Source organism: Pan paniscus, chromosome 1 (assembly GCF_029289425.2).
Source record: "Pan paniscus chromosome 1, NHGRI_mPanPan1-v2.0_pri, whole genome shotgun sequence".
Taxonomy (NCBI): domain Eukaryota; kingdom Metazoa; phylum Chordata; class Mammalia; order Primates; family Hominidae; genus Pan; species Pan paniscus.
In genome coordinates this window covers 43,552,169-43,695,099 of record NC_073249.2, presented here as the reverse complement: position 1 = coordinate 43,695,099, position 142,931 = coordinate 43,552,169, and the positions used below count along the sequence as shown (strand labels likewise).

The following is a 142,931-nucleotide window of genomic DNA, read 5'->3' as shown; positions in this document are numbered from 1 at the left end:
CGTGAGCCACCGCGCCCAGCCTAAGTATCCATTTTTATGCTTAGGTTTGAGGAAGCACACACAGGATGCAGAAATGTGACCAGACAAAAATGGTATGAGCTAATGCTATTAGACTGAGGGGTGAAGCCCGGCAAGGCCTGTCCAGATTCTTCTCGGCCTCTCCGTTGCCAGATTTCTTCCTCCCAGGAATGGCGTAGGACCCCTCTGCAATGAGGGCCTTATGACCTACTATCAAACAAGGCAGGTCAGATCATTTCTTGATCACCAGTTCTTACCTAGAAAGCCAGGAGAAAGAGTAATATTTTTAGGTTGTATGGCTGGCTTTGGGGAGAAGGGTTCTAGTTTCTATGACCTGCCCTGGAAAAGAGGGATTCGCTTTGGCCTCCCTCAGAAGAGAATAAGGGGTAAGAGACAGGAGATCAGACAGAAACTTTGCCTCTGAGGCCTTCACTTTGGGGTATTGTTTTCTGAGCCCCAACAGCAGAAAAGGGTGTATGTCTGTAAAACAAGGCCCTTGGAGCCTGGGACTTCTAATCACTCCCACCCCTCCTTTTGGTCTCTCCCCAGTGAGGTGTGCTGGAAACAATACCGGACTCAAAATCATGAGACTGGGTTTTGATCTCAGATCTGGGCTGGCTATCTGCATGTCCCTAGATGATTCAGCATACCTCCATGGGCACCCAAATAAGGGAATTCATCAGCACTAGGCTTGTTTTTGCTTCCAACGTGGTCACCGTGCTCCAGTTACTTCCCCTTCCTGGACTGCCTGTCCCCTCCACCTGAGCCCTGCCCAGCTCCAATCTCACACCTCCTCCACAGCCCCCTGGAAACCAAGCCGTCAAGTATCCCCTCTCCCTGCTAAATCTCAACTGCTCTAACCAGGCAGCCCCCAGGGTTGGAGGCTGCCCACGGTCCTCGGGGTCTTGGATTTGCAGTCCTTCCCCCACTGCCATCCTCCCCACTAGTGCTTCAGCTCCTGGAAAGCAGGAAGCACAGGCCCTGAGAAGAGTAGGTACCCAAGAGAAAGCCTATGGGTAAGGCTGAATCAGGATTCCCACTGGATGTGACTTTACCAGTGTGCCTGGGATCCAGGCAGGGCCACATTCAAGCTAGCTGGGTGCTCCGCTCACTAAGGACAGGAGCCAGGAGTGGGAATCTAAATTGCCACATCCCTAGGGATGGGCCAGGCACTCCTAGCTTGAACACTATTTGCCAACTCAAAGTACACTTGAGATTAGCGAGGCCGGGGGCAGGGGGGCACACAGCGACCACAGGGGAAAGACAAGAACTGCTGTTGTGGGCTGGCTGCTCCTGAGGGTATCCCCTCTGGCTGGGCATCCTGCTATCCTGGATATGGTGACTGGGGGACTGTGGACTACAGCACCAGGAAGTGGCCTCCAAACCCCTTCTTGCTGGCTGGTCCCCACTCCCCAGAAAGTGATCTCCAGAAGTAACAAAGAAGGGGAAAGGAACAAACATCTATGGAACACCTGGCGTGTGCAGGTGCTTGGCTGAATATGCACATCACGCTTAATCCTCACCATAACCATGCAAGGTGAATCTTATCTCCATTTTACAGGCAATGAAGTCAAGGCCAACAGGGGAAGCAGGCCCATGTCCAACATCAGAAGCAAGAGATTCCACAAGTCAGTCAGGGCTGGTGGCAAAACTGTGGATTTCTTCCCGTGGAGGGGAAAACACAGACCATGTAGTAGAAAAAAGGATTCAACAGGAAGTTCTGGCCAGGGATCAGGAGCATCCCGTGATGGCTCTGTCACCAGCTGCCCCCCTCCCCAGCCCAAGCAGGGACACTTAATACACTGGACAAAGCTCAACACTCCAGCTCTATTGCTGGGAGTCGAGTGGCATCAGTGTTCAAGACACTGGGCCTGGTACCAGCTGGTCCAGTCTCCACCCCTGCTGCCCAGCAAACAGGGCCACTAACTGTTCAAAGAAAGCTAGGCTGGGTTTTTTTCTGGACACCAAAGAACAGTGCAAAAGATCCTAAGGGTTGGGGAGGGAGGACAGAGCAGAATCCCAACTTCAGGGCACCCTCCCTATACAGTTTTCCTAAAAATAACAACAAATACCTGTTTGCATAGAAGGCTGTTAACTTCTCAGGATATACACTCACGTTCATGGTACCCTTTTCCAGCCTGAGGGGTACACTCTGGGAAGGTAGGCTGGGCAGGGGTTTCTGCACTAATTAAATAGAAGTCACACAGTAGCAGAGTAGTAGAGGAGAGACACGGACATCCAGTCCTGCTGTGATCTTTGCACAGGACCACAAGTTCAACTGCAGATGCGTCCTTCGTAGCTTACATATAGTTATCTATGGGCCGATTCCCTTGCTAAGAAACTCTGGTTTCTAAGTGTAAACCACAATGATTGGCTCCATTGTCACCAAATAACAGCAGCTGACATTTATCAAGCTCTTTTTACAAGCAGCTGTTGTGCTCAGAGCTTTACCTACATCAGCTTATTTAATCCTGGAAATACTGTGAGGTAGGTACTATTATCCTCATTTTACAGAGGAGGAAGTTGAAACAGTTTAAATAACTTGTGCAAGAGGAAATCAGATTAAAATCATTTTGCCAAAGCTCAATCTCTCAACGGACTCCCCAAAGTCCAGGAGACCTTGCTACCAAAGAAATAAGGTCTAGAGCAGATTTTTGTTTTCTGTTTTTTAAGAGCAAGGCCCAAGAGGAGAGTCCCAGGCTAGGCACTGCTGTCCATTCAGTCCCAAATGATCGATACAATATATAGTTGGTACTAACATTTATTGAGCACTTATGTGTCAGACACACAGTTTAGTATTCTATATACAATATTTAATAAAGCTATAATTTTTAGACTATATATCACGTAATTATATGTTTATAAATTTTATGTCTGTTATAATCTACTTAACAAAGCTATACAGTAAGTATTATCATTCCCATTTTGCAGCCAGGGATACTGAGGCTTGGATGAGGTTATGTAACTTGCCAAGCTGGTGGAGCTCACCTAGTGAAGCAGCCAATATAGAAACTGTCTTTCTGGCTGGGTGCGGTGGCTCACACCTGTAATCCCAGCACTTTGGGAGGCTGAGGTGGGCGGATCACCTGAGGTCAGGAGTTCAAGATAAGCCTGGCCAACATGGTAAAACCCTGTATCTACTAAAAATACAAAAATTACCCAGGCATGGTGGTGGGTTCCTGTAATCCCAGCTACTTGGGAGGCTGAGGGAGGAGAATCACTTGAACCCAGGAGGCGGAGGCTGCAGTGAGCTGAGATCGTGACATTGCACTCCAGCCTGGGCATCAAGAGTGAAACTTCGTCTAAAAAAAGAAACTATCTTTCTGACAGTCTGGGTTTTTATCCATGTTGACTTATCAGGCTGTGACATCCAGATGATAGTACTTAAAGTCTTCAAGTTAACTTTACTTTGAATCTTCAGACCAGCCCTGCCCAGGCTGAGAGCTCCAGTTTGGGTAAGGGGAGAGCTTGAGGGAGGCCTCCACTATCCCTCCACCACCCAGTGGCCTGGAAGGGGCTCAGGAGACCACCAGGGATCACTGTCTACTCCTCCTCCTCCTTCAACGTTATTCAGCGAGCCAGGAGGGATGGGGAAGTTCACCACACACTCCATGAATACATAGGAAAACTCCCCCTAACACACACCCACTAAATTGGGGCCTGTCTGTCCACAGCTGTACATTCATCCACAGCTGTATTTTTATCTTCAAACTCATTCTGCTGACTCAAGCTGCATTTTCTGAGCACTTTCAGAACAACAGAGTCCTGGCTCCACGACAGGCCTGGTGGGAGGAGATAAGGGAGGAATGAGGGAATGGGACTGATCCAACAGAATGGCCTGCGACCTCAAATTGCGTCCCACTTATCCCCTACAATATGCTGCTCTATGGGTTTCCTCAGGCTTCCCGTCTAGCCTGGGCCTCCTGGGCCCTCCCACTCCCACCCCAGTAGGCCAGCCTGTTTCCCAGGCCTCGGGCAGGTGAGTCTACACCAAGGCGGTCTCTGCTCTGAAAGGAGATCTGCTAAGTGCCTCAGGAAAGGTAGTCCGAAGCCCCTAGGACCTCAACCCCACCCCTGAGCAAAGGTTCCAGGACCCCAGCAAGGGTCACTGCGGTCCCTGGTCAACTGGCAATGCCCGGCTGCAGACTCCAGGGCAGCAAGACAGCAGCTGGGCTATTCTTAGTCCCTGCTCCACCGGGACCGGGTCTGTGTAACAGCTGAAGGGCGAGTCCTCACCAGGTACCCACCATGCCAAACCCCTCCCTACCCCCAACTCTGGCCCCTTGGAAAAAGAGGAAGCATAGGGAACACGCCCTGGGGTGGGGAAAAGCTGAGCAGGTCAAGAGTGTCTGTCAGGAAGATGGAGGCTGATTCAGAGGTCAAGGGCAAGAGCAACTCACAGGACTGCAGTGCCTGGGGGGAGCGGAAGACTACAGGAAGGCCTGACCCGCACTAGGGAGAAAGCATGCAGGTCCCTGGGGCTTTTCCAGCAAGCCTGCCTAGGCCCAGAGCTCTGAGAAGCTGCACGGGATGCCCAGGTACCACCACATCACACCTGTTTGCCGTTTGCAGAACTCTGTCCTTCCCCACCTGAGACCTGGGAGGCGAGGAGAAAACAGCGGCCTTTCTCTCCCCACAGAGGGGGAAACTGAGGCTGAAAAGGGGACACAGTAACACACACACACACACACACACACACACACACACACACACACACACACACGGTCCAGTCCCAACTCTGTACCCAGAGCTCGCCCCAGTTCTAAGTCCAAGAGGGCTCAGTCCCCTTTCCCTCTCTGTTAATAACTCACTCTTCCTCAAGAAAGCCGGCCCGGGCCTGAGCACCCCGCGGCGCCGCGGCCGTCGGCTCCCGTCCCGGCTCCCCCAAGTCCCGGACTGTGCGCGTCGCAGTGACTCATCCTGCCCCTTTCCGGTGAAGCCCAGACAAGAGAAGAAAATAAACGCAACTTTCCAAAGAAAAGTCTGACGCGGGAGGCTGCAACAGGAGCCAGCGGCCGGTCCGCCAGCCGTCGGCCCGGCCCGGCCCGGGGCTCCGGGGAGGGGCCGCTCCCCGCCCACACCGCCGCCCCGCCTGGGACAGCGCGGGCACCTCCTGCCTGCCCGCCCTCCGCGGAAGAAAGCACAGCTCAGCGGGGACCCGTGCAGGCGCCGGGCACTCGGCACCCGCCCCGGCAGAGCGTGTGGGACGCGCCCTCCTCTGGGATTCGCGCGGGGCTCGGCGCGCAGCGCCCCGGACGGCCACGGCGCGGCCCCATCCCGCGGGGCGCAAAACACGCGACACCGCGGAGCTCGGCCGTGCACTGCTGCTCCCTTTCCCGTGCCGGGACCCTCACCCCTGGGAGAGGAGGGGGCGCGCTCCTACCTGGCCGAGGCGCGCGGCTGTCACCCGGAGCCAGCGCGTGCAGGCTGGTTCCGCCCCCCCTTCCTTGGCCCCCACGCGCGCCAGCCGGCGGCTTTTAAATCTCCAGGTTACTCCGCGGGGGGAGAGAGCATGCGCGCTGGGACTGCCAGGAGGGGGGCGGGGCGAGGCGGGACGGAGGTGGGGGGTGCTGCGAGGGGGGATAGAGGGGTGGGGCTGGTACCCAGGGGAAGAAAGCGGGAGGTCTCGAAGCTGGCTTTGTAGCCGCGCCGCAACGGGCAGCCCCCGCGTGGCTCCCAGACTGCCCTATCATTACCTAGGGCAGGGCACCGCCCCCTCTGTCGCTCGCCACCAAACATTTAGGTGAAAGCTACCCGGCTTCACGGGGCACCTCCCCTCCCCTCCTCGGAGCCAGTCTGCTGCGACCATTACCCAGGCGTGCCATTCTGGCCACCCGATCTCCAGGCAGAGCTGCTCCCTACCTGTCCAGGACCATCCCTTCAAAGGAGATGTCACATTCTCTCCGAATTACCCTTCTGCTCTTTGCTATTCTCCGACGCAGACAGAGCTAACTCAATCCCTCTTTCTGCGCTGAAAACCAAATTCCAATTTTTTTTCTCCTTAAGAGTGTGTACGGGGAAGAATGGATGATAAATTGCCAATGAAATGTTCTCTTTGTCAGCTGTTGAGCAAGGTCTTAACAGATACCTGTTCCAGAATGTCTTTGATGGAGTCCCAGGCTGGCCCTGGGGGTGGGGGTTGGGGGGCAGTTTTGTCTTTTTTTCCTCCATGGAGTTTTATTGGGTGGAGAGAAATCCAATTTAGTTGGATTGTTGACTTGAATACTACAAAGTCCCAGGAAGATGCCTTCGAAGGGGAAGACCTGGTTGGCCTTAGCCAACCAGGCACTGGGGCACTGGGTTCCAATGCTGGCCCTGTGTCAACAGCCCTATAACGTGGGCCAAGTCCCTTCCATGTTCTGGGCCTCTGTAAGACGGGGTTAGCCAAATGATTTCTAAGGGCACCTTCCAGCTGAGAGGTAGAAGGAGGCAGAGAAGAAAGGGAGATAGAGAAGGGAGAGGAAATAGTGGCGCCCTGGTGGTAGTGGGGAACAGAGAGCAGGTGCCAGAGAGAGTTGAGAAGAGAAAAATCAAGAATCTACCTTCTGAGTCACTAAACAAGTTTACCTTGAAAACTGTCTCAGCGTTGCCTCCCTGGAGCAGACACACCTCTACCTGGGGACCCTCCTGGCGATGGCTTTCCAAAGTCTTTGGCATACCCTCTTGTGGCAAGCAGAGAGACTAGGGTGGAGTCCAGGGTCTCTGAGCTGGTGTCCCCTCTCCTCCAGGAAAGAGGTCAGGAGTCAGGGGAAATTTCAGGTCAGCTGGAAAATTACAGAGCCAGGAGAGAGTGGACGGTGGTATTTTGCAGGCTTGGGAAAGAACACTGGGAACATGAGAGAGTTGTCGCACCACAGACAAGTAAGAGCCCCCCTCTTCCTCCTGCCTCCCACCACTTCTTTCCAGGGGCCCTTGTGCTTTATGCCTTATGACAGGGGGATGAGGAAGGAGAGCTCAGGGGAGTGAGCACACAGCCTGGATCCCATGGTGATCCTGGGCCCTACCAAATCACCCCTTCCCAACTAAACCAGGTGGATGCACTGGCCAGGCCCCACCCAATACAGGGTACAGTAGGGCTCTCTGCTCTGAAAATCCCCCTCTTTCTGCTGATGTAGCCTCATGTTATAATAACAATAGTTGGCCAGGCGCAGTGGCTCACGCCTGTAATCCCAGCACTTTGGGAGGCCGAGGCGGGCGGATCACGAGGTCAGGAGATCAAGACCATCCTGGCTAACACGATGAAACCCCGCCTCTACTAAAAACACAAAAAAGTAGCCAGGCGTGTTGGCGGGCACCTGTGGTCCCAGCTACTCCGGAGGCTGAGACAGGAGAATGGCGTGAACCCGGGAGACGGAGCTTGCAGCGAGCCGAGATCGGGCCACTGCACCTCAGCCTGGGCGACAGAGCGAGACTCCGTCTCAAAAAATAATAATAATAATAATAATAATAGTTAACCATTACTAATTGTGCCAGGCACTGTTTCTAAATACTTTGTGTGTATTAACTCATTGAATCCTTAGCACAACCCAGGAGACTGGTACCATTTTCAGACAAAACAGAGGCAATTGGCCAGGTGCAGTGGCTCACGCCTGTAACCCCAGCACTTTGGGAGGCCAAGGTGGGCAGATCACGAGGTCAGGAGTTTGAGACCAGCCTGGCCAACATGGTGAAACCCTGTCTCTACTAAAAATACAAAAATTAGCTGGTTATGGTGGTGCGCACCTGTAATCCCAGCTACCAGGGAGGCTGAGGCAGGAGAATGGCTTGAACCTAGGAGGCGGAGGTTGCAGTGAGCTGAGATCATGCCACTGCACTCCAGCCTGGGTGACAGAGCAAGACACCGTCAAAACAAAACAAAACAAAACAAAACATAACGGAGGCAATTCCTCAGGGCAGTTACTTCACCCACAGCCCCTGATTACACAGAAAAAACAGTCTCTGGGCCCCAGAAACAAGGCAGAGGCAGCAATCCCTCAGCAAGCCTGGCCAGTGACTTCAGAGCCTCAGAGAAAACCCGTACTACCCTCTAGGATGCTGTGGCATTCTGGGCAAATAACAACTTCTCTGGGCCTCACTTCTCCATGAGGTCCGCTGTAGGAAAACCACCATTGCCCTTTCCCTTCCTCTCTCTTCCCTCCCCCACCACACACACACACACACACACACACACACACACACACACACACACACACACACACACACATTACTCCCCAGCCACTTCCCATTTATAGGAAATGGGGGATGATGTGAGGAGCAAGGCCATCCTTGGGGAACCGCTAATAGTCTAGCTGGATATTGGAGAAACCAAAGATGCTGGCAAAATGCATTAGCAGTCTCTGCCCCACCCCCACACACAGCCCCTCCTCATTGTCCTTGGGCTAAGAGCAAGCATCCTTCTCATTCCACAGAGACCAGATACCCAGCTGCATCTGGTTGGCCTCATGGAAGCCTGAGAAGTCATGAAGGACCTGGAGCTCCCTTGCTGTTCCCATCTCTTGCCATCTCCATCATCCAGGGCCGGTGGTCCACTTTGAGATGTCTGTGCTGTCTGCCTCCGGATGAGGGTGAGCAGTCTCTTCAGGCATAAGGGCCAGCAGCAGGGCCAAATCCTGGCTGTGGACTTGGAAGGAGGGATGAGCCCCCTGAACAAATTTCTCTGGTGGCAAAATAATCAGAGATGTGTATATCAGAAGTATGTAAGAGTTTTTCATTTCATCATTCTTTATAATAGTGAAAAATTAGAAACAATTTAAATGTAGAATAATAAGCCATTGGCTAAGCAACTTATGGCAAATCCAATCAATGGAACACTATACTGCCATTAAAAATGATGGCATAGAATAATTTTAATAAGCTAGGCATGGTGGCTCACATCTGTAATCCCAGCACTTTGGGAGGCGGAGGTGGGTGGATCATTTGAGGTCAGGAGTTCGAGACCAGTCTGATCAACATGGCGAAACCCCACCTCTACTAAAAATACAAAAATTAGCCAGACGTGGTGTCGGGAGCCTGTAATCCTAGCTACTTGGGAGGCTGAGGCAGGAGAATCGCTTGAACCTGGGAATCGGAGGTTGAAGTGAGCAAAGATAGTGCCACTGCACTCCAGCCTGCACTCAATTTTTCTTGAGATGGAGAGCGAGACTCCATCTCAAGAAAAATAATAATATATATATTTTTTGAGACGTAGTCTCCCTCTGTCGCCCAGGCTGGAATGCAGTGGCACAATCTCGGCTCACTGCAAGCTCCGCCTCCCGGGTTCACGCCATTCTCCTGCCTCAGCCTCCTGAGTAGCTGGGACTATAGGCACCAACCACCACGCCCAGCCAACCTTTTTTTTTTTTTTTTTTTTTTTTTTTTGTACTTTTAGTAGAGATGGGGTTTCACCTGTTAGCCAGGATGGTCTCGATCTCCTGACCTCGTGATCTGACCGCCTTGGCCTCCCAAAGTGCTGGGATTACAGGTGTGAGCCACCGCGCCTGGCCCAATAATAATAATTTTAACAGGGAAATGTTTATGGTATTTTATTATTTTTTTTTGAGAGAGAGTCTCGCTCTTGGCACAATTGCAGCCGATCTCGGCTCACAGCAACCTCTGCCTCCCGGGTTCAAGTGAGTATGTCCAGCTAGGTTTTGTATTTTTAGTAGAGATGGAGTTCCTCCATGTTGGCCAGGCTGGTCTCGAACTCCTGACCTCAAATGATCTGCCCGCCTTGGCCTCCCAAAGTGCTGGGATTACAGGCATAAGCCACCATGCCCGGCCTTATGGTATACTACTAAGTGGAAAAAGCCAGCAACAAAATGGTGTACAGCGGGATATACATTTTTTTTAAATTGTATATATACTAAGGCAACACGATTGGATCTTGGAACAGAAAAGGGACATTAGTGGAAAAACTGGTGGAGTCTGAATAAAGTCTGTAGTTTAATAAATAGTGCCGCCAGTACTAATTTCTCAGTATTGTTTTTGTTTTTGTTTTTGAGACAGGGTCTTGCTCTGTTGCCCAGGCTGGAGTGCAGTGGCGTGGCGCAACCATGGCTCACTGCAGCCTCGACCTCCTACGCTCAAGCGATCCTCCCACCTCAAGTCTCCTGAATAGCTGGGGCTACAGGTGTGCATTTTTTGTACAGACAGAGCCTCATTATGTTGCCAGGACTGGTTTCAGACTCCTGGGCTCAAGTGATCCTCCTGCCTTGGCCTCCCAAAGTGCCAGGATTGCAGATGTGAGCCGTCAGGTCTGGCCAATTTCTCAGGTTTTCTTGTTTATTGTTTGTTTTTTGAGACAGAGTGTCACTCTGTCGTCACCTAGGCTGGAGTGCAGTGGTGTATTCTCGGCTCACTGCAACCTCCACCTCCCAGATTCAAGCAAGTCTAATGCCTCAGCCTCCCGAGTAGGATTACAGGCATGCACCACCATGCCTGGCTAATTTTTGTATTTTTAGTAGACATGGTTTTGCCATGTTGGCCAGGCTGGTCTCAAACTCCTGGCCTCAAGCGATCCACCCGCCTCGGCCTCCCAAAGTGCTGGGATTACAGGCGTGAGCCACCACACCCGGCCAATTTTGCAGTTTTGATCATTGTAATATGGTATTGTAAGATGTTAACATTAGGGGAAACTGGTTGAAGGGCATATGGGAACTTAGTATTATCTGTGCAGTTTTCCCATAAATCTAAAATGATTCCAAGATAAAAAGTTGTTTAGGTATATATCTAAAGAGAGGAAATTATAAGAAAGGAAAGACATAACCACAATGTGGATACTGTTTTTTTGTTTGTTTGTTTGTTTTTTGAGATGGAGTTTTTGCTCTTGTTGCCCAGGCTGGAGTGTAGTGGCGCAATCTCCACTCACCGCAACCTCCACCTCCCAGATTAAAGCGATTCTCCTGCCTGAGTCTCCCTAGTAGCTGGGATTACACGCATGCGCCACCATGCTCAGCTAATTTTGTATTTTTAGTAGAGACGGGGTTTCTCCATGTTGGTCAGGCTGGTCTCGAACTCCCGACCTCAGGTGATCCACCCTCCTTGGCCTCCCAAAGTGCTGGGATTACTGGCGTGAGCCACCATGCCTGGCCGGATACTGTTTTGTTTTTGAGAGGGAGTCTCACTCTGTCACCCAGGCTGGAATGCAGTGGTGCCATCTCAGCTAAATGCAACCTCCACCTCCCAGGTTCAAGTGATTCTCCTGCCTCAGCCTCCTGAGTAGCTGGGATTACAGTCGCCCGCCACCCGCCCGGATAATTTTTGTATTTTTAGTAGAGATGGGGTTTCACCATGTTGGTCAGGCTGGTCTCGAACTCCTGACCTTGTGATCCACCCACCTTGGCCTCCCAAAGTGCTGGGATTATCTGCATGAGCCACAACACCCAGCTCGGATACTGCCTTTTTATGAGTGGAAGAATGACTTTAATTTTGAGGGGGTGCTAAGAGAACTTTTTTGAGTCTTTAAGTCTTCTATCTGCATCAAAAATTGCTTTTATAAATATAAAAGAATCAATAAAAATATTTTTATTTTTTATTTTATTTATTTATTTATTTTTATTTTTATTTATTTACTTTTTGAGATGGACTCTCGCTCTGTCGCCCAGGCTGGAGTGCAGTGGCACGATCTTGGCTCACTGCAAGCTCTGCCTCCTGGGTTCACGCCGTTCTCCTGCCTCAGCCTCCCGAGTAGCTGGGACTACAGGCGCCCGCCACCACGCCCGGCTAATTTTTTTGTATTTTCAGTAGAGACGGGGTTTCACTGTGTTAGCCAGGATGGTCTTGATCTGCTGACCTTGTGATCCACCTGCCTCAGCCTCCCAAAGTGCTGGGATTATCGGCATGAGCCACGACGCCCGGCTCGGATACTGGTTTTTTATGAGTGGAAGAATGACTTTAATTTTGAGGGGGTGCTAAGAGAACTTTTTCGAGTCTTTAAGTCTTCTATCTGCATCAAAAATTGCTTTTGTAAATAGAAAAAAATCAATAAAAATATTTTTAAAGGGCAGGAATAAAATAACATGAAGAAAGGAGAAAGAGGAATGAGAGATCACTATGGCAGGTGTTCCCCTGTGTGGACTGCAACACTCCACTTCCATCCAAACGACTGGAGTCACGGAGAGATCAGGAACCTGAACAGGAGAACCAGCCCCAGGAGCCTCCTTAACTGAAATGCTTAGGAAGGTCTGGTGAAAAGAAGTAAGATGGAACAGAGTTTGGAAAGGGTGAAGAAAGAACCTGCACCCAGCTCTCTGAGTTTGGGATACTCTGTGAGGACAGGACTTTTTAAAATTTTTTTTATTTTTTTTATTTTTTTATTTTTGAGACGGAGTCTTGCTCTGTTGCCCAGGCTGGAGTGCAGTGGCACGATCTCGGCTCACTACAAGCTCCGCCTCCCGGGTTCATGCCATTCTCCTGTCTCAGCCTCCGGAGTAGCTGGAACCACAGGTGCCCGCCACCACGCCTGGCTACTTTTTTGTGTTTTTAGTAGAGACAGGGTTTCACCATGTTAGCTAGGATGGTCTTGATCTCCTGACCTCGTGATCCGCCCGCCTCGGCCTCCCAAAGTGCTGGGATTACAGGCGTGAACCACCGCGCCTGGCCTTTGTTTTTTTTTTTTCTTTTTAAAGAGATGGGGTCTCCCTATGTTACCCAGGCTGGCCTCAAACTCCTGGACTCAAGGAATCTTCCCACCTCTGCCCCTCAAAGTGCTGGGATTTCAGGCATGAGCCACTGTGCCTGACCAGAGGAAGAAATTAAAACCGCTGAAAGGATAATTGGACAGCTGCTTCTTCCCTCTCAAATCCCAAGCTTAGGAATGACTGTGACCTCTAGTTCTGGAGGTCACCCATGCCCCACCTTGACTGTCATCACAAGATGGCAGAGCCTTGGAGTTGCTGACAAATGAGCCCCTCACTACACAGCTGGTGACCTCAGGTTTGAGTGTTGCCCCTGCAGGGAAGATTTTGAAACAACAAACATGGCCTTCAAGGGCACTTTCTTCAGGAAATATCCCCCTGACAAATGAACATCAGAAACACTTCTGTAAAGGGATCTTTCCTCCCAATTTGAACCTCCTCCTGAGTCTTCCCCTTCCCCACCCAGACCTATGGGAAGTCAGAGAAGAGACCAGAAGTGCCTCCAAAGCAGAAAGATTTAGCTGAGCAGAAAGCAGAGGTGGTGAAATGCTGAACCCATTCCTGCCATGGAAATGTGTTGGCTCTTCTGCAGGCAAAGTCCACGCTGAAAAGAAATGGCTTTGGAGGGCAAACCTCCAACCGAGGAGACAGTTCGGGAGCCAGATCAGAGCTCAAGTTAGGGAAGAAGAGGTCTAAGGGAGTTTCCCTAAGGGGCAAGTCCCAAGTGGCTTTAAGCAGAGATTAAGCATGATGGGGACATTGTGAGACTTTCAGGCACCAGGTAAGAGGTGAGGCTGAATGAACACAATGGTCCTTTTCAGTTCTGAAATCCAATGAAACCCATCACAATCTCCTCTCAAAGACCCTAGTAGCTGGGTCTCTTAGCCTCCCATGTTTTAGAGGCAGCAGCAAAATGCCATGATGGTTCATATTTTAGAAACAGAAATTACAGGACAGATTGGGATTGGGGTTAGGCTGCTTGGTGGAGCTCAGTCAAGGCTGAGAGGCAGAGGCATAAAAGGTAATGCTATCTCCTTCCCCCTGAGGGTTTCAGGATAGAACCAGACAACCTCCCAATAAATCTCTAAATAGCAAAGACACCAAGGTAACTGGACTGGCTTCTGAAAAGCCTGGAGCGAGGAGGTGATTATGTCACTGTGAATACTGGGGATTCTACTCCCAAGCTCAGATGCCTGAGGTGCTAACTACAGGGTGGAGTTTGAGACTGGGGAGGGACAGCCAGAGGCGACAGAGCTCTGCCAGCTCCACATCCCCCGTGGAGATCTTTCCCCAGCTAAAATCACTGAGGGGCTGTGTGCTACAGTGGAGAAAGTGTGGGCTCTGGAACCAGACAGACCCAATGCCATTTACCATGCATGCAGTCATTCATTTCTCATTCGATGACCATTTAAGGAAATAACAGTTACAAGTCAGGCTCAGTGCTAGGATCGATCTAGTAACCTTATGCCTGTGAGTAAGTCATTTAACTTCTGAGCCTCTTTTTTTTTTTTTTTTTTTTAATGCAGAAAGCTTTTTCTTCTTCTTCTTTGAAACAGGGTCTTGCTCTGTTGCCCAGGCTGGAGTGCAAGGGTGCAATCACAGCTCACTGCAGTCTCTACCTCAAGTGATTCTCCTGCCTCAGGCTCCCAAGTAGCTGGGACCACAAGTGTGTGCCACTATGCCTGACTAATTTTGTAAATTTTTTTGTGGAGACAAAGACTCACTGTGTCTCCCAGGCTGTCTTGAACTCTTGACCTTAAGCGATCCTCTTCAGCTTCCCAAAGTGCTGGGATTACAGGCATGGGAGCCACCTTGCTTGGTCACAATGAATGTTTGCTCATTCTTCTGTCTGTATAGAATCCTAAATGTGATGCTGTGTGGCAATGGGGAAGATCATACAAGATACAGTTTCTGTCCTTGTGGAGATGACAGTCTATCTGGAAAACAAAGTTGTACACAAACGTGACCCAGCAACATGGCAGCAAATGCAAAAATCTCAAGGCTGCAAACCAACTCCAGAGGGCAAAAATGATCCGAGTTCAGAGGGATAAATCCAAGGAAGCAGGGTGGAGTGGGGGAAGTTCTGAGCTGAGTTTTTGAGGCCAGTTGGCTGGTGATGGTGGAAGATAATTACTTATTTCTGTGCTATACTTAAGGGCTTTACTAAGCTCTTTAATAAACATCGTCAGGTTTGATTCTCACAAGTACCTCTAAGGTAGGCAGGTGCCACCTCCTTTTACAGATGGGGAAACTGAGGTCAAGTGACTTGCCTAAGGTGGCATCTCTGAAGAATGAGAGCCTGAGGCCGCATCAGCTGGGTGTGCTCTGAGAGCCCTGAGTTCTCTGTCAGGCAGCAGAGGAGAGGGCTCCGCTGTCACTAAATTAGTTCTGCACCTCAGCAGTGTGTTACGGCAGCAGCAGCAGGCTCAGACAGAGCCCAGATCAGGAGGCTGAGGAGCTCAAAAGGGATTTGGTTGCTGGCTGTGACTCCACAGTCTTCAGAGTGGGGAAAATAAAAGGGTCAAACAAGGGGCAGGAGGGCTCAAGGGGAGAGGCCGAGAGGTCTCATTCCCATTCTCCCCTGTAGGGCTGACTCTCTGACTTCAAGATAGGAATAAAAGGAGGAGGAGTCTGCTACACCCACCATTAAGTGCGCTCACAGTATTTACTCAACCAGTGACAAGGAGGGCCAAACAAGAGGAAAAATCCTAGAACTGCAGCAAGACAGATGGGAATCACACTAGAGGAGGGACTTCCCAGGGCATCTGAGGTAAGGTGTAAAATCTCTGCCTTCTCCTCCCTAAATGTCCCCACAACTGAGTCCAGTGCAATACAGCCTGAAGATGATAGATGGGTGAGATGGCATATGGAGGCCCCATTGCAGGCCTCTGATGATGGGGGTCCTCCTGGCTGAGTAGCTTTTCCCATTCTGGAAGGGATGTCCTGAATGTGCTAGGAGTTGTGAGAGATGGCTGGGATTCCAGTAACTTTTGGCAGGATTTACTACTGTATCTGGACCTTTGGGATTGAGAGAGGAGCAAGAAGCTGATACTGCCTACTTCAAGTGGCTATAAAGCCATTCTCACGGTCCTGATGCAATGCTCAAGATAAAAAGCAAGTGAGTAATTAATAACTAGGTTGTGAACTAACCTCTTGCTCCAAGGCATAGTACCATTTTGCACAATCCATCCCCAGGCCTGCGGGAAGGAGAGACACTGGCCTGAGTCCAGGCGTCTGAGCAGGAACACCAGCCCCAGACTCCAAATGAAGCTCCAGAGGAACAGAAGGAGTTGGTGGGAAGGGCCCCTCTGCTGGGCTTCAGGGCCAGGAAAGGGAGAAGGAACAAACACAAGTAGTGGCAGAGCACCATCCAGCCATGTTGGCCAAATGATGCCTCCTTTGTTCAGTAAGAAGTGAAGAGAGAATGCTAGAACCTCAGCCGGGCGTGGTGGTTCATGCCTGTATCCCAGCACTTTGGGAAGCCAGGCGGGAGGATCACTTGAGGTCAGGAGTTAGAGACCAGCCAGGCCAACATGGTGAAACCCCATCTCTACTATTAATAAAAATACAAAAATTAGCCAGGTGTGGTGGCACGTGTCTATAATCCCAGCTACTTGGGAGGCTGAGGCAGGAGAATTGCTTGAACCCAGGAGGCGGAGGCTGCAGTGAGCTAAGATTGCACCATTGCACTCCAGCCTGGGTGATAGAGTGAGACTCTCTCTCAAAAAAAAAAAAAAAAAAAAGAATGCTGGAACATCCATTTGTTCCCTGGCTGTCCAGAGCTGTTGGTGCAGCAGATGAAACAGCACTTGCAAGCAGTCACACCAAGGTGTGCTTATCATGTGTACTGAGTCTAGAGGACCTGCAGAAGGCACCTGGTCTGCATTTGGAGCAAAGAGCGCCCTCCCTCTACCTCCCTTCTTCACAATACCCCACCCCCTGCGACACTCCTCTTCCCATTTGTATATCCTTTTTTGTTTTTTGTTTTTTTGAGACAGAGTGTCACTCTGTCGCCCAGGCTGGAGTGCAGTGGCGCGATCTCGGCTCACTGCAACCTCTGCCTCCCAGGTTCAAGCGATTCTTCTGCCTCAGCCTCCTGAGTAGCTGGGTCTACAGGTACACACCACCACGCCCAGCTAATTTTTGTATTTTTGGTACAGACAGGGTTTCACCATGTTGGCCAGGCTGGTCTCAAACTCCTGATCTCGTGATCCGCCCACCTCGGCCTCCCAAAGTGCTGGGATTACAGGCATGAGCCACCGTGCCCGGCCTCCATTTATATATTCTTTCCCATGTTTTTTTTCTTCTTCTTTCCCATTCCCAGTTACTCTTTATTGTTTAACACCCTCTTTTCCTAGACTTGTTTCTTTTCTCCTTTAATTAATTAGTTAATTAATAAATGAATTAATTTCAGTCTCTCCCAGGGCTTCCATGTACAGTTGTACATGTGATTCACTTCCCAAGCACAAATAGGCATGCCTCATGGTTGCATCTACCTTGTTCTAAGCTGCATAAAAGCACTATATGGACCAGCAGTAGCCCTGGCACTTTCTGTGGGCCAGGTATTGTGCCAGGCACATAGAAATACTTCCTGTCTCTCACTTCCTGTATTCCAGTGGACTCTTCTCCTCCTATCTCCATTTTACTCTTATGCCTACCCCCAGAATAGGTTTTCTGGAAACTTGGTGGAGTGCAAAGATCACAGACTCTGGAGTCAGACAGATTTGGGCTTGCTGGTCAACTCTGCCCTTACTAGCCTTAAACTTTGGGCAAATTGCTGAACTTCGCTGAGCCTAGGTTGCTTCCTCTGTAAAATGGGTATTACAGTGTCCATATCACGGGCTGTGAGAGGATCAGAGAATGCTTGGTTTAGTGTTGGACATAGAGCACTAAATCATCATTTTCCCCCTGCCCCCCAGTCCCTCCACACCTTTCCTCCTCTGTCCCCCAGCCCCTGGCTAAGGCCTGCTGCCTGTTTCTGTCCCCATTATCCCACCAGTCTGTGTCCGCTTCCCCATTTCCCACTCTTTGAAAATAGCCGTCCCTTGCATGGAAATGGAGCCATTTTCAAAGCACTTCCATAAGCGCCTCACATTTGCTCCTCGGCACTGAGAGTGGACAGGAAGGGAATCGATTCTGCAATTTATGGGAGGAGGTTCAAGCAGTGGAGATTAAGTGACTTCCAAGAGCTCCATGGCTACCGAGTGGCAGGCCTGGACTAGAGCTCGGGGCCCACTCCCCTTCACACCGAGCTCCCTTTCCAAGGATAAAAGAGAAGAAAGGGAGTGGCACCTGAAGTCCACCACATTCAGAACCTCACCTCCACCCTTCCTGCCTTGAGCAGCTGAGCAGCAGAGCAGCAGAGGAGGGCCAAGACCCTGGAGAAGCTGCAGCACCAGAGTGGGTGGGCAGCAGACCACTATCACGGTCCAACTGCCAGGGTCGAACAGGAAGGCTGCGCCCTGTCAGAGATGCTGAGATCAGACCACAAGCATGATAGCATCTCCAAGGCCTCCTAGCTGTTGGAAGGGACTTCCTCTTCTCACTCACTTCTCCTAGATTGGATACAACACCTTGGTGATAGAAGCCTCATCCCCATGGCTGGGCACAGTGTCTCACGCCTGTAATTCCAACACTGTGAGGCCAGAAGTTCGAGATCAGCCTGGGCAATAACATAGCAAGACCCCAGCTCTATAAATATATATTTTTAATTAGCCAGGCATGATGTCATGCCTATAATCTCAACTGCTTGGGAGGCTGAAGTGGGAGGATCACTTGAGCCCAGGAGGTAGAGGCTGCAGTGATCTATGATTGTGCCACTGCACTCCAGCCTGGGTGACTATGCTTAGGTGTGTGCACATAGATCGTAGCTTGTTCACATGAATATTCCTTCCAGGGCTTTATAGTTTTAAAAGTGGTTTCATGTGCAGCATGTCATTTTGTCCTCACAATGACCTTGGGAGACAGGTATTATTATATGAGGGAAATGTAAACTTAGAGAAGTAGTGGCTCGCCCACGAAGCCACTCAGTGTTGGAACACGTCCTCAACTTCTAGTTCTCCATCCAGATCTACTCCTAAGGAAGATGACCCAAGGGGGAAGAGGCTGCTGGATGCTTGGAACTGGGGATGCTGAGAAAGGACAATGTTCTACCTTTGTTACCTGAGAAGTCTGGTAAAACAGGACTTTTCTTCCCTGCAGGGAGCAGGGCAGTGGTGGGGGCTCGGCCCAGCCCTCCAGACTTCCCAGAGATGGTGGAGGAAGGACAAGGGGAAAGAAGGAAGCATTCAAGTGGTGGGCTGGCTGCACGGCCACACTCCTGCACTGCACTGTGCCCTAGCCCCCGCACTTAGGAGGGCAGCCGGTGTTTCCTCCTACTTTCAACTTCCTGTTCATCCCCAGTACCCTGGCCTTTGCAAGGACAGAGCCTTTGCGTTTGCATTTAAATTCCTGTCCCTTCTCTGCACAGCCCTGTGAATTTGCACACATACCCCCACCCCCAAGGCCACACAGCAGCCTTCTTCAATGTCGTTGGCTCCATCAGCCCTGGTGTCTCTGCCACACGAAGGGGGAGCCTCCCACGGTGATTATAAGCTCCCTAGAGAGAGAGACCTGTCATTAGGAGCAGACTTTCCACCTCCCTGAAGCGGCTGGCTCTCCTGCTTTTCCTAAGAATAATCTACCAGGGCTCTCGCAGACTGCCCGCCTACATGGGGCCTGCAGTGCGGATGTGCAACAGCCTCTGGGAGGAGAGAGGGTTCCCAGGGCTCCCACTTGGAGTGGGTCGCCTCTGTCTTGGAGAGCTGATGTCTGGAAGTCCAGCTACTTTAACCATGCCACCCTCCCTACCTTCTGGAGAAAACTAAGCGCAGGAAAAAGGGAGGTCAGAGGAGCTGCCACAGGGCAAGTGGCTCCTGGGGGGGCTTCCCCCTGTGGGGGGCTTCCCTCTGGGGGCTCCTAAAACGCTTAGGAGGTGGACAGCTCCCTCAAGCTCTCTCTGGGCTCCAGGAGGCTGGCAGTGCCTCTGCAGCCAGAGGTAAAACAGAACCTTCTGAAGCATGCAGCAGAGAGCCCTGAAAGAGAAACAGTCCCCTGAGGTTGGCCTGTCCTCTCCTTGCCACCATGCAGTCTCTTAGACAAGCTCCTTATTAGAATCCGTAAAGAGTCAGATGGGAAATATTGCAGGGGCTATATGGTCTCCATCGCAACTTCTCACCTCTGTGCTTGTAGCACAGAGCAGCCACAGATAATACAGAAATGAATGGGTGTTGCTGTGTTCTAATGAAACTTTATTTATGCACACTGAAATTTAAATTCATACAATTTTCATGTGTCATGAAATATTATTCTTCTTTTGATTTTTTTCAACCACTTAAAAATGTAAAACCATTCATCGCTCAGGGACCATACAAAACCCAGCAGTGTGGCTGGGCGTGGTGGCTCACGCCTATAATCCCAGCACTTTGGGAGACCGAGGCGGGTGGATCATGAGGTCAGGAGATCGAGACCATCCTGGCCAACATGGTGAAACCTCATCTCTAATAAAAATACAAAAATTAGCTGGGCGTGGTGGCATGCGCCTGTAGTACCAGCTACTCAGGAGGCTGAGGCAGGAGAATCGCTAGAACCCAGGAGGCAGAGGTCACAGTGAGCCAAGATCACGCCACTGCACTCCAGCAAGACTCTGCCTAAAAAAACCAACCAACCAACCAAACAAAAAACAAAAACAGAAAACAAAACAAAACAAAACCCGGCGGTGGCCTGGATTTGGTCTGTGGATGGTGGCATTCTGTTTATCCCTCCATCAGGGTTGCCTCGTATTGCAGCCTCCTTAAATGAAGAGCATGATACAGTTGATTAAAGGAATGGAGGCAAGATTATTGTGTAACGGCACCCAGACTCTGTTTTACTATCTCTGGATAACCACGTGGATTATTTTTAATCCATATCTATTTTGCACTTTCATGTAATTCTCTCCTCCTCACCACAATCTTAGAAGCTAAGCGATAGCATTTCTGTTTTACAGATGGGGAAAATTAAATTCAAAGAAGTAAAGTAACTTGTCTGGGATTACACAGCTAATATATGGCAAACCTAGGATGCAAACCTAAACTTGTTTGGTTTATTTTGTTCCTATACTTGGTTTTCTAGTCTCCGAGGCCAGCGTTCTGCCCACAAATGGGCCTTCTCCAATCTCACTGCAATATCAGAGGGATTCATTTATCACCCAGTGAAATATTTGGCTGGGTGCAGTGGCTCACGCCTGTAATCCCAGCACTTTGGGAGGCTGAGGCGGGCAGATCACGAGGTCAGGAGTTCAAGGCCAGCCTGACCAACATGGAGAAACCCCGCCTCTACTAAAATACAAAAAAAAAAAAATAGCTGGGCATGGTGGCGTGCGCCTGTAATCCCAGCTACTCGGGAAGCTGAGGCAGAAGAATTGCTTGAATCCCGGAGGCAGAGGTTGCAGTGAGCTGAGATTGCACCACTGCACTCCAGCCTGGGCGACAGAGTGAGACTGCGTCTCAAAAAAAAAAAAAAAAGAAAGCCAGAGTACGAGAGGCATAAATGGGGTGAGATAAGTGGGCAGAAACCAGACCATATGTATTTCATTCTCATGCAACAGGAAGACATTAGAAGGAGTCAAGCAGAGGAGTAACATGATGTAATTGACTTAAAAAAATTTTTTTTTGAGACAGTGGCTTCCTCTGTTGTCCAGGCTGGAGTGCAGTGGCACCATCATGGCTCACTGTAGCCTCAACCTCCCTGGCTCAAGTGAATCTCCTGCCTTAGCCTCCCTAAGTGCTGGGACTTATAGGTGTGAGCCACTGCACCTGGCCATAATGTACATTTTTATTTTTATTATTTATTTATTTGTTTTTTTAGACAGAGTCTCTCTCTGTTGCCCCTGCTGGAGTGCAGTGGCGTGATCTCGGCTCACTGCAACCTCCGCCTCCCAGATTCAAGCAATTCTCCTCAACCTCCCCAGTAGCTGGGACTACAGGCACACGCCAACATGCCCGGCTAATCTTTTGTATTTTTAGTAGAGACAGGGTTTCACCATGCTGGCCAGGCTGGTCTCAAACTTCTGAACTTGTGACCTGCCTGCCTTGGCCTCCCAAAGTGCTGGGATTACAGGCATGAGCCACCACGCCCGGTCTACCCATAATGTACTTTTTTTTTTTTTGAGAGGGAATCTCGCTTTGTTGCCCATGCTGGAGCGCAGTGGCATGATCTAGGCTCACTGCAACCTCTGCCTCTTGGGTTCAAGAGATTATCCTGCCTCAGCCTCCTGAGCAGCTGGGATTACAGGCATGCGCCACCATACCCAGCTAATTTTTTTTGTTGTTGTATTTTTAGTAGAGACAGGGTTTTGTCCTGTTGGCCAGGCTGGTCTCGAACTCCTGACCTCAGGGGATCCTCCCACCTTGGCGTCCCAAAGTGCAAGGATTACAGGCGTGAGCCACCATGCCCAGGCCCATAATGTACATTTTTAAAGGTCATTTTGGGAGGTATAAATTTGGCTCCAGTTAAGACCTGAGAGGTGCCAGAGGCAGGAAGAGTAGATGAGAGCAGGAAACAGACTCGAGAGCCTATAAGCCCGACTTTTTTTTTTTTTTTTTTTTTTTGAGACAGGGTCTTGCTCTGTCACCCAGGCTGGAGTGCAGTGGCACAATCATAACTCACTGCAGCCTTGAACTCCCAGGCTCAAGTGATCCTCCTGCCTCAGGAGGGATCAATAAAACCAGTGAAAAAAGTAATGATTGGCACAAAGAAGTTTGGAATAGAACAGAAAATGTGCTGTGACCACTAGAGTGGTGGGGAGGGCCTTGAATGAGGTGGAAGGGCTCTTTTAGACTGGCCACATCCAAAGCAAACTCTGTCTCTATCCACCTCCTTCTATCTCCCCTACCCCATGCCCACTCTGGAGGAGGCAAGACCGGAGGCCCAAAGGGCGATGGGAGAGAGAACTGGCAGACCACACATCCAGGAGCGCAGTGGCCTGTTGCCCCTGGTCACCACCACCACTGGCTTCAAAGGCCAGGGGCTCTTCCCAGCCACATCTCTGGCTCCAAGGGGAACCAGGAGGAAGTCAGGAGCTGGGAGGTGCCAGAGGCAGGAAGAGTAGATGACAGCAGAAAACAGAGACTCAAGAGCTTATGATCCCCTTCTGTTCCAAAAGACACGAAGGGAGGTAACCCATGTTCAAAAGAAACAAGAGTGGGAACAAGGAAAGGAGGGTTCTATTTCCCCCCATTCCAGTGGCCTAGGGCTGGGGAACAGTCCCATGATGGGATCAAAAGGTCAAGTGTCTTCGTGAGATCAAAGGTAGCCCTGGGAGGAGGGCTGTGCTGGGCCAGGCACTTTCTGGAAGGCGTTGGAGGGACCAAGGACTTTGGCTGCTTGGGGTTTGGAATCTGAAGAGGGGGTGGTTTGGTGGATGGTTTGCATTTGCTGGGCTGGAGGAGAGGGGCAGGCGAGCATCTTGTCCAACACACCCTGGTAGCTGCTCCAAAGAGGGATGCACACTGTCTGTGTCAGGCCTTTAATAAAGTAAGGAGAAGCTCACCTTGAAAGCAGAAAAAACAGAGCGTGGAATACCCAGCCAAGCAGTAACTGAACTAGTGACCCCTTGGGCCAAACCCTATTTGTGAATTCCTGCTCTGCTTTGAGGCAATCCCTATGCTCCAAAGAGGGGGCCTGCATCTAATTCAGTCCACTTCTGAGTCCAGTCTCCCTGCCTGAGTTCAGTCTGTCCTCTGTCTTACTCGGATGCCCCCTACAAGCTTTCTTTAAACCAAACTCCTTTTCAGAGGTCTTTCCTGACTAGCCAGCCCCAAAATCTTTTTCTTTTTTTTCTTTTTTTTGAGATGGAGTCTTGCTCTGTCGCCAGGCAGGAGTGCAGTGGCACAATCTTGGCTCACTGCAACCTCCGCCCCCCAGGTTCAAGTGATTCTCCTGCCTCAGCCTCCCTAGTAGCTGGGACTACAGGCGCAAGTCGCCATGCCTGGCTAATTTTTGTATTTTTAGTAGAGACAGGGTTTTCACCACGTTGGCCAGGCTGGTCTCAAACTCCTAACCTCAGGTGATCCGCCTGCCTCAGCCTCCCAAAGTGCTAGGATTACAGGTGTGAGCTACCAAGCCCGACTTTTTTTTTTTTTTTTTTTTTTTTGAGACAGGGTCTTGCTCTGTCACCCAGGCTGGAGTGCTGTGGCACAATCATAACTCACTGCAGCCTTGAACTCCCAGGCTCAAGTGATCCTCCTGCCTCAGCCTCCTAAATTGCTGGGACTGCAGACATGAGTCACTGCACCCCTAATATCTATTACTTCTTTACTTGCCATTAGGGTGGGGAGGCAGAAAGGAAACTAATATTCATTCAGGGACTACTGTGAGTCAAGAACTTTATGTATCCTATTTTACTCATTGCTCAGGACTCTTATGAGAAAGATACTATTATATCTTCATTTTACAGGTTAGAAAATGTAGTCTCAGAGAGATTAAGTAACTTGCGCAGAACACACAGCTAAAAAGTGGTGGAGGCGGGGTTTGAATAAAGTGTTCCCAAAGCCCCTGCTGTCATCACTGTTAGAGCTGCTTCAGGATTCCTGTAACCTGCATGTATATCATTTCACACACTGTCCCATGCCATGTCCACTGTCACTCTCACCCATATATTACCATTTGTTCACTATATGTAATTTTGGCCTCCTGTAGTCCCAACTGCTTAATACTAATCATGACCACGCGTCCTTTGATCAATCCTTTCATCAGACTGAGCCTTGATTTTTGGCTCATTGTTCGTAGAAATGACCACCCCCCACCGTCATTCTTGCTTTCTTCCCTACTCCCACCTGGACTACAGTGCTAGAGCAGATTGTCCTGAGTCATTTCCAAGGAACACTGACTGAGGATCTGATGTGTGCCCGGCACGATACTGGCACTGGATAGACAAGCACGTAAAAACTTGATGTTCATATAAAAATGAACTGTCACATAAATGTCCATAGCAGCCTTATTTGTATAGCTCCAAATGGAAAACAACCCAAATGTCCTTTGACAGGTGAATGTTCAAACAAACTCTGGTACTAACATACCACAGATTACTACTCAGCAATAAAAAGGAATGAACTATATCTTTTTTTTTTTTTTTTTGGACAGAGTCTTGCTCTGTTGCCTAGGCTGGAGTGCAGTGGCGTGATCTCGGCTCACTGCAACCTCTGCCTTCTGGTTTTAAGCAATTATCCTGCCTCAGCCTCCCGAGTGGCTGGGACTACAGGTACACACCACCACGCCCAGCTAATTTTTGTATATTTTGTAGAGATGAGGTTTTGCCATGTTGCCCAGCCTGGTCTTGAACCCCTGAGCTCAAGCAATTTGCCCACCTGGCCTCCGAAAGTGCTGGGATTACATGTGTGAACCACCGTGCCCAGCCAGGAATGAACTATTGATTTATGCCATGACTTGGATGAATCTGTAGGGAATTATGCCAAGAGAAAAGCCAATCCCTAAAAGTCACATGCCATATGATTCCCTTTATATAAGGTTTTTGAAAGAAAATTTAGAAATGGAGGGCAGAATAGTAGTTGCCAGGAATCAGGTACAGAAAGGGGAATGGGAAAGGAGGAAGTGTGGTTTCAAGACGGCAACATAAGGGACCCCTTCATGTTATAACTGTTCAGAATCTGGATTGAGGTGGTGGATACTCACATGTGGGTGATGAAATTGTATAAAACTCAACACACACACACATACAGGTACAAATAAAACAGGAAATCTGAATAAGGTTGTTGGATTGTATCAGTGTCAATATCCTGGTTGTGATATTTTACTGTAGTTTTGCAAAATGTCATCAATGGGGGAAACTGGGCAAGTATACAAGGGATCTCTCTGTATTGTTTCTTATAACTGCATGTGAATCTACAATGATCTTAATAAAAAGTTTAATTCAAAAAAAGACTTGAGGCCGGTGCAGTGGCTCAGGCCTGTAATCCCAGCACTTTGGGAGGCCAAGGTGGGCAGATCACTTAAAGTCAAGAGTTTGAGATCAGCCTGGCCAACATGGTGAAACCCTGTCTTTACTAAAAATAAAAAAATTAGCCTGGCCTGGTGGTGCACACTTGTAATCCCAGCTACTCAGGAGGCTGAGGCAGAAGTGCTTGAACATGGGAGGCAGAGGTGGCATGATCCCTCAGTGAGCTGAGATCACGCCACTGCACTCCAGCCTGGGCGACAGAGCAAGGCTCCATCTCAAAAACAAAACAAAACAAAACAAAACAAAACAAAAACCAAACACAAAAGACTTGAAAGGTCTCCTGCCCTCAAAGGGCTTGTACTCTCAACTGTGTTTCCGGTTTCTTTCTTCTGCCTGTTTCTCTTATCTAGCTGAATGCCATCGATGCACAACAAATGACTGTCCTGATTTTCTTCCGGGAAGACATTGCTAAATGATTGGTGAAGGACCATATGTTCAGGTTACTCCTCTTCCCGATTTCCCCAATCCCAGTCTCTTCAACTTTGGCATTTTATTTTTTTTAAAGGAGAATTGGGAGGTGGGAAGCTCTTAGAACCTTCAGGATAACCCTGTTTCTTGTTTGTGTTTGACCTGTTCATGTGTATGATAGAGAAATAGAGAGGCAGAGTATGAAATTTTTGTGTTTTTTGGAGGGTGGGTGGCTGAAAGAGAAGAGGCCAGAGATTTTCTCTTGTGTAATCCCACATTGCCAGGCTCCCAGCTGACCAGCTTCCATCTCACTGTAGGTGTTGAAGAGACCATGGAACCACTGTGGGTCTCTCTCTCTCTCTCTCCTTTCCAGTAGTGGAAAGAGGAAAGGTGCCCAGAACCCTCACATCCTGGAATCTGCTCCATGAGTAACCTCTCTAGGGAAACAGCAGCCCAGCTGTTTCCTGGACCGGTAACTTCTCTCCCCAGCCCCCCCTCACCTATAGTCCCCAACTGACTGTTTTCTGAAACCACCTCCCAGAGACTGTGCTGACTGAGGGAGGCCCTGGAGGGAGAGGAAGATCTTGCAGCCTTGTCCTGGGACTTCAGCCAATCTCCCCTGCCTCCCCCACTGTGTCCCTGCCCCCAACCCCAGCCAAGCTTAGAGCAGCCGGCTCTGTCCCCAGCAGCTGTACACAGCAGGGGTGGGGGACAGTCACACTCCCTCGCTCCTAGGCTGCAGCTGAGGGGCTGTGAATAAAAAACTTGGCTTCCTCAGGGGTCTGGTTGACATCCAGCCCGTATCCACCACCTAATCCCATCCTTTGCTTGGGTTTTCTCAACGTATCCATGTCCTGGCCATGCCCGGTGGCAGGTCTGGAGGCTCCTGCTGGCAGAAGGAAATGGTTCCTGTCTCCAGGTGGGGCCGGGCACCCCTCAAGAGGGTTGGGAAGGCAAGAAGTAGGAGCAGCTGCTTCCTTTCTTGTCCTTCCCAGATACCCATGATGAGGGGGCACCAGGGACTTGGGTTTCCCAGCTTAGCTGAGAAACTATTTCCTTTCATTAAATAGGCAAGTAATTAGCTGGGGGAAATGGGAGGACCCTGGAGAGTGAACACATCCTTTGGTGCATTGACAAGAGAGGGGCTCCAGAGTGATGAGAAGCCCCTGTTCCAGCCCCCCACCCTCCCAAACACACAAAAATTCCACACTCTGCCTCTCTATTTCTCTATCATACACATGAACAGGCCAAACACAAACAAGAAACACTAGGTGTGCCCTAGGGTACATAGAATTCCGAAAATCTTGCTGCATTAGGAGCACTGTGCAGCAGGAGGCAGGCAGATGCAAGCCCAGCCCCAGCTGTAAGTCCTAGTTGTGCGTTCCTAGAGGTGCTGTGCCTCCTCGTGATCCTTTTCTTCCTGCTTCTAGTCCAGGTCTGGGTTGCCAGATGGACTGCAGTGGTCAAGGTGAAAAAGCAGAGGTTTCCTGGGGCTCCCTAAGCTAGGCAGGGCAAGTGGGGCCAAGGGTTGGGCTTCTTCTCTTGAAGCCAGCTTTGTCCCTCGCTCTTTGATAAGACCTATAGAATGAAAAACTCAAGACCAAATCACTAGAAAAAAAATTGTAGGAAACATTTAGATCAGTGTTGTCAATTGAGGCAATTTTATTCCCCAGTGGACATGTGGCAGTGTCTGAACACTTTTTATTTTTTTAATAACAACTAGAAGGCTGGGCGTGGTGGCTCACGGCTGTAATCCCAGCACTTTGGGAGGCTGAGGTGGGCAGATCACAAGGTCAGGAGTTCGAGACCAGCCTGGCCAACATGGTGAAACCCATCTCTATTAAAATTACAAAAATTAGCAGCGCGTGATGGCGCACGCCTGTAATCTCAGCTACTTGGGAGACTGAGGAAGCAGAATTGCTTGAAACCGGGAGGTGGAGGTTTCAGTGAGCCGAGATCCTGCCACTGCACTCCAGCCTGGGAAAAAGAGTGAAACTCTATCTCAAAAAAACAAAACAAAGCAAAACAAAACAAAACAAAATGACTAGGGAAGAGAGTGCTATTGGCATCTGATAGGTAGAGGCCAGGGTTGCTGGTAAACATCCTACAATGCACAGGACAGCTCCCCAAAACAAAGAATTATCTGTCAATTCGTGCTAAGGTTACAAAATCCTGATTTCGGCTGGGGTGGTGGCTCACTCTATTGCACTCCAGCCTTGGTGACAAGAGTGAAATTCTGTCTCAAAAAAAAAAAAAAAAAGAAATCCTGATTTAGATAAACCAACATTTGTCTGACTCCTTATGATAAAAATTTCTCCTTCCTCCCCATCCTACAGGAAAAAAAAAAAAAAGCCCCACAAAACTGTCCACTTAACAATATATTACTTCCTGATCACTTTGGGTCAATTTTTCTTCTCTCAAGGAAAAAAAAAATGGAAGCAAAGCTCCCCACTAACAAAAAATTTGTCCTCCACCTAGCTGGCAGATCAGCTTGCATCCCCTTCCACAGTGGCACATTAAAAAAAAAAAAAAAAAAAAAAAAAAGGAGAAACACAGCCAAATAATAAAACAATATCTTCTGTAAGTAAAGAGTACAGCCCTGTTTACCTGGTCGCCACTGTTTATTCTGAAAGCCTACACTAAGCAAATACTGAGCCTGACAGCTAGGCTGGAGGGGAGGGGTCTCTAGGCCACAAAGGTGCAAAGCCCTCTTTCAGATCAGTCTCCACCATTTCCCTTCAGGATGGTGGGTGCAGGACCACCCCTAGCCATGAGCAACTTGAGTTCCTAAAGGGAGGTGGTCCTTTTCTTCATGCTTCATGCTTCTTGTTCACTTTCTATTCACCATCAGCTCTTCCCTACCTCCCCGCAAGACTGAGAGCCTGTAGTTCTACAAGGCTGACAATCAAGAGTCTATCCACCTATGTGTGGATGTGGATGTGAATTCCAGGCCTCCCCACCACACTCTGACTCTGCTAAGCCCATGTAGGGAGGCGGAGGCGAGCAAAAAGCTGACTGGTGGGAAATACCCAGTGTGGCCTGTCTTCCTCTCCAAGGCTCAAATAAACTCAAGTCATCTGCACCAAGGGAGCAAGGGAAAAGGAACAAGAAAGCTGTGTGGGGTTATTCTGCATCTCACCTGCCCACCACCTGCCCTTCCCTCCTTTTTAGGAATCCACTGCAGCATTAGAGAGAGAGGCCTAAGAGGGAGCTCACCGTACTCCCAACCCATCCCTCTGCCCAGCTCTTATTATTATGGTCCCATTTCCTAGGGTAGAGCTTCTACATTCAGTGTCTCACAAGGGGTACTAGTTACCTATCATTTCCATCATGCCCTCCACCCACCACCTAACCAGGGAGATCTGACCAGCCAAGAGAATGTTGTGAGGCCGACCTGATTGTTGCCCTTCTGAATGTTAGGGCATTCCAACAGAGACCTCTGCCTGGCTCCATCCACAAGTATCAGAATGTCATAAGAAGTGTGCTGTTTGCCAGATAGTTCACAGAACAAGTATAAGTTAACAGATAGTGTCTGAAGCAAGGCACCCAGGGAGGCACAGAGGGACGCAGGAGCGCTGAGACATGGTGGATGGTAGGATTCCAACCTGCCCTCCTTTCCCCTTATTTACCCAGTTTGCACCATCATCCCACTCTCCAGAGAAAATACGGAGACAGGGAACGTCCCTCGGCAGCAAGAATGAAAGGTACGGTGGCTCAGCAACCAAGGCTGCTCCTTGTTTCTGCTACTGATGTCCTATTAACTTCTTATCTTCCAGGGTGAAGATATTACTGCAAGGCCTTTTGCCAGGCAGTTTCATGTATGATCCTTACTACAACCCTGAGAAGTAGATGTTACTGACCTGGTTAACAGTCTCAGAAACTGAGACTCAGAGAGATTGTGTTCCCAAAGACCCAGCTGGTTAGCAGAGAGCCAGAACTCAGACCTAGGTCCCTGACTTTCTGTCTAGAGTTTTTCCCACTGTTTCTCTTTTCATCTATTTTTGGTCAATTCACTGCTCCCTGATGCTTCTGCTGGAGGCTCTATATTCTGGGAAACAAGCGAAGGCAAGCAAAATGCAGCCAATCAGTGCTGACCTTAGTCAATAAAAAGGTTGCAAACAGTTGTGGTTGTCAGGCTTTGTTGCTTAACCATCTCTAGACCTCTGTTTCTTTCTCTGTAGATTGGGGACAGTAATATTACCTGTATCTCATGGGACTGTGGTGAGGATTCAATGATAAAAGGCAGGATAAGTGCTCAAGAGGATGCCTTGAACATAGTAAGCCCTCAATAAAGGGGAGCTGCAGTTACTACTAAGACAGTGTTGGAGAAAGTACAAGAGCCACAGTTTTTCCAGGGTAAGAGGTAGATTATTAAAGGCTGATACTGTATATGTTCTCTTAGCTCCTCTCTTGAACATAAACATCTGTGGTTTGTCAAAGACATTTTCAGGATCCGGTTTTCTTTTCAGAAAGAGGAAGGAAAAAAAACCCAAGGCCTGAATCTATAGGAAGTCCAAATGCACCCAGGATTCTTAAGTCACAAGATAAAAAGTGGAGCTGCTTGAAGAGGCATCTGATGGTGGAATTCATGGAAGAGGAAAAGGTCAGTTCCATCTCTAGTGACTCCATCAGAGGGATGAAACATCCAAGAATGAAGAAAATTATTTCCAGGAATGGCAAATGAGGATGGAACCATAGGATTTAGTTATTGTTGTTAAACCAAACCCAGTGCAATAATTGGTCTGTCTCAATAACATCACTCCGGCCAAGTTGCCGTTTCCAAGAAGGAAAGAATAAGAATTTAGTCCAGCTGATCCTTCGGCATGACTTAAACCAGCAGTGGTTGTCAAACCTTAGTGTGCCCCTTCGGTATGACTTAAACCAGCAGTGGTTGTCAAACCTTAGTGTGCCCCTTCGGTATGACTTAAACCAGCAGTGGTTGTCAAACCTTAGTGTGCCTCAGAATCAACTGGAGGGCTTGTTAAATCCAAACTGCGAAGTCTCATCCCGAGTTTCTGATTTAATGGATTGGGGGTGGGACCCAAGAGTTTGCATTTTGAACAAGCTACCAGCTGATGCTGAGACTGCTGGTCCATCCGGGGACCACATTTCGAGAACCACTGATTTAAAGCACTTTTCTATGGGCAATCAAAGAATATCAAATTGCATAATTCTTTTTTATTTTTATTTTTGAGACGTAGTCTGGCTCTGTCGCCCAGGCTGGAGTGCAGTGGTGCGATCTCGGCTCACTGCAAGCTCCGCCTCCTGGTTTCACGCCATTCTCCCGCCTCAGCCTCGCGAGTAGGTGGGACTACAGGCGCCCGCCACCACGCCCGGCTAATTTTTTTGTATTTTTAGTAGAGACGGGGTTTCACCGTGTTAGCCAGGATGGTCTCGATCTCCTGACCTCATGATCCGCCCACCTCGGCCTCCCAAAGTGTTGGGATTACAGGCGTGAGCCACCGCCCCAGCCTCAAATTGTAGAATTCTTAATACCTTGCTTCTCAATATGTATAACAGTTGCATTTACTTATTAGCCTCTCTCCTCTCTTCAGTCATATTGATTAGAAAATGAATACGTGTTTCTCAATTAAGAATCTTATGGTAAGGCCGAGCGTGGTTCCTCACGCCAGTAATCCCAGCACTTTGGGAGGCCGAGGCGGGTGGATCACGAGGTCAGGAGATTGAGACCATCCTGTCTAACACGGTGAAACCCCGTATCTACTAAAAACACAAAAAATTAGCTGGGCGTGGTGGCGGGCGCCTGTAGTCCCAGCTAGTCGGGAGGCTGAAGCAGGAGAATGGCGTGAACCCGGGAAGCGGAGCTTGCAGTGAGTCGAGATGGCACCACTGCACTCCATTCCTGGGAGACAGAGTGAGACTCTGTCTCAAAAAAAAAAAAAAAAAAATTTATGGTAAAACAGGAAAAATCAAGAGCAAAAAACCCAAAACAAAGAAACTTCCTGTGCAAGTCTGACTGACATAACAAGAACTAACTTGGCTTGTCAAGTAGGTAGACACAGGGGGCTCCAGAAGCAGAGGTGCTTATTTCTCACTCTACTCCTTCACCATTGAACACCTTCAGAGTGAGAATTGGCCTTGCCTATGTTTATCTCCAACTAAGTTAGCATTCTGACTCCACAAGAATGTTGTGAAAGCGAAGCCTGGGGAAAGAATGCTATCCTAGTTTTTAGCTAAGTTTTCTTAATATCATACTCTTCAGAGGGAACAAAATCCAGTTCTCACGACCTTAAATGCTGACACTTGTCCAAAAGGCCTAATGAGGGAGAAGCATGCGTCATGCACGTTAACAGAACTCAGTGATAGAAATTGGGTTGAGACAAGTGAAAATTTTACCAAAGCCAAATGACTAGTTCTATCTCCTTCAGCAAGATAACATGACAAGAGGAACTTCAGACTTCTGAGAGTTATCTTATCAATCCAAGAAGCACAAATGATGATCTTAGCAATCTAGAGGAAGAGGGTATTACAAGATAACAGGCTCCTGACCAAAATTTCAGTATTTATACAGTCTGTTACTCAACTTAGATAAATCAAACTTTTAAAAAGGGCCTCTTCACTATGTTGAAATTGGGCCTTTCTTCCCCAAAGATTGAAGAGAATTTGCGGGGGATGAGGGCGGTGTCTATCTTATAGCTTGTCCCTGGGGTTCAATTGCCAAAATGTTATCAGTCTATGTAAGGGTCTCATGATAGGGGCCACCCACAAAAAGCATTCTAGTGAGACTTCAGTATTGTGAGAACACAGGATGTCACATTTCATCAGTAAAACAGCCCAGCTGAGCCCCAGGATTCTGTCCCCAATCATGGCTCCAGTAAGTTTTGTGGCTTCCTTTCTGGTATTGAACTTGAAAGATCAAGGACACAAAAACAGGATGATTTCATAGACTGAAAATATGCTATTGACAAGTATTTGTAATTAGGTTTCCAGTCCAAAATGAATGTTCTCTCACTTGTAATATATATCCCATAACTAGAAATACAGTTTGAAACCATTGGATAAAATTCTTTTTTTCCTAGGAGAAGCTAAAGAAGCATTCAAGATCCAATCAATAATTCTGTGTACGTACACTGGGAAAAAACAAAACAAAACAAAACTTTTACTAGTGCAGGTGACTTGGAAGTTACTGTCACTCTTCCCTCCCCTCTAAAACCATCCTATACTGTGAGCTGGTTAAAGTTTACCTTTCTGCAAGAGTTAGTGTTCTTACTAATAAATAACTCATTTATACTTCAGAGACAAAGCTAAAAGGATTTCAGTTCTGCAGGAATGAGGTTTTCAGCCCCCATAAACCTTGCCTGGAGGTACATCGCTGCTTTTGTTTGAGGCTAGTTGGTCTACAGTGCCAATAGCAACATATGTGCATAGACAGCCTATGTTCCAGGCATTAAGTACCCATGGCCTCACTTATTCTCATAATGTCCTTTTGGGTTTTTTTTGTTTTTTTTAGACGGACTCTCGCTTTGTCACCCAGGCTGGAGTGCAATGGCGCAATCTTGGCTCACTGCAACTTCCATCTCCCGGGTTCAAGCAATTCTCATGCCTCAGCCTCCCAAGTAGTTGGGATTACAGGCGCCTGCCACCACGCCTAGCTAATTTTTGTATTTTTAGTAGAAGACAGGTTTCACCATGTTGGCCAGGCTGGTCTCGAACTCCTGATCTCAGGCGATCCGCCTGCCTTTGTCTCCCAAAGTGCTGGGATTACAGGCATGAGCCACAGTGCCCGGCCCCATAATGTCCCTTTGAAGCAGAGGAGAATCAGTCCCTTATAATCCTCATTATATAAAAAGAAGAAACGAGCAGAGTGGGAGGTAGGCGGATAAGCTGACTTGCCCAAGATCACCCTGCCGATTGATCTGACTTCATCTGCAACCAGCCACATAGCTTCTCCAAAGCAGGTCGCCAGACAAGGAAAAGTGATTGGGGGTTCAAATAAAACAAATGACTACTCATGCTATAGTTAGCACAATGTGTTGTTCTGAACTCTGCTGTGGAACACCTGTTGCACTTTTTATACTATTCACATACATTACCTGGAATACTCCAGTTTTCAACATTGTCTGCTTCAGTCCCTTAAACCATAGAAGTATCCAGACATGCCAATATCATGAGAACCAAACTATACCTTAAACTGTTTTTTCTGTTGAGGAATATGAAAGAACTCTTCATTGTAGCACAGATCCCAATTTTTGGTGGAATATAGTCACCACAATTTTCATTGTCAATAAATATTGCTGGCTAATTCAGAGGTGACCTGTGGAAGCAACACATGCTCTAAGAACTCCTGTTTCCACTGTCTGGTATTATTAGTGTGTCCTTACTTAGACTTAGCTCTCCCAGAGAGAGAGCCATCTGCTTCTCTCATTGCACAGTGACTGTGCAATGGTGTTGACTTCTAGAGAAGAGTAGCCCAAGAGCTAAATATTAGAGGTCTTACTGCTTCCCTTAAGTGCATGGCAAGAGAAAGAAGGAAAGCAAGGTGAGAAAAGGACTGACTTGCTTTGCCAATGGCCCAGGACTGGTGATTTTATAAGGTTTAGCACAAAAACCACTCTTTTGAACTAGATACTGTGTATATCCTGTGTACTTCAAGTCACACCAGCATTCCCTACAATAGAGCTTAGGAATGCTATTTATCTTGTACTCAGGCCAACTGTGTGGCTCTCTACCGAACAGCTGGTTCCCCATCCACCTCTAGGGCTATCTAGTTGATGTATAAACAATATTTTTGCCTCAAAAACACTAACCCCATGGAAACTAACTGTTCATACACACACACACACACACACACGCACACATACACACACACAAGAAGGAAAAGAAAGATGGGGTTAATTAGGTCAGAAGCGGGAGGAAAAGACAAAACAGGGGGAGCTTGGGGTTTGTAACTGAGATGTGGCATGCATTAGATTTGAAGTCAGGTTACTGAAGCCCCAGATTATGTTCCAAGGTCTAAACAGAACGTCCATTGAGTCTTTGATTCCTAAAGACATTTAGTGCCTTATAAAAGAGCTTAGCTATATCATTATTCCTGATTACCTTAGAAGTAAAACGATATTTTTAAAGTGTTTAGTATTTGTATTCCTCTAGGCTGAATTAGTGAACCACAAGAGACCCAATTTATAGCCACAAAATGAGGATCCAGTGTGGGTCACTGTCTACACACTTCTTGGTAAACACCAGTGTTTCACAATCTATTTTTCGTTATTTCTTTTTATCTTTTAAGAGACAGGGTCTCATTCTGTCACCCAGGCTGGAGTGCAGTGGTGCGACCATAGCTCACTGCAGCCTTGAACTCCTGGGCTCAGGTGATTCTTCCTCCTAAGCCTCCCCAGTAGCTGGGATTACAGGTGCATGCCACTATACCCAGCTAACTTGTTTATTTTGTTTTTGTAGAGACAGGATCTCACTGTTTTCCAGGCTGGTATGAACTCCTGGCCTCAAGCAATCCTCCTGCCTCAGCTTCTGAAAATGTTGAGATTACAGGTGTGAGCCACTGCACCTTATTTTTTGTTAATTATATTACTACACACGTTCAGTTCTTTATGGATGAGACACTTCTTACCAGATAACCAATCAGCTAGGGTTACCAAATTGGTAGTTATCATATCCTAAAATTTAGGCTATCATTTTTCTTGGATCAATGACTTTCTATCTCCTTCAGAGCCTTACTTTACCCATCTACCCTAATCTCTTATAATCAGGAGAGCCCTGACTACATATAGACTGTGTATTTGTATTTCTTCCCAAGATGGAAAAAGTATAACTATTACACACATTGCATTGTACATCAGCCAAGGAGGTGGTCTTACACATTCTAATAAAAGGGTTTGTGTATTCAATTTAATAGCTAAAACATTACCAATAATAATATATATGTGTACTCTTCCTTGATCAACCTGTTCCTTAAAGTTAGATTTTTAAACAAATCCCTTCTGGGTGCCAGCTTACTGCTAAATCAAGGCAAACAATTATTTCCAACATTTTGTTATCATATTTTAAAGTAATTATTTGCTTTATTAGGATGGGAACTCTGGCTGTACCCTCTCACTCCCTGACCCCAGAATTAACACAGCATTTATTTCACAATATTTGTGCAGGGTTTACTATTGAACCAGGGGGCACACCCATGAATAATACTGATTTCTCTTGGTGGTGACCCAGCCAAAGCATGTCAAAATGAGTACCTATCTATTCTATTAAGATAATGGAGGAAAAGAGAAGCATGTCATCAAGATAAAGGAACACAAACTACCACATTACCTTGAAAACAAATCTAAGTATTTGTTGTGTGTGAACACATATCAGTGCTGCTTGTACAAGAAACAAGGCTTTTGAGCTGGAAGGCAATTTCAAAGACAACACCTGTTTCAAAATAGGGCAAAGAGTTCACAGCTGCATTTTGAAATTTCAGTCTGCACTTTTATTTTGGGATGTTATCCACATAGGCTTAGGAGATGTAAAGAGGGAACAACACAAGAGGACAGATGTGCATGAATCAAGAAATTCTACTTCCTATTTAAAATTCAGAAAAGATTGCTGCTACATACATTAGGATGTTAACTGGGTACACTGATCACAGGGCTTCGATAACCCAAGTAAGTGGCAAGGTGTCGATACACTTGCAGAATATCAACTGAGCCTAGCCGACAGTATCTAAAAATGTCCTGAGCCTAGTCTGATAGTATCTAAAAATGAGATGGGGAGAGCAAGCATTCCACTATCTATGGAGGACAAACACTGCCCTCTACTGGCAGACTGTAACTGCTATATAGTCAACATGACGAACATTTTCCTCAACAGTCACTATCATGAGACATAATCAGAAAATAAAAGCTTTTAAATAATTTGAGGCTTTGTGTCTAGGGGTCACCAGGATTTTCAAGCAAACCGAAGTATTCAATGAGAAATCTCCTTACTCATTGAAGTTTCCGACTTTCCCCATTAAATCTTTGATGTAACTCATTGGACTGGTTCAAGTATCACTGTTACTGCGAGATGTGAGAGAACAGCAAAATGCTCAAAAGCTCAATACCAGGAAGAAGGCTTAAGGGACCCATGTATACCAAAGGGAGCTGGCTTTAGAACGAACAACTGTGATAACTTAAAGCACACAGCACTGATTCAAACCCTTGTTGTACTACATACTAGCTACATCAGGTACCACATAAAACCTCATCTTACCTGAACCAGGTTATTCTTTACAATATTGGAAGAACAAACACTTGCCGATCTCACAGTTGTTGGAAAAATTAAATGAGGTAATCTGTGTTGCACAACTACAGTGTAGTACTGTATACCGATGTTCATGGACAGGAGTCTAGGTAGCTCCAAGTGTGTTTTAACCTCTCTTCATCTGTTTATCCACTTGTTGGTTTTTGAAATCCTTTAAATCAGACTGCATTTCTTCAGCACTGTCCTGAAACATAAAATTGTCTATGTTATCCATAAAATACTTAAGGATTATGAGGAAAAGTAGATGGTTAATGCTCATCCAAATTCAACTTTAACCTGAGACAACTCATTATATTAAGAAATAAATGTATGTGGGCAGTGTGCCTGCACCTGTAATCTGAGCTACTGGGGAAGCTGAAGCAGGAGGATCCCTTTAGTCCAGGAATTTGAGACCAGCCCAGGCAACATAGCAAGACTCTCATATCTCCGAAAAAGAAAAAAATGGCCGGGAGGGGTGGCTCACGCCTATAATCCTAGAACTTTGGGAGGCCAAGGTGGGCAGATCACTTGAGATCAGGAGTTCAAGACCAGCCTGGCCAACATAGTGAAACCCCGTCTGTACTAAAAATACAAAAATTAGCCAGGTGTGGTGGTGTATGCCTGTAATCCCAGCTACTTGGGAGGCTGAGGCAGGAGAATCACTTGAACCCGGGAGGTGGAGTTTGCAGTGAGCTGAGATCATGTCATTGCACTCCAGCCTGGGCGACAAGAGCAAGACTCCGTCTCAAAAAAAAAAAAAAAAGAAAAAAGAAAAAAAAATTTAAAAAGTTAGTCACTGACGGATAACAGGATGCACAAAGCATATAATTTCAAAGCCAAATTTGCATTTCAATTATAGTATTTGGCTGACAAGGCAAGTATGTAAACAAGAGGAAAAGTTAAAAAGAAAAAAGCCCTAATAGCTACAATATCAGCCCAGTTCTAAAGAGGGATCGTGTACCACATTCTCCACCTAAGAAGTAATCTTTAATTCAAAATTCAGTGTAGTTCTTATGGGTATTTGGAATTGAATGCAAGTGTGTTTTGTGAGTATAAACATTATCTTTTATTATATATGATTGTTAAACTTTGCTTTCCACAACACTTCATAACCTTGGATGTAAACATGAGAAAAAAATGCTAATTAAGAATCCTTATGCACCCAGTCCAGTGCTCCCTTAATTAATCAAACTGGTAAGTCTACTGCTTCTTGATTCCATCCTGAGGTACTAACTTTTGAACCAAGACATGCTTATCTTTTACCAACAACAGGGATGGTCACTGTTAAAGTTTCTAAATAATTTATTAGGGAAATAAGTTCCCCCAAAGTCAGGCTAAACTGGGAGCTGATTAACAAAGCTGTGTAAGTTAGTGTGTTTGCTTTAAAGTGTTACAAGAAGTACACAGAGCACACATCTGGGTTATAAAAGCCCTTTTATAAAGCCATTTTTAAACAAAACAAAACAAAAGTTTACAAAAGAAAAAAGATACAGAAAAAGAATAACTTGCTTCATATGTCCCAAAAAGAGAAAAAAATAAAGGGGACAATGCCAACATGCTCAACAATAAAGGGTTCTTTTTCTTATTTTTTTAATACAAAATACAAGCAAAGGATACACATACTTAAAACAGAGCTCAGGAGCAGACACGCAGTCCTGGAAACCCTTCAATAAAAGCAAAGCAGGAGTTTGTTTTTTCTTTGTCTATGCAGATACATACAGAGACTGGGATATGTAAAAATTAAGTATCACAAAAGACCATCACACGATTCTACCAATGCATGTTGCATCTATAATTCACGAACATGGTCAACAAAATCATGTTCACTTCAACCCCATTTCATTTAAATTAAAGAAAAAAACCTTTTAAATAAAGTGGTTACATTCAAACTTTAACTTCCTTAGTACCATGCTGCAGATTTCAGCACTGTTAAGGTATTGCAAGAATGCCCAACCCTCTGGTGTCTGATCATGTATCTAGCAACATTGCAGTATGAAGAAAAGAGATGCCCCGGTCTCAGCCCATGGACTAGTTAATACAGTGAAGCAGGTTCCTGTCTTTTACCCTTCCTGCTCAGAACATAAAAGATTAAGGACTAAAATCAAGGAAGACTGGGAGTTTTAGAGCAGGCAAAATGAAGTCTAAAAGATAAATCAAGGCAAACAATTACTGAGAACTTGGCTGTTGCTTAACCTGGCAAGTCTAAAAGCCTTTCTTTAACCTTGTAGGAATTAGATGCATAAGGTTTACTGCAACATGTTCATGGTAAACAAACTAAGTAGAGCTCTTATTTACAAATCTTGTAACAAATACTTCTGGAGGAAAAAGAGAAAAGAATTCACTAAGTTCCAGAAGACAAAGCTTTAATTGCCAGACATATACAAACACACACTCACACATACACACCCACACAATACTTCAGGGGTTTTTATACATGTTATTTTAGGGCATAAGCTGAGTACTATACCCCCACACCCCATCAAAAAAGGAACAACAAAAAAATCCCAATTTTACCCTCCCCCAATAATCTAGAAAACCCTCCCTTCACCCCTGATGTACAAAGTGTATGCACAACGGTGGCATTCTACCAGCCACACAAAGCATGCTCAAACAGATGTCACCAGTTCAGTCACTCCATTGGCATGGCAACAGGCAGGTTTACGGGATGTTTCCCAATAGTGGTTATTACACAGTCAGCACCACTGTGAATTTTGTGAATTTGAAAAAAAAAAAGTGTAATTTACGGATTCAGGATTCAAAAAGAATCATTTTGTATCGAATTTACCCCAGACAAAGGGAAAACTGGTTGCGACTGAAACTTGGCTATAGATAGCTTGATGTCCCAATATTCAAACAATAAGCCAACTCTCCATTTTCAAGTAAATCCAGCTTCATCCACAGAGAAACAGACAATTTTCTAACCTCAAGAGCAACCAGCTTGTTACATTTTCCCTATCCTGTGGCAGGAAATGCGTATTACTTCTGTTCTGTTTAAGTATCTCAGTCTAAATGCCATGAAGACCAGAGCCCAGGTTTCTTCCTTTTCAAATTCTTAAGGTGAAAGTTTTTTCTTTTCAGTGCAGCTACCAATGATGCAGGCAAAGAACTGTTCAAGCCAGCACTCATTCTTCAAAGCTGCAACGATGGCCACCATGATCTTTTATAAAGCTTTCCCCGTTGCTCCTGATATTTATTTCTGCTTTTGCCGAACGCTCTCAAAGCATCTCGTAAACTGAAGTTTAAAGAAAAGCACGATTCCCATCCCCAACCAGTACTTGAAAATCCACTTATCTGAATGTTCACAGATAAAAAAGCCATTAAAAAAAAAAAAGTCAAGTTTAGTCTAGCTGACCATATTCACAAGTGTTAAAAACTTTACTGGAGTATAACCTCAAATTTCACTCTTGATTTGTTATCTGTAAGAAAATGCTATTTGAGCCAGTACCAAATTAAGTATTAAACTGAGGATTGAACTGGGGCAAACAGGTTATTGTGAAAACAGTCAATATGTAAGCTCCTTCAAGGGAAATCAACTACTGTTCCTCAAGATTAGATGTCCACACTCTTTGCATTACCTCCCTAAAGGAGGAAACACCCATTAATTTTCCCTTATGGAATCAATATGGAGTGGAAATATGAAATGAGGAGATGTTTTAGAAAACAGGACAAATCTACCTACCATTACTGGAATTAAAATGTATCCTCTGGGCCCACTCCATTGATTCCGATCTGAGGTGAGAAGGACTAAAAGCAGCAGCAGGTTACAGAAAGATTGAATAAGATGAAAGTATGCTACGTATGTCTAGCTGGGGAAGGGGGGATCTGGAAAAAAAATCTTAAGAACTAGAATGTAGTGTCAGTCAGCATAGCTGCCGAAATCTACGTTGTAGAGGTAAACCTAGCAGAGCTAATACAAACAAGCACCTTCAAAGTTAACGTCCCACTTCCTGAGCACTGCAAAATACGACAGTGAATGCTATTGCCATTTCACCATAGGCACACTAGAGAAAAAGAGGAAGGTTAGTCAAGGATGGTGCCAATGGCCAGTCAGTATTGGCTTACAGCTTGTAATGCGTCCTGACATCACTATCAAGCCTGACTATTGAGCACCTGTATCCAGTTGAGTCACCACCACTGTCCTCCTATTTGCATGCATGATTTGAGGGGAAGACTAGAGTGTTTTAAATCATCAATAAAAAGTGGAGAAAACAAAGGTTATTCAGAGCCTGTCTCACTTGGGGACACAGATCCTTCTGTCCAGTCTATCAGAAATATAGAATACATCTTTCAATCTAATGAATTAATTTTAAAAGGGACTCTAAACAAGAAGCCCAATCAAATGCACGCAAGTAATCTAGAAGACATGATTACCTCTAAAATATGTGCGTATATCACAGAGATGTTAGTGCAGATTAATATATTAAAGAGACTGTTAAACAACTGAGGCTGAAGTTTTAAAAGAGCCCTCCCCCCAAATCTTCACGAAACATAACCTAAGAAAAGCCCAAATGTTATAGGAATGTAAGACTTAAAATTATAAACTCCTAAAAAATAGAAGTGCATGGTGGAAACACTGATAGGTCTTTTACTATATGAACACAAACTTCTTTGTTAAAAATGGATACCTGAACAAACCCATTTAGGCAAATAGATTAATCTTTAACACCCTCATTACAAAGTTCACACCTCTGAATTTAACCGTCATGAAAGAGAATGATCCAACTGCTATTTATGTTCAAGTCCTGTATTTTTGGCCACGTAACTGAAAACTCCTTATTCATTCTTTAACACACAGTGCAATAGTGAAATGACTCTGCCACTGTGTGTTTTTTAAAAAAAAATCAGAGTAAGCATGTTCCTAGTAAACCACAAAGTAGGATATTGAGGAAGCAAATCTAGATTAAAAGGCAGGAAAAAAAAGGCAGAAGTCTAAATTTCACTAATTTTTCAATTTATTAGCATACCAGGACCCTTTAAACCTTGTTCCCATTAGCGCCTGGTATCAGATGTGAAGGATCAAACCTATGGATCTATCTCCTGACTGCTTTTATAAGGCGTGTAAAAGTCGGTTTTCAACTGCACACAGGCCTCCTAAAATGCCTTGTTTCTCTAGTCCCTCCTGCTTTAAGCAGCATGAGCAGTAAAGCAGGGGTTGGACCAAATAAAAAGACAAGAGCTAACTGAATTGTATGGGAGCAGCATTTAACATATTCCTAGTCAAGGACAGGATGGGAAGTAAGTGAAGAATAGGGCCAGGAAAATAGTGTCCTATAGCAGAGGTGGTCGGCACTCGGGGTAGGGTGTGCAGTGGTGCCCTACGAAGCAGCAGGATCACAGGGATGTACTTCTTATCACATTTCTATGAAGAAATGGGAAGATCGGGATATGAAAAAGAAAATGTTCTATCCCCAAATAAAAGCAGAGCATGGTTAATGGGACCTGAATGCACATTTATAGCATAAAAGAATGTCAATTCTATTTCATAAAGGAAAAATCTCAACTCTCTGTGACTGAGTTTCACATTAACTGGAACTTTATTTGCTTAAAACCTAAACATTGTCAGTTTGAAAAGAAATCCACTGTGACGTGTAGACTGATCTTGTTGATTAAATTCTAGGGCTTTTTTTTTTTTGGATTCTTGGTAAAATTTTATCCAAAAAACAGGATACATATATATTTAGAGAAGGAAATATGAAATCAAGAGTTTTGGCAGCCCCTGCTTTTTTTTTTTTTTAGCTCCCTAAAGACTGTAGCAGGATAAAAGGATCACTGGCTCCGAGTCTCTTTGAGATAACAAGTGATGAAATAAAAAAGAAAGCCCATACCCTCAAATAAGGTCAGGTAACCCCATTGCCCACCCTCCCTACAAGGTAAAAAATGAGTACTTTTAGTAACAGTTCAGAATTCATCTTTATCTCCTACCTGCCTCATCAGTGGAAGTTTAAAGTCATGATTTTTTTTAGACATTGATACTTGTGTCTATAGACAAATAAACTCATATTAGATGACAATTGATTTTTTAAAAGTCCAGGTAGAGAAAGGAGCAATCATTTTGAACTAAAATCTTTCTATGTTTTTTGATTACTATTCAACTTGCTATTTTTTAGCAAAAAGCAAAGTTTCAATAGTGTTCATCTCAAATCTTATTGCTTTACAACTGTGGTACACCTTTCATTAAAAATAAAAAGATGAAGCAGTCAATCCAGTGATTAATTTGACATGGCTTTCATTGGGAAAGGGGAGGGCTGGCAAAGAGACCAATAGACAAAAAGGTAACTTAAACACTTAAACATACAATGGTTTGCTTTAAAAAAAAAAAAAAAAAAAAAGAGAGAGAGAGAAATGTTACTTTCAACAAATGGAAAAAAGCACTGAAAGCCCATGAGTCAAGCCATAGCCAAAACCATGTTCTATCTTAAGTAGGTTCTTTTTTTTCCTCCCTCTTTTTTCTTTTTTTTTCTTTTTTTTTTAATAAAATCTCTCCCCAGACCATCATCACTTTTAATCCTCCCCAGAAGGGGCTTCATCTTCAGACCCTTCATCCCCAGATTTCTCGGGTGGGGGGCTTGTAGATGTTTTCTTTTCTGGCGGGCTTTCCGGTTCCTCATCTTCTTCTTTGGGAGAAGGAGTCTTTTCCTTTGATGCCTTTGAAGCTGTGGGGCGACCCACTTTCCCTTTGCCTTTCACTGGACTTGGCGTCACTGAAAATAGAAAAATAATTTGGGGAAGGGAAGAGAAAAAAATGTCTTTAATAAAAGTCAGCTACAAAATACAACAATCTGTAAGAATAAAATCTATAAAGACAATATGCAACTTACTAAAAACCAAGGTGGGCACGAGGGAGCACATATATCCCTAGGTAAATCTATCTCAGTTTCTAAACTGGTCATAAGTTACTACACTATGCTGCAGTATTTCCCATCAGTTTTTACCAACACTCTATGATGTTAGCAGTAATACCTGTAATGAAGAAGCACCATGCTATAGAATATGCACAACATCCTTAATTGCTTGGTAAACTAACAGTTGTTTATGATAAAAGTTGTTTATAAAAAGCAGGTCAAAAAGACGGAAGGAAAAGAATTAATCTGATCAGAAACTAAAGCCATCAAATAACATTTGATAGTTCCATCATTCCTAACAGTAGGAAGTGATAAACAGAAGTTTAACAATGACTAGTTCTACCTAACAGAATAAAACCACCTACACAAAAAGCAAATTGATTTCTGATTTAGTTAACAAACTAGCTCCAACGAGGAGAAACCATTAGGGCTCAGAAAAAAATCAACTCATGTCATCAAGTGTGGTTTTATTCTGATAGCACAGAGGATGGGGTAGAGTTCAGAACGTGGAACTTAAACGTATTACTCTAGGTTTGTGCATTTTCACAATTAAGTCTTTGCTGGCTGCTGAGACTGTGATACCAGTGAGGAAAAAAGAGCAGTAACAGCTATGATGATACAGTGTTTCTACCACTGTGTCTGAAACAAATAGATCATTCTGAAATCTTGCTCAAGTACTGGCAGTAGTTGAAGAACATGGCTAAGCCCACTAGACTCTTAAACAGGCTAGTGTCTTTATTAATAAGAGATACTTCCAGTTGCAGAATACAAGACCCTTTTAGATTTCTTGTATTCCTGCTAAACATCAGGCCAATGCCAAATCCTAATGAGGAATTTCTGTATTGAAAATAATGGTTCTCAAAATCTTTAAAGCAGTAAATTTAATTTCACTTCTGCAGAAATTACCTGTAGCCTTTAGTCTGGGTTTGGGCATTTTCTTTTCTTTTCTTTCAGGTTTGGACTTCTTAACCATCTTTTTGTTTTTCTTTTTCGAACTGCCATAGTCACTATCGTCATCATCTTCCATTAGGAAATCTTCATCGCTGCCGGAATCTTCTGAGAAGAAAGAAGAATTTCAACATCTAACTTAATGTACACATCCTTCCAAGTAAAAAAGGAAGAGAGTGCTAAGAATGACTAGAGGATGGGATTTGGGAGTCAAACACCCTTGGATTCTATTTGGAGCTGTACTACCAATTTGACTGGAGTCATCACCGGCCTCATTTGTCAAATGGATTTTGCATGCACCTTACATGAGAGAGTTACATGAGTGATGTGTTTGAAAAGTAGATTGAAAACAGGAAGGGTAAGAGTTAATCTGAATAAAAACTGAAACTATCAAATAACTTTTGGTAGTTCCATCACTTCCAAGTAGTACTGGTTGAGACCAGGGAAACAAAACTGAACTGACAGGGCCTTTTTGGTCCAATTATGAATAAGTGAAACAAGAAAACCAAACACAAAACAAAAATACATAGAATTAACTAATCTGAATAACCTGTGAAACACCTAAATTTTATTATTAACATGTTTTTTTTCTGTGAAAAGAGGTCTACAACCTCCTCCACCAGGGTAAAATACAAATCTCAATCACAATGCCTAATGTGACTGTTACTTAAGCAAATTGTTCATTCAGTGTTTGAACACAGACATCATTAAATAAAGGGTGCAACCATTACAAATGGTGGGCAATGGTGAGAATCTCTGAACCTTTAAAAATATTAACAGGAACCAATACAGTCATCTCTTTTAACAGGGAGTATCTACCCAATTTAAGGGACTGGTTGTAACATTTAGCATCCTAGAAAATGCCAACGTAACCAAGGTCACAAACTACAATTATGACCAAACAACCAAAGTACACAAAACAACTTCACATACTCTCCTGGAACGGTGCCTCATCCTCCTCTTCTTGTTCTTCCTCACTGCCCACATCTTCCATGAGCATCTCTCTCTGTTTAGAAGCTGCTTTAGACGCCGCCTGCCGTTGTTGGCGCACATTTTTATGATCTTCTTTTTCATCTTCACTATCCTCTGCAATATCAGAATTACCATGATATAATGATTAAAAAATTTTGTATTTGACAAGATAGTGCAAAAGATTAATAATTGACTGAAAACATAACTGACTGAAAAGGCCAACATAGTGGCCAATATAGGATATAATCTGCAGCTTTATTTCATTGTAAAAGGGCAAATTCTATCCTTCAACATTTCTGCAAAATGATGGAATCAACTCAAATGCCCATCAATGATAGACTGGATAAAGAAAATGTGGTACATACACACCATGGAATACTATGCAGCCATGAAAAGGGAAGGAGATCATGTTCTTTGCAGGGACATGGATGGAGCTGGAGGCCATTATCCTCAGCAAACTAATGCAGGCACAAAAGACCAAACACTGCATGTTCTCGCTTATAAGTGGGAGCTGAACAATGAGAACACATGGACACAGGGAGGGGAACAACACACACTGGTGCCTGTGGCGAGGGAGGGGGCAGGGTGGGGGGATGGAGAGGGAGAGCATTAAAAAATAGCTAATGCATGCTGGGCTTAATACCTAGGTGATGGGTTGATGGGTGCAGCAAATCACCATGGCACACATTTACGTATGTAACAAACCTGCACATCCTGCACATGTATCCCACAACATAAAAAAAAAAAAAAAAATTCTACAAAATGTATAAAGGGGACCTAAATTCACAAAGAATGAACTTGGACAAGACTATGTACCCACTATTACATATAAAGTAACAAGGGCATGTAATTTTAAGCAGTAGCCAAGCTGAATTAAAGCATGAATACATGACTCCTATACTTTAAAGTTACATCATTGCTTTGCTCTAAAATTCTCAATTACATTCAAATCTATGTTCACTGTTTTTGAAAGCTAAAGTTAGAAAAATATCTTAACATAGTATGAGAGAGAAAGAATGTCTTCCAATAATCTTTATTCTAAGACATAAAACACGAAAACCCTAAAATAATGTCGAACTGTTACCCTTTACAATGAATGGCTTGTGACCATTTCAATTTAGAGGGGATTGTGGAAAACCTTTTTTTTTTTTGAGATGGAGTTTTGCTCTTGTTGCTCAGGCTGGAGTGCAATAGCGCAATCTTGCCTCACTGCAACCTCACCTCCCAGGTTCAAGCGATTCTCCTGCCTCAGCCTCCCGAGTAGCTGGGATTACAGGTGCGCGCCACCACTCCTGGCTAATTTTGTATTTTTAGTAGAGACAGGGTTTCACCATGTTGGTCAGGCTGGTCTCAAACTCCCGACCTCAGGTGATCCACCCTCCTTGGCCTCCCAAAGTGCTGGGATTACAGGCGTGAGCCACTGTGCCCAGCTGGAAAATCTTTAAAATACATATTTAGATTAATTAGTGAAAGACATTTGGAGAAGCCTATAAAAAATTTACTTTCACATATTCTTAGAGTCTATTAATGAAAAAAAATTTTTTTTTTTTTTTAATTTGGAGTCTCACTCTGTCGCCCAGATTGGAGTGCAGTGGCGCAATCTTGGCTCACTGCAGCCTGTGCCTCCTGGGTTCAAGCTATTCTCTTGTCTCATCCTCTCGAGTAGCTGGGACTCCAGGCACATGCAGCCATGCCCGGCTAATTTCTTGTTGTTGTTGTTGTTTGCTTGTTTGTTTTTTGAGATGGAGTTTTGCTCTTCTTGCTTAGGCTGGAGTACAACAGTGGGATCTCAGCTCAATGCAACCTCTGCCTCCCAGGTTCAAGTAATTCTCCTGCCTCAGCCTCCCAAGTAGCTGGGATTACAGGCACCCGCCACCACACCCGGCTAATTTTTTTATTTTTAGTAGAGAAGGAGTTTTGCCATGTTGGCCAGGCTGGTCTCAAACTCCTGACCTCAGGTGATCCACCTGCCTTGGCCTCCCAAATTGCTGGGATTACAGGCATGAGCCTCCGGGCTCAGCCAAATTTTTGTATTTTTGATAGAGACAGGGTTTTGCCATGTTGGCCAGGCTGGTCTTGAACCCTTGACCTCAGGTGATCCACCCACCTTGGCTTCCCAAAGTGCTGGGATGGTGGGTGGGAGCCACCATGCTCAGCCTAAAAAAAATTTTTTAACACAGTTGTGCTTGTGAATAAATTTGGTTAAAGGGTAGGCTGCCAGCCTACTGCCTCTAGACTAAACCATATTTGCCTTAGTCTCTACCTATAGCCCTTTTCTGAAAACACTTCTAGTCCCATGAGCCTTGCCATAGTCAGTGTTCAAGTCATCTCTTTCACTTTTAAAAATCTCATCTAGACACAAACAGAATAAAGCTGACATGGCAGACCCAAAACTAAACCCACTTGGTAGAAGCTTAGCTTAATACTAGTACAGAGTTATTTATCTAGAAGTGCTCAATAAACTAGCAAGTGTAAGAGATTCAAACTAGGATTTACAAGGCAAATGACTGAAAGCATATACTATATTATCACAGGATCACCAGATAGTGCAAAAGATTAATACAGTTTCTTTTCAACTTAGGTAGCCAGATAGTATACTTGAATAGGAGGGAAAGCAAAACAGCTAAGCAGAGTGAATTTAGCAGAACTTTGTCTCTCCCCTTTGTATTAGCTAAACAGCAGTCTCATTTAAAGGGAAATCCAGGGAGACAACAGCAAGGGAATGTAGGTCAAAACTAAAGTGGCTGGAAGTAATATGGATTAAAAATCTCAATTCTTAGAAGATTGAATTTAAAAATAAATACCAACAACAAGTAGAATCATCAGGACTGAACATTTTATTTGGCCATGGAGACTCCCCATTAATTCATATTAATTTAAGTTAAAATTTTTACAAAAAAAACTTTCTCTATGGCTACTGTTTCAAAAGGCTATGTCTCCACTAAAAAGAGTGGGAATGAAACTTTCATTTGCTTTTCCACCCAGAGTCCACCACTCCCCCTTTTAATGCCCCTATTTTACCAAGTTTTATATTTATATATTATTCTATTTAGTTTGATGTCTTTTGTTTATGTAAATGATTTCCAATATTGACTGTGCATAAGAATAATGTATAGATACTTAAAGAAAACCAAGCCCCAACATCCCACTTAGATCTATTTAATCAGAAATTTTGGGACAGGACCCAGAATATGCATTTTAAAAAAGATTCATAGATGACTGTAATAAGCCACCAGGACTGAGAATCATTAGGAGCTCTTTGAAGATGGAAACGTCTTTGTAATCCCAGATTTGCAACAGTGCCTGGCATAGAAATCACTTATTAAAACATCTAATAAAATAATATATAAATATAATTATACCTCTTACATTTAAAATAGTTTACTACCTGCTGAGTGAGAATCATCCTTCTTGGTCTTCACATCTTTGTCTTCTGAGTCCTCACTATAAAGGGAGGCAAAAAAGCAAATGCATAAAAGTCTTAGCTCAAAATCTAAGTGAACATAGATCTCTGATTTCTGACTTGAGAAGAAGTGAAAAATACCTCTTCTATACAAAATCTTCAAACAAATGCTAAGGAGTACTTTATTTCCTTATTTACAGGGATGCTGGTGAATAAGCACAATTTTATTTACGTTACAAAACACTGCTTCCAAAGACTCAAAGGAAAAAAAGAAGCTGTCTCAACACAGGCTGGAATTTTTTCACCTATGGATAAAGCTTGGTTCACAAGAATATTTAATAAGAAAAATATTCTCGAACAGAGGCAGAGTATAAAAACACTAAAAATACATAGTGTTGATGGCAAATAAAGATCACTAAATATACACAAGAAAAACTGCTAAAATATCTAAAATTATTAAAAGGAACTGTAGTCCGGGCGTGGTGGCTCACGCCTGTAATCTCAGCAGTTTGGGTGGCTGAGGTAGGCAGATCGCTGGAGGCCAGGAGTTCAAGACCAGCCTGGCTAACATGGTGAAACCCTGTCTCTACTAAAAATACAAATATTAGCCAGGCGTGGTGGTGCATGGTTGTAATCTCAGCTACTCGGGAGGCTGAGAGAGGAGAATCACTTGAACCCAGGAGGCAGAGGTTGCAGTGAGCTAAGATTGCACCGCTGCACTCCAGCTTGGGTGACAGAGCAAGACTCCATCCCCCGCCCAAAAAAAAAAAGGAAATGTAGTTCAGTTATCTTACCTAACTTATAATATGCCTAAAAATTTACCTAGAACAAAATGGAAAATAAATTGATTGAATTATCCCCTATTAATATTTCCTTCCAATATTTCTTTGCATCAGAAACATCAACATATAGTCCTGCCTGGTGGTACCATGAAGAAAATAAAATGAGCTCAAAATCACTCCACAAAGTAAAATAAGAAGTTAAGGAGCTTCAAAGTTCAATGGAAAGTTTTTAAAAACAATTTTTAGTTACAACCAAACACATTATGTCTTCATAAGTCTTAACTCCAGAATCTGGATTCTAGTATCCTATCTCTCTTTGTTAATTTCCATATTTTTAAAAATAGAGATGGGGTTTCACCATGTTGCCCAGGCTGGTGACGAACTCCTGAGCTCAAGTGATCCACCTGTCCTGGCATCCCAAAGTGCTGGGATTACAAGCGTGAGCCACCATACCCAGCACCTAGTAGTCTGTTTGTCATTAGTTAGTTGTATGATCTTAGGCAAATCACTTGGTATTCTTCAATGCTACAATTTTATGATTCCATGAAAAATTCTGAAGAACAAAAACCAAAAACTCGCACATAACAACTGCCTTCAAAGCTTTCCTTTCTCAAATAGCAGGTCTTATAAATCACTTTTGGTATTCCCCATAATCTAGACCACACTCAAATGAGAAATTACTGAACCCATGATTCCTAAGCAAAGAGAATGACCAAACATATTCCTTTACTAAGCAACCTGAGTCCAAGACACTTTATAATTCTGAAACCTGTGACTGTTCTGTATAAATGTTTTTTATGCAAAATAAACACCAAATTCATAATTCTAACACAATGATGAATTATATTATTTTTTCCAGCTCTTTTATCGAGTTTATAGACTACATTAATCTTTAAGCACCACTACAGCAAAGTTAAGTGAAGGCTGAACTTTGAAAACAGAAAAATCAACAGAGCACTGGTCTGAGAATAAATACACAAGGCATACAGATAGCAATAAAACCCGTATTTATTTCAATCCTTCCAGCACTCAGAATAATAAAATCAAATGACTGCAACAAGAAAAACTGTAAGCTAGATGTTAATTATGTCAATGAGACATTATAACATGCCACAAAGCAGGTCTTTCCTAGGAGAAATAAGATAATGAATATAATGAAAAATAGTTCTGAGTTGGGCTGCCATATAAAACTGTTTGGCCCGGCGGGGTGGCTCACGCCTGTAATTCCAACACTTTGGGAGGCCGAGGTGGGCTGATCACGGGGTCAGGAGTTCAAGACCAGCCTAGCCAACACTGTGAAACCCCGTCTCTACTAAAAATACAAAAATTAGCCAGGTGTGGTGGTGGGTGCCCGTAGTCCCAGCTACTCGGGAGGCTGAGGCGAGAGAATCACTTGAACCCAGAAGGCGGAGGTTGCAGTGAGCTGAGACCATACCATTGCACTCCAGCCTGGGTGACAAGAGTGAGACTGCCTCAAAAAACAAACAAACAAACAAACAAACAAAAAACTGTTTTAGGCCAGGCATGGTGGCTCACACTATAATCCCTGCACTTTGGGACGCTGAGATGGGAGGATCGCTTGAGCCCAGGAGTTTGAAACTAGCCTGGGCAACATGGCGAGAGCCCATCTCTATTAAAAACAAACAACAACAACTATGTTAGACATATACCAAGAAGCTCTAGAAGACTTGTTTCCCAACAGTATAATTCTGTATTATTTTTCCTTAAAAGCACACTTCTGAAATGCTCCAGCAAAAAAAGTATTAGAGGTTGTCAACATAAATAAAACTACTAGGTAAATACATGAATTTAATAATGATTTTGGTGCTCCAAGATTCTTAGAAGTAGTGAGAAATATTTCATTTATTTGAACTGCTCATTTGTAATAGTATTATTTGGAAGCGGTATAGAGCTCTAATGGTTAAACAATGTACTTCGGAGTCCAACAGACATGGTTTCATAACCTGTTTGTCTATTTGCTGGATAACTTTGGTTAAATCACAGAACCCCTCTAAGAAGTTAATATTTACCCAAATAGAGATGATGTAAGAATTAAATGATAGTGTACGTAAAACACATAATACAGATTGTCACATAATAAACAGTAGCCATCATCATCACTATAATCACCATTATCACCAAGAAGGTCTTGTTACACCAAGTGTAACAAGTTCATGTTACATCAAGTGTGAGAGTGTGTATAACTTTACTAACAAGGCAGAAATTACAATATCCTCGTCTTGTTGTTGTTTTTTTTTCCCAAGACAGTCTTGGCTCTGTCACCTAGGCTGGAGTGCAGTGGTGCAATCATAGCTCACTGCAGCCTTGAACTCCTGGGCTCAAAGGATCCTCCTGCCTCGGACTCCTGAGTAGCTGGGACTACAGGCAAGTGCCACCATTCCCGGCCAATTTTTAAATTTTTGTGTAGAGATGTGGTCTCCTTATATTGCCCAGGCTGGTCTCAAACTCCTGGGCTCAAGCGATCCTCCTACCTAGGCCTCCCAAAGTCCTGGGATTACAAGCATGAGCCACCATGTACTCCTAATATCCTGGTCTTATGAGGCAAAATTATAGTTAAAATCACAACTCATTTGTAAAACTAAGGGAAAAGAAACTCTCCAAAATGGTTAAATTATTTAAACAAAGGAGAATTGATTATGAGACAGCAAAATGCAGCAGGCTATACAACTTAAGATTCTACAAGCTTTAGTTATAATTGTGCCAGTGATTTGTGACTGAATGAGATATATCACTTATTTTTTGTTATCACTACAATGAAAGTGTCAGTATTAACCTTAGATAACAAATTATATACTCAAGCACAGCCTGAGATAATATGAAATATGCAAAATATTAAGTGGACAGTAAGTACTTTTCAAAAGTATATGAGATTCCAACAATTTAGAGATCAGAGACTGCTCCCATCTCAGAGTGGTGACAGTGTAAGCAGGAACAGAAAAACAATGCCTCTTACCTATCTTCCTGTGAATTCTTTCCAGATCGCCTCTTATTTTTAGCTTCTCGGGGAGATGATCGAATTTTCTTAGTGGGAGGGCCCGAATCTCTTCCATAATCTTCATCTAAACAGTGTTTTTCAAACTTAATTAACTATGATTTTTACATGTTAAAATCACCACTATATTTACTGACATAATTATCTCTCATGCTGTTTAAATGGTGAGAGGAGCAGGATTTCCCAAATAGTTTCTTTCATCTTTAAAAAACTAAATTATTTCCCAATGCAGTCCTATCACCTTCACTTCGTTTTTGCATATTACCCTCTAGTCCTTATGATATATATTTCATCTATCTATAGCTAAACCTCTCTCATCATTTTATACCCTCCCCTTTTGATTTCAACATCTTCACACTTATTTGAAAATTATTGTAATATGGTTATATTACAAACATTTTAGGAAGTAAACACAATTACTATTACTAAGCAAATTACTTTTAAACTAAAGCATTAAATACAACATAATCTTGCACTTGAAGAAAATATCTCCAATTTCAAAAGCCCTATAAAACTAATGAAAATGACTCTACCTTAAAAGGAAATTATTTCCAAAACTGTTTACTGCACCATTTGCACACACACACACGATGGCGAGATGCTGGAAGTAGTCTGGAGCGTCAGCAATTATTAAGTGGTCAGAAACATTATAAATTCCATTATGGGATATTATATAAGCATTGATAGGAATTTTTCAAATACCTTTTATTAACAAGATACTCAAAATAGAAATAATAATAGTATATCACACATTAACAGATTATTCTAAGTAAATATTAAATACAAACATTTGAAACAATTCCTGACATGTAGTAAGCATTTAATAAAAATTAGTGCTACATATTATTTTTTTTCTCTTCTTTATATCTTTCAGTATTTTCTAAGTCTTCCCAAAGGGCACATATTATCTTTATAAAGAAAAGTTAGAATAAAAATAAAGAAAAAAGAATAGTAAACATATCTGGAAAATAATGAGATTAAGGAGACAACTCTGAAAAAACCTCTTATGGCTAAGACTTAGCTACACAACACTCATTCCTTGATGAATTAGTTCACAAATATAAGTTGTTTCACAAAACAGACTCTCATCTTAGTTGCTTTATTATGTAAAAACATAATACAAGGCACAAGTTTTATTGTAGCAACAGCCGGAGATTTTTTTTCCCCTGCAAAGTGCTGGGATTATAGGCGTGAGCCACTGTGCCTGGCTGTAGTGGATTTTTTTTTTTTTTTTGAGACAGGGTGTCTTTCTGTTGCCCAGGCTGGAGTGCAGTGGTGCCATCTCGGCTCACTGCAATCTCCGCCTCCCGAGTTCAAGCGATTCTCTTGCCTCAGCCTCCAGAGTAGCTGGGATTACAGGTGCATGCCACCACTCCCGGCTAATTTTTGTATTTTTAGCAGAGATGAGGTTTCACCATGTTGGCCAGGATGGTCTGGAACTCCTGACCTCAAGTGGTCCGCCCACCTTGGCCTCCCAAAGTGCTGGGATTACAGGCATGAGCCATGGCGCCCGGCTGACAGCAGGAGATATTTTAAGTAATGAACACTATATCAGAATTACTGGACATTTAAACTTTGGACTCCAAAACCAGGTAAGAAAAAAGCTGTTTAATGTTTATTATCAATGATTTACCAAGGAAAAGTTAAAATCCATGTAAGTTCAACTTTTGCTTTGGTTGACACAGATCATGACATGGTTTTGGTAAATGATCTAAAAATAAAAAAGTAAAACTTATTCCAAAAGCGTAATAAAACTATATAAGCTAGTAACCTCCACTGGTCAGTCCAACTTAAAATTTGTTGAAACCACAAAACTTACCTGCATCATCAGATTCCTGAAACTGTGAGTAATCAACAACCTTCCTATTTCTGTAGAAAGAAGAGACTCTAATTAAAATCATAAAACTGTAGGATTTTTCTAAGACATCAGAACACACATTTCTCTTTCATAAACAGAACTGAACTAGCACTTTGAAAATTATTTAATTGCTGGACGTGGTGGCTCACACCTGTAATCCCAGCACTTTGGGAGGCCAAGGCTGGTGGATCATCTGAGGTTGGGAGTTCGAGATCAGCCTGATCAACATAGAGAAACCTCGTCTCTACTAAAAACACAAAATTAGCCAAGCGTGGTGGTGTATGCCTGTAATCCCTGCTACTTCGGAAGCTGAGGCAGGAGAATCACTTGAACCCAGGGGTCAGAGGTTGTGGTGAGCCGAGATAGCTCTATTGCACTCCAGCCTGGGCAACAAAAGTGAAACTCAATCTCAAAAAAAAAAAAAAGGAAAAAAAGAAAAAAAAAGAAAATTATTTAATTAATTTTTTGAGACAGGGTGTCACTCTGTCACCTAGGCTGGAGAGCAGTAACACAATCATGGCTCACTGCAACCTTGACCTACTGGGCCCAAGTAATCCGCCTGCCTCAGCCTCCTGAGTAGCTGGGACTACAGATGCATGCTGGCTAAATTTTTTTCATTTTTTGTAGAGACAGGGTCTCCCAGTGTTGCCCAGGCTGGTCTCAAACTCCTGAGCTCAGGTAGTCATCCTGCCTCAGCCTCCCAAAGTGCTGGGATTACAGGCACGAGCCACTGCACCCAGCCAAAAATTATTTTTTAAAGGCCCCCACTTAAGCCTAAGTACTTAACATTCTGTTATAAGAAAGCATAGCATAAACCACAAGTATGTCAAGCTACAATTCTCATACTGCTCATCTCAGTGATAATTCAAATACCATTCTTTTCTCTCTCTTTTTCTTTTTTTGAGATGAAGTCTTGCCCTGTCGCCCAGGCTAGAGTGCAATGGCGAGATCTTGGCTCACTGCAACCTCTGCCTCCCGAGTTCAAGCGATTCTCCTCCTTCAGCTTCCTGAGTAGTTGAGATTACAGGCGTGTGCCACCACGCCTGGCTAATATTTGTATCTTTAGTAGAGACGGGGTTTCACCATGTTGGCCAGGCTGGTCTCCCCTGATCTCGTGATCCGCCCGTCTTGGCCTCCCAAAGTGCTGGGATTACAGGCGTGAGCCACCACGCCCGGTCTCAAATACCATTCTTTTCTACAAAACAATCTCCCATCTCTCAAAACAAATATACATAAAACAGCGAAATGAGCCAAATCACCATGTACCTATATATTCATTATATACAAAGATGCCATATTTATAAGCTAACGTTGTAAATGATATTTTACTCTTACTGCTACACACACATATACGTATACTTGATAAACAAGGTTATTACTAAGCTTTTCAAGGCAAAAGCAATTTTTAGGTATAGTACAGTTACATTATAATGCACAAAAATTATGGTAATGTTAAGCTTTATACAGAAGGGGAAGGAAACAAATTAATTGGTCCAGTCAAAAGATGCTTTATTTAAAAAACTATGAAAGCCTCACAGATTTATGTACATCTATGTATTTGACTCTATTCTTTTGTTTCTAAACTTTTTTTTCCTTTTCCAATTTTACAGACCTGGTTTATCAGCAACATTTATAAAACTAGACCTCGGGAAAGAACTAGTTCTGGGGATATATGCATGGTCTTAATAAAGTGAATGGTTAGCCTGTCCTGACTATTACAAAATCAAAACAGTGAGAATATCTGCAGAATCTATGACTCTAAATGACTTTAAGTACTCCCTATCAAGTAACGTATCTTTAACATCTCAAACAAATCTTCATTTCTATTTTTGTACTCTGCATTCTAAATCTAAAAGTTTAATACTTCTTCTCTAGAGATATACATGTAAGCTTCCATGTTAGTACGCAAACAGCCTACCTGGCAAAAGAGCCTTAGATTAAAAAATGCACTGTTACTGTAGGCCTAAATCGATCAAGTGAACTTAAAAAATTAAGAGAAATAGGCCAGGCGCGGTGGCTCACTCCTGTAATTTCACCACTTTGGGAGGCCGAGGCGGGCAGATCACGAGGTCAGGAGATTGAGACCATCCTGGCCAATGTGGTGAAACCCGGTCTCCACTAAAAATACTAAAAAATTAGCTGGGTGTGGTGGCGGGCGCCTGTAGTCCCAGCTACTCGGGAGGCTGAGGCAGGAGAATGGCTTGAACCCGGGAGGCGGAGCTCGCAGTGAGTGAGCCAACATCACGCCACTGCACTCCAGCCTGGGCGAAAGAGAGAGACTCCGTCTCAAAAAAAAAAAAAAAAAAAAAATTAAGATAAATATACGTTACCACCTATACTTAAACCTGAGCAGAGGGATATTCTTGGCTGTATAGATTAAGACACCATTTAAATTCAAAGACAGGATGGTCAGACTGCAAACACTGGTCCACCTTCTAGTATAGTATGTGGAGATGGTATGGATGGAGGTGAATTCTGGAAAAAAAGGCTTGGGCTTATATGTAGAGGAATATATAGTTACATACTCAGCATTAGAAAGAGAAAAAACAAGGCTCTTAAGGAGTTCAACCTTCTGTTTTTCTTTAGTTTATCAAAACTATAAAATATACTCCAACTATATATTTTATTGTAAGAAGCTGAGTTTATATTACCAAAGATACCATATTATTAGGAAAGCTAACTTTAAATATGACTATTAATTCCATGTACATGAGGGACCTAGAGTAGATGAATTCAGAGAGACAGAAAGTAGAGTGGTGGTTGCCAGAGGCTGGAAGAGTGGGGATGAGGAGCTGTTGTTTAGTGGGTTTACTTTCAGTTTTGCAAGATTAAGAGTTCTTTACAACAATGTCAAGTACTTAACAATACTGAACAATACACTTAAAAATGGTTAACATGGGCCGGGCGCAGTGGCTCATGCCTATAATCCCAGCACTTTGGGAGGCCAAGGTGGGCGGATCATGAGGTCAAAAGATCGAGACCATCCTGGCCAACATGGTGAAAACCCGTCTCTAGTAAAAATACAAAAATTAGCTGGGCGTGGTGGTGCGTGCCTGTAGTGCCAGCTACTTGGGAGACTGATGCAGGAGAATTGCTTGAACCTGGGAAACAGAGGTTGCAGTGAGCAGGGATCGCACCACTGCACTCCAGCCTGGCAACAGAGCAAGACTCTGTCTCAAAAAAAAAAAAAAAAAAAAAGTTAAGATGGTAAATTTTATGTTAAGCATATTTTATTACAATATATTTTCTTTCTTAAAAATATGACTATGAAAAAAATCTAATATTTTTGGGCTAATATGGAAATGCCTGCCATGTTCTGGCAAAACAGTGATTTTTAATGACAAATGCCATGAAAAATAGTATGATGATCATAATGCAAACACGACCATTTTCTGTATTATTTAGGATAAAAAAAAATGGGTCACAGAACCAGGGGAAGAAAGGTATCTAGAAGAGGAACTCTTACATCTTATCCTCTAATAATTAAAATACAGGTTCCGAACTTGTAGGTATAATTCTAGCTTATCCCATGCTTGTGGGGTGGCAACTAACATATTATTACCCAGTTTCTGGGTACAACATAGCAATGGATATATCCTATGAAACTACATAAGGATGGACAACCAGAATGGTAAACGGTGTACCATATGAAGAACAAATGAATAAATTGAGAATATTTAACTTGTAAAATGGGAAAACATGTTAGCTACTTTAGGGCTTTGATGTGAAAGGAGTAGTAGAGGTACAGCTTAGCTTTAGCAATCACATTAAGTGTAGGTTCAACATAAAGAGCTTTAACTGTCTGCTAACAATGGCTACTTCCTTACTCTATCACTAGAAACACTCAAGAAAGGTATTAGTATGGACTCTTTGTACTAGGAATCCTGGGTTCTGGTTCTAGAATGTCAAGAAAATCATGTAATTTCTCTGGGCCTTAGTTCTTCCTCTGTTGGAACTGATAACCTAAATTGCTTGACAGATCTAAAAGATATTCTATAAAATTAAATGTTTAAATAATAAATTAAATAATAAATAAAATATTTAATAAATAACATAAATGGCAGGCATTATATTAAAATATAATATAGAAAATGGTCATTGCAAATGATCATATATTGCATTATGATCACAATACTGTTTTTCATGGCATTTGTCATTAAAAATTAACTGCCCTCCACAACAGAAGAAAACTTAATCTCCTCCTCCTTCCCTGTATATCTATCTGTATCTATCTAGACAGACCTACCTACCTATCTTCCATCTGTACGTCCATCCATCCATCCATCCATCCAACAATTGAGACAGGGTCTTGTTCTGTCACCCAGGCTGGAGTGCAGTGGCACAGTCATAGCTCACTGCAGCCTCCAACTCCTGAGCTCAAGTGATCCTCCCACCTTAGCTTCTGGAACTACAGAAAGGCACACAGCCACCATGCCTGGCTAATTAAAAACAATTTTTTTTTGTAGAGACGGGGCCTTTCTATGTTTCCCATGCTGGTCTCAAACTCCTGGCCTCAAGCAATCCTCTCACCTTAATCTCCCAAAATGCTGGGATTACAGGTGTGAGCCACCGGGGCTGGCCTGTAACTTGTTACTTTAAACCTAAGACACTAAAAAGGATACTTTTTATTTAGCACATTTTTTTCTATCCTACTTTTCAACAAACAGAACTACAGAAATGCCATGCAGACTATATTGGCATTATATAAACAATTAAATTTTAAAATTAAATTGAAAGACTATCCCTTCCATTGAAATACGAAATATTTTAACTTTCAATGATCTGAAAACAGCCAGAATTATCTCATATAATGCCATTTATCACAAATACCATAAAATCAGTGTAAAGCAAAATATGAATATAGAAGCAATTCTGCCTTATTAAGGGCAACCAGTCAGAAACAAATATAGTCATCCATAAATGCTAAAGAGGGAAAAGATAAAATAACTTAAATAAATAAAAGATCTGTGATAACAAGGGCCATTCATGATGACTCATAATGACTCATAATAATTTGGTTCAGGCCGGGCTTGGTGGCTCACGCCTGTAATTCCAGCACTTTGGGAGGCCAAGGCGGGTGGATCACCTGAAGTCAGGAGTTCAAGACCAGCCTGGCCAACATGGTGAAACCCCATCTCTACTAAAAATACAAAAAATTAGCCAGGTGTGGTGGCGGTCGCCTGTAATCCCAGCTACTCGGGAGGCTGAGGCACAAGAATCGCTTGAACCCGGAAGGTGGAGGTTACAGTGGGCCAAGATTGTGCCACTGCATTCCAGCCTGGGTGATAGAGCAAGACTCCATCTCAAAAAAAAAATAAAAAAGTTCATTTCCCAAACAATGTCCTGCCTCCTAAAGATGCTTATTCAAAATAATATAAATAACATACTATTTCCACCATTTAGAGGCTTGCTTTGTCTGGGGTTGAAATACATTTTTGATGAATTTGTTCCTAATGAGATGATAGGACAGAAATCCAGCATTTAAGAATTTCATTTAAGTCCCAGGGCATGAGAGGTTCTATTCCTAGGTGAAAACAAAGAAACATTCTAATTTCTTCAAAATACAATCATGTGCTGCATGACATTATGGTGAACTGCATACATGACAATGGTCTCACAAGAGTATTATACCATATTTTTACTGTACTTTTTCTATGTTTAGATATATAAATACCTACCATTGTGTTACAATTGCCTACAGTATTCAGTACAGTAACATGCTATACATGTTTGTAGTCTAGGAGCAATAGGCTATACCATACAGCCTAGGTGTGCAGGAGACTATACCATCTGGTTTTGTGGAAATACATGCAAATCACCTAAAAATGCAGTTCTCAGAATGTATCCCTGGTGCTATGTGACACATGATAGTTAAATGCCAAAGCTAAACTAACTCTTCAATGTAAAATGAGTATCAATAACTAGAACTGGAGGACAGCATAAAATTTCAATATAGCAGAGAGGTTAAAAACACAGATTCTTGAATTTACATCCTGACTCTTACTAGTTGTATATCCTCAAGCAAGTTACTTCCCCTGACTGAACTTCAGTCTCATCATCTGTAAAACAGGAACAACAATACCTGTTACAGGAATAACAAGAGTGTTGAGAACATTTCAGAACATTTGTGCAAGGTATATAAATATCAATAACAGCTATTATTACTTATAAATATTAACTTGTTCCACCCAGAATACCACTGTAATTTTGAACACATAACTAACTCTTATTTGGATATGATGATTAAGTCACTTTGTTGAAAAATATGTAAGTCTTAAAAGTATTGGTTCTAGTATCATTCACAAAGATTGTCTTTGTTTTCTTGTTCATTTCACTAAAATGTAATACCAAAATAACTTTTTTTTTTTGGAGACAGGGTCTGCTCTGTCATCCAGGTTGGAGTGCATGAAGTGCAGTGGTGTGACCATAGCTCACTATAGCCTCAAACTCCTGGACTCAAGCAATTCTCCCAACTCAGCCTCCTGGGGAGTTGAGATTACAGGTGTGTGTCACAACAGCCAGTAAATTAAAAATTTTTTATTGTAGAGACCAAGTCTTGCTGTTTCCCAGGCTGGTTTTGAACTCCTGGCATCAAGTGATCCTTCCTTCTTGGCCTCTCAAAGTGCTAGGATTACAAGCATGAGCCACCACATCCAGCCCTCCCTGTTTTTATTTCTGACTTTATGGCAAAGTTCAGGTTACCATTTAGACCAAAAATTTTTAAATCATTTTTTAAGTTTAAAGCATTCATAAAGCCTATCAAAGTCTGATGGTCGTGGGGGTGGGAGATATGGTGGTGCTGAGAGTATTATATGTAGTAGAGCTACTGGACCCTAGACAATCTAATTCAACCTTTAGCTTGTATCCTGTTAACAAATATCCCTAGAAGAGAATGACTGAGAACTTCTCATGATCTCCAAGGCAGCCTATGCTAAGAAAATTCCAGTAATTGCCAGGTGTGGGGGCTCACCCCTGTAATCCCAGCACTTTGAGAGGCCGAGGCAGTGGATCACCTGAGGTTGGGAGTTCAAGACCAGCCTGGCCAACATGGCGAAACTCCATCGCTACTAGAAAAAAAAAATAAAAAATTAGCCCGGCGTGGTTGTAGGCGCCTGTAATCCCAGGTACTTGGGAGGCTGAGGCAGAAGAATAGCTTGAACTCGGGGGACGGAGTTTGCAGTGAGCCGAGATCACGCCACTGCACTCCAGCCTGGGTGACAGAGCAAAACTCCTTCTAAAAAAAAAAAAAAAATTCCAATAATTAAATAGTTCTTTACAAGGAGATGAATCTGCCTCTAGTGTCCACTCACTGGTTCTATCTAGTTCCACCTCCTGGGATTAGCATGGTCTAAATCTAACCCCTCCTCTTCAGAGCATTCCTTAAATTTATATGACTATTCCCACTTTTTCTCTGAAGTTAAATACTAGGGCTCCTTTTTAACACTTCCTCATATTTCAAGTACTCGCTTCATGCTCTAGCTGCTTTCCTCCATACCACCTCGGATTTAGTAAATACTAAAGCACCACCCAGGATGAAACATAATATGGTTATAAAAAGATGGGGAATGGGGAGCAAATCAGGATTATGACCCTCCTCTTCCTATTCTACTCTATACTTCAATGCAATCCAAGATTTCAGTTCCCTTTTGGACTGTTCCATCATTCAGTGGACTATATATTGTAATTCCAATGACTAAAACCTCCTTTTCCATAATCTAAGACCGTTTGGTATCCTGATCCTGCCATTTCAGCATATTATTTATCTTCCCCAACTTCTTAACATCTGCAAATTTAATCAGCACACCATCAGTGTCCTCATCTATATCATTAATTAGAAGATATGCCAAGAACAGAATCCTTTCAGGCAACAGTGGAAACAGTCTTCCAGGGTAACAATCTATTTATTTGTCAGCCCTCTACGGGTAAGGCTGCTCAGGCAAAGTCCCTCACACTGAGCTATCATTCTGCCTGTATTTCTCCATCTTACAAGGACCTATGTGAAGCTGTCAAAATCCTTGTTGAAATAAAACCTTGGTATTTTCACAGAATTCTTTTGCTCTAATAAATTTTTAAAAAAGGAAATTAGTTCATTTAAATCAGTGACAGTTAAACTTTTTAGCAGTAAACACTTTTTGTTCAAATAAAATCTTCCCAGGAATCATAAAATTAAACACAGCTAATCAAAAGTATTTTAAAAGTATACATTTGTCTTATAGTATCGTATTTTAAAAATTATCTCATTACAGAATTGTCCAACCTGTGTTGTCAAAATAGGTTTTCTAAAGATTTACTGGTAATTATCAGTTGGATATTATCAGTATTACCACCCCAATAAACATTCAAAATGAATTTTAATGTGAAAAGCTTTGAAAGTTCCACATTAAACTGCTAAACTTTACCTCCAAAATTATATTTATCTATTTTTATCTTTTATTTATTTTTTGAGACGGAGTCTCGCTTTGTTTCCCAGGCTGGAGTGCAGTGGCGTGATCTCGGCTCACTGCAACCTCCACCTCCCGGGTTCAAGCAATTCTCCTGCCTCAGCCTCCCCAGTAGCTGAGATTACAGGTACCCACCACCATGCCCGGCTACTTTTTTTGTATTTTTAGTAGAGACAGGGTTCCATCATGTTGGCCAGGCTGGTTTCAAACTGCTGACCTCAAGTGATCTGCCCGCCTCGGCCTCCCAAAGTGCTAGGATTACAGGCATGAGCCACCATGCCCAGCCTATTTATTTTTAAAAGACAGGTTTTTACTCTGTCACCCAGGCTGGACTGCAGTGGCTCACTGTAGCCTCCAGAGCACCCAGGACTAGAGGTGGACACTACCATGCCCAGCTAATTTTTTTTTTTTGTAGACAGGTTGCCCAGGCTGGTCACCAACTCCTGGGCTCATGCAATCCTCCCACCATGCTGAGATTACAGGCGGGAACCACTACGCCTGGCCCAAAATTATACTTAAAAATTTGAGCCAGGCGTGCTTGCTTTGGCAGCACATATACTAAAATTTGAGCCAGGTGTGGTGGCCCACACCTGTAATCCCAGCACTGTGGGAGGCCGAGGTGGGCGGATGGCTTCAGCCCATAAATTCAAGATCAGCCTAGGCATCATGGAGAAATTCCATCTCTACAAAAATAAATAAATAAAAATAAATTAGCTGGGTGTGGTGGCATGCGCCTGTGAAGTCCCAGCCACTCCAGGGGCTGAGGTGGGAGAATAGCTTGAGCCTGGGAGGCGGAGGTTGCAGTGTGAGTCGAGATCACCACACTGCACTCTGGCCTGGGTGAGAGAGGGAGAACCTGTCTCAAATGAATAACTACATAAAATTTAAATCAAATGTTTAAGACACCTCCAAAAGCAAACATTATGAAGACTCCTGACCTATATGACATTTTTTGTGTGTGTGAATCCACGGCGACTTTTAGTAATAATTGTAACAGCAGTTACTTCAGATATTTGATATGTTCTAGTTACTTTGCCTAAATTCTCATTTAATTCTCACCCTAATGTCACAAGAGGAGCTAATTAACTGAGGAAACTATGCTCAAAAGGCCAAGTAACTTTATTGCAAGCCATTAAGTGGTAAAAACCATTTTCCAACCCAAGTCCTTCCAACCCTATAATCCACACATGCCACTGTTGATGCAGCTTCTCAAACCTTCCTTTCCTAAGTCTTTACAAATATAACTCTTCCAAAGAACTGATGCAATTAAAGTTGCTGCACACCAAGTACTGCTGCCTTCCCTTTAAAATTTGGAAGATTTACCTCTTTCCACTCTTCCTGCCTCAAAGATGATTAAGAAATCTCACATGCAAGATTTTCTCAACACATAAAAATATTGAGGGCAGAATGCCTGAACACAACTCAAAATTTTTTTTTCTTTTTTTGAGACAGGGTCTCACTCTGCTGCCCAGGCTGGAGTGCCATGGCACAATGACACCTAACAGCAATGGGGACCTCCTGGGCTCAAGCGATCTTCCTACCTCAGCCCCTACCCCAGTAGCTGGGACTACAGGCACTGGCTAATTTTTTTGTAAAGATGGGGTTTCAGCATATTGCCCAGGTTAGTCTCAAACTCCTGGGCTCAAGCAATCTTCTGCCTCAGCCTCTTAAGTAGCTGGGACTACAGTTGTGCAACACCATGTCTGGCTGATTTTGTTTATTTTTTGTAGAGATGAGGTCTCCCTATTGCTCAGGCTGGTCTCAAATTCCTTGACTCAAGCGATCTGCCCTCCTCGGCCTCCCAAAGTGTTGGGATTATAGGTGTGAGCCACTGTGTGGCCAGCTCCAGGTAATTTCTTACAGTAGCTTCACTTATCTTGACCTTCAAGTTCCTTTTGCCTAAAATACATTGTTTTCACTGTATTTTACATCATCCTGCTATTTACTTTAGGTTTTTTTTTTTTTTTTTTTTTTTTGAGAGACAGTGTCTCCCTCTGTTGTCCAGGCTGGAGTACAGTGGCATGATGATGGCTCACTGCAACCTCTGCCTCCCAGGTTCCAGCGATTCTCCTGCCTCAGCCACCCCAGTAGCTGGGATTACAGTTGTGCACCACCACATCTGGCTAATTTTTTTTTAAGTTTAGTAGAGAAGGGGTTTCACCATGTTGGACTCAAACTGCCCTCAAACTGCCCAGGCTGCCCTCAAACTCCAGGACTCAAGCAATCCACCCACCTCGGCCTCCCAAAGTGCTGGGATTACAGGCGTAAACCACCACACCTGGCCCATCCTATTTACAATTTAAAATATCAAATTCCCTCTTGGTTGTGGTAGCTCACGCCTGTAATCCCAGCACTCTGGGAGGCGGAATGGCAGGATTACCTGAGTCCCAGGAGTTCAAGACCAGCCTGAACCACACGGCAATAACCTGTCTCTTCTAAAAAAAATTAGCCAGGTGTGGTGGCGCGCGCCTGTAGTCTCAGATACTTGGGAGACTGAGGTGGGAGGATCGCTTGAGCCCAGGAGGCTGATGTTGCAATGAGATCAGGCCACTGCACTCCAGCCTGAGCGACAGATTGAGACCCCATCTCAAAAAAATAAATAAAATAAATATAAAATTCACAACAAAGCCACAAGATATGAGGAAGCAAAAATAAAACCAAAATCCCCAATAGCATTATAGAAAAGAGCTCCTAATTTTTTCAAATCGGATGTTTCTAATTTCTGCAGAAAACGGAGGTGGGTAAAGGTGTTCTGAATGACTGAGCCAGACACATTTACTAGATCACAATCTCCTACTAAGTATATATATATATATAAAACCAATATATTACCAACTTGTTAATGGTTTAGCCCCATGAACAAGTATTAACTCTTATAAGGCACTCCTTATTCCCAGGACTCAAGTTACTTTATTTCACAACTTACCATGTTCAGTTTCACCATATAGGAAAATGTTTTCTTTTAAAGTCACACACGGCCAGGCGCGGTGGCTCACGCCTGTAATCCTGCCTCGGGAGGCCGAGGCGGGCGGATCACTTGAGGTCAGGAGATCCAGACCATCCTGGCTAACACAGTGAAACCCCGTCTCTACTAAAAATACAAAAAATTAGCCGGGCGTGGTGGCGGGCGCCTGTAGTCCCAGCTACTCCTCGGGAGGCTGAGGCAGGAGAATGGCGTGAACTCGGGAGGCGGAGCTTGCAGTGAGCCGAGATCGCGCCACTGCACTCCAGCCTGGGCGACAGAGCGAGACTGTCTCAAAAAAAAAAAAAAGAAAAGAAAAAAAGAAAAAGTCACATACAAATTTCAATGAGCATAAGATAAAGTATTTGATAAATAAAGTCAGCTAGGTTAGATTTTTCCCAGTGGAAGTTTAGTGTAAAACCTATGCAACTGGGGACAGAGAAACCTCCAATGTGTGAGACTGAAGGGGTCTCAGATGCGAAATTACTGAGTAGAGTCCCTTGGTCTTGGAAACCTCGGTGGTGTCTTCCAAACTGTGTAACTCAATCGCTAGGGACAAACCTGTAGCCTGACAAATTTAGGTTTATTGACTGAATACAATGAAGGACAAGCACATCAGAGAAGTGTGAAGCATCTCATGTAACAGAAAAAATTACAGAATTTTGGAGAAGGGTAGAACTAAGATAAATGAAGCAGTATCTTGATAGACTATAAGCACACAACTGTGTTAAAGGGATCAATATCAGGTCTGGACTGCAGAGTGGAACTAGGGTCCTATTTCCTGGGAAAGAAGTTAGGGTAGATGCAGAATTTTGTGTTTAACAACCCCTTATCCAAAGCTCTGAAGTTGTAAATCAAAGCTAGTTCTCTGTGTCAAAATGACTTAGATCTTCCTGACAAAAGTGTGACGTTCATTTTTACTCACAGAATTCCAAACAGTAAAGTTTCTGATAGTCTCTGATTTTACAGAACCAAGTTTCTCTGTAAGACAGCAGTAGTCACTCAAGGAAGAGGGGTTGTTAAGAATCTCTAGAGCTGCAGCAAGTCCTTGGAAGACAAGCAGCTGTATGTTATCCCAGTGTAAGAGATAGCAGCATGGACTTTTACTCTTTCAGTGGAGCTAATATTTAGTTTCTTGAGTAGTTCATTTTCTAAGTCATTTTATTGTGACCTAGAACACTCCAACCAAAGGTAGCTGGAAAGGAAATCTCCCTGAAGATCGCCTTGCTTAGCACAGAACTGAACAGATACACAATTCAAATAATAGTAACACCTAAGAAGCACCTGAAAACTGCAATACCTAGTTGAAACACTCTTAAGCAGCCTGTGATCTCTTCATCTAAAGTGTTTCAAAGACCTATAATTAAGACCATTTAAATAGTAGTTATTTTAAAACATGGCAATATAACTGTATAACGATTAGTTTCACTTCCTAGAATCTAGACAGCAATAATTTTTTTCCCAACAAAATAAAGGGGCGCCCAGTTTGATCGAAGTGGTCTTGTGCTAAAAAATAAAAGGTTTCCTCCTGGGGCCGGACGCTGTGGCTCACGCCTGTAATCCCAGCACTTTGGGAGGCCGAGGTGGGCGGATCACAAGGTCAGGGGATCGAGACCATCCTGGCCAACACGGTGAAACCCCGTCTCTACTAAAAATACTAAAAAATTAGCCGGGCGTGGTGGCGGGCGCCTGTAGTCCCAGCTACTCGGGAGGCTGAGGCAGGAGAATGGCGTGAACCCGGGAGGCGGAGCTTGCAGTGAGCCGAGATCGCACCACTGCATTCCAGCCTGGACGACAGAGCGAGACTCCGTCTCAAAAAAAAAAAAAATTTAAATTAAAAATAAATAAATAAATAAATAAATAAATAAATAAATAAAAGGTTTCCTCCTATTGTCCACAACATGTGAGTCTCCTAGGTGCAGTCTCCAGTCTCAACAATCCAAAAAGCTACTTCTGAATTTAGAGTAATATGGTCACATTCCTTTTACAGCTAGGAATTGTTTTAAAAATGCAAATTTAACACTTTTCAGCATGCTCAATACTTTTTAAGTTCAAAGTTTGCAAAGTAACCCATTTGGCCATGCAGACTGTAAGTCATACAACTCTAGAGGGACAACCTTCATGTAGAATGCGTAGGCGCAGTATCCCAGAGTTACACAGTATGGTGACTGTTACATTTTTGGGGAAAAACAGGCCAAAAAAACCCCAAAAAGCAAAAACCTTTATTCGAAATTAGCTTTCTTTCTCAACCAACGGTGTTTTTTGGGCTGGAGGAAGCCAGTGAGAAAAAGTTTTGAAAATTGTAAAATGCTTTGTGACTGCAAGGTACTATTACTCCAATGGAGTTCAACATCTCCACTATATAAACCCAGAAGAGGCTGAAATCCGTTTCCTGATACCCAGGGCTTCTTTTGTTGTGCCAGGATTATCTCTCCCCAATAATTAATCACTAATCGACTTAAAACACTAAAAACTCAACCACTTATCCTATTTGTAACCTCAGTCAAGTTAATCATTTCCTTCTAATTTTAATGCATTAAGTTTTACAATAGGCGTTAAACCTTTTTCAAATGCAATGGTTTTTCCTTTAGTCTTTTAATACGTTGACTCACAGAAAGATTGTTTTGTTCTTGGGACAAACCCTACTTGATCACATATATTTTTAATACAGTTCTCACTTAACGTCACTGATAGGCTCTTGGAAAGTGGGGCCTTAAGCTAAATGTTGCAGTAGACCTTTCTCATCAACCTTGTAACACAACATTATTAAAAAACCTCCTTACTGTATATCATTTTGCTTAAAGTTAGAAGTTTCCAAGAGCCTACTGATGACAGTGAGTTAGTGTACTCATTGGTTTCAGTTAGCTAATTGTCTGTTTAGCATTTTTGCATCCATATTTTTATGTAAAACGAGCCCCTCATTCCCTTTTTGTCCTTTAGGTGGCTTTGGAATCACCTAGTCAAGGGGAAACGCCCTCATATTTTGAAACGTATAAACTTAAAACAATGCCATCTAACATTTTCTCGGCAAAGGCTCACACTAAATACTCCACTGGTTTTTCCTCCTGTCAGGTGTATCTCCCCTTAATCTCTTCACATTTTCTCCTCTTCCTCCCTAGAAAATTAGGCCTCCCCACAAAAGTTCTATTATGAACTGTAACTTGCTCCAAAGAAGACAAAATGTGAAGTGTACCCTGTGACAATGTCACATTGAAAAGATCACGAACTGGCTTTGGGTTGTTCACAGTAGGATTCAAATTCCTGCTTCATCTCTTAATAGTTAGGTGAACTGTGTAGTTACTTTTTTTATCCTAACCTCAGGCCTAACATATGAAATGAGGATAACATATGCCTTGAAGAGTTGTGCATGATTTCGAAATATGTATAAAGTACCTGGTGGAATTATTTGGCATCTAAGAGTTGCTCAGTAACTGCTAATTCTACTAAGTGAGGAAGTGATTTTTTTTCAGCTCATGCTGTTAAATGTCCTCAATCCACCAACCCACAATTTAGAAATCCAAAAAGTTCTGAAAATTATTTTCATAACTTACATGGTGGCAAAATATGATGACCTAAATGTGAGGCCTTTCATATCTCAGTGTGAAAATTCCTAAGTTCTTTTTTTTTTTGTTTTTGTTTTTGTTTTTGAGACAGAGTTTCGCCCTTGTCGCCCAGGCTCCAGTGCAATGGCGCGGTCTCGGCTCACTGCAACCTCCGCCTCCTGGGTTCAAGCGATTCTCCTGTCTCAGCCTCCTAAGTAGCTGAGATTATAGGCATGCGCCACCACGCCTGGCTCATTTTGTATTTTTAGTAGAGACGGGGTTTCTCCATGTTGGTCAGGCTGGTCTCGAACTCCCGACCTTAGGTGATCTGCCCGCCTCAGCCTCCCAAAGTGCTGGGATTACAGGCATGAGCCACCGCGCCTGGCCCTCACGAGATATTAATGTGATTGTTTACAGGAGTACTACCCTAAACTAGTGATGGAACATTACTATACAGTACATGCATCCTGTTACCTTTTGGGAATTCCACATTTTTCAAAAATTTTAAACCACATATGGCCCCAATGTTTTCAAACTAGGAATGTGGACTTCTAATACACTCTCTGTAAAATCAAATACTGTATATACAAATAGTAAAAAGGAGAATGACTAAGATTTATGCAGTCTAAATCCAGCCTTGATATTATCTCTACACTAACTCCTTGGGTTCAAAGTCATCACTGGTAAACTGAAGGAACGGGACTTAAGTTCTTTCTAGCTTATTTTTTAAATTTAGTACTTTTAACTCTCTCTCTCAGCCTGGGCAACATGGTGAAACCCTGTCTACAAAAAATTAGCCAGGCGTGGTGGGCCACACCTATAGTCCCAGCTACCTGAAAGGCTGAGGTGGGAGGATCACCTGAGCCTGAAAGGTTGAGGATGCAGTGAGCCTGTGATCGCACCAGTGCACTCCCGCCTGGGTGACAGTGAGACCCTGTCTCCAAAAAAAAAAAAAAAGAAAAAAAGTATCTCTGAAAATTATTTTAAATATTGAGTTGAGCAAAAATGCTAAGTTAAACATTTTGGCTGTTTTTCCTAAAATGTTTTAAACAGAGAGCTAAAAATCAAGGTATATGGAATGTATTCACCATTGAGGAGATATTATAAAAACGTGACCATCTTCACACTGAATACTAGGCAAGAAAGATTAGTACCATGGAAAAAAATGCTAGTTTTGTATTCAGATCTGAGCTCAAACCTTAGCTCTGCTATCATAGCTCTGTAACTGTAACATATTCTTTAAGCTTGTTTTGTCATGTTACATGGTGATAAATACTTGTTACAGGGTTGTAATAAGGATAAAACAAAGTGAAAACCTCTAGCACAGTTCCTGACTGCATTTTTTCTCAATGTTTGTTGAAAATGAAAACATTTTAAACATTTAAAATGAAAAATTTAAACACTGTAATTTTCAGGTAATTAATTACATGTATGTTGAGCAAAAGTGAATACTTTTCTTATCAAAGTAACTTTCCAGCTGGGCGCGGTAGCTCACGCCTGTAATCCCAGCACTTTGGGAGGCTGAGGCGGGTGGATTGCCTGAGGTCAGGAGCTCGAGACCAGCCTGGCCAACATGGTGAAACCCTGTCTCTACTAAAAATACAAAAGTTAGCTGGGTGTGGTAGTGGGCACCTGTAATCCCAGCTACTCTGAGGCTGAGGCAGGAGAATCACTTGAACCCAGGAGGTGGAGGTTGCAGTGCGATTGCACCATTGCACTCCCGCCTGGGCAACAAGAGGGAAATCCCATCTCAAATAAATAAATAACTCCCCCATTATTCAAGGCATTGTAAATTACGTATCTTTGATGGCATGTCTTTGAAGGAATTACGTCTTTTTAGAGGAAAGTGACAGGTAATTTTAAAAAGTATAGATCCAAGGTTAATAAACTCACTTCTCTCTCTCTCTCTCTCACACCCACACACACTAGAGAATAAGAGAATGAGCCAGTCTCATCTACAACCATATTAAACTTGTGTCTTCATGTGCACATTTGGTAACAAATTTTGAACTACCTTGAATTTTCAAGTTTCTAGTTTTTCTCTTTAGCTGAGGACTTCTTGAAACCAATTGTTTTGGGGGAGAGAATATTTTTAGAATCCAGGCATGGCCCAAACAATTCTCTTTGAAAAGAAAGCAAACTGGAATCCTGGGAAAGCCGTTAATTCTCAACATTACTTATAAACATGACAAACAATAAAATAAATTCTATAACAACTTGTAAGAGCTTATGTTTTCACATCTAAATTTTCAATGGTAAGGTTACTTACAATCTCAAGTGTTAAACAAAAGGTATCAAGCACACTTAGGTTACAAGGAGAAGCAAAAAGATTGGTTTGAGCAACCTGGATCACTTTCAATAAGGGAGGAGGATCTCTGGAGAGTGTAACAAAGCTGAATTTCAAGAAATCTGGTTTCTAGTTTGGGCAAGTCAGTAAATCTGAGCTTTCTTTCTCACCTCTTACAAGTAATGGCATTTTCCTTCCTTCCTCACAAAGTTGACTCATGAAAACACTTAAAAAAGTTAAAAATGTTACATACTATGTTCTTTAATCAGCACTAATAACATTAATATTGATCGGGCAGAAGGTACAGCGATCATGCGGGTGGGGACCAGAATTGGGAATTGGGAAATGTAGGTTCTCGGCCCAACATCTGCACCTGCTAGTTCGTGATGCAAGGCACCTCACTTATCCAGGTCCCCATTAAACTAGGCTTAATAAAGTGAGTTTGCCTAAACCTCTTCCTAGCTCCAAGGCTAATTTTAAGCTATTAATTTGAATCCAAGGCCTAAAATATTTGAGCTCTCATTTAACAGTCAGCCACTGCAAAGGGTAAAGACAGCAATCTTGTATGAACAAAGTTAAACATAACGTGCTAGACACAGGTCTATGCAAAACCATGCAGTAGCCAATAGGTCCACCATACCACCCTTCATTTGGAAATTGATGCTAAGGTGCCATAGGTACATTTCCAAATGCTCCTAAAATGTTTAGGTTCATATTAAAATAAAAATGGATATTTATGGTAAAATGAGAACCAGAAAAACTGCAAAATTATACACAGGCCTAAGGGCAGAAATACCCCAAAAGACGACACAGTGACAATATTTTCCAACTTGTGCTTTTTTGTTTTTAAAACAAGGCTGATGATTCTGAAATCAGGTCAATGTCTATCACTTTTTTTGTTGATGTTAAATGCACTAAGAGAATATAGATTCTTCAATTATACTTTGAAACAACAGCATTTCCCTAAGTCAGGACTTTTTTATTGCAAAATTTAACAAACCACCAAACTCAAGTTTAATTATTTCTGCTTTATTATTGGTCACGAATAAAGACTTCTTTTAAAAAATAATTACAAAGAATTTATGACTAAAATATACTCGGTAACCAACTTGCTCTGAAATTAATAATTTGAAAATGGCAAAAAAAAAAAAAAAAAAAAGCCCACAACATATTAACTTCACTCTTCAATTAGGGGCAATAAACAAGGTCAAAATTAGTTTAAACAACATACTGAGTAATAAAAAAGTTGTGCAGAAGTCCCAATGCCTCCAAAAAACTGATAGAATGTGCTTAATATATATATCCCCACATGGTAACATAAAAAATCCAAGTTTTCCAGTAAAAATGTTCTGTTCATGTTCCAATACCTAAATCTGGGAAAACAAATTCAGGCAGATGAGATAAGAACGTCACCACAATAAAATAAAGTCATCAAAACTTAGTGAACTAAAATTTAAAAGGTAGAGGAATTATTTTTCCTAATTTGACCTAATTTGACCACACAGTAATTACTTCCAGAAGACAAAAGATCCAATCCAGGTAAAATAAATCTTTATTATTTTACCTGATCCTAAAGAAAATATTCTACGTGAGTTGATGGATACATTGGTCAAGTTTTATGCCAAAAAAATTACGCAAACTATACTCTGAAAGAGCTATCCAGACTCCTTGCCAAAAGGCCAGCATAACTTTCAGAGTAGAGATCGTGAGTTACCACAGATGCTGATTGAAACAGAGCTAACAGCAGCTCTTTCTCCTCATTCCCACCCCGTGTGTAGGAGTACGCAGTCCCATACCACCACCAGTTGGAGGATGATCTAGTCTGGAGACAGAACGGTGTAGAACAAAACCCTTGCCAGGGTCCCAAACCTCTCTTTAGAACTCTAATTAAAGATACTTCCGTTTCCCACACAACTTGGAATGAAGGGGAAGCAACGACTGTTAAAACATTTAAGAACTAAGCCTTTATCTATTTATTTAGAAAACACACTATGCAAAGAAGCCAATTCCTTACATTAAAAATATTTATTTGCAACAGCTCTCCTTTTTAAAGCCTCAACAGATTGGACTAAACCACACCCCTCCATAAATGGCACATTCCATACAATAGCCTGGAGGATGGCATAGGACGATTCCACCGACAGCTGGGGGAATAGCAAACTTGTTGAAATTCCGAGAATGAAGTCTGATGGTTACCCGAACCTAGCCCTTTTATTACTAAAGTCACTCGGGGACAAGAGGGTTACAAAAATATCCCGAGACGCGTACGCGGGTGAGAGTGGAACGAGAACCACACGGGATTTGGGCCGTGCTGTTAACCCGCACCTCCCTGAGTACGGACATTTCCCCGAGGAAGGACATTTCTAGTCGGAGAGAAAGAGCGAACTTTGGGGTTAACTCTCTCAAAACTCTGAGGTGGGGAGAGAGGCAGCAGCCCATTATTTTCCAGGATCCAGTCCCGAACTCTCACTTTTGCCCGGGGGGGAAAAAAACGGGTCCCGCCCACGCTCGGCCCGATCCGGGAGGCGGGGCCTGCAGCGACCCCGAAGGACAGAGGCGGGGCCGGCTGGCAGTGCTGCCCCTCCCCCTTTGCCAGGAACACCCCCGTCCGCTAGAGAAAGGGCTCAGGGCCCCCACCCCCGCGCCAGTCGCGGGGGGAAGGGGCAATACGGGTGCCTCCGCCCCTCCTCGCTGAAGGTGGGGAGTGGAGCTCGAGTCCGCCCGCCTCCCCGCGCTGGCTCCAAGGGGACGGCCCCGAGGAGGTGGGGCCTCTTGGGGGCGCTGACTTCACACCCCTCCCCCTCCGGCCGCTGGCGGTTCAGGGACACCCCGCCCGCTCTAGTGCGGTGGGTGGGGGAGGCAGCTGAGCAGACCGGAGCCCTGCAGCGGCGCGGGGCGGGGAGGGGCGCGCGCACGGGCGCGCAGCCACCACCCCCGCGCGCCAGCAGGGCCCCCCACGCTCAAGGGTGCGCGCGGGCCCCGAAAGGAAGGAGGCCGCGCGTGGCACCGGGGATGGCGGACTCTAGCCTTCTGTCCCCCACTCTTTTCACCACTCGCCCCCATCCCCCTCCAACCCGCTCCAGGCCTCAGACTCCGCACTGACCTGACAGGCCGCGACATGTTCGCTGTCGAAACAGGACCGAGTCGAGAAGCCAAAGACCAGGACCCCCCCCACCCCGCGCGCTCGGCGCCCCACCCCCCCCGAACTTCAGCCGATGGGACCGCTGCTGCCGAACCGCGAGCTGCTGGCTTCTCAAACTCCGCTGCTCTTTGGTTCAGGGCTCCTGGAACAGACGAGCCCCCCGCTCCCCCGTCTCTTCAAAATGGATGAATCAAACCAGCCGAAAATGCGCCAAAGCCGCCGTGCAACCAAACCCACTAGGGTTTGTGCGCTCCTCCCCAACACGCCTGCTCATTGGAGACTTCTGCCAGATGCGCCCAGATCATTAGTCCGTTTGAATCATCACGTCTTCCAGGCCCCGCCCTGCTCTCTGATAGGCTCCACCTTCACCGTGGGGTCCTGTTAGTCAAGATGCTCTGAGAGCGCACGGCCGCAAAACAAAAATGGTCGCTGCTTAGCCCGCCCCCTGGTTTCCACTCCAGAGTTGCAGATTCGTCTGGGGTCGTATCTTAGAAAGACTAGAAAAAAAGATTTATGTAGGGTTCAGCGTTGCTCAGTGTTAGTTTAATGGTGTTTCATCTCGTCTGCCTTGATCACCTTGAAAATCCTCTAATAGCAAAACCCGTGGGAGAGGCAGCAGATTCGTCACTGAGGGGCTGCTACAGAATTGGAGGGAAATTCCTCAGGTTCAAAAAATTTGACCTTAAACCTACAAGCCCCTTACCCTGGCTTCGGCATTAACCCTCAGGGACCTAATCAGCCTGCTGGAGTAGAGAGGCAGGATCATAATCAAGGAATATCTTCACCCCCAATTTCCATTCTCCATTCTGGACCTTGAGATCCACTTCAGGGTCATTAAAGTCCCAGTCTGGTACATTACTATTTTAAGAAAAGAGTCAGGTGTACAATAACTAAGAGCATGAGCTCAGGGGCCACAAGGTATTTCAGGTGGAATCCCAGGTCCACTACTTAATAGTGGTATAACTTTCCTTCTCTGTGCCTCAGTTTTCTCATCTGTAAAATGGGAAACAAGGGTACCTAACTGCATAGGCTTATTAGTATTACATGAGTTGATATATCTATCAAAAGTCTTTAGGATAGTCTCTGGCTCACAGTAAGTGCTACGTAAGTGTTAAATCCAAGTTTTAAAAGATGATTCCATCCCTGGGTAGAGATGGGTGGAGCTAGCTCAAGACCCTATGAATTCTATTGATTTACCCTTGCACTTTGAAAAACAAAACAAAGACTCTTCGAAGTCATATAACTGAAAGTAACGCACATCATTTCACTTAAATCCGTGAGCATTTGTTGGATGCCTAATACTCTCAAAGGCAGAGCTCAGGATTCCTATGTGAATGGCTAAGGCTGAGTCGGCTATCGAAAATAGACGTCAATCCCTGTCACAGTCAAAGCGATCATTTTTGTTTGGTGGCTGTGCGCTCTCAGAGCATCTTGACTAACAGGACCCCACGGTTAAGGTGGAGCCTATCAGAGAGTAGGGTGGGGCCTGGAAGACGTGATGATTCACACGGACTAATGATCTGGGCGCATCTGGCAGAAGTCTCCAATGAGCAGTCAGTTAATAACCAATTGAAGATACACTTTCCAAACAACAACAACAAAAAACACACCACATCTGCCTCCTGAAAGTCTCCCTTTGTAAAATCTGGCTTCCCAAAAAGAAGAGAATAGGACAGTCCACCAGTGAAGCATTAAACAAATTAATATCTTTTGTCTCTTCCATGTCATTCCACCCTCTGTCCCTCTTATTTTTATTTTTAATTTTTATTTTTTCGAGACGGAGTCTCACTCACTATGCTCCCCAGGCTGGATTGCAGTGGCATGATCTCTGCACACTGAAACTTCCACCACCCGGGTTCAAGCGATTCTCCTGCCTCAGCCTCCCAAGTAGCTGGGATTACAGGCGTGCGCCACCATGCCCAGCTAATTTTGGCATTTTATTGTGGAGATGGGGTTTCACCATGTTGGCCAGGCTGGTCTTGAACTCTTGACCTCAAGTGATCTGCCTGCCTTGGCCTCCCAAAGTGCTGGCATTACAGGAGTGAGCCACTGCACCCGTCCCCCGCAATTTTTTTAAATTGTGGTTAAAAAAAAATACATAACATAAATGTACCACTTTAACTGTCTCTAAGTGTACAGTTAAGTGGCGTTAAGTACATTCACATTGTTATGCAACCATCACCACGATTCAACACCAGTACTTTCTCATTTTCCCAAACTGAAACTCTGTGCCCATTAAACACTAACTCCCCACTTTCCCCCTTCCCCACAGCCGCTGGCAACCACCGTTTTACTTTCTGTCTGTATGAACCTGACTGCTCTAGGAATCTCATGTTAGTGTAATCATACAGTATTTGTCCTTTTGTGACTGGCTTATTTCACTTAGCATAATGGCATCCAGGTTTATCCATGTTGTAGCAAGTGTCAAAATTTCCTTTCTCTTAAAGGCCAAATAATATTCCACTGTATGTATATACCACATTTTGTTTATCCACTCATCCATCAATGGACACTTGGGTTGCTTCCACCTTATGGCTATTGTGAATGATGTTGCTGGGCAAGTGGGAGTACAAATATGTTTGAGTACCTGCTTTCCTTTCTGGATATATACCCAGAAATGGAATTGCTAGATCATACAGCTATTCTGTTTAATTTTTTGAAGAATTGCCGTATGGATTCTCCATCAGCTGTATCATTTTACACTCCTACCAGCAATGTGCAAGTGTTCCAATTTCCCCATGTCCTTGCCAACAGTATGTTTTTTACAATAGCCATCCTAATGAGTGTCCATATACGGTTTTTTTTTTTTTTTGAGACGGAGTCTCGCTCTGTTGCCCAGGCTGGAGTGCAGTGGTGCGATCTCTGCTCACTGCAAACTCCGCCTCCCAGGTTCATGCCATTCTCCTGCCTCAGCCTCCCAAGTAGCTGAGACTACAGATGCCCGCCACCACGCCTGGCTAATTTTTGTATTTTTAGTACAGACGGAGTTTCATTACGTTGGCCAGGCTGGTCTCAAACTCCTGACCTCAGGTGATCCACCCGCCTCGGCCTCCCAAAGTGCTGGGATTACAGGCATGAGCCACCACGCCCAGCCTTTTTTTTTTTTTTTAGATAGAGTCTAGCCCTGTCACCTGGTCTGGCTCACTGCAGCCTCTACCTCCCGGGTTCAAGCAATTCTCCTGCCTTAGCCTCAGAGTAGCTGGGATTACAGGCATGCGCCACCACACCTGGCTTTTTGTATTTTTAGTAGAGACGGGGTTTCACTATGTTTGCCAGGCTGGTCTCGAACTCCTGACCTCAAGTGATCCACCCACCTCAGCCTCCCAAAGTGCTGGGATTACAGGCGTGAGCCACCGCGCCCGGCTCCATATATGTTTTGACTAAGTGTATTACCATCCCCACTATTGTCAGAATGCCAGGGCAGAAACTTGGGTGGCAGAGTGATCACCAAGTGGCTTTGGTGGAGGCTCTTTTATTAGGCCAAATTGTTATTATTTTAGTAAACATCATTATTTGGTATTGTGAGATGGGGCAGAGGAATTCTTGTTACTCATTTATTAGGTAGTGAACAGAAATGACCATAGTCAACATTTGCAGGCAGGTGGAAAGTTCAGAATAGGTCTTCAGGTTGTTGGCCTGATAGTGTAGTGCAAGGCCAGTATACAAATGGCCGCTGAGTGAAGACTCTCCTCCTTCCAAGTTCAGCCTCATATCCTACCTTTCTCTTCACTGCAGCTTCAGCTAACATCTTCCTTCCATTTGCTCATTTATTTACTTAGTATTGCAATCAACATCGTCTCTCAGGGAAGAAATAACTTAAGACTTGAACTTCGAGTTTACTTTTTAGTGGACAAGTACAGAACTATGGCCAGTAGTGCCAAAAGAACGTGGAATGCAGTCTCCAAGGTCAGTTCCCTCTAACCTGTACCCCAGTGATCTGCCCTGTGTACCTGTTTTAACCACAATCAGTTTGCTGGAAACTGAAGAAGGACACTGATCATAGGATAGGTCAGGTTTTAGAAGCACTATCTGATAACCCTGAAGGGACAATATGTGTAATAAAACTAGGAGAAACTATGAAAACAGAAAAGCCTCAGGAGACAGAAAAGGCGGAATTATTCCTTTTCCCTGGAAATGAAATCTCATGGCCTTTTAAACACAGTGCTTAATTTTCCCCTGTGATTTTTAGTTATGTTTTGAGAAGTACCATTTTCCTTCTACTTCACATATGTTAGACAGTAAGAACTGGCAGTGCTGGGATGGTAAGACTGATGGGTTTTCCACATACCCAACAAAAACCCATTTCCATCAAGGGCTACACTATAGCAGCTGAGAGCTTCATAAAAATTTTTCAGCATTGTGTGCTGGGCACTTCCAGTTCTGTGAACTCATGAAAGTCAACCAACCAGGTCTAAAGACAGAGACTGCTTCCACAGAGCACAGGACCACAGAAGGGTACCACTCTTTGGAGATGCTGCCAGGAAGTTAAAGAAACCTCCAACTCTTTTTTTTTTAATTTTTTATTTTTAAATCTTCTACCTCCAACCTGCTGGCTCTCTCTGTACTACCACTCTAGAAGACAGGATGGGATAGAAGAACTGTGTGTATTAGGTCTGTCTCTCTACAACCCCAGAGACTGAGTAGCCTGCTTGGAGATAGATCCGTGATTAGAGGAAATTTTCCCTTGTCTTCTTTTTCTCAAGTGTGTATTTCTTTGCTCCAGATTCCCATCTTCCTCTCTACTTTGAATATTAAGAGCTAAGCTTAGGTGATTTTGTACTACTAAAACAATAAAGATGTACAACTCAATATCCAGTTTAAATTGAAGAAAAATACAACAAGACTAACTTACTGTTTTGCTGGACACAAAATCCATAGAAAACTTGTCATTGTAACACTGAGGGAGAGACAGCTTTATCTATGTAAACCACTGACAAATATTGTGAGGTGAACACTGCTGAAAAGCGAGGCCCCAAGGTAGAACAAAAAGAGCACTGAACTTGTAATCAAGATTATCTGTCTCTGAGCTCTGTAATTTACTACCTATGTCCTTTAGCAAATTTCAAACTCCCTGTGCCTCAGCTCCTTCATCTGTGAAATGGAGATAATTATACTGGTCCTTACCCACTTCACAAGATTAGCATAATAACAAGAGAAAAAAATGGGATCACTTGTGAAAGTAGTTTGTAGACTGTGAAGCACTATGAGCGGTAGAATGGGATCACATTCTCTTCACTAAAGGAAAACCCCAAATTCTGATAGCTGACTTATTCCTCCAACAGAATACAACCATCCCTGAATACTGGTAACAGTTAAAAAAACTGCTCAGCAGGGCGCGGTGGCTCATGCCTGTAATCCCAGCACTTTGGGAGACCAAGGTGGGCGGATCACGAGGTCAGGAGTTCGAGACCAGCCTGGCTAACATGGTGAAATCCCGTCTCTACTAAAAATACAAAAATTAGCTGGGTGTTGTGGTGCACACCTGTAATCCCAGCTACCAGGGAGGCTGAGGCAGGAGAATGACTTGAACCCAGGAGGTGGAGATTGCAGTGAGCCGAGATGGTGCTACTGCACTCCAGCCTGGATGTCAGAGCAAGACTCCATCTCAAAAAAACAAAACAAAACAAAACTGCTTACAGCTTCCAGATGAGATGAAGAAAAGGTGCAGTAATGAAGAGTGATGACCATCAGCTTGCAGCACTGCGATACACTTCCTGTTTCATATAGAGAGACAATGACATTCTCTACCTCCCAACTATTCCTAGGAGAATTAAGCTGCTCCAACCATGACCATATAGGCATGATTTCACCAACTAGTGCCAGCCTTTCTACCTCTGTATTGGTTCCAGCTCGGTATCCCTAACTGCCTAACAGGTGTTTCCACTTGGATGTCCACAAGCTCAATTTATTTATGTCAAAAAAAATCATCTTTCCCACCCATATTATTTTCCTGACTCTATTCCTGTCCTCTGTATCATTTTCCCCTGTCAGTTTTATTGAGGTATAATTGACAAATAAAAATTGTATATATTTAAGTTGTACATTGTGATGTTTTGATACATTATGAAGTGATTATCCAATCAAGCTAATTAACATGTCCATGGCCTCAGTTATCTTTTTTTGGTGTAGTGAGAATACTTAAGATCTACTCTCCAAGCAAATTTCAAGTATATAAAATATTAACTATAGTCACCATGCTGTACATTAGGTCTCCAAAACTTGTTCATCTTATAACTGCAAGTTTGTGCCCTTTGACCATCATCTCCTCATTTTTCCCATCCTCTGACCCCTGGTAGCCATCCTCTACTCTCTTTTTCTATGAGATCCACTTTTCTGAGATTCCACACATTGGATAAATGAGATCATGCAGTATTTGTCTTTCTATGCCTGGCTTATTTAGCTTAGTATAATGTCTTCCAGGTTCATCCATGTGGTTGCAAATAGCAGAACTTCAAGAAGGCTGAATAATATTCTGTCGTGTGTATGTATGTATATAAACACACATATCACATTTTCTTTATCCATTCATCCACTGACAATCTGATTCCATATCGTGGCTATTGCAAATAATGCTGTGATGAACATGGGCATGCAGATACCCCTTTGAGATACCAATTTCATTTTCTTTGGATATATATCCAGAAGTGGGGCTGCTGGATCATATGGTAGTTCTATTTTTAAATTTTTTGAGGAACCTCTATACTGTTCTCCACAATGGCTGTACCAATTTACATTCCCACTAATGATGTATAAGGGTTCCCTTTTTTCCACCTCCTCACCAACACTTGTTATCGTTTGACTTTTTGAGAATAGCCATCCTACCAGGCGTGAGGTGGTATCTCATTGTGTTTTGTTTTTTTTTTGTTTTTGTTTTTTGAGATGGAGTTTCGCTCTTGTCCCTCAGGGTGGAGTGCAATGGTGTGATCTCGGCTCACTGGTTCAAGAGAGTTTCCTCCCTCAGCCTCCCAAGTAGCTGAGATTACAGGTGCACACCACCACATCTGGCTAATTTTTGTATTTTTAGTAGAGATGGGATTTTATTACGTTGGCCAGGCTGGTCTGAAACTCCTGACCTCAGGTGATCCACCCACCTTGGCTTCCCAAAGTGTGCCCGGCTCATTGTGGTTTTGATTTGCATTTCCCTGATGACTGTGATGTTGAGCACCTTTTTCATATACCTGCTGGGTGTTTGTTGGGTGTTTGTATGTCTTCTTTGGAAAAATGTCTATTCAGGTCCTTTGTCCATTTTTTATTTGGGTTTTTTTTTTTTTTGCTATTGAGTTGTATGAGTTCCTTATATATTTTGGATATTAAGGCCTTACTGAAAACATGGTTTGCAAATATTTTCTCCCATTCTGTAGGCTGCCTTTTCATTTTGTAGATTGTTTTCTTTGCTGTGCGTTATCACCTTCCTCTTAGCTATCTGTATTCAAATCTTGGTACTACTGACTCCGTCTTATGCCTCACTGTTAGTCTTCAAAGTGGAAACCTCTTGATTCCTTCATTGCATTTGTCAAATTCATTTTTCACTTGCCATTTACATTGTCACCATTCATGCTTAAACTACTATAACAGTCTTTCTTCTTTCCTTTTTCTGTAATCTGTAGTAGATACAACAGGCAATACTACCTTCCTAAACCACAGTACTCATATCATTCTCATACTCAAATTTTCAATAAGTCCATACAGCTTCCACAATAAAGGCTAAACTGTTCTAGCATTTAAGCTACCATCAGACAGATTTCTCAAGCCCAAATCTAATATTACTCTACTTAAAATACCTCCACGGGCCAGGCACAATGGCTCACGCCTGTAATCCCAGCACTTCGGGAGGCTGAGGCAAGCGGATCACTTGAGGTCAGGAGTTCGAGGCCAGCCTGACCAACATGGTGAAACCCAATATCTACTAAAAATACAAAAAAAAAAAAATTAGCTGGGCATGGTGGTATGCGCCTGTAATCCCAGCTACTGAGGAGGCTGAGGCATGAGAATCAAATCGCTTGTACCCTGGAGGTGGAGGTTGCAGTGAGCTGAGATGGCGCCACTGCACTCCAGCCTGGGAGACAGAGTGAGACTCCGTCTCAATAAAAAATAAATAAAATCCCTCCATGAACTGGGGAAAATATTTGCAATATGTGTGACAAAAGGTTAATGTTCATAATATAAAAAAGAACTTTTTAAAAGTCACAAGAAAAAGACAAAATGAAAACAGACATGACACAAATAGGTGATTCATACAATAAAAATGACTAATACATTTAAAAATATGATCACTTGTAACAAAAAACAAATTAAAAACATTTTCTAGCATGCACACTGGAGGATTAGAAAAGGTAAATTATTTTAAGAAAATTAAAAAAATATTTCATTTCTTAGATTGGTAAAAGTTGAAAACAGTCTTGTTAAGGATATGGGGAAAATGGCCTCTCAGACCCTACTGGTGGGAGTTTATTTCAAAGTACATATACTCTGACCCATTTCTAGGAGTTCCTAAAGAAGTTTCACATAAATTTATAAATATGTTAGTTTGTAGCACCGTTTGTAATAGGGGAAAAAGGAATACCTCAAATACCCATCAATAGATAAAGGCCAGGCACAGTGGCTCACGCCTGTAATCCCAGCACTTCAGGAGGCCGAGGCGGGTGGATCACCTGAGTTCAGGAGTTCAAGATCAGCCTGGCCAACACAGTGAAACCTCGTCTCTACTAAAAATACAAAAAATTAGCCGGGCTTCTGGTGGCAGGTGCCTGTAATCCCAGCTACTGCAGAGGCTGAGGCAGAATTGCTTGAACCTGGGAGGCAGAAGTTGCAGCGAGCTGAGATCATGCGACTGCACTCCAACCTGAGCGACAGAGCGAGACTCTGTCTCAAAAAAAAAAAAAAATAGATAGCTTGGCAACATAAATTATTAATATATCCATATAGTCCTATGCAACAATGAAAAGAAATGAGCTGGAACTGTATGTTCTTAGATGGGAACATAGCCAAGACACATTAAAAAGAAAAAAGCAAACTACAGAAAGCCAAGTATGAGCCTGTTTATTTTATTTATTTATTTTTTTAAGGGGAATGGTTCATAGCTAATACCGTATATGTAGAGAAAAACCTGAAAGGATACTCAAACTCTTAATCAAGTTATCTTTCAGTGATGAAATTAGAGGAAAATTCTCTTTATTTGTTTGTTTGTTTAGAGATAGAGTCTTGCTTTGTTGCCCATGCTGGAGTGCAGTGGCACGATCTTGGCTCACTGCAACCTCTGCCTTCTGGGTTCAAGCAATTCTCTTGCCTCAGCCTCCTGAGTAGCTGGGACTACAGGCTTGTGCCACCACACCCAGCTAATTTTTGTATTTTTAGTAGAGATGGGGTTTCACCATGTTGGCCAGGATGGTCTTGATCTCTTGACCTTGTGATCCACCCGCCTTGGCCTCCCAAATTGCTGGGATTACAGGCGTGAACCACCGCACCTGGCTTTTTATTTTTATTTTTTGAGACAGAGTCTTGCACTGTTGCCCAGGCTGGAGTGTAGTGGCATGATCTTGGCTCACTGCAACCTCCACCTCCTGGATTCGAGCAATTCTCTTGCCTCAGCCTTCTTAGTAGCTGGGATTACAGGCATGCACTACCACACCTGGCTAATTTTTGTATTTTTAGTAGAGATGGGGTTTTGCCATGTTGGCCAACCTGGTCTTGAACTCCGGACCTCAAGTGAGCCACCCGCCTCGACCTCCCAAAGTTCTGGGATTACAGGTGTGAGTCACTATGCCTGGTTCCTTTTTAAAAATGTCTATAATTTGAATTTTTAAAAAGTGTTTATTCTTGGCCGTACTACCAACTAGCTGTGTGACCTTGGGCAAGTTCCTTAACCCTTCTACTACTCAGTTTTCCCATCTTTGGTAGGTACAATAATGACTCCCCCAAAATGTCCATGTCCTAATTCCTGGAATCTGTGAATACGTGAGCAGCGAGTAACGTTGCTAATCAGCTGATCTTGAGGTGGGATAATTAACCTCGATTGTCCCAGTGGGCCCAAGGTAATCACAAGGGTCCTTAAACATGGAAGAAGAACCAGGCATGGTGGCTCATGCCTGTAATCTTAGCACTTTGGGAGGTCGAGGCAGGTGGATTGCTTGAGGCCAGAAGTTCGACACCAGCCTGGCCAAATGGCAAAACCCTGTCTACTAAAAACACAAACATTAGCTGGGTGTGGTGACGCATGCCTGTAATCCCAGCTACTCAGGAGACTGAGGCATGAGAATCCCTTCAACCCGGGAGGCAGAGGTTGCAGTGAGCTGAAATAGTGCCACTGCACTCCAACCTGGGCGACAGAGCAAGGCTGTTTCCTGCATCGCCCCTCCCGCCAAAAAAACCCAAAAACAAATAAAAACAAAAAAAATGACAGTGGAAGAGGAACAGACAGACGTGGTGGCTCATGCCTGTAATCCCAGCATTTTGGGAGGCTGAGACAGGAGGATAGTTTGGGCCCAGGAGTTTGAGACCCACCTGGGCAACATAACATCCTCTGCCTTGGTCCCCCTAAGTGCCTATCTCTATAAAAAATTAGGAAAAAAAAATTAGCCATGTGTGTTGGTGTGGGCCTGTGATCCTAGCTACTAAGGACACTGAGGTGGGAGGATTGCTTGAGCTTGGGAAGTCCAGGCTGCAGCGAGCTGTGGTCGTGCCACTGCATTCCATCCTGAGCAACAGACTAAGACCCTGTCTCAAAAACAAAATAAAACAAACAAACAAGTGGAAGTGGGAGGCAGAAAAGTTCAGAGTGATGAGATATGGGAAAGGTTTCATCAGCTATAGCTGGCTTTTGAAGATGAAGAAAGGGAACCATGAGCCAAGGAATGTGGGCAGCCTCTAGAAGCCAGAAAAAGCAAGAAAAATGATTCTTCCCTAAAATAGCTGCTAGAGAGGAATGCAGCCCTGCCAACACCAATTTTACCCGAGAGAGACCCATTTTGGACTTCTGACCTCTAGAGCTGTAAGATAATTAATTTGTGTTGTTTTAAGCCACTTACAAAAGAAGTAATGTTTATGTTTTTCAATAAGAAAAAAAAAGATTAAAAATGCCCTTTCAATAGTTCTCTACTACAGGGTGAAATCCAGGCCAGATGTGGTGGCTCACACTTGTAATCTCAGTACTTTCGGAGGCCAAGGTTAGAGGATCACCTGAAGCCAGGAGTTCAAGGCTGCACTGAGCTATGACCACATTACTGCACCCTAGCCTGGGTAACAGAGCAAGTCCCTGACTCTTAAAAAAAAAAAAAAAAAGAGCCTAAACACTTCAGCATGGCATACAGACTCTCATTAATTTGACCCAAACTCCAATCTCATTTTCTCACCTCTACCTTTGCTATGATCTGTATGTTTTGTGTCCTTCCAAAATTCATTTCTGTTTTTTTTGAGGCAGGGTCTTGCTCTGTTGCCCAGGCTGGAGTGTAGTGGTGCAATCATAACGCCCTGCAGCCTCAAACTCCTAGGCTCAAGCCATCCTGTCTTGGCCTCCCAAAGTGCTGGGATTACAGGCGTGAGCCACCACACCTGGCCCTGTTTTTGTATTTTTTTGTAGAGATAGGGTCTCACTTTGTTGCCCAGGCTGGTCTCAAACTCCTAGCTTCAGGCAATCCTCCCACCTCGGCCACCCAGGGTGCTGGGATTAGAAGTGTGAGTCATTATGCCCAGCCTAAAAATTCATATGTTAAAATCTATTTCCCAGCCAAGCATGGTGGCTCATGCATGTAATCCCCACACTTTGGGAGGCCGAGGTGGGTGGATCACTTGAGGTCAAGCGTTTTGAGACTAGCCTAGCCAACATAGTGAAACCCTGTCTCTCCTAAAAATACAAAAATTAGCCAGGCATGGTGGTGCGTGCCTGTAATCCCAGCTACTCAGGAGGCTGAGGCAGGAGAATCGCTTGAACCTGGGAGACGGAGGTTGCAGTGAGCCAAGATTGCACCACTACACTCCAGCCTGGGCAATAAGAGTGAAACTCCATCTCAAAAAAAAAAAAATCTATTTCCCAATGTGTTGGTAGTAGGAGATGGGGCCTTTGGGAGGTGACTAGGTCATGAAGGTGGCAGTCTCCTGACTGGGATTACTGCCCTTATGAAAGATGGCACAGGGAACTTGTTTTGCCCCTTCTGCCATGTGAAGAAGCAGCAAGAAGGTGCCACTTATGAAGAGGAGGGCGCTCACCAGACACCAAATTTGCTGGCACCTTGATCTTGGACATCCAGCCTCCAGAATTGTGAGCAATACATTTCCGTTGTTTATAGATTACCCAAATCTAAGGCATTTTGTTATAGCAGCCTAAACAAAGAGAACGCTACAGTCCTCCTGCCAGCTCCAGCTATAATGAATATCCACTATTCTCCGAATTTCCTGTAATCTTCCATTTGGCAAGCTCTTACCCAGCTTGAGCACCCTCTCCTTTACAAGGCTTTCCTCGACCTCATCCTCGCCCTCCATCACTACAAGAAGTAAAGACTTGGCACTCTCTGCACTGAGACACAATTCTTTTTACATGTCCACCTGCTTTCTGGACGGCCCTTCCTAGACAGGAACGTTCTTTTCCCCAGCCCTGCATCCTACATACCTAATGAAGTACCTGGCACATGGTAGGTACATCACTATTGCTTAAATTAATGACCTAAACAATCTGCCAATAATCTAAGCTTATTTCCCACGGCTCTAAACATAAACCCTGGGTTCTACTGGCTACTTCCCAAACCTGCATAAGAATTCTAAACTTCTTTTGCCCCAACCTGAAATTCTATCTCACCTCTTGATTTTTATCCATCTTAAATGCTACTTCAAAAACTCTTTCTTGACCTCCTTCTTCTTTGGACTTCAGTGGCATAGGCCTTTATATCCCCTACAACTCCTCCTGTAATCATGGACACATAAAAGGTGTGTAATGAAAAATACTCTGTTTAGGCTAGGTGCAGTGGCTTATGTCTGTAATCCCAACATTTTGGGACGCTGAAGTGAGAGGATTGTTTGAGGCTAGGGGTTTGAGACCAGCATGGGCAACATAGCAAGCCCCTGTCACTATTAAAAAAAAAAAAAAAAAAAAAGTTTTGTTTAAATATGAATACAATTATGTGAAAAAATATTTGCATAAAAGTTGATTGAAGGCAAATTTATGAAATGTAAATAGAGGTTTTGTTTGGGTTGCTGGGCCCTAAGAGGTTTGGATTTTCCTTTCTTCCGCCCCCTCCCCCCGCTCCCCACCCAGATGGAGTTTCACTCTTGTTGCCCAGGCTGGAGTGCAATGGTGCAATCTGGCTCATTGCAACCTCCTCCTCCCAGGTTCAAGCAATTCTCCTGCCTCAGCCTCCCGAGTAGCTGGGATTACAGGCCTGTGCCACCATGCCCGGCTAATTTTGTATTTTTAGTAGAGATGGGGTTTCTCGATGTTGGTTGGGCTGGTCTCGAACTCCTGACCTCAGGTAATCCGCCCGCCTTGGCCTCCCAAAGTGCTGGGATTACAGGCGTGAGCCACTGTACCCGGCCCATTTTATTTAACGAGTAGGTTTTTCATCTTTCATTATAAAAGTATTGGAAAATTTGTATACCCTTTAATACATTACTGTTTCCACCATATTGAAAACTTGTTAAATGGAAAAACTTCAAGGAGGCAGTGTAGTAGAGTAAAGGGCCCAGTTTCTGGAGCAACACCACTTAAGGTTAAAAAAAAAAATCACCGTTTGCCACTTGCTAGCTGTTTCATCTTTGAGCAAAGTCTAAATTTTTTGTTCCTCAGTTTCCTCACATATTTATCTCATAGGGTCATTGTGAAAATAAAAATAATCCATGTGAAGTACTTAGGTGAGTACTTGGTTTATACCAAACACTCCGATTAACATTAGCTATTGGCCACAACAGTTGAAGCTGGAATGGCTGTCAAAAATCTCTGCACTTGCAAACAAAAAGCTGATATTCAAAATTAAATGACAGTCACTGAGGTGACATATCTTAGTAAGTGGAACTTGTCAATTAAACAGCTTGGGATATGTCTGCACTGCATGCTATTCTAACTGCACCTAATTTGGCCCCAAATTTAATTACATGCATGTCTCTATTTCACACATGAGCATGTTCTCAAAAGATATCTAACACAAACCAAGAGTTTCAAAACCCAAAGGGCTCAGTTCTGTTTCTCTAAATGTCTGGGCTTATTTTCTAAAATAGGTTTTTCAGGCCAAATGTTTCCCAGAAACCTAAATGACAGAATGGAGACAGAGAATGAGAAGACTTGCAGTTATGCCTTGGCTGTATTACAAATTCAACCAGCTGCCTTTCAGTCAAATTTCAAGACATTTGTTCCCTGAAACACAGAATGGGAAGAATTGCTTACTTTCTTATTTCAAAGATAGTGTAAGAGGCATATACAACTCACAGATCTGAGGGACGAATTCTATACAAAATAAATCATAAAATATCTCTTTCCTCTTCCTATCTGCTTTCTTTATTCCCACTAACATATAGTTCTTAATCAGATGAACTTTAACTTGATTGCAAATTAAATTAGACTATAAAAAAAAGGAATCAAAACAGTACCCATCATGATGTGATGGTTAATTTGATGTGTCAACTTGACTGGACCACAGGGCGCCCAAATACTTGGTCAAGACATTATTTTGGGTGTTTCTGTGAGGGTGTTTTGGATGAGATTAGCATTTAAATTGGCAGACTGAGTAAAGCAGATTGTTCTTCCCAATGTAGGTGGGCCGCATCCAATCAGTTGAAGGCCTCAGTAGAACAAAATACTACCTTCCCCCAAGTAAAAGAGAATTCTCCTTCCTGACAGGCTTTAAACTGGAACATTGACTTTTCCAGCCCACTAGACAACAGCTCTGCACATTTTTTTTTTTTTTTTTTGAGACAGTGTCTCACTCTGTTACCCAGGCTGGAGTGCAGTGGCATGATTTTGGCTCACTACAACCTCCGCCTCCCACATTCAAGTGATTCTCCTGCCTCAGCCTGCCGAGTAGCTGGGACTACAGGTGCCCACCACCATGTCTGGCTAATTTTTGTATTTTCTAGTAGAGATGGGGTTTCATCATGTTGGCCAGGCTTATCTTGAACTCCCAACCTCAAAGGATCCGCTCACCTCAGCCTCCCAAAGTGTTGGGACTACAGGCGTGAGCCACTGCACCCAGCCAAGCTCTGCAGATTTTGGATTTGCCAGCCTCCATAATTGTGTAAGCCAATTCCTTATAATAAACACACATATATTTATATATCTATATCTCCCTATATGTTTATTTCTATATATCTTTTACTTATAATATTTACCAATCTCTCTTATTGGTTCTGTTTCCCTGGAGAACTCTAATATAGAACAATAAATACCATTATACCAAAACTGCAGCTAAAACTTCAGAGAATTCAGGTCATGCTGGAAAACTAAAGGCAGGCAGGGTTTTTCTAACAACAAAGGTCATATATTCTGACTATATCCTGAAGTCTCTGGTATTTATGGCAGAATAAAAAAATATGTAGAAATATGGTGAAACCCTGTCTCTACAAAAAGTACAAAAATCAGCTGGGCGTGGGGGCATGAGCCTGTAGTCCCAGCTACTCATGAGGCCGAGGTGGGAAGGTTGGAGGATTGATTGAGTCTAGGAGGTTGAGGCTGTAGCAAGCCGAGATCGCACCACTACACTCCAGCCTGCGTGACACAGTGAGACCCTATCTCAAAAAAAAAAAAAAAAAAAAAGACAGAATGCAAGGCTGGGTGTGCGGTGGCTCATGCCTCCTATAATCCCAGCACTGTGGGAGGTAGAGGCAGGCAGATCACCTGAGCTCAGGAGTTCAAGACCAGCCTGGGCAACATGGTGAAACCCTGTCTTTATAAAAATACAAAAATTGGCCAGGTGTGGTGGCATGCGTGTATAGTCCCAGCTACTCGAGGCTGAGGTGGGAGGATGGCTTGCATCCAGGAGGTCAAGGCTGCAGTAAGCTGAGATTGTGCCACTGCAGTCCAGCTTCAGTGATAGAGTGAGACCCTGTCTCAAAACAAACAAACAAAACTCAACTCTATATATATATCATATATATAATTATACGTAGAATTCTTTCCAGAATACCTCATTTTCTAGTGACTTCCTGCCTATTCTAACCTGCAGCTTTGGGGGTTATTTGGCTTTAACAGATGAGTCACTTACACAGCTGAGGAAATCTTCCTATACACAGTGAACCAAGAAGGGTGGAGGGGAGGGCTGGGTGCAGTGGCTCATGCCTGTAATCCCAGCACTTCGGGAGGCTGAGGCAGGTGGATCACGAGGTCAAAGATCGAGACCATCCTGTCCCACATGGTGAAACCACGTCTCTACTGAAAATACAAAAATTAGCTGGGTGTGGTGGCAGGCGCCTGTAGTCCCAGCTACTCGGCAGGCTGAGGCAGGAGAATCGGTTGAACGTGGGAGGCGGAGGTTGCAGTGAGCTGAGATCGCGCCACTCTACTCCAGCCTGGTGACAGAGCGAGACTCCATCTCAAACAAACAAACAAACAAACAAAAAGAAGGGTGAAGGGGAAACGTGCATTGAGTTTTGTTTCCTTGGGCAATCTGGTTACTAGATTTTACAGAATTCCATGGAAATTTTTACATCCTCTAACCATGGCCTTAGCCACTGCCTACAAAAGTATCAGGCAAGACAGGCCTCACGTTAGATGAGATAGTATCCTGAGGACCGAAGAGAGACCACCTACAGAAAAAGTTAAATCTGGAGATAACAGGAAACAGTGAGGGACCCTACCTGGAGAAAGTGAATTAGGGAAACATCTTGGGGTAATTCTGGCGCAATAGTAGTGATAACGCAGCAGGCCATTCTTTACTGCTAAAGGGCCTTCCCTGACCTACAATCTCCTCTGCTCCACTTATTTGGTCACTCAGCTAAGTGACCAAATTTCTTCTGTTCAAAGAAGAAAGTCAGGGCAGACACTACCCCACAGCTGTGTTCTCAGCCCTCCCTTAGGGTTTCTGAGAACACTCTGGGGGAACTGTTTTCTTTTTGACCAAAAGCCACCTGAGTGGTTGGAGAGGCATCTTGTCTCCAATGTAGGACCTCCTCTAGGGAGGGGCTACGATATCTATGTTCCAAACAATTTTGGACGCTACCTCTTTTGAATGCACCAAAGAGGTAGCATCCGAATGATAAGACCTAATTATTTTTAGTAGCATCACATTTCCATTCATGTAAATATTTTATTTTTCCTAATCATAATTGCTTTTCTTTTATGGATAGGGGCACAAAGAGGAATTAGGTATATTTCAGTTCCTTAATTAGTTTCAGGCCTATAATGTTCACCAGTTGGGAGATAATATCCAGAAGGGCTGGCTGGCTGGCCAGCCTCTAGCAATGCTTGAAAAGGCAGGTAAATCCTGAGTCAGCAAATGGGAAAAGAAAGCACATTCAGTGTTTCAAAAAGGTCACATTTCCAAGTAGTATTTGGCATGTTACATCAAGTACTGAATTGGTACTAGGCAGATGGATCTAAGCAATTGGTATTAGTAAGTTAACAGGTAAACAGAATAATATTTACCTTCATTTTAAAAGAAGGTATTTAACCACATTTCTCACTTGTAAGTGGGAGGTAAACATTGGGCACACACATAAAGATGGGAACAACAGACACTGGGGACTCCCAAAAGTGGGGAGAGAGGGAGTAAGCGTTGAAAAAGTGCCGACTGGGTGCTATGTTCACTACTTGGGAGACAGGCTAAGCAGAAACCCAAGCTTTAGCATCACACAATATATCCATGTAACAAACTTGCACACGTACCCCTTGAATTGGAAATTTAGAAAAAGGTATTTAAAAAATCAAGTCTCCATTTCCGCAATCCTCTTGAGCTATCAGTGTAAAACAGCACTTTGACAAACTCACATTAAAGGCCAATAACTACTATGAATACAAGACTTAGTTCTCATTTATTTGTGATTTTGCAGGTGTTCAAACCAATGAAGGAAAATCAATTATCTCTTCATATCAATGAAATTCACTATTTCACTATTATCTTCAGAATCATAGTGATCAAAATCCTACCTGAAAATGGTAATACAAAAGATAACTATTAATACAAGGTTTCAGAAGACTGTGCAAGTTAAAATAATTGGCATTAAAACAACACACAACAAACCACCGAAGGTTTGGCCCCTTTTCTCTCTGATATGTGGCCTCTGATCTCTTTCTTAGGGCAGTGGTTTTCAACGTCTGTGTAGCAGAATCACCTGAAAAGCTAACAGAACATATAGAAACCCAGGATTTGTATTTGTATTTAAATGTAAATACAAAAGGTCTGGGTCTCTGTATCTTTACAAAGTTCTCCAGCAATGGTTTCCAAACCAGGCTTATCACAATCACCAGGGAAGTTCTGAAAACAACACATTCCTAGGCTTCATCCCTAGAAATTCTGATTCAGTAGGTTTGAGGTCGGGACCCAAAAATCTTTTTCTTTTTTTTTTTTTGAGATGGAGTTTCACTCTTGTTGCCCAGGCTGAAGTGCAATGGTGTGATCTCAGCTCACTGCAACCTCTAACTCCCAGGTTCAAGCGATTCTCCTGCCTCAGCCTCCCAAGTAGCTGGGATTACAGGTGACCGCCACCACGCCCAGCTAATTTTTCTTATTTTTAGTAGAGACGGGGTTTCAGTATGTTGGCCAGGTTGATCTTGAACTCCTGACCTCAGGCGATCCACCTGCCTCAGCCTCCCAAAGTGCTGGGATTACAGGTGTGAGCCACCACGCCTGGCTCAGGACCCAAAAATCTTAAAACATTTTAAAAAAATTTTAACAAACTTCCTAGGTATTCCTGACCAGCCAGATTTGGGAACCACTGACTTAGGACACTTATTTAAGGTCTATCAAAGAACTTCAGGCCTCTGAGTTTAGTAAGAATATCGACAACTTTGGGTAGGTTATAAATCACCATCCTAGAGATAATTTAACAAATTAAACGGTCTAGTAGTGATTTGATACTAAAAAGCCCTGCCCAATTTAGTACTTAAATTACCTAATGATTTTCTGTCTATCTACTTTCCTCCCCCAGGCTAGGGCCTGCACATAATATGTTTCCTATGACTAAGTGCCTACGTGTTCACAAAGTTGCCCCAGTGGAGGTTGTTAACTTCTCTCTTTTCTTCTTCCATTCAGATTCCCAAAGCTGTGAGGAGCAGACCTATTTCGAAGCATCACAGCCAGCTGATGTCACTTGCAGTATTATGCATTAAGACATCAACCCAGAAACCTGCAAATGGGAGACACTAGGCAATCCTATCATGAGGATTAAGCTCTTTGTGGAAGAAAATGCTTTCATTGCATGAGACAGGTAGTTTAAAAATGACTATTCTTTTTTCTTTTTTTTTTGAGACGGAGTCCTTCTCTGTCACCCAGGCTGAAGTGCGGTGGCATGATCTCGGTTCACTGCAACCTCTGCCTCCCAGTCTCAAGTGATTCTCCCACCTCAGTCTCCAGAGTAGCTGGGATTACAGACACGTGCCATCACGCCTGGCTAATTTTTGTACTTTTAGTAGAGACGGGGTTTTGCCATGCTGACCAGGTTGGTCTCGAATTCCTGGCCTCATGTGATCCGCCTGCCTTGGCCTCCCCAAGTGCTGGGATTACAGGCATGAGCCACCATGCCCGGCCAAAAAACTTGACTATTCTTGATGCCAAGACAAGAGAAACTTAATTATGACTTTAGAAGTTTCAAAAATACAGTGACTTCTGGGACACTTCTAGTAGCCAAAAATCCACAGATGCCCAGACCCCCTCCTTCTGCATTCCAGAATCAGATGTTTACATTCCAAGACAGAAAGAATCTGAAACAACGGCCTACAAGAAATTTGGGAAATGACATTTGATCTCATTTTCCTCTCAATTGGAAGTCATGATATCAATGAATATCAAATGGAAAAATAAGCTCAGAAGTAGGTGAGAATTATGATCTCTAAAACGCAGGTGCTGATTTCTAATCCTTCTCACAAAATTCCGGATCACAAATTGAGGGCTGATGAGAAGATCTTACACCGAAGGCACTAACTGGCACTAACGTGAGCCAGCAACATGTCAAAGGCTAATCCAGGAGATGCAGAAATGCACATGGGTTCCAGGTGTCTTTTCTAAGTGACAATGGGCCTCCTTACTGGACAGTAGTCAGGAGACAATTCAAATTTACTTAATAAAATTGTCAGGTGGGCAACCAAAGGGAAGAGACTTAAAAGGCCTCCCAGAACTGGGATGGAAAATAAGCCAAACACTACTAGCAGCAGGACCAGCTGGAGGACTTGGTTTGTAGATTGATGTAGTCCCCTTGGGTGGACAAAGACATGATATCTTCTGTGGAATTTCTCATCATCTTTTCAATGAGGACTCTAAAAGACAAAAAATAAGCCTGAGAAGCTTATTTTGGAGGAAAAGCAGAAATGGCAGATGTAGTCTGACTTATCATCAGGGAGTATTTGGTAAAGCCAGAAGGTTTAAATGCCCCTTTGTCCCCAGTTATCTCAGGAAAGACAGTATCCCTGACCTTTAGGGGCTAGCATTCCAATGGCTCAGTCTGTCATTGTTGGCTCAGAAATAAGAAAAGAGGGTCCACAGGGCCACAGTGGAAGATGGATACATCTGCATGCCTATCAGCATGAGCTACTTACCTCATAGCCTCATTAATATTTTTGTTCTCCTTGACTGATGTTTCTGTCCAACCTGTGAAACCGTTCTCTTTACTGAACCGGTCAATCTGGTCCCGGCTCACTGCCCAAGGGGACAGATCACACTAGCAAAGAGAAAAAATAAAAGGCAGTATCATAAACTTCCTGCAACTAAGAAAGAATATGGCTCAGATACTGTGGATTTTAAACATATTTCCACCAATGGATAAGAACACCAGCATCGGAAATCTATAATCAATATTCTTCCCAAAGAAAGTCTCACCCTTGGCTGGGCGCAGTGGCTCACGCCTGTAATCCCAGCACTTTGGGAGGCTGAGGCGGGCAGATCATGAGGTCAGGAGAGCGAGACCATCCTGGCTAACACAATGAAACCCAGTCTCTACTAAAAATACAAAAAAATTAGCTGGGTGTGGTGGTGGGCACCTGTAGTCCCAGCTACTCGGGAGGCTGAGGCAAGAGAATGGCGTGAACCTGGGAGGCAGAGCTGGCAGTGAGCCGAGATCGCGCCACTGCACTCCAGCCTGGGCAACAGAGCGAGACTCCGTCTCAAAAAAAAAAAAAAGTAAGTAAGTCTCACTCACCCTCAACATCCTTTGAAAGGAGGTAGAGATGATTTTGCCAACTTAAGAAGGGGAAATGGATGCCCAGAATCAGAGAGCATTTTACTTCCTTTCTAACCACAGATAGAGGCTAGGGACCATTTTCTGAGATTGGCCACATACCTTGTTGGCCAAGAGCAGGCAGGGCACCGGCTCTCCATTGGGTAGTGTGAGCTTGCTGTCTAGGTCCTGTTTCCACCTCTGGCTGTTGCTGAAGGTAGTGGCATTGGTAACGTCAAACATAATAACACAGGCAGAGGCATCCCGATAATACAATCGTGTCATAGAGGTGAAGCGCTCCTGCCCTGGGGAGAAAGGGGAGAGTTCTCAAGGTGACCCAAGAGCCAGCCTCTCCCCATTCCTTGTAGAAGAGGGCAGTAAGCATATGTGTCAGATGGGGCCACTCACTTTCCCCCTCTGACTCTTGGTTTTCTATCCCATAAAGGGATAATGAAGCCCAATTATTTCCAAGGCAGATTCCGCACCCAGATTGCTCCAGTCCAAATCCCTGCTCTGCTGCATACTATTTGACTTCGGGCAAATCAAGCTCTCAGTGCTTCAGATTTCTCATTTGTAAAGTGAAGACAAAAGCAGTCACTTTTTTTTTTTTGAAACAGTTTCCTGCACTCCTGTTGCCCAGGCTGGAGTGCAGTGGTGCCATCTAGGCTCACTGCAACCTTCACCTCCCAGGTTCAAGCAATTCTCCAAAAGCAGTAGCTTTTATGATAGGGTTGATGTGAGGATTAATGAGTCAGTGAATTTAAAATACTTAGAAGAATGCTTGGCACATAGTAAGGATTCACTATTTTTACTGTATCTATTTTCTGGGGATCTTGTTTTTCACCAAGGTCAGCCTTAAACCTAGAAAAAGCACCCTCCCCTGCTGTGGGAGTGTCCACCTATAGTCTGGACAATCCACCACCTTGCCAGCCCCTCCATCCACACAGAGACTGCTCCAGATCTATTCAGGGCAAAACATCTACAAAAGCTCTGCACCTATTCAGCTCATGTGTCCTCAGAGCAGCTCAATCATTCCAGCTTCAGAAAAACAATTTCTGGCTTTGCTGCCCCATTTTTTCCTCAGAGCTTTCTAGTTAAATCAAAATTTCTTCCCTTGTTCCTATCTAGCCCTCCCACTTTACCTGCAATATCCCACAGCTGAAGCCGCACTATCTCGTAGTCAGACCACTGGAGAACCTTCAGAGCAAAATCCACTGAAAATATATGTACATTATACTTTAATAAAATTTCACTGTAAAAAATTAATAGGGATAAACTCAAATCAAATAGGCAGTGAAACCCTATGGACACACAATTCCAATCCCATATGTTTATCTTTAAGCCCTCAATTCACTGAGATGAGTCCACATGCGTGTATTTAGTGTGAGATGGATGATTCATACTCACTCTCCAAAGGGGTTTCCAGCTTTTACTCTACTGTCAAGCTCATTTATTTGCTACTGTTTGTCTCCAAGACTGGGGGTGGGAGTAACTATGAAAACAATTCTCATTCTCAGGTTAAATAGTTTCTGGGAGATTTAGGGGGTTTTCTCAGGGAAGGGGTGATGGGGGAGAAGGGGGAAATGAGACAAGTGTGGTTGCTTTCGTATCTTCCACATTCAATTTCACTGTTGGTTTCTAATCAAATTGTATTATGAAAAGAACACACCCTGGGGAACTCTACATCCACCATAAGGTCGCAGGTATTATCTTGGGCAAGAATGGAATAAATGGAAAAGGTCCCAGAGGAGCCCCAAGAAGAAGACACTGCGTGGATGTTGCTGAAGAGTCCTGCTGGAATCTACCACCAAGTCTGCAGGTGCTGAGACTCCTTAAGGCTGAGTAAGTATTCCATGGGGAAAGCCTTTTGGCTAAGGAGAGAAACAGAGTAATTTCTGAGGTTTGGAAATATTATCTTTCACATCTGTGACAGGAATCAAAGCTAAGGGAAATTTAGACTAAACACTGAAAAAAAAATTAGCCAGTTATATTCTTTGCTAAAGGAAAACTACAGCAATTGTTAAAAATTAACTATTAATAGCAGGCCACTTTTAACCCAAATCCGTGAAATAGGGACCCTTATATTATTTAGGAGTGGGAGGGCACAGCAGAGCGGTCAGAATAGAGTGTCTGAAACTCTGAACCTTTAATTTTGCCAGACTTAAATTTTTTCTTCCTTTGTTTTTGAGACAGGGTCTCACTCTGTTGCCCAGGCTACAGTGCAGTGAGTGGTGCGAACGGGGCTCACTGAAGCCTCGACCTCCCCAGTTCAAGCAATCCTCTCGTCTCAGTTTTCCGAGTAGCTGGGACCACGGCTACTTTCTTCTTTAATTTTTGTAGAGGTGGGGGGTCTTGCCATGTTTCCCATGGCTGGTCTCGAACTCCTGGGCTTAAGCAATCCTCCCGCCTCAGCCTCCTAAAGTGCTGGGATTGCAAGTATGAACCACCGTACTGGGCCCTACTGGGGGTTCTTAAGGAGAATGTTTTAATTGCAATGTAAATGTTTGTTAATTTCTTTTTAAACTTCCATATGAACAGGAGCACACATTTTCAATTTTTCCATTGGTACGAGTTTTCCCCCCCTTGAAACAAGTTCTTTTAACAGAGAGAAATAAAATTTTAAGTTACTCTCCCACATCACCAGCTCTTCCTAGCTAAATACCTTCTAATTAACAATAAGGCATTTCTGCCTCTGAAAAAATAGTTGAGTCCAAAGGCCACACCCAGGAAAGAAAGGAATGAACTCGGTGTCCCCTTCCTCCCTACCTTCTCCAGTTTGAGGAAAAAAGTGGTGGGAAGATAGGTCAGAGAAGTGGTATATTTCACATTCTTGGAAGAATTCCTTGGTTACCTTTATTTAAGCAATCAACGGACAAAAACACAGCTCATCAGCCCTCATGGGCATCTGACTGCGTAGCCAAGGGGCTCGTTCGGGGATTTTGTGTCTTCCATCCCACCCACAGCCCCACAACAAAGCTAGAGTCCTTCAGATCAGTTCCGCTTCCTGCGTTCTCCCCCTGAAGCCAGGTTAAACACCTTGCGGTTCCTCCCTCAACAGAGGGGCAGGACGACAGCCCCAGCCGGCACCTAACCAGGAGGCCCCACAGAGGATCTCAGCTGCTTCTGCTGATTGGAGAGATTTGCCGGACAGCTGAAAGGCTGGAGACTTAAGTTCACAGCACGCCTGCAATAAACAGCAATTGCTCATCCTCATCCTCCCTTCCCTATTTCTCATCTTCACGCCTTTGCTCTTACCTTTCTCCTGGCAGTGGGCTCAGTTTGGGAAAATCTAACGGGAAACTCAAGAGAGGCGTGTAAACCAAACACCCGGCAATTACACCATCTAGGTTCCCAGACAGTACTTCCTGACCCGAAGAAGGACCCAACAACCGACAGCAAATCCCCACCCCACTTGGGTCCCCAGCTCGAGTCCGCGGTCGGGGCCTCCTCCTCCCCCTCCCCCCGCCCCGAGACGTCTCACCTCCCACCGTGGACTTGTAGTGTTTGCTGAAGCTGTCCTGGGAATATCGCTGCACCAGCGACGTCTTGCCCACTGCGGCGTCCCCCACCACCAGCACTTTGAACAGGTGGTCACGGCTGCCCATGGCTAGCGGGGTGTGCGTTTTAGGGAGGCGGGAAGTGGGGTCGGGGGTCGCCCGTTTTAACCCCTTTGGATCCGGACCCTCTTCAAACTGAAGTAAGGCATTCCCACCCACCGCCTGTCTGGGCTGCTCTGACGAGAAAGCAAAAAAGGAAACTTTGCACTCAACCTATACGCGCTTCCTCCCCGGGCGGCCGCAACCTGGGTGGGGCGCAGGGCGCGAGCTCCGAGCCCCCGGCTGTTCGCACCTTCCCCACCCCCTCCTGGCCTGACTGCCGAGAAACGGGACCAGGCGCCGCGGAACCTCACCCACCGGGACTTCCCCCGAGCGGCTCCAAGACAGTGACTGAATCCCAGTCAGCTCATTACACCACTGGGGCCAGATGATGAGGACCCTCCCCTTGCAGCACAAACCAAATTGTGAGGAAGGAGCAGCCGGCACCTCGATTCCCTAGACGCCCTCCCGCGCGCCTCTCTCTCCCCTTCCTCCGCAAGCGTCACGTGCAGGGTTGCCTGTGGCACTACATTTCCCAGCTTTCCTCGCGGTAAAGAGAACCAGCCGAGTGCGGAGGCTCACCGCGAAGCCTCCTGGGAAATGTAGTGTATTCGTTATTTTGTTTTAAGCAAACCTACACCAAGTTTCAAGGCTTCAAACTCCTTCGACAGTTTGGAATCTTATTTTGAAACAATTCTAGGTCAGTAAAGATCCCTTAAGGGGAGATTTGTGCAACGTGATCTCACTGGCCTGAATCCATCCCCAGATAGTTTTCTCCTGTCTTTAAAGGTTTAACTGAGTTAAGATTGAAACTTATTTCATTAGTAAAAGCCCAAGCCTCATCCATCATGCTCCAGGTGAAGTCCATTTCCTATTCCTTCAAGTAGATAGACAAGCCCAGGACTTTGTGAAATGACTTATATTTTCTGTGTGAACTTGCCCAATACCAGGCAAGTTCAGGAAAACTTGACCCAAGAGACCATTCTTTGGAAAAAACCTATGCCAAAAATTACAGCATTTAATATCCAGCAATAACAATAAAGATAGACAGAAAACAAGAGACAGTTCTCCATTCATACTTCTACAATGCCTATTCTAGCCATACTACTCATGTATCACTTGAGCTAGAAGCTAATTGAAATACACTGGGACTCCTTCTTGATTTGTTGTGGCTGTTGTTAATAGATAATCATAAAACTAGTGTTTGGCAAATAATTTTAATTTCTCAGCCTGTAACTTTACTGACCTACCTGTCACTTGGGTAGAAGTTGGCAGGACATGAGCTCAATGGCAAGCAAAGAGAGCTCCATTTTCTATACTTTTCTAGGAATAGAGGAAGAGAACCAGCGGGGCCATGGGAAAACAGCCCAGGACCAGACACTATGAAATCTAGGTCTCTTGATAGAGAGGCTATCACTTATGTTTTGTGGCGAAAGAACATCAGCATGGTTCACAATATATTTTGCCCAGAATGTTTGTTACCCAGGTACAGGAGGTTAGTTCAAGCTACTCATCTTTAAGGATCCAGTTTTCTCTGTTCTTATTCGTTTTGACATAGTTGACCACTCCTTGACATTTGTTTCCCTTATGCCTTCTATGACGCTGTTCTTTCTTTGTCATCCCCGTACTTCTCTGATGATTATCTTTTTCTTTCAGGTTTCTCTCCATCCCATTTCCCGCTAAGTATTTCCTAAGGCCCGATTCTTGGTCTCTGAGTCAATCATTCGATAAACTCTTTAGTGAATTGTCCTTGGTGTCAAAGATCTATCTTCACTTTATTTGTTCTTTATCTCTGATCAGTGATATTCTGCCAAGACCAGCTCTGTTGGGGAGACCCTAACCCAGTGGGGTTAGAGGAATTAAAGACACACACACAGAAATATAGAGGTGTGAAGTGGGAAATCAGGGGTCTGATTTCCTTTAGAGCTTTTAGAGCTGAGAGCCCCGAACAGAGATTTACCCACATATTTATTAACAGCAAACCAGTCATTAGCATTGTTTCTATAGATATTAAATTAACTAAAAGTATCCCTTATGGGAAACGAAGGGATGGGCCGAATTAAAGGAATAGGTTGGGCTAGTTAACTGCAGCAGGAGCATGTCCTTAAGGCACAGATCACTCATGCTATTGTTTGTGGCTTAAGAATGCCTTTAAGCAGTTTTCCACCCTGGGCGGGCCAGGTGTTCCTTGCCCTCGTTCCTGTAAACTTACAACCTTCCAGCGTGGACGTTAGGGCCATTATGAACATGTTACAGTGCTGCAGAGATTTTGTTTTTGGCCAGTTTTGGGGCCAGTTTATGGCCAGATTTTGGAGGGCCTGCTCTCAACATGTCCCTCTTCTCTGATTTACAAATTGATAAACACAAAGGCAGCTTTGTCACGGTGAGCTACTTCTCGCAGGAGTCAGGATCCACATCTGCAGACTATACAAAGACAAACAACACAGATTAAAAGCACAATCATCATTGAAATCACAGAGCTTCCAAGTGTTTTTATCCATTTTCGGCTCCTTTAAGCACTCCAGTTCCTGGCATTAAGGTCAAGTGTGCCTCGGATGCTTTAAATATTTCTTCTTTTAATTTTAAATCCTTATGTTAAGCTCCTAGAGCGGGCCATATCATTTGAGGTTGAGGTGCCACTATACTGCCATGGTTCCAGATAATAGGAACTCTTGCCGTACTTCTTATTATATCTACCATCTGACCATTTTGTTCAGACCAGCTGAACATAGTGTGGCCGTGGCACGCAGACTGAGAGGTGCAATTCAAGCTAAACATCCCCTTAGGGGACCAATTAATAATGATTCCATAGGAATCATTGTGCAGCATCTCTGCCTGTTCTGCAATGCAATCTTCCTAAACAAGTACGTTCATTTTTTCTAACTGGGTCCAATCCTGTTTACAAATAAGTTTTTGAGGGCGGTATGTCTCAATTATAGGAGCAGATTTATTATGGTAAATACTGAGATCAGAAAGCATGTGTAACTGCGTCATAAAGTGATTGCATCCAGGCATTATTGCCAGCCAAGATTGATAAATATACCCAATAAGTATAATTGTTCTCTGTGTCAGCCCTTAATGAAGGAATACTCACGGCACTGGTGATAACCGCTATCATAGCTACCATTAACACTTTATTTGTTCTTTATCTCTGATCAGTGATATTCAGCTGCCCAAAAGGTGCCCCCACTTGGATGTCCTGCCACATCCTTCCTCTTACTACATTGCCATAAAAATAGCTCCTTTTCTCAGCTTCCCTATTTCTGTCACTGGTCTCATCATTTCTTGCCTCCATGTAGACTTCAGATTCTGAGCATTATTATTTCCTTTACACATGTCCCTTTATACCTATTTATTTATTTGTTTATTTATTGAGATGGAGTCTCACTCTGTTGTCCAGGCTGGAGTGCATTGGCATGATCTTGGCTCAGTGCATCCTCTGCTTCCTGGGCTCAAGTAACTCTTGTGCCTCAGCCTCCTGCGTAGCTGGGACTACAGGCGCATACCACCAAGCCTGGCTAATTTTTGTATTTTTTTTGTAGAGACAGGGTTTTACCATGTTGGCCAGGCTGGTCTTGAACTCCTGACCTCAAGTGATATACCCGCCTCAGCCTCCCAAAGTGCTGGGATTACAGGCGTGAGCCGCTGCACCTGGTCTATACCCTTTAAAAAAAAATTCAGTTACCATGTCTGATTGATTGTTTCTTAAGTAAATGGTTTCTCCCACTCACCCTCTCTGCTTCATATTCAGTAATACTTTCCTTTTTTTTTCTCCAACTTTTATTTTAGGTTCAAGGGGTACAAGTGCAGGTTTGTTACACGAGTAAACTGCATGTTGCGCGAGTTTGGCTTACAGATAATTTTGTCACCCGGGTAATCAGCAAGTAACACTTTCCTAGTTCAGGCTTTCACCATCTCACACCTGGATTCCTGCAGTAACCTGTTTATTGGTCTCCCTGAATTTATTTTCTTTTTAACTCACCGTCTACAACTGGACAGGATGGTTTTCCTAAAACACCATTGTTTGTTCTTCCTTATCTACCAACTATCTTTCAAAAAAAAGGCCAACCTCCCTGAAGCTGGTGTCCAAAGCTTTCTATGCACCTGCCCCAGCCTACCTAACCAATTTTATCTCACCCGACTTCAAATGGGAGTTTCCTCCTTCCAACAAGGTGAGGTTCCTTATGCTCTTTTAAAGCCCAATGTCATTTTTGGTTTTCTATTTTTGTCCAGGATGCATCACCTTTCAGAATACTCTTCAGATTTCTTTCTACACATCTAAATCTTACTTAAATATTATTAAGAAAATCAAAAGGAAGAGAAACTATATTATTCACTAAGTGGGAGTGGATTGTCTTAAAGGTCACTGTAAGTTCTAAAATTTTAGTGTGCATAAGAATCACCTACCTGGGGTACTTGTTAAATACCAACATTTTGATTCTGTAGGGCTAGGGGATGACCCAGGTTAATCTGCATTTTTGACAAGTACTCATGTGATTGCTACACCAGATTCCACTTTGAGAAATAGTACTTTTGAGAAATGGTGCTTCAAGGCCTGACTTAAATATCTACTTATTTATAAACATTTCCCTTATTATTGCAGCCTTTATTGGTCACCTGTAGCATTTATTTTTTTATTTTTATTTTTTAATTTTTTTTTTTTTTTGAGACAGAGTCTCGCTCTGTCACCCAGGCTGGAGTGCAGTGGTGCGATCTGGGCTCACTGCAAGCTCCGCCTCCCAGGTTCATGCCATTCTCCTGCCTCAGCCTCCCGAGTAGCTGGGACTACAGGCGCCCACCACCACGCCCGGCTAATTTTTTTTTTGTATTTTTTAGTAGAGACGGGGTTTCACCGTGTTAGCCAGGATGGTCTTGATCTCCTGACCTTGTGATCCACTGACCTTGGCCTCCCAAAGTGCTGGGATTACAGGCGTGAGCCACCACGCCCGGCCTATCCTTTATTTTTATTATTTTTTTTTGAGAGGGAGTCTCTCTCTGGTCACCCAGGCTGGAGTGCAATGGTGCTATCTTGGTTCACTGCAACCTCCGCCTCCCGGGTTCAAGTGATTCTCCTGCCTCAACCTCCCAAGTAGCTGAGATTACAGGCACGTGCCACTATGCCTGGCTAAGTTCTGTATTTTTAGTAGAGACAAGGTTTCACCGTATTGGCCAGGCTGGTCTCGAACTCCTGATCTTGTCATCCGCCTGCCTTGGCCTCCCAAAGTGCTGGGATTATAGGTGTGAGCCACTGTACCCGGCCTGTAGCATTTATATTCTATTTGCACTTTGGTCACTTAACTATGTGACCAATTTGTAACTATTTAACTTATATAAGCAACCAGCGTGTCTCAAAGAAAACAGGAAGAAGTAAATTTTTCCTTCAAAGTTTTGACTTTGCTCCTGATCATCTGTGAAAGGAACTACTCTTAGCTTCCAAAATTGGAAAGGTCGGGAGTTAAGATTTAAGAGGGAAGATTAGCAAATTTCTGGTACTCCCTGAAAGACACAGTTCTCAAAGTAGTAATCATTTCTTTGATGGGGATGAGAAGTGTTTTTCTTTCTCTCTTCTCTTCTCTTTTTTTTCTTTTTTCTTTTTGTTTCTTTTCTCTTTTCTTTTCCTTCTTTTCTTTCTCTCTCTCTCTTTCTCTCTCTCTCTCTCTCTTTCTCTCTCTCTCTTTCTTTCTTTCTCTCTCTTTCTTTTTCTTTCTTTCTCTCTTTCTCTCTTTCTTTTTTTGAGACACAGTCTCGCTTTGCTGCCCAGGCTGGAGTGCAGTGGCACAATCTCGGCTCACTGCAACCTCCGTCTCCTGGGTTTAAGCGATTCTCCTGCCTCAGCCTCCCGAGTAGCTTGGATTACAGGCGGCTGCCACCACGCCCAGCTAATTTTTTTGTACTTTTAGTAGAGATGGGGTTTCACTATGTTGGCCAGGCTGGTCTTGAACTCCTGACCTCAAGTGATCCCCCTGCCTCAGCCTCCCAAAGTGCTGGGATTACAGGAATGAGCCACTGCGCCTGGCTGAAAGGTGTATTTCTTCAACACTAAATTGCATTTCTGATCTCAGTTTTTAAGAGAGACGGATATAAATAAGAGAAAGAGAACACACATTCAAGGTGCCAAACAATTGATTTGCACATATAGTGGCCCTTGAACCACTCAGGGGTTAGGAATGCCTACCTACCCTCCAGTCAAAAATTTGTGTGTCACTTTTGACTCCCCGAGAATTAACTACTAATAGCCTACTGTTGATTGGGAGTCTTACCAATAACATAAACAGCCAATTAACACATATTTTGTGTGTTATATGTATCATATACTATATTCTTACAATAAAGTAAGTTAGAGAAAATAAAATGTATTAAGAAAATCATGAGGAAGAGAAAATATATTTACTATTCATTAAGTGGAAGTGGTTCATCATAAAGGTCTTCATTCTTGGCGTTTTCATGTTGAATAGACCAAGGAGGAGGGGAAGAAAGGGGAGGGTTTGGTCTTGCTGTCTCAGGGGTGGCAGAAGAGGAAGAAAAGCCCTGTGTAAGCGCATCTGTGCAGTTCCAACCCGTGTTGTTCAAGGGTCAACTGGTATATGTTTGGAACATATAGTTTGGAAGCTGGGGAAAGGGGTCAGCCTTGCTCTGTAACTACCACACTTCCTGTATGTGTCTGCCTTTCTCTTTTCTACTTTTTACTTTCCACTTTTTATTTTGAAAAATTTCAAACCCATAGAAAAGTTAACAGTACAATGCATACTAATATGTCCTTCATCGGGATTTACCAATTACTAACATTTTGCCATATCTGCTTTGTCTCTTTGTGTGTGTGTTGAACTGTTTGAAAGTAAGTAGCAGACACTTCAAGCTTAAATACTTCAACATGCAGCTTCTAATAATAAAATTATCCTACAAAGCCAAAATACCATTATCTTTTTTTTTTTTTTTTTTTTTTTTTAAGACAGAGTCTCATTCTGACGTCCAGGCTGGAGTGCAGTGGCACCATCTTGGCTCACTGCAACCTCTGCCTTCTGAGTTTAAGTAATTCTTCTGCCTCAGTCTCCCAAGCAGCTGGGACTGCAGGTGCACGCTACCACACCGAGCTATTTTTAATAGAGATGGGGTTTGCCATGTTGGCCAGGCTGGTCTCGAATTCCTGGCCTCAAGTGATTTGCCTGCCTCGGCCTCCCAAAGTGCTGGGATTACAGGAGTGAGCCACCTCGCCCAGCCCAAAATACCATTGTCACATCTATGAAAATTAACCTTAATCCAATAATATCATCTAACAAACAGTTTACATTTACATCTCTCTATAGCTCCCCAATATTTTTTTCTCATTTTCTCCTCACCTGTCATCCAGAATACAATGAAGTTTCATGCATGGAATTTGGTTATTCTATTTCTTTAGTCTCTTTCAATCTTAGGAGCATGCTGTGTCCAATACAGGAGCCAGTAGCCATGTGTGGTTATTTACATTTAAATTATATAAAATCAGCTGGGCTTGGTGGCTCCTGCCTGCAATCTCAGCTACTCAGGGAGGCTGAGGCAGGAGGATGGCTTGAGGTCAGGAGTTCGAGACCAGCCTGGGCAACATAGCGAGATCCCATCTCTAAACAAATTTTTTAAAGTAATTAATTAAAATAAATAAATGTAAAGACCAGCTCATCTGTTGCCTAGCCACACTTCAAGTGCTTAGCAGCCATATTTGGCTAGCAGTTACTATATTGAACAGCACAGACATAAACTAGTTTCATCATCACAGAAAGGTCTGTTGGACAGTACTGTCTATAACAATCCCTTGCCCTTTTTTTTTTGACTTTCTTTTTAGAGTCCATGCCAGTTGTCTTACAGGAAGTCTCATATCCTGGATTGTCTGTTTATTTCCTCAAGATTTGATTTAAGAAACATTCTGGGCAAGAGCCCCACACAGAGGATGTGGTGTGCATCTTAGTATGTTGCTGATGTCAGGTAGCTATTAGTGATGCCTACACTATGAATTCAATGAACACTTGTTGAAGAAATGATCTGGTGCCAGGCAATCTCCTAAGGACTTGGGAGCTTGACTTCAAATAGGAGAGAGACAGCTTATATAATCTCCAGAGCCTCCAACATTGTCCTAGGAGCAGAGTGGAAAAATGCTTTGTAACATGAAGGGAAGACTGAAGTGACACAGCAAATGGCCCAGCAGCAGCACAGAGGGGAGGGACAGACCCAGAGAAGGGTGAGGTCAAGAGGCTACAGCTGTTCCTCAGCCCCAACCCCCAGACTCACTTCGATGATCATAACTTTTTGGCTGTTGCTTTGGGGAGGGGCAGGCAGCTTGGTGAAATGCCTGTGACCCAGCTAAGCATTCAGCTGGAAGACTTCGCAGCAAGGTGCCCAAGGAAACCCTCAGGACAGAGAGGCTGGCAAGTTCAAAGGGCAGCCTGCCAGTCATTCCTCTGCTGGCCCGTGCCAAGGGTCTAGGCCAGATTTGGGCCTGGGAGTATCTAGGGAAAACATCAAACTATAGTTTTCACTGCCTTGGTTGTCACATTTGCCTCCTTCTGTGGCTACCCTCCTTCCACCCCAAATAAAGGCCAGGGAAAGAAGACAGGAAAAAAGTGAAAACTAAAGAGAAAATTTTACTTCAAAGAACTGGTTGTGTGGTTCCCAACTGTCCATATGGCACAGGAAAGTCTCATCTGTGAAACAAAATAAAGTTCCCTTCCAACACGGACATGACTGTTCTAATTTCCTATGTTATTTCAACTCTCTAGGAGGTGAGAAAAGCAGAAATTATTGCACCCATAGGCCATCCTTAGTTATCCACTGATAACCTGCCCCTCCTTGCCAAGAACTTGGAAGTAGCATTGTCCTCCCACCCCTCTCAAAGATAAACTGTGAAATCCACATGTAATGAGAGGTGCCCAGGCAGGAGGTGACATTGACCCAAGGTATAAACACACCTAAAGAAGGAATGCACTGATCCAAAGAAAGGTCTCAGAGGCAAAGAAAGGAGACTCTGAAAGAATTCTGGCTTCACTTCTTTGGGCTCTGTCTGGCAGAGGGACCAGAGTCTTACGAGAATATCTGGCCCTCTGTCAGGTATCCCTATTGTGCAGACTCATGCAGCCAAATATAACAAGGCCTGGCGCCTGCTGGACTTTTGCGTTTTAAAACTAACTTCTCTATTAGGATTCCTGACTTTCCAGGTACTTTCTGATCATCTGCCTTCCCCTGTGGCTTGCTTCCAGGAGTGAATGTGCTGGTCAGGCTGACGTGTCCGTCCAGTCCACTGACCAGCTGGCATCTGGTCTTATGCACAGGCCTCTGTGGGTGTGTGGGTCTGGCAGCCTCCTTGAGTGGGATGACATCTGAATGGGACTAGGTTTCTGAGCCTCTGAGGATGCAGCTGGACTCAGGGTCATAGTTGGCTTAGCTTAGCCATGTCATAGCCTTCGCCCAGTGGAAACCTAGCTGTGAAACAGGCTGGTCCTCCTCACTGCTCAGCGTTGTCCAGCTTCAGCTGCACCCATGTCACAGATGGATAAAACCCAGCATCGGCTGGGCATGGTGGCTCACGCCTGTAATCCCAACACTTTGGGAGGCCGAGGCGGGCGGATCACCTGAGGTCGGGAGTTCGAGACCAGCCTGACCAACATGGAGAAACCCTGTCTCTACTAAAAATACAAAAAAATTAGCCAGGTGTGGTGGCGAATGCCTGTAATCCCAGCTACTCAGGAGGCTGAGGCAGGAGAATCGCTTGAACTTGGGAGGTGGAGGTTGCAGTAAGCCGAGATCGCACCATTGCACTCCAGCCTGGGCGACAGAGCAAGACTCCATCTCAAAAAAAAAAAAAACAAAAAACAAAAACCAAAAACGAAACAAAAAAAACCTCACAAAAAAACCCAGCATCGCTACAGGGCTATCCACTTCTTCATTCCCCAGTTCCTTCATATTATTACCACCACTAATTCAACCCACATTTTATCATCATCATCATAAAAGCTTCTATTTGTCAAATCTTCTGTGTGCCTAACAACCCCACAGAGAGGGCATTATTGTTCCATTTTGGGGACCAAAAGAGGCTAATTATGGCCACGAGCTGAGAGAGCTGGGATCCAAATCTATTACTATGTCTGTCTACCTCTAATTACAACTATTTTTAAAAATTAAGCTGGGTGTGGGGATGAGGGAGGTTCCCCAGAAGAGTACAGCATCCTTAGCATGTTTTCTGAGTTTCCTCGTTCCAAAGGTGGAAAACAGGACCCCTACTTACTGAAGTAAAAAAAAAAAAAAAAAAAGAATCTGCCCTGATAGGCGAAGGCAGCCTGGCAGTTGTGTCTGGTTGGAGAAGCAGGAGAAATTCTAGGTAAGCCCTGGGTCATCTCAGAGGATTCTGGCAGCCAGCTGTGACCCTGATACAGAAAAAAGATAACCTAGATGTTAAGCTAAGCGAGAGATATAGAATGTAGAAGCATGAGCAGAAGCATGAGTGGGCACATGATGGACTATTCTGGCTCCACAGGATGGGAGTTATGAGGGCGAGAGATCAGTGGCCTTGTTCTTGGCTTGGAAGTGGGTCCCCTAAGAGCACTTCCGGCCATGGTGACATCTTTCCCCGCTACCTTCTTGAGCCTGTGTCGAAGGGTGGTTTGGTGTGTGGCCTGCCAATCAGGAGACTGTAGTTAATATTCCGTCTTTGACACCTGGGGCAGGTCTTAAAGTTAACCTCTTAAAGCTTTAGTCTCTCTTTCCATGGACTTCGAATTCCTAAAAACCACATACTTTATTTCTGAGTAATTTGTGAAGTAGTTAACAATTTAGGTAATATGATTGAAAGTTATGCGCATGACAGCCTGTGGCCGAGTAAAAGACAGATAAACATGTGGGTGTCCCAAGAAGGCCACAATTTGGGGCTCTTCTAATGCAATGTTCTCTATACAATTGTTCAACATTTTTTTCACTTAACATTTGAATATAATACAAAATATTTATGTTCAAAACAAGGACTGTATATCACATAAATATGACTGAATAGGACATAACTTTTTTTTTTTTTTTTTTGAGATGGAGTCTCGCTCCGTCGCCCAGGCTGGAGTGCAGTGGCACGATCTCGGTTCGCTGCAAGCTCCGCCTCCCGGGTTCATGCCATTCTCCTGCCTCAGCCTCCTGAGTAGCTGGGACTACAGGCACCCACCACCACATCCGGCTAATTTATTTTATTTTTTATTTTTAGTGGAGACGGGGTTTCAGCGTGTTAACCAGGATGGTCTTGATCTCCTGACCTCGTGATCCGCCCGCCTCGGCCTCCCAAAGTGCTGGGAATACAGGCGTGAGCCACCGCGCCTGGCCAGGACAGAACATTTAAACTTATTTGGATGTGTTTTTCATTTAACTTAAAAAAATCACCAATGACTAGATAATATTAGTCATTCATACTTAACTAAACATAAATATGACTGTAAAGTCTTTGAAATTATTTTTAAACATGCTTTTTTGGTTGGCCAAGCTATCTTCACTTTTCTGCAATTTCTTTTTCTTTCTTGAGTTATTAAGATTTTTGCTTTTTTGAAAAGAGAGTCTCACCAAATTGCCCAGGCTAGACTTGAACTCCTGAGCTCAACTGATCCTCCTGCCTCAGCCTCCTGGGTAGCTGGGACTATAAGCTTGTACCACCATGCCTGGCTGTAGAGTTTTTTTGGTTTTGTTTCTAATCATTCAAGCCAGACATTTTCATGGGTGCCATATTAATATATTTCATATTTAGATAATGTAATAAAAATACAGTACAGTAAACAGCATTATACTATGCATTATTCGGTTTCTGAAGTTTAGCTAAAGGAGACAACTAAGTTCAGGAGACTGTCAGCTGACTGACCTCTGAATTGGTAGTGCTGCCTGTAATTATGTTATAAAAATACCATCAGAGATAGGCTGGCGCCTTGGAGCCATGACTTTAAATGTCCATTGGAAGATACTATTTCAGTAAACAATTAACATTTTGCAGTCATGTATAGTGTCTCATAAGCAAAACTGAGATAACAGGCACCCATTTTTCTGACTGTTTTGGCAATGTTTTATATTCCTTGTAAGGGGGCACCATGGCCAGCCATTTCATCTGGCTCCAGGCATAGAAGGCAGGTACTGGGCTAAGAAACCTGGGTGTGAATATATGACCTGGGGCAAGACATTTAACTTTTCTCTGAGCCTCAGTTTTTCTCTTGCAAAATGGCAATAATATCTATCTTATAGCGTTATTAGAGAAAACATTGATGTTACAAATGAGTCTATCACTTAAAAGTATATGTATAGTATACTATATAGCGAAACACTATATAAATAATAATTAACAAGCAATTATCCTCTTTCCATTAACCTTTACTAGCCTTATAAACATTGCTTTGAAGAGTTAGTACTGGAGCACAGGCTGTGATAAAAGGCAGATTTTTGAGACTGGCAAATGTTCTGCACCCAGTATCTGCTCAATACTTTTGTGACATATCCCATGGGGGCATGTCCTGGGTGGGCAGTGGTTCCCGACACAGGCTTTGTAGTCAGAGATACCTCAGTGGGGCTGTGCTCTGACTCTGCCTTTCTGTATCTGCCATCTCAGAAAAACTGCTTTGTCACAAATACGTGTGTCTCATAAGGTTGTGCTATCAACGTCTGCGCTCCCAACTCCAGTCATACAGAGCTATTTGCGGTTCCCAAAAGCATCAGGCTTACTTCCTTGCTCAGCTCCTGGTTCCCTCTGCAGGACGGCTCTTTCTCCTATTTTCTGCTAGGCTAACTCCTATTCTTCTCAGCTTCCTCCAGGATGTCCCTGACTCCCAAGCCTTGATCAGGTGCCCTTTTCATTGGCCCGCTCCCTTATCCACCCTGAATTTATCCCATGGCCAGCGTACTGACATGACCTAGTCACTGGCCTTCGTCCCTCCCACACCGTAGTATTGATTAGGATTTTTGGGTTTAGCATATACCGGGCACGGAGCTTAGTGCTTTGTTTATTATCTCACTGAGGTCTCATAATGATCCTATGAAATAAGTATTAGTACTGATGAGGAAACTGAAGCTCAGAAAGGGTGAATGATTTGCCCAGGGTTATACAAATACAGGCAGAAGAGCTGGGATTTGAACCAAGGCCCATCTGACTCCAAACCCTTTGCAGTCAGTCTATTATAAGTTTCTAAGGGCTTAAAGGTGAACGGTGAAGACACACAGGAAATACTCAACAAATAAGAGCCGTCATTATTTTGACCCAGATTGTAAGCCTCGGTAGGGAGGGAATCTTAACCCATAAATGCTTGGACCCATAGCACAATCCCCCAACAGAGGCTGAGTTAACACATGGAGACCAGAGTACAACTTCCTCGAGAGCAAGGACCCTGCATCTAGCTTCTTGAGTGTGTCCCCGTGCACCAGTTTCTCAATAAATGCCTGTTGTGTTTTTTCTTTTTTTTTTTTTTGAGGCAGAGTTTTGCTCTTGTCACCCAGACTGGAGTGCAATGGCATGATATCAGCTCACTGCAACCTCCACCTCCTGGGTTCAAGTGATTCTCTTGCCTCAGCCTCCCAAGTAGCTGGGATTACAGGCACCCGCCACCACGCCCAGCTAATTTTTGTAGAGACGGGGTTTCACCATGTTGGCCAAGATGGTCTCGAACTCCTGACCTCAGGTGATCCACCCCTCTCAGCCTCCCAAAGTGCTGGGATTACAGGCATGAGCCACTGTGTCTGGCAATGCTGTATTTTCTATCAGACAATCTCTGCATTTTAGAGATGTTTCTTTTTTTTTTGAGATGGAGTCTCGTTCTGTTGCCAGGCTGGAGTGCAGTGGTGCAATCTTGGTTCACTGCAACCTCTGCCTCCTGGGCTCAAGTGGTTCTCCTGCCTCAGCCTCCTGAGTAGCTGGGACTACAGGCACCCGCCACCACACCTGACTAATTTTTGTATTTTTAGTAGAGACGGGGTTTCATCATGTTGACCAGGATTGTCTCGATCTCTTGAGCTTGTGATCCGCCCGCCTCGGCCTCCCAAAGTGCTGGGATTACAGGCGTGAGTCACCGCAGCCGGCCGAGATGTTTCATTTCTTGTCACACTTTGGCCCCTTTCTACTCCTAATTGAGGAGAGGGTAAGGCCTACAGAGGGGCCCAAGACAACAGTTGAAGCTGCTTTTTGATGAGACATACAGGAAACACCAACCATCTAAATAAACGTCCTCTTTATTTTACCAAATATAATTTATCAGTTAAGTTGACATTTGTCAATTCAGTTATAGTAACTATAAATAATTCTCTTAAGACACAGTTCTGTAACTTTTTAAGGATACGAGAGTAAACCAATATTGCTCCTTGCAGCCAGGCCAAAAGTACATGCAGTTGGTACAATCGGGGAAAAGAAATGAAACTTCCATGAAAGTCACCTTCATTTTCTTTCCCTCTCACCCTACAGTCCTCCTCTGCTCACACTCAGGGCCTGGGGCATGCCTATCTGTCTGCTTTTTAGGCAAAGGAGGTCACTCCAGAGTCTTCTGGGACTCCCTGGCCAAATTCCGGAGATGAGGAAGGGGCGAGTGACTGGGGTAGGGGTGGCTGGAGACCACAGGGACACAGCCTTAGGGGCAGAGGAGTTGGTTCTGATGCCTGTACAAGAAGAATCTGTGTGTAAGTATTTTTTGAGGTGGAGGAAAAGATGAAAAAAGTCCAGAGGGAGGAGGAAAAACAAGCCCAGGCTGGTGTTAATGAATTCTGTTGGACACAACTCCAACTAGAAAACCTCTAAAATTCCTTCCAATTCTACGGTTCTATGATTCCAGAAGGAGGCCTGGAGGTCTGGGTAGAAATGGAGGGAGAGAAAATATGGTCTCTGGAGGTCTAGGGCAGGTTCCTGGGATAAGGTGCAGTGTTGGTAGAAACAGGATCATTGCCTAAACCTTCCATTGGAGGTGGGCCCTTGAGGCTACAGATCGAAGGGTTTCTGTAGAAGCTTCTGAGAGAGAAGTTAGAAAAAGCCTACATCCAAATCCCCAGATCTGTACACGTGTGACTGCGGATGGAGGCTCCAGTTTTCTCCCAATTTTGTGCTAGGCAGAGAAAAGTAGAAACAACCAGATGATGTCCACCCTGCTAGTTCTAAATCCTCTTTTGGGTGCTTGGTAAGGAGAGGTGGAGGGAAGGGAATGTGAGGAAGGGCCGTTTAGGGAAATAAATACTGGTTGAGCAATGGGGCGGTGGCTCTAGCTGTGGTCAGCACTGCACAGAGTAGGGGTCTGGAAAGGAGAAAGAGGCAGAAGAATCTGGCTTGAAGTAGATGCAAATACTTACAACGAGGAAACTTTCTCTGCCAGATTCAAAGGGGCACATGGCCTTTGTAACCTGGAGAATGAGGTGAGGTTAGAGCTGTGTTTCCCTTACCACTGGCTTATCAGTGCCTGGCACAGTACCTAACACATAGTAGGCACTCAATAAATATTGCTCAAAGAATGTTTCAGACCATGCTTGTCTGCAGGAGAGCTCATCTTGCGGAGGCTGCATATTAAATGAACGAATAAATGATTGGTGAATGTTTGTGGGTAGAAGCCAAGAAAGAGGAAAACTGACCTCTATGGCATGACAGAATGAGTAATTTTAGGAAGTGACAGGGTCCAAGGTGAACAAGTGATTATGTCCTCAGGAGAAATGGCAGCAATGAGACACCTGTGGTTGTCCTCAACCTCCAAACCATTCTCCACATACCCATGACCTGTCCCTAATCTCAAAACCCAACCTGGCAAGCTCTGGGGAAGGTAGTGCTTAGAGACAATTTGAGATGAAGGTTGAAGAGAGACAAAGAATCTGGGCCCAGGGAGACAAAGTCATCTGGGCCCAGGGAGAATGTGGATTTTGGGGAACCAATAGGTGGACATGGGTCAACAGGGAGAAGAGTGCACTGTTCCATTTTTTCCTGGATATGACAATCAACTGGAAATGATCAGAGGGAGGGGTTGTTGATGTTGACCAGGCCATTGAACAAGAGGCATGTGCACAAATTGAAAAGTCAGTCCACCTTACTCTTTCTGCGAGTGGGAACGCTTAGGTCCAGAGGGCAAGAGAACAGAGCTGGGATCACAGGGGCCTGGAGCAGCTGTCTCCTGTCCAGAGCTTTGAAGTTGGTCCACTTCTACAAAAGTATGTCTGTGTTTGGGAGTGTTACTTATTCTTCTGTCCCTCTGTTCAACCAAAACCAAAAATAAAACAAAACAGATAAAAAGAAAACAAAACCAAAAATCCAGAGCCCACTTACAAAGGGTTTCTCATTAGGGCCAAGACAGGTTGCTAAAGCCAAACCCCATGTCCCCAGATTCCAGACAAAACTCCCCTGCTCCAGTCCACATCACCTGGAGGCACCCACCATGAAACTGCACTTGGTGATTGTCTCAAAAACCTACTTGTACTGCTTATCTCAGGCCATCTGTGTTTCCCAAATTCTTGCTATACAAACTTGGCTCAATGTATAAAAATTCCCATTGAAAATAATGAGAATTTGGTATCAAAGTGAAGTCCTAGAAAGAGGTGGGAGTGTGGGGTGGAGGAGGGACAGGGGAACAAAAGAAAAATTTCAAATAGAAAGTGCAGAGGGATGGGGAAAATGTTGAGTGACCAAGCTAGTCCCCGACATCCGTGTCTCGGTCCCCTATGAGCCAGAGAACATGGAAGCTGAGTGCTAGGAGCCCAGTGCCAAGCAGGTCCCCCAGAGCAGTCAAGTATGGGATGGAGAAGTTGTCCGGGTCCAGGCCCCGGCCCCACATCCAGTGCACCATCCAGTCTGCGATGTACAGGAGAATCAGCACCTGGGGAGACAAAAGGGCCCAGCCTATAGCCATCCTCTCTCTCCAGGGGGAGCCAGAGGCCACATGATCAGACCCATTCAGTGCATCACAAGGCTTGGCTGGCCACAATCCTTACTTTTTAATCTTCCTCTTTCCACCCCAGCAACCTCTCTGTGTTTCTCCACCCCACAATTACCACTTTGAGCAGACAACAAGCACAATAAGAGCTCTTTAGAAAGGAAGATGCTGCTACGACCCAGGGTCACCCACATCAGCATTATATTCTGCTCCCAAGTTTACCAAACAAGGAGCTTCCTGACCTAAATCCTACTTGTTGCAGAAACTCAGCCCTCTTGCCTCTAACTCTGGGTCACCTCATTCTGGGGTTACTCCAATTCCTGCCATGTTGGCCTTTCCAGGAGCATGGCAGGCGGCTGGCTGCTGGAGTCAGCTTTTCCTAAAGGGATGTCTTCTCTAGGCAGAGTGGTATAAGGATAGTGTTTGAAGCTGCTGCTGGCGGTTGTCTTAAGTAACAGATGATCATCCAAAGCTGGCTTCCTCCTGACCCTTTTCATTCTGTTGTTGTGGCTTTTCATTCCATTTCTTTTCCATTGTTTGGGCTCAAAGAATGCAAGTTTATTTTAACATTAGTCCTAATAAAGTTGAATTGTGAATAAGTCACCTCAATATTAATATAAAGCAGACAATGCATACCAATTCAAAATACATTTGACATGATCTGTGGCTTTGATTTTATCTGTGTTCTTGCTTACCTTCTATTAATACAGATAATTAAGAATGACTCAGATCAGAATCTCGCTAGTGGGCCCAGGACCAGCAGCATCAACAACAGCTGGGTGCTTGTTAGAAATGCAAAATCTCTGGACCTCTTGAGTCAGAGTCCGCATTTAACAAGATTTACATGCGCTTTTAAGTTGGCGATGCCCTTGATCTAGAATACCACGGTGGGGCAGGCCTGAATCTCCTAGAATCTGCACAGTGCCTGACATTTGGGCTCCCTAAATGACTGCATCTGCGTGAGAATGAAACAGATTCTGACGGTCAAGCTCCAATACAGTCAGTCATCTGGGAGGTTTTACCCTTGACTATACTTTGTAAATACTGTGGTATGAAAATTCTGCCCTAAGGGATCCAGATGCGGGAACCACAGCCCTTAAGGGATCCAGAAGCCAGAACTGATACCTATTTTTAGGCAATCTTGGTTGCTCTCCTGTCCTCTCTCTCTTTTTTTTTAAATTTTAGGCTCTGCCTGAGAGAATCCTGCCCTCTCTCCAAGGAAGCCAGAGATGACTCTTCACATTCTCCCTTGCTCTGCACACAGCTGTCTTGTGCTACCACGGCCTTGGCTCCCCTACCTTCCATAACTTCACACCCTTTCCAGCAGCTGCAGAAGGGTCCCAAATAAAGAGCATGGCCAGGAGGCCTTTGGGACATGCCCTAGGAAGGGAATGGTAGCAGCTGTCCTCACATTCCAGCTTCTTGAGCAGGCCCCAGGACACACAGCTGGGAGGAGGTGGCAAAGGGATCAATAAGAGCCTTTACAGGGGATCAAGTGTCACGCTCTGGCCCTCCACAGATCTAGAGAGGACAGCAGAGGCAAGAATGTCTCCAGGGTATTCATCATGGGTGATGGCACTGAAGCTCATCCTTTCCAATTCAGGCCAAGGGATGAGCTGAAAACCTCCACCACAGACCCCTGGCATATCCACCCCCATCTTCCCACCACGTGCTGCACTGGAACCCACTAGCAACGGAATGTGGCAGCTTGGCTAACTGCTGCAGGGCAACAGCATATGGCTGATTCTCAGCCCCGCCCCTGCCAAGATGTCCGAACACAACCTTTCTAAAGCTGGGGGTAAGGGGGCTGGAGGGATAGGTGTTAATCAATACAAGACTGGCGAAATAAAATTATGGTCTGTGTATCACAGAATATGATGGAGCTGTAAGAAAATCAGGGTGTTGTTCTCTTTATGTATTGATATGGAATGATCTCAAAGATAAACTTAAATGAAAAATGCAGGGTGCAGACAGTGTGTACAGTATACTACATGTGTGTAAAAAAGAGGAAGGAAATAAGAAAAATATATGTTTACTTTTATAAAGACACACAAGAAAGGGATAATACTGATGGTCTGTGAAGGAGAGAAACAGATGGCTGTGAAGAAGAGGACAGAAAAGAAGACTTTTCACTGAGGTTTCACTATGAACCTTAAAACATTTTTGAACTATGTGACTATTCAAAAATCAAACCTATAAAAATTTAAAATGTAATAATAAGGGTGGATCTAGCTGTAAAGGGATAGCATAAGGGAGCCTTGTGGTGATGAAACAGTTTTCTGTATTTTGGTTATAGTGGTGGTCACACAAATCTCCACTTGTGATAAAAACTGCATAGAACGAACACACACACACACACACACACACACACACACACACACACACACGAGTGCATGTAAAACTGGTGCAATCTGAATAAGCACTGCGGATTGCATCAATGCTAATTTCCTGATTTTGATACTGTCCTAAAGTTATGCAAAATGTTATTTTCCCATGGAGGGAAATTGGGTAATGGTATATGGGATTTCTGAACCTTTTTTTGAGAACTTCTTACAAATCTGTAATGATTTCAAAATAAAAAGCTTTTACAATGTAATAATACAAGAAGGGAGAAAGTGTCATGGTATTATGGAATGGCAAGGCTACACAGGATCCGACAGATTATCTAGTGCAGTGGTTTTGACAGCTTTTCAAGCTATGGGATGCTTTATGCAAATGAATTTCTTGAGAAAGCTCAACATGCAAAACAGAGCCATGTGGAGCTCTGTGGCCAGTGGGGTTGGCATGCAAACCCCACAGGCTCAGCATCCTACAACCACCTGCATGAAAACTACCACTCCTGGTCCATTCCTCTCAATTTACAACTGTATCGCTGAGGATCAGGGTAGTAAAAGAACAGGGTCAAAGTCACACAGCATGTTGGTGACTCTACTGGAACTACCATCTGTTCTCCTGCACCCTTGTCTGGTGTTTATCAGCTGCCCTGACACAGAGAAAGAGGAGGTTGAGTGTCTAAGAGGCCAAGTCTGGCCTCCTCTCCCATCCCTGCAGGGCATCCTGGCTCCTTCCCATGCCCCTGCTCCTGCCACTTTGTACCTGGAGCAGTGCAGCTGTCATATAGAAGATGATGAAGATGAGTGTGAGGGTGGTGTGCCCGCCCTGCATACAGCTGATGGTGTAGAGGAACACCAGGTGTCCTGGGACCACGAGGAGGAAGAGGACCCGGGCTGAGCGAGAATTCACATCTGGAATTGGGGAAAAGAGGGTGTAAAGAGGAGGGGAGGAGAAGACCTGGCCCCAGAAGGCCTTTCAAAGTCAGGAGGGACGGCACCATACCCCAGGGCAACAGACAGATGAATGTCTCTACTTCTGCATCCTGTGGTCTCCAACCCCTAGGGTGCTCCAGGAAAAGACAGCCCTCCTGCCTGGGCTCTGCCCTTCAGAACAGCTGGCACAGCCCAGCAGAGAAGGAGAACCTGTGGATCTGGGCCCCAGCTGTCTCTTAAGTGAAGCTCACTGACAGTAGGCCCACTCCCCCCAGGGCTGGGAGGCTGGGAATCTGCCGTTACCAGGGCTGAAGAAGGTGGTACAAGGACTGGGACAGCGGCGAGGAGCTTGCTCAGAGTTCTCTCCGGGCATTCCATTCATGTGCAGGAAGGTGGAGATGCGGCTGGCCTGCACTGCCACCAGATTGCCCCCAACACCTGCAGAGACACATACGGGCTTAGACACAGACAGAGGTCAGAGGGAGGAGTGGGAACAAAATGATCTTCTCACTCTTTGTCTTCTATCTATAGAGGCACTGTCCTCTGTCTTAATTTAGGGTCTATGTGGGCATCACCCATTCACCAGTCCCCAAAAGAAGAGTAAGGCACTAAGAAGGAAGACAAAGACCCCTGCTTCCAGGGCATCTTCCAGCCTCCCCCATCCTCCCCTCTATGGAGATGCAGCAGTTCCATGTTCCCCTGGCAAAGCTGTGACAGTGCTGGAAAGGATACGTGCAGATCTGCAGACTCAGAGAGCCTGACTTCTCCACCAGTAGAGCATGGGCACCTGCCTTCCTACACAGCTGAGGGGATGAAGCCCTGCCTTGCCTCACCTCCTCTCCAAGGCTCTGAGCAGACCCAGGCATCCTATGGTCATATGCTGATTCTGGTAACCAGTTTCAAGGATCAGGTTTGAGCTCCAAACTCTGGAATCTGGTATCTCTGCCAGGACCTGTGCTGATTTCTCTGTTGCCCTCACATCCCAACCTGTTCCCTGCTCTTCTCAGCCTTGCTCTGAGCTCTGGGGGACTGGTCTCCACGGACTGCATTACCCAGTCTCCCTTGCTGGCTGCTTCCACTGTTTGTTCAGTGGGAGGCAACAGCAGGCAACCAGAGGGCAGGTGGAGAGAGAGATCAGGTATTTCTTTCCCAATCCCTCCCTGCTTTTCAGCATTGGCTTCCCCATGTTGGGGGCAAAGACAGAGCTTTCACTGGACTCCTATAATGCTATTCCCTCGTTACTATGGTTTGAATATAGTTTGTCCCCATCAAAACTCATGTTGTGGCTTGGTCCCCAAATGTGGTGGTGGGAGGTGGTGCCTTTAAGAGTGAATAGGTTATTAAGATGGATTAATGTCTTTCTTGGGAAAGGTATAGTTCCCATGAGAGTGGGTTGTCATAAAGCGAGGTTTGCCTCTCTTGTTTTGCCCATTTTGCACATGCCCAGTTTCCCTTCTGTTTCTCCATTTGGATGTTTGGATGCAGCATGAGGCCCTCACTAGAAGCAGCTGCTCAATCTTGAACTTCCCAGCTTCCAGAACTGTGAGCTAAATAAACTTCTTTTCGTTATAAATTAGCCAGTTTCAAGTATTCTGTTCTAGCAACAGATAATGGACTAAGATACTCCCCTTGACCCTTTAGGAGTAGAGGCTTCCCATTGCTGCTAATCTCTGGGTGCCTCAACATCCCTTACCTGTCCTTTTACTCTCCTCCCACCTCTGTAAGCAGTCCCTTCATTAAGGTCTTGAACCATCTGAGCTAGATTCTCATCTGCTGGAACCCTGACTGATACAGAAACCAACCCCTTAAGTCCTCTTCTCCTGTCCCTTTCCTTCCCCTAGCCCTGCCCTCTGATAGCTGATGCCCAGACCTCACCATTAATCACAGGCGTGAAGACAGCCATCCCAGCAAAGTTGGGGTCTGAGACAGTCTTGTCCAAGATGAGGCCTCCCACACTATAGAGACATAAAGACAAAATGACGCAAAGACCACTGAAGGGTTCTGCCTTAGTCTCTGGGATGAGAGGTCCAGGCCCACCTATCCTTGGAGATGAAGGGAAGCACCCTGGCTCTCAGGAGTTCCTCACCATCCAGTCCTTGCCTCCCTTGACAGGATTAGGTGCTGCCCATAACATTCTGACTGGGCACAGTGACTCCAGAACAAGCTGGTGGTACTGGGTCAGGCAACCACCTCCTGTACCTGCCCTCTAAGTTGGCCGGAGGAGCAGCCTACAGGACTATCTGCCTCTGAGGACCTCTGTTGTTCTGCCCACTCAGCATTTACTTCCCTTTCTGGTGATAGCACTGGGCTCCTCCACAGGGAACCACCTCTCTCAAGCTCAGTGACTGTGGCTCAGGTGACAATGCCTCAATGATAGCTAGGCTCCAGGTCCATCCAATCAGAGGATTGCAGCCCCAAGGCCACACTGACTGGTTTGGAGATAATCATGTCACCAGATGAGAAGCAGTGGAACTCTATTCTGGGACTTTGTGGAACTGTTGGGGGAAGAATCTCTCTTCCCACTGGAATTGGTAGGAGTAAGAAAAGCATAAACCTGGGCTGTAGGCCATGACAGAGAAGAGCAGAGCTGAGAGTCACAGAGTACTGGGGCCCTGATCTTAGGTATGTCGCTGAATTCAGCTGTGCCTTTTTGGTTCTCCAGGCCAATACATTCTGCCTTGGAATGAAACCCAGTTCAGATGGTTTCTGTCATTTTCAACAGAAGGACATGTGACTGAAACACTAATGAACACATTTCTAGGGTCTGACCCCCACCCCCTCTCTCCAGGGTTTAAAAAGAAGTCTGTGCAAGGGTTGGAGTGGGGTAGGAGTGGATACTCAGGGCCCCAGCCTACCTGCTGATGGCCATGGCAATGATAACAGGCTCCCAGCCCGAGTACAACACCTCCCTTGTGGCTGGACTTCGTCGGGCCAGCACCACCCAGACAGGCAGCAGGGCCACAAAGAAAGCACACACCAGTGGGTAGATGTATCGCCAGTGATCTGAGAGGGCAGAGGTCAGAAGGAGATAAGCACTGTGTTTCCCTACCCCAAGTTTCTCCCTGGCTCAGCCTGAAAATGTCCCAACAGATCAATAGCAAGACTACACTAAATGCCAGTAAACACATTATCCCATTTGATCTTCACTGGCAGCTCAGGAGGTAGGTGGGACAAGCCTTTTCCATTTTATGGATGAGGAAACCAAGGGAGAGAGCTAGCCGGGCACTGAACCAATTAGGGACAGAGACCAGAGGACAGAGACTCTAGGTCTCTTGATTGGATCCCAGAAAACACCATCTCCCACCCGCTTCTTCATTTTGCAAGCAGATCCAAGCCTCTGGTTCCTTTCCTTTACCCTTTCCACCTCATCCCTCCAAGAGAAGTAAGAATCTGCAGGACCACACAGGAATATACTTCTGATACTTTTCCCCTGCCCCTGATGCCTGCTTGAATTTGAGATCAGTACTTAGCTTCAAATCTCTAAGATCAGGAATTATTACAACCTGTGTTCAAACCAAATAGTTTAAGAACACAGAAGAAACTCTTGCACATTTGCAAACTACTACCATCTCTCCCAACCCCACCCAGGACTCCACCCAAGCCACACTCTTGGTGGCTCACTCAGTTCCAGGTAGAGTCCCCAGCTGATGCCTGAGAGCAGCGCCAAGGTGATGAGGTCGCCCAGGCTGGCAGCAATGGGTGTGGCCACGTTGTCTGGGTTGATCCCAATCTTGCGAGAGCCAATGATGACTCCAATCATGATCATACCTGGTGAGCAAGTGGGAGGAGGGGCAGGCAGGGTGAGAAGAGATAAAGGAGTCTCAACAAACAAAAAGAGAGAGTGGAAGTGCCAGGTGCAGTGTTCTCTGGGGCGGCACTCCTTACTCCTCTATGCCCTCCCTTCCTTACCCAGTACCAGGGAGGCAATGAAGGCTGTGGCCACACTGCTAGCACAGAGCAGGAAGGCGTGTGGAATACTGAAGTGGCCATCAGGGATCCAGCCAAAGACGACGGCTGCGATGGACGCCAGGAAGCCCACCACCGTGGCCTGCACCTGGGGACAGGAGTGGTAACTCAGAAAGCCCTGAGAGCAGTGGGCTTCCTAAGCTGAGGTCATAAGCATCTGGGCAGACCTCTTCCTGGCTGGCAGTAGCCCCAGGAGGCAGGCTGGACTGCATGGTCCAGTCCTCCCAGGCTGGAAGGATGTCTTTATTTATTTAGGTTCACACCAGCCACTAGTACTGGGCAGTGCACTCTGCAGGAGCCCAGAACATGTTACTGGCTGAATGAGTGTGCCTCTGGGGATGGGAGTGAGGTTCAGCAGAGCCGGAGACTTCCACCCAGAGTCAAGGCCTGGGCCTCAAGGGGGAAGGCTCCCAGTCTGAACCTGTGTGGTCTCATGGGGAGATGGGACAGCAGTGGCACAGGACATCTCAGCACTCCTGAGTCTGCTCATATTGCCAGGATCTGCTGGGACTCAAAGGCACGTGCACCACCAAGAACTGAGAACCAGAATGGGTGATGCTGGGCCCTCCTCATCTTGGGCGTTTTCCTGGGTAACCTAGTTACCTCCTAGAGCTACTCTGGGGGAAGCCAGCTCAGTGGGATACTGGAGATTCACTCAGGAGCCTGCTGCGGCTGACCTAAGCCTTTCAGAGATTCCTGACTAAGGGGAAGCTTAGCCCACCCTCTCTGGTCCCTGCCTTCTTACCTGGATGAGGGCCATGTTCCCAGTGATCATCCGCCAGAGCTCCTTGGGTGTGTCCATGTGTCCAATGTTGGCCTGGGAAAGGGAGGGCAAGGGGCTGGAGCTTCAGGCTGGAAAAGGCCTGAAGCTCCATCCATTAGGCTCCTGCCTAGATCATGAGGCAGTACATGTGGCCTAAGACTCTGAGAGCAGGACCTGACAGTCCCGGAAAGGTGAAGCAGGATCAGGGAAACTGAGGCGAAAGGGAAGGAGCTAAAGCTGAGCTCCTGCAGCTGGGTGGGGGGTTGGAAGGGGGTCCCCTAGGCAGTCGCCTCTCTTCCTCTCAGGACACCAGCTGAGCAGAGGCAAATTCTATCCTTTGCCCTGCTTATCTGGGCAGCCCATTCCTGCATGGGTCAGAACAACCCAGTCCCTGACTCTGAAGCCAGCCTGCTATCCCAGGGAAGGAAAGGTCAGCTGCTGGTGCAGGACTGAGGCTCCAAGAGTATTTGGGAAGGAGTGGGTGGCATGGGCCAGAAGTCGGGTATGGCAAGTCAGGGTGGGTTAAGTTGGATGCCACTTCTGTCTGTCACCTTCTCTAGACTCTTGACCCTGCAGGGAGATCCCTGGCCTCCTGAGTTTTATCATCTCCCACCTCCAGCCCAGGGCCCTGTATCTGTTCAGGCCTGGAATCGTCACGGCTCACAACTGCGGGAGGTAGGAATGACGAGCAGCTCCTCTCTGTCTGTTTCCTTAAAGAAGAGCAAGCTGCCATGGGTAAAGGGAATGGGATGGCCGGGGGGCTGGGGGTGCTGGGAGGGCCTGGCTCTGCTCCCGCCCAGCTGCAAAGCAGGGCTGGAGATCAGAGGAGGCCCCCATCTGTGCGGGTGGAGGAACCAGCATGATGCCTGCCTGTCAAAGCTGCACAAACAGTCACGAGGTGGTTGAGAGGTAGGGGGTGGGGCAGGAGTCCAGGGGTGGCTGGGACATCCAGAAACCAAGCCTGGGAACCACTTTGGGCAGGGAGCCCCTGCCCAGGAGCAGGACACCCAGCCTGGGATCTCCCTACACCTGCCCAGCCAGGCCCTCCCTTCCCACCCCAGCCCCACACTCCAGGCCTGGGCAGTGGAGAAGGGCTCGTAGCCCTCTCCCAGTCTCTGGCTCTGTGCTGCCCAGAGTCCTCTCTGTGCCCCACTCCTCCCAGCCAGGACACTCACTGCAGTGGAAAGCCTTGATGCCAGGGTCATTTCCAGGTTCCCTTTGAGCCCCAGCAGCGCAGGCACTAGGATGAAGACCTCTGTCACCTTCTGGAAGACTTCCCAGTGCTACGAGGTGAAAACAGAACCCAGGAATTTCAGTGCCCCAAAGGGCGGGCATTGAGGTTCAACAGGTAGTCTGAGATCAGGGGCTCGAGGAGGAAATAGAATCAGCAGGGAGTGAGCACGCCAGCCACCTTTCCTCCAAGAACCTTGGAACCAAACCAAGCCCATGATTCTTCAAACAACACAACCCCCCTTCCTGCCACCCAGAACCAGGGAGATGGAGAGGGTCTCTGCCGGTTGGGAGACTCTCAGTCTGGCCCTACCTTTTCTGTTTTCCTGGAGGTGGGTGGGGAAGGGTAATGGGGACCCACACAGCTGAGCTGCCCTGGGCTGCCTGACACCCCAGAAATCCTTTGCAATCCCCCCTCAAATTGCAATCCCTGGCCCCTTTGCCTTCAGTCCAGTTTCTCTGTTGTCTCAGCTGTGAAGAGTTGGGCTCCACAGGGCTGGGGCCGAGGCTGGGGAGATTAGAGAGTTTGTTTGGTTTCTATCTCCAAGGGCTTTGGGCCTCAGCCACAGCAACTCTCCTTCTGAACAGGCTCTGAATTAAGACTGTGGCCCCTAAACCTCTGAATGCTGGCCTGCAAGAGGCTTTTTATTTCTCTGTGCACTGCTTTACCCCGCACACCTTCCTCAATCTCTCAGCTAGGAGAAGCAAGTGTACTCCTGTAGGAAGAGCCCTGGACCGGGAGTCAGGAGACCTGAGTTCTAGTCCCAAGACAATCAATCCTGGCTCTCCTACCAATGTCTTTGGTTAACATCTATTAAGGACTGATTGTGTGCTAGGCTAAGTGCTCTCCATGTATTTTCTCTTTTAATCATCTTAACAACCCAGTAAGGTAGGGGCTATTTTTATTCTCATTTTGTGAATGAGGAAACTGGGGTTCAGACAGTATTCCACTAGTTAGTGCTAAGAGGACTGCAGGAACCAGGACTGGCTATTTGAAAGCTACTTTACTTGCAATTGAAACTGAGGACTTGCAAAAAGGTTTAGGATTGTGTCTCCCTCCCTGGCCCTAACAGGGTAGGTGGTTTCTTTTATTTGTTTTAAGAATGGAAAGCCTCCAGGTTTGGAGAGGGAGGAGGAGGCAGGAGGCCAGGCGGATATATATGGGTTGGTCTGCGTATCATGGCTGGGAGGCCAAGCACTATGTTTGGCAAGGGCACTGGACCAAGAGCCTTGGGTCTCCTACAGGAGACAGCAGGGATGGCCCCCTGCTTATCTCCCCAGTACGCCTCCTCACGTAGACCGGCTGGACACCTTAGACAAGTTACAAGGGCCTCAAGCTCTTGAAAAATGTTCAATTCAGGGACCAGATCGGATGGTCTTTCAAGGCAATTCCAACACCCACACTCTGTCGTTAAAGATGAGCAGTGGCCGAGCGCAGTGGCTCACACCTATAATCCCAGCACTTTGGGAGGCCGAGGCGGGCAGATCACCTAAGGCCAGGAGTTTGAGACCAGCCTGACCAACATGGAGAAACCCCGTCTCTACTGAAAATACAAAAATTAGCTGGCCGTGGTGGCACATGCCTGTAATCCCAAGCTACTCGGGAGGCTGAGGCAGGAGAATCGCTTGAACCCAAGAGGTGGAGGTTGCAGTGAGCCAAGATCGCACCACTGCACTCCAGCCTGGGCAATAAGAGTGAAACTCTGTCTCAAAAATAAAATAAAATAAAATAAAATAAAATAAAATAAAATAAAATAAAATAAAATAGATAAAATAAAGTTGAGCAATACTGTAGATTAGTAAGAGATCACCTCACACTCATTAGGATGGTTACTATTTAAAAACCCAGAAAATAATCAGTGTTAGCAAGGATGTAGAGTTTGGGCTGGGCATAGTGGCTCATGCCTGTAATCCCAGCACTTTGGGAGGCCAAGGAAAGTGGATCACTTGAGGTCAGGAGTTGGAGACCAGCCTGGCAAACATGGTGAAACCCTGTTTCTACTAAAAATACAAAAATTAGCCGGGAATGGTGGTGCACACCTGTAATCCCAGCTACTGGGGAGGCTGAGGCAGAAGAATTGCTTGAACTTGGGAGTTGGAGGTTGCAGTGAGCCGAGACAGTGCCACTGCACTCCAGCCTGGGTGACAGAGCAAGACTCCGTCTCAAGAAAAGAAAAAAGCATGTGGAGATTGGAACCCTTGTGCACTCTTGGTGGGACTAGAAAATGGCGCAGCTGCTATGAAAAACAGTATGGTGGTTCCTCAAAAAATTAAAAATAAAACTACCACATGATCCAGCAATCCCACTTCTGGATATTTATCCAAAAGAATAGAAAGCAAGGTCTTGAAGATATATTAATATGTCCACGTTCATAGTAGCACTATATGTAATAACCAAGAGGTGGAAGCAACCCAAATGTCCATCAAGGAATGAATGGATAAACAAAATATGCAAAGTGTGGTACATACATACCATGGAATATTTCTCAGCCTTAAAAAGGAAGGAAATCCTGTCATATGCCACAACATGGATGAACCTTGAGGACATTACTCCAGTCATAAAAAACACTGTATGATAAAACACTCAGATAAAAAACACTTATCTGAGGTATCCAAAGTAGTCAAATTCTTTTTTTTTTTTTTTTTCTTGAGACACGGTCTCACTCTGTGGCCCAGGCTGGAGTGCAGTGGTGCAATCATGGCTTCGGGCTCCAGCCATCCTCCCATCTCAGTCTCTCGGGTAGTTGGGACTAGAGGCATGCACCACCACACCTGGCTAATTTTTGTATTTTTTGTAGAGACAGGGGTTTCACTATATTGCCCAGGCTGGTCTCGAACTCCTGGGCTCAAAGGATCCTCTCGCCTCGACCTCCCAAAGTGTTGGGACTACAGGTATGAGGCACCGAGCCCAGCCTAAGTAGTCAAATTCATAGAGGCGGAAAGAAGAATGGTGGAAGCAAGGGGCTGGGGGAGCAGGGAAAAGAGTGAGTGTTTAATAGGTACAGCGCTTCAGCTGGGGAAGATGAGGAGTTCTGGAGATCTGTTGTACAATGAGGTGAATATACGTAGTACTATTGAACAGCACACTTAAAAAAGGGTTAAGATGGTAAATTTTATGTTACGCATTTTTTACCACAATAACCAAAAAGATAAGCAAGGCTATCAGAGGGGGTGGGGCTAGGGCTTGAGACCAGGAGAGGCTGGGCACTGGGTGGCCCTATAAGGCAAGAACCTCTCTTTTCTTGTCGGAGCTCTCCCTGTGTGAATGGGGTGGGAGGCCTCACAGGATCCTGGGGAAGGACTCATTTCACTGGGGCTGGAGCATACGCTTGCCTGAGCTTCTGGTCTGGCCAAGACCTGGGACTCTCCTTAGGGAAGCCCCACCGTAGGGACTAACAATGGGGAAGAGACTGCCCCCCATCTCAACAACAGTTACTGGGCTTCCAGGCAGCCAAAGGATGAGCCAGCCCTCTCCAAACACTGAAGGGAGGTGAATCCCTTCCCACCCTAAGACCCCCCAGAGAGAAGGCAGCCCCAGTGAGCCCCATCTGCCCTGGAGCAACTTGGGGACTGTTACTCTTGGACACGGCTGGTACATACCACTGAGGCTCCAGCTCCCTGCAGTATGGCCTTGCTCTGCTTCGCCTCCTGCTTCCTCCCAAACCAGCTCCAGAGAGGGGAAAAATCCCCCTCTTCTCCCCTCCCTTGCGGGCTTTCAAAGCTCCTCTCAGAGCACAGCCTCAGAGCTCATCTTCACCCCAAAACACCAGCTCCACCCTGCTTCCAAGCTGCCAGCTCCATGAAAATCTCACTTCTGCAGGTAGGTGTATGTAATGGACATGTACTCATAGAAAGAAAAAGCCCACAAGAAGACTCCACATGTATGCAAGCAATGTTTTCTGAGCTGTTTGTAATGAATATTGCTTGCTTTTATTATTATTTAAGAAAAATGTATAAAGCTCAGCTAAGTTCCTCTGGTTGCTACCATAAGCACCCCAAATCTCTCTACCTCCCAGCACAATGCACCCTCTCCTTATAGCTACAGGAGGACCTACAAAGTACGGAGTTTTAGGAGCAGTGGGATAAGAGACAGACAGGCAAGGAGAGGGAGCAGTCACAGTAACAGCCCCTATGCAAAAGTCTTCCCGACTCTTACAGAATATAGCCTGGAACCTCAAACGACCTGACCCCAGGCCAGCAAAGCCCTGAGTTGGCACTTGGGTCAGAGAAGCCAATTCCTACACACATACTTTCTTCACCCACAAACCCTCTCAAAGCTGCAGCTCAGGCAGAAAGCCTCTGACACATGGGCATGCATAGGACTCTGGAAAGAGATGCTGGAGGCTGGAGATGTGGAACCAGCCCAGGAATCAAGGTGGTCTTGAGGTTAGGAGTAGACAGGATGGGCAGGGGCAGACAGTGAGTAGCTCTTCTTCCTCCTTTGGCCAAATTCAGCCCCATCCTGTTCATCCAGGCTAGGAGTATCTGCCCCTGAAGTCACACCCGTCTGCCAAGCAGCCACCCACGCCTTCCTGCTCTGATGGGGATGAAAAAGGGCACGTGCCAGGAAGTGCTGCCCTGCTTGGAGGTGAGGGGAGCATCTAGATTTTAACTACTTCTCAGAAATGCAGCTCCTCATCTCTTTCCTTCTCTAACCTTGGTGTGAGGGGCTCATGGATCCCTGGTATTCTGCAGGTGAGGGAATAGACTGCCTCCCCCATAGCCAAAACGAATCCTGAGGCACAGCAATCACCTTAAGTCTCGATCCTCAGTGGTCCTGCCAGTACCTCTTCCTTGCCCTTCCAATGCGCCTCTTCCATCCTTCACCTACTCCAATCCAAGCTCATACACTGACCCCGACCTGCCTTCAAGGGTTCTGGCCTGAGCCACCTCAGGAGGGTAGCAGCAGGGAAGAAAGTCAGAGCCAGGAATCAAGACATTAAGAAGACTTAAATTCCCAGATACAAGCTTTAGGCTCCAGGCTGGGGAGAATCTGGGCTCCTGTGGGAGAAGCTGGGCTGGAGCTGATCTTTTAGGGTAAGGACTGGGTCAGATGAGATTACAGTAACCCCAGGCTTCACCTGTCTGAGGCTTTTCCAAGAGGCATCCTCTAGGTGTCCAGGAAAGGGCTTTAGGGCAACACCTGGATATACGGTGCAGTACAAAGCAGGAGCAAAGCAAATGGGTCCCTGACAGCAGGCAGGGGACAGAGATGGGAAAAGCAGAAGGGGTGGTCAAGTGAAGCAGATAAGAGTGTCCCGCCCAGGGATGCTGCGGCCACAGGAGCAGGCCAGGCACAGAAGGAATACTTCCTTCCCACTCTACTTCCCCAAGGCCACGCTTGCCATGCACTTTCATCGTTGTAGACTTCTGTATACACAGCAGGATCTACTTTGTTCAAGATCCTTAGCAGGAGAGTAGTGAGTTAAAATAAGGACCTGTCTTAACCTAGCTGGGAATTAAAGTGCAGATGGGCACACTACTTCCTGTCACCCCATCCCTCACAAAGGCTGACAGATAAAGGGAGTGAGACATTCGGAGCAGCCTAGGACCAAACTGGGCAGATAGGCACAAGGCTCCTGCAGTGAGGAGGCTCCCATATCCCAACCCCTTTCAGAAGCCAACACCAGGCCCCAGCCTGCTTCCCTTCCAGATGCTGCAGGAACTTTCAGCCATGGTTGGGAAGTTAGAGCAGTTGGAGGTCCATTTATCCTTTTCCTACTTTGGGCCAGCACCAGCCCCTTATTTCACTGCAGATGCTGCTGTGCACATTTACGGGAGGGCAGATAAGAGGAGGCAGAAATGACCCTTCTAGGAAGAGAGTGGGTTTTCTTTTTCTTTTAAATTAAAATTCAACTTTTTATTTTATTTTTTTGCATCGCGTTGGTGAAAAAGAAACCAAGTTTTCTACAGCAGCAAGGAAAGATGGGGGCCCTGGACCAAGGAGACATCTGAACCAGGCCCAACATGGACTCCTGCTCAGTTGCTCCAAGATGCTGGGGACACTCCATAGCCAGCTTCTCCAGATGGCCCCGTGGTCTTGGGGCACTTTCAGATTCTCTTACTGAAGTCCATCTTAGCTTATGAAGGGGTAATATAGGTGTGAATCCTTAGAAACCATCCCGCTCTTCCTGAATCTGAGATTGTCAGTCCCCCTTTTACTCCCGTGGATGTGGAATAACAATCTCCCTGTGGTCCCATGTCTCGGTCCCTCTGCACTCACCCCCTCCTGCCATCTCACTGTTGCCATCTGCACGGCCTGCTCCAGCCCAGCTGTAGCAGGAAGGCTGGGGGAGGAGGACATGGACAAACCTGCCATTGTCATCCACAGCTCTGAGGTGAGCTGAGATGCCACACTGAGAGCAGCTCCAAAGGTTCCCTACCCAGGCCTCTCAGTGTCTCCAGCTCATGGGCCTGGAGTGGGGATGGGGCAACACATCAGAAACTTTGGAATCTAAGTGTGTGGGATGGGTAGGGGTGTGGTGTGTATGCGGGGGTCCCTCCCTACCCCATCTAAGAACTTTTATTCTTGCTCACTTCAGAAGATAACGCTAATTAATCCAGATTCTAAGCCACCCAGTTCTTCAAGGAAAGACAAAGAAAACAGGCTCCTCGTAGAGTCTTTTTTTTTTTTTTTTTTGAGACAGCGTTTGGCTCTGTTGCTGAGGCTGGAGTGCAGTGGTACAATCATAGCTCATTGCGACTTCAAACTCCTGGGCTCAAGTGATCACTCCTATCTCAGCCTCTCAAAGTGCTGGAATTATAAGAGAATGCCACCATGCCTGACTATTTTTTTTTTTTGGTAGAGACAAGGTCTCACTTTGTTGCCCAGGCTGGTCTTGAACTCCTGGCTTCAAGCGATCCTCCTGCCTCAGCCTCCAAAAGTGCTGGGATTACAGGCATAAGCCACCATGCCCAGCCAGAGTTTTTTTTTTTTTTGAGTTGGAGTCTCGCTCTGTCACCCAGGCTGGAGAGCAGTGGCATGATCTTGGCTCACTGCAGCCTCCACTTCTCGGGCTCAAATGATTCTCTTGCCTCAGCTTCCAAGTAGCTGGAACTACAGGTGCCTGCCACCATGCCCAGCTAATTTTTTGTATTTTTAGTAGAGACGGGGTTTCATTGTGTTGGCCAGACTGGTCTCAAACTCCTGACCTCAGGTGATCCGCCCGTCTTGACCTCCCAAAGTGCTAGGATTACAGCATGAGCCACTGAGCTCGGCCCCCTCTCCGAGTTTTTAACCAACTGGTGAACCATGGCCATGGTGAAGGCCACAGGGGTTAGTGGTGTGGGCTCTAGGGTCAGATGACCAGGGACAAGTTACCTAATCCCTCTAAGCTACAAGTTCCCTACCTACAAAATGGAGATGATTATGGATCCTACCTCATGGGCCTACCGAAGAGCCCCCCAAATGCTTCCCCACTACCATTTTTATTATCCAGAAAATAAGACAACTCTCTTCAGTTCACCTCTGGACCCTGGCTCTGCAACCCTTTGTAGGTATCAAACCAGAATGCAACAACTTCAAGAATGAGAACTGAGGCCACAGGAAAGGAATAGAAGAGGTGGAGAAAAATGTTACCCTAGTCTCTTTCTCCTCCTCCTACTGTCCCAGTCCCGGCCCTAGGGGGAGGAGCAGCCCCTAGCAGGAGGAACCCAAAGCTCCAGGCTGGCTTCCCAACCTCCATGTAGGAACAACCTTCAAGATAACAGTTTTGGGGAAAGGGGAGGCAGTGCAAGGCACTTTGGCATGACTTAAACAGCACTCTCATGAGCAACCAAAGGTGCAGGGTTCCCCTGAAGGGCTCAGGTCAAAGTTCTCCATGTGCACACACTATCAAGAACCAACCACCTTCAGTCTCCCAGGACACAGGCATGGTGAGACCTACCAGCAGGACTCTATATCACTATGGTCTGTAGGGTTGGCTTGGCACAGGGAAGGTGATGCTAAGCTTCGTGTCCTTCTGGGAGATATCACAGTCAGGGAACACTGGGGGTCCCAAAAAGCAAAGGCCAGATCTCCTCCTGCCTTGGTATTAATATTTCTCTGAGTACCTAGGACAGAGGCCAGCATTCAGCAGGAATTTGATACACATTGCTGAATTACTTAGGTAAACCCAGCACCTTCAAAAAGTTTGGTGTGCCACACTGTGCCTAAAAAACTTTTATCTAAAAACAAAACTTTATCTCTTGGACCTGGAGGTTCTTCATAAGTCCTGACTCACAATAAATTAACATGGCACATCTCTGGCTCTTAGATTCCATGTCCCACTGACTCTCATCCTTCATTCTACCCAATGTCCTCAAAAAGAACCCTCTTTGCCCAGGGCAGGTTCAGAATGACAGGTGAGGAGCAAAGAGGAGAGACAGTTCTGCCCAGGCCTAGTTACATTTTGTCCCCATTTACAGCAGATAATTAGCACATTTGGGTCTTGTTACACCAAATCTCCAAATCATGCATCAGACAGCAAGTGCCCACCCCCACCCCCCAAGGGGATTATGCCAAGGTTACAGGAAGATAAGCAACACAAAATGCCTTCAAGAGCCTTCCTACTTGAGACCCTCTTGGCAGCTGAACAAATTCCTGCCCAGTAGGGGGATGGAGGAGAGGCTTGAAACTGAGCTTTCTACTATGGGTATCCTTGAAACCCCAAATGCAGGGGAGAAAAGGCATAAAGAGGAGACCCTTGTAAATGTCTCCTACTGAGCTGGGCTCGGCAGGACTGCTTGGGAGAGATGGCAAGCAACGACCCTGTTCCATCTCTCCTCTCCCAAGCCTGAGCTCGGGAGCCAATTCTGTTTCTATTTAGCAATACTGCCCTGATCACCTCCCCGGGGCTACTCGGTTTCCTTGAGGCTTCTGAAGAAAGGAACTAGACCAAGAAGAAACCGAGGACATGATCCAAAGGGAAACAGTATTCTAGGAAGCAGCAGCCACTTCTGACAGGGAGGTAGAGAGGAAGTTCCAAGTTTCCCAGCAGGCAAAGGTGGCCCTGGGCTCACAGTCAAGAGCTGCCCTACTCAGGTCCTACCTGCACGATGTCCAACACCATGCCGGCAGCCACGGTCCCAAAGCCTGCCAGGAGGAATGGAAACAGTACTTGCAGCCCGATGGAAAAGGAGGTCTCCTTGAGCGGGGAAGGTGGCGCAGGGCCACGGTCTGTGCTGACGTCGTCACTTTCGTTGCTCTGGCTCCCATTCTCCAGCAGGGCGTCCTCCTCCCGAACCCCCTTGGCGTTGGCCCGAGACTCAATCACCACCTCTACCCCAGCCCCATCAGGCCCCAGGAACTCTGAGGTCCCAGCCAAGGGCTCTCTCCCTGGGCCATCTGAAGAGCAGGGAGAGGCAGAAGGGCCAGTCCCGTTCAGTTGGTGGACGTCCTTTGGCTCTGGCTTAGAGGACATGACAGGCACGGAGGAGGGGAAGGGAGAACTTTCCTCTCTTCTTTTTGCTTTCTCTCTCCTTCTCTAACTTGGGAAAGAACTTAGTCTTGGGGTGAACCCAGGCTTGGGCGCCGCGGGACCTCTTCCCACGGCTCTCCACTCCTACCAGGCACTGCAAAAACTGATCCACCAACAGGCAGCCCCATCAAGCACTGAAGCCGCAAGCTGGGAAGAAACAAGAAATTCCTCACCAGACAGCCACTGGGGTGCAGATGCCTGACTCCAACCCACCAGCTCTGTGCTTGAAGAAAAAGTATCTGTCCTCTTATCTTCTTTGGTTCTCAGTGGCAGGCTCCTCAGAGCAGGGGGCATCCAGAGTAGAAGAGCTCAACCAAATTCTGGGGTGCCCTCTGAAGTGGCCCCTCTTCCGTAAAAAGCAGCTTGAGTTCAAATCTTTCAGAACACAGTGCCAGCCTGGGGCTGCGGCTCCTTCCCGCTCCTTTGGCTGGGCTCTGTCAGCTTCCCACAGCTCCTCAGGCTCTGCTGGTCCCAGCGCAGCGTCTGCCGTCTTTCCCTTCTCTTCCAGAAACTTCCTCTCTTCCTGGGAAGAGCTAATACCTCTTCAAATCCCTGGTCCTTAAAGTCACGAGAATCAGTGTGGAACACCTTATGTGGGAAGGAGAAAGAAAAGAAAAAGAACATTATGCTATAGCAAAGGACAGCTCGTACTGGGAGAATTTCCCCCCAAGGAAGTTAGGAGTTCATCATATAGTTATAGAGTTTGCTATTTGCCTCCCTTTTTCCGCAAAAATTACTCAGTCCTGCACTGCTCCATCTGGAGGCTCAGCAGGAGCTATCCCCGCCATCCTCCCCACCAGCAACCCTCCTGGGGGATCACCACCGTGGTCACCAGCAACGAGATGTGACCAGCCTGGGATTGGGAAGACGCTGTGCAGGAGCCCTCTGTACTGTTTCCTCAGCAACTGGGGGTGGGTAGGTGTGTCCTCAGCAAGACCCCTTCTTGAATGCCCATTAAGAACCCTGCATTATTTAAGTGGGGTTCAGTTACAAATTCAGTCACAAACTCCCTGCCACACAGCCACCCCTGTATAAAGTGACTGCTTATCATCACAAGACAGCAACAGAAAGACAGCCACACAGGGCAAAGAAATAGGGAGAAACTGATTGCTGAGTGAAGTCCCCCAGACCCCAGATCGTTCTAGCTTCTGAGAAAACAAAACAAAGCTAGGAGGACTCCCTGGGCAGTGAGGCAAGCCTGCCAGACCAAGGCCAAGAGCCAGAGGCCTACCCACTCCTGCCCTTGAGAGTCAACAGTGTTACAAAGAGCTCAGACAGCTGACTCGGATCCAGGCCTCTGTCTCTCCCCGTCTCCCCCTGCTCTTGGCCCTGTGAGCTTGTCAGATAGGACAAGGGAGTTATCTCAGTTAGAAGGGACAGAGCATAAAACGATTGCTTATTACCCACGCATTTCAGTTAATTAAGCTCCTCCTGTTCCCCAGGGTTACTGAGAGTTGGATATAGTGGAATTCTTAGAAACAAAAACAAAAAAACAAAAGTAGCAATAAAAAAAACCCAAAACAAAAACCAAAGCACCGTAAGCCAATATGCACTTGCTCCAAATGCATCTCTTTAGCTGTAATGGCTCCACTTCTCTGCCTAAAGGAATTCCCAGGCTTCCTAATTCCTCATGGACTCCCATCCTATTCCATTTCACCAGAAGAGCTCTTATTCGTAAAAAATAAATTTAAAGAGAGTTCCACCAGGTAAGAGGAACAGGTCCTTAAGTATTCCAAACACACACAATTAGTCAAGTTCAGTTTAGGAAAGGAGGTATCAAACCCCAGGAACTGGCCCAGGAGAACTGTTTCCTCTATCAATTCAGTCACCCACCAGGACTCCCTTTTCCAATCTCCTTAAACACAGTACTGTGGTTCTTTCAAACTCCCTCACCAGAGATCCAGGAGGAAACCTCTGAGTCCAGTGCCCCTATGCCAGAAAAGTTTCTGAGTCCGCTAAAAGCTGACACCCCCGCCTCCCTCCTGTGTTCCTGGCAGGCCACTGAACCTGAGAGGGGGCTCCCAGGAGGGGAAGCCAGTCCTCCCTCACCACTCCCCCTGTAAAGAGACTTCAGACAGGCCTAAGGCCCTGGGACGAAAGAAGCAAAAGTGAACCAGGACGCCCTATCCCCTCCTCCCAGGCGGGGACAAAAAAGACCCATTTTAGTATCCCCAACCTCGAGGAGGGAGAGAAAGTAACTGGGTGGCCTCCTCAGTCTCTCCACCACTCAGATTCAGCAAATGCGCTGCGCGCCAGGACTGCCGCCCTCCACCACCCCCTCCCCGCCCCAGGACCCCACAGGACTGACCTGCCCCTCGCTTGGGAGGAAGGGGGGCGCCTGGCGAGTGGCAGCGTGGCCCGTGGTCTCGGGGGGTGCAGGGCACCCCCTCTTCTCATCACTCCTCCTCGACAGTCCTCCTTGGCCCCCGGCGTGCCCCCCCACACCCCCAGCCAAGGCGAGCGTCCAGCCGCGACACCCGGCTCGCTACATTTCGCTTCTGCGTTACAGCGAGGCCGCCGCTCCGCTTCCACGCGGGGGAGGTGGCCGGGGAGGGCAGGATATATCGCTTCGGGCCCGGCGGGGGGGCACCCGGACGGGGGACCAGGGGGCCGAGCTCACGCGCCCCCAATCGCTTCTTGCCCGCGGACTTGGGCCCAACTGGTTGGCTGCCGGTGGCAAACGTGATCTGGGGCAGACTGGGTGGCACCCCCCCCCCCGCTCCATCAAAAATAGATTCTCGGATGGACAACAGCAGCAGCCAATCAGGGACTGGGGAGGGGGCGGGATCAACCTCGGCCCGGCCCCCTTCCTTCGCTTCGTGCCCAGGAGGCGGAGCGCCGGGGAAACGCAGTAGGAGGAGTGACGGGAACGGGGAGCCGGCTCTACGCGCCTGGAGCGCGCGGGTCCCAGCGCCCATCGGCCCGGGGTCCGAGGGGCCCGCTGCCCGGGCTCACTGCGTGGTGCTACCGCCTCCGGGCCCGCTGCGCCGCGTCGGAGCCCCAGCAGACTTTGAGAGGCGTGTGCGACAGTGCGCGTCCTCTCCGGCCTCTGGATGTTTCCTTGGAGCCTCTGGCCTTCGGGAAGACCGGTAAACGTCCTTGTGGAGCCAGCCAGCCAGCCACCTCTGACCCCCGGGCTCAAGCAGCCAGCCGCGTGCTCCCTCCTCCCACTTGGTACCCGGACAGAACAGTCCCTACCTTGCTCTTCTCCCGCCGGCTCGTCACTTTAGGCTCCCTCCAGATTCCGCGTTCCTTGAGCAAATGGCTCACCCCTGACGAATCCGGCCTTAAAAAAGTCCCGGCCTTGAAAGGGGTGGAGACTGGCGGGCGGGAGCGAAAGGAGGTCAGACCCATGGCTGGGGTCGCACACGCATCACCTGAGGTCGGAGAGGAGGGGAGCCTCACTTCCTCTGACCCCCTGAGCCTGGTGGCAGCGTGCGGAGAGATGTCACCATCCCGGACTAAATGAAATCCAACTTTCCCTGACGCACCTTGTGGGATCAAAGAGGGGTGTTCCCATGCTCACCTTTCGCCACTTCCTCCCTGGGGTATCTCCACCTCTCCAACACAAGCTCAATGCCAGTTCTCTTTGGGATGTTTTTGTGCAGGGGGTGTGACCTCCCTCATAAGGGAACCCCCACTCCCAAGTTTTCCCCTCTTGTCAGTGGAACCTGTGACCAACGGTTCCTTCCTGTCCTTTTCCTCCCTGAAAGTAGCCCGGGGGCATTCGAACATGGCTCTAGACCCCTGAATAGGGTTTGGAGGGGAGATGTGCCTGGGGAGAAGAGAACGCAGTGCTGTGTATGAAGCTTTGGGCACGTGCTCACAAGAGCACACACAGCAACCTGAGCAGGTCATTCCTTTTGATAAGGATGACAAATACACATACCAAACCCTGTTCCCCTCACCCACCCCAAACCAGTACCCCCAGGATGATTCCAGATCAGCTCTGGAGCATTTGCATCAAGGGCCTGCAGACTCACAGGACCTACTAGAGCAAAATATCAGTGTCTCAGACCCCAGTTTTGGCCTCAAATACTGGGTTTTTCTGCCAGGAGAAGTAGCTGCTAGTCTAGGAAATGCTGGGACTTGTCCAGAAAGATGAGGTTTGTGAATACGGGGTGTGGGGTTGGGTGGGGAATTAAGGCTGATGTATCTGGAGGAACTTTGGTTGGGCTGGAGGCAACTTCTGCCCTGTTCTATTCAACAGTTCCCTCCCCTCCACTACCCCATTTAATCTGGCCACAGCTCAGCTACCTGTGTATAAAATCTTGATCTCTCTCCTATTTCCTTTCTACCTTCCATGTTTTTACTTACTTGAAAACTGTTCCCCTCTCCTGTGTGTATTTTTTTAATTGAAATATACCAGGCATTTAGGAAAGGAACACGAAACCTAAGTGTACAGGTCAACAAATGATGACACAGTGAACATCCCCATATGACCACCATCCAGATCTAGAACGAGATCATTATTGGCATCCCAGATACCCTCCTTCTATCCGCTCCTGGTGACTATGCCACACTCCTTCTCAAAAGTAACGTTTATCTAACACTACAGGTTAGTTTTGCTTACTTCTGAACTTTATATACATGGAACCATTCAGTAGGTATTATTTTGTGTCTGGCTTCTCTCACTCAATACTATGTTTGTGAAACTCATCCAAAACATTGGTAGCAGTAGCTTATTTGTTTTCATTGCCGTACGGTGTGCCATTAAATAAATATACCACAATTTATCTGTTATTCTGTTGATGGACATTTTGGTTGTTCCTACTTTGGGGTTATTATGAATAAGGCTGTGATAACGTTTTTGTTCATGTCCTTTGGTACACTTATGTTCATATTTATACTAGATATATACCTAGGAATAGAATTACTGGGTCATAAAAGGATATGCATATTTTTAGCTTTAGCAAATGCGACTAAACAATTTTTCAAAGTGCTCATATTAATTTACACTCCTGCCAGCAGCGTCTTAGTGTTCTAGTTGCTCTATATTCTCATTAACACTTGATATTGTCAATCTAGAAAAATTAAAAAATTTAGCCATTCTGGTGGGTGTATAGTGGTATTGTAGTTTAAATTTGCTTTGTCCTGATAACCAATGAAGTTGACCACCTTTCCATGCGTTTATTTGACCCTTGGATATCTGTTCAAGTATTATGTCCATTTTCTATTATTCTATTCCTTCTGTCTTACTACTTTTTTTTTTTTTTTTTGAGATGGTATCTCGCTCTATTGCCTAGGCTGGAACCTCTTGGGTTCAAGTGATTCTCCTGCCTCAGTCTCCTGAGTAGCTGGGACTACAGGCACATGCCACCATGACAGGCTAATTTTTGTATTTTTGATAGAGACAGCGTTTCACCATGTTGGCCAGGCTGGTCTCTAACTCCTGACCTCAAGTGATCCGCCCGCCTTGGCCTCCCAAAGTGCTGGGATTATAGGTGTGAACCACTGAGCCCGGCCCTGTCTTACCACTTTGTAGGAGTTCTTTATGAATATCAGATATGAGTCCTTTGTTGGTTATAGGTATTGCAAATATTTCTATGAGTAAATAAATACAAAAGCCCTTGGTTTTGGTGTCTTCTGAAGTGTCAGGGCCACTGGAACAAGAATATAATCTCTGTATCTATTTTGATCACTAGTGTAAACCCAGCTCCTGGCACATAGTAGGTACTTAATAAATATGTTGAATGAATGATGGATGAGGTGCATAAGGCTGATGTAGGTACTTTGCTCTGTATTGTGCTGATCCCTAGAGTCAAACACCAAGAGGACCTGGGGGAAGCAGATTTCCTCTGGCTTAGGCAGCTGTGACCTTAGGAAGAGGAAGACATCCTGGCCCTTCTCTACTGAAAGAGCAGAAATAGCTACAGTCTGTGAAATGACGAGCACAGATGTAGGGAGCGGAGGTCACAGATGAAAAGACAGGAACTACCAGCAAGTAGCAGGCCAGCCAGATACTTCAGAAGGAGAGACGCAGTTGGGGGTATCAAAAAGATAGTGAGGGTCTCTGAGCATCACTGTGGACCTTTGTATGACAAGAACCTCCAAAGGTCATGTGGACTCTCTCTTGCCTCAAGACATGCCCAATCTTTGAGCTTGTTAGCCAAGAGAGCTCTTCCACACCTAGAAACACATTTCTTTCTCCAAAGGAGGTTCCCTGAAACTTTGGTTGGAGGGTCTTATTCCTAACCTGCATTGGGCAACTCTTTTTTTAAAATCAGCTTTAACTTCCTCATGGCCTGTAATGTCCATCCTGAATATGGAAGACCACCGAATCAGCCTCTTCTCCATGCACTGTTTTCATAGGACTGTTGCATTCTACAGCGTTTTTCTCTTGCTGTGTTTCTCTCCAGCATCCTTGACCAGCTCTGGTCAAGAGTCTCACTGATTCCTGTTACTCTGGGAGACAGAAATTTCCCCTTGCACCACCCTAACAAACTCACAGCATCCCCTCCTCATGTCTTTCAGAACATAATGTGGCATTTAACTAGAAGCTAGTAGTAGCACCCCAAATTTTTATATAAACTGAGCTTGGGGACGCCATCTAGTTGGAGAGAGGCTGGGTGACTTGTCATGAAACATCATTTGTATAGCAAGCACAGTGTTTTCATTTAGAATATGAGCATATGTTGGGTGTGGGGTGGGAAAGAGTGTTGTGGCAAAAGGAATTGTTGATCACTCCACAGGCAGGGGCCTGTGGAGGAGCCTGTGTGGGAAGGTCCTCTGTGGGGCAGCATTCTTCAGTCTTGCTTGGCACTTGTCCTAATATGTGGTTAATTTAGCCTCTATCCTGAGGTTCTCTTAGCCCCATGGCCTTCCTTCTGGGCCAAGTACTGTCTACCAATGGCTTCTCCATAGACTACCTGAATACTCATCTTGAGACATCATAAAATTCCAGAGCCCCATAGATCCTGGACCCCCTAACCAGCATGGCTAGTTGTAAGACTAGCCTGACATGGCTGGAAACTTTTCTATCTTTTGTTCTGTGGGGGAGGATGCCCCCTC

At 45.0% G+C, this 142,931-nt stretch overlaps 4 protein-coding genes and 1 non-coding gene across 26 annotated transcripts in view; all 5 read right to left on the bottom strand.

The window, feature by feature from the left end:
• The window catches only part of SLC45A3 (solute carrier family 45 member 3), a 22,667-nt gene extending 17,121 nt beyond the window's left edge, over window positions 1-5,546 (bottom strand). For 2 of the 3 annotated variants that reach the window (XM_003822939.5, XM_014342549.4), the window contains exon 1: window positions 5,402-5,546. The gene's annotated coding sequence lies outside the window, so the exon portion shown is untranslated. Of the gene's footprint in view, window positions 1-4,829; window positions 5,133-5,401 lie in introns of those variants that run through there. The other variant, XM_034945098.3, reaches the window with a different exon arrangement.
• Window positions 5,547-38,728: 33,182 nt separating this feature from the next.
• Window positions 38,729-75,916, bottom strand: NUCKS1 (nuclear casein kinase and cyclin dependent kinase substrate 1). 2 transcript variants are annotated; one of them, XM_003822940.5, is made up of 7 exons: window positions 75,465-75,916; window positions 55,091-55,140; window positions 53,233-53,338; window positions 49,462-49,517; window positions 46,035-46,187; window positions 45,060-45,209; window positions 38,729-44,012 (listed from the first exon to the last, which is right to left on the bottom strand). In XM_003822940.5, the coding sequence occupies exons 1-7, from the start codon at window positions 75,479-75,481 to the stop codon at window positions 43,813-43,815; spliced, it is 732 nt and encodes a 243-aa protein (XP_003822988.1). In that variant the 5' UTR covers window positions 75,482-75,916; the 3' UTR covers window positions 38,729-43,812. The 2 variants fall into 2 exon arrangements, with proteins under 2 accessions (XP_003822988.1, XP_008974795.1); XM_008976547.4 differs by having other exon boundaries at window positions 45,060-45,206; window positions 75,465-75,826.
• LOC112438424 (small nucleolar RNA SNORA72) lies at window positions 56,745-56,876 on the bottom strand. Its single transcript, XR_003026846.1, has one exon. It is a non-coding gene; the product is annotated as a small nucleolar RNA SNORA72 (small nucleolar RNA).
• A 17,511-nt stretch (window positions 75,917-93,427) lies between the features above and the next one.
• Window positions 93,428-100,915, bottom strand: RAB29 (RAB29, member RAS oncogene family). Of its 17 annotated transcripts, none has more exons than XM_063597436.1 (6): window positions 100,826-100,912; window positions 100,264-100,389; window positions 97,925-97,996; window positions 96,906-97,087; window positions 96,166-96,287; window positions 93,428-95,886 (listed from the first exon to the last, which is right to left on the bottom strand). In XM_063597436.1, the coding sequence occupies exons 2-6, from the start codon at window positions 100,385-100,387 to the stop codon at window positions 95,775-95,777; spliced, it is 612 nt and encodes a 203-aa protein (XP_063453506.1). In that variant the 5' UTR covers window positions 100,388-100,389; window positions 100,826-100,912; the 3' UTR covers window positions 93,428-95,774. The 17 variants fall into 17 exon arrangements, with proteins under 17 accessions (XP_063453506.1, XP_008974791.1, XP_003822986.1 ...); XM_008976543.5 differs by having other exon boundaries at window positions 100,264-100,510; window positions 100,826-100,908; XM_003822938.6 differs by having other exon boundaries at window positions 100,264-100,510; window positions 100,697-100,906.
• A 13,641-nt stretch (window positions 100,916-114,556) lies between these two features.
• On the bottom strand, window positions 114,557-139,295 carry SLC41A1 (solute carrier family 41 member 1). 3 transcript variants are annotated; one of them, XM_008976538.5, is made up of 11 exons: window positions 139,119-139,295; window positions 135,492-136,508; window positions 126,408-126,515; window positions 125,215-125,286; window positions 124,413-124,557; window positions 124,125-124,271; window positions 123,359-123,506; window positions 122,379-122,458; window positions 120,807-120,941; window positions 120,334-120,482; window positions 114,557-117,180 (listed from the first exon to the last, which is right to left on the bottom strand). In XM_008976538.5, the coding sequence occupies exons 2-11, from the start codon at window positions 135,861-135,863 to the stop codon at window positions 116,995-116,997; spliced, it is 1,542 nt and encodes a 513-aa protein (XP_008974786.1). In that variant the 5' UTR covers window positions 135,864-136,508; window positions 139,119-139,295; the 3' UTR covers window positions 114,557-116,994. The 3 variants fall into 3 exon arrangements, with proteins under 3 accessions (XP_008974786.1, XP_003822984.1, XP_008974787.1); XM_003822936.5 differs by lacking the exon at window positions 139,119-139,295 and adding an exon at window positions 138,229-138,641; XM_008976539.4 differs by lacking the exons at window positions 126,408-126,515; window positions 139,119-139,295 and adding an exon at window positions 138,229-138,633.
• Between the last annotated feature and the right edge of the window lie 3,636 nt (window positions 139,296-142,931).

What these genes read in the sequence shown, in the direction of transcription:
- NUCKS1 (XM_003822940.5), bottom strand. An exon ending in TGAGGCACCGTTCCAGGAGA is followed by an intron (nt 45,210 to 46,034) that starts GTATGTGAAGTT and finishes CTTTCTTCTCAG; the next exon opens with AAGATTCCGGCAGCGATGAA. An exon ending in ACCCAGACTAAAGGCTACAG is followed by an intron (nt 44,013 to 45,059) that starts GTAATTTCTGCA and finishes TTCTATTTTCAG; the next exon opens with TGACGCCAAGTCCAGTGAAA.
- SLC41A1 (XM_008976538.5), bottom strand. Translation starts at nt 135,863, where the DNA reads ATGTCCTCTAAGCCAGAGCCAAAGGACGTCCACCAACTGAACGGGACT. An exon ending in GGAACATGGCCCTCATCCAG is followed by an intron (nt 124,558 to 125,214) that starts GTAAGAAGGCAG and finishes TCCTGTCCCCAG; the next exon opens with GTGCAGGCCACGGTGGTGGG. An exon ending in CATTGCCTCCCTGGTACTGG is followed by an intron (nt 124,272 to 124,412) that starts GTAAGGAAGGGA and finishes CTTGCTCACCAG; the next exon opens with GTATGATCATGATTGGAGTC.
- RAB29 (XM_063597436.1), bottom strand. Translation starts at nt 100,387, where the DNA reads ATGGGCAGCCGTGACCACCTGTTCAAAGTGCTGGTGGTGGGGGACGCC. An exon ending in TCAGCTGTGGGATATTGCAG is followed by an intron (nt 97,088 to 97,924) that starts GTAAAGTGGGAG and finishes CTTTCTCCCCAG; the next exon opens with GGCAGGAGCGCTTCACCTCT. An exon ending in AATATTAATGAGGCTATGAG is followed by an intron (nt 95,887 to 96,165) that starts GTAAGTAGCTCA and finishes TTTGTCTTTTAG; the next exon opens with AGTCCTCATTGAAAAGATGA.